This window comes from Meriones unguiculatus, chromosome 14, assembly GCF_030254825.1.
Source record: "Meriones unguiculatus strain TT.TT164.6M chromosome 14, Bangor_MerUng_6.1, whole genome shotgun sequence".
Taxonomy (NCBI): domain Eukaryota; kingdom Metazoa; phylum Chordata; class Mammalia; order Rodentia; family Muridae; genus Meriones; species Meriones unguiculatus.
The window spans coordinates 37,729,917-37,873,615 of NC_083361.1; the positions used below are offsets into that span (position 1 = coordinate 37,729,917).

At 42.8% G+C, this 143,699-nt stretch overlaps 3 protein-coding genes, 1 long non-coding RNA gene and 1 pseudogene across 6 annotated transcripts; 2 read left to right on the top strand and 3 right to left on the bottom strand.

Moving 5' to 3' along the window:
- The first annotated feature begins 1,040 nt into the window (after positions 1-1,040).
- On the top strand, positions 1,041-1,391 carry LOC132646984 (prothymosin alpha-like; annotated as a pseudogene).
- A 9,570-nt stretch (positions 1,392-10,961) lies between these two features.
- On the top strand, positions 10,962-51,240 carry Zdhhc13 (zinc finger DHHC-type palmitoyltransferase 13). 2 transcript variants are annotated; one of them, XM_060367204.1, is made up of 18 exons: positions 10,969-11,078; positions 17,714-17,854; positions 20,064-20,161; positions 21,202-21,324; positions 22,695-22,772; positions 24,143-24,287; positions 25,595-25,659; positions 27,146-27,308; positions 27,715-27,840; positions 31,117-31,250; positions 34,238-34,338; positions 39,859-39,983; positions 40,823-40,885; positions 41,528-41,621; positions 43,101-43,184; positions 46,941-47,098; positions 49,372-49,469; positions 50,656-51,240. In XM_060367204.1, the coding sequence occupies exons 6-18, from the start codon at positions 24,159-24,161 to the stop codon at positions 50,792-50,794; spliced, it is 1,479 nt and encodes a 492-aa protein (XP_060223187.1). In that variant the 5' UTR covers positions 10,969-11,078; positions 17,714-17,854; positions 20,064-20,161; positions 21,202-21,324; positions 22,695-22,772; positions 24,143-24,158; the 3' UTR covers positions 50,795-51,240. The 2 variants fall into 2 exon arrangements, with proteins under 2 accessions (XP_021512860.1, XP_060223187.1); XM_021657185.2 differs by lacking the exon at positions 20,064-20,161 and having other exon boundaries at positions 10,962-11,078; positions 17,709-17,854.
- A 3,983-nt stretch (positions 51,241-55,223) lies between these two features.
- Csrp3 (cysteine and glycine rich protein 3) lies at positions 55,224-72,198 on the bottom strand. The gene is made up of 6 exons (XM_021657183.2): positions 72,182-72,198; positions 64,694-64,830; positions 59,721-59,889; positions 58,012-58,144; positions 56,859-56,952; positions 55,224-55,546 (listed from the first exon to the last, which is right to left on the bottom strand). Exons 2-6 carry the CDS (start codon positions 64,803-64,805, stop codon positions 55,470-55,472), a joined length of 585 nt encoding a protein of 194 aa, XP_021512858.1. The 5' UTR covers positions 64,806-64,830; positions 72,182-72,198; the 3' UTR covers positions 55,224-55,469.
- Positions 72,199-88,192: 15,994 nt separating this feature from the next.
- Positions 88,193-103,340, bottom strand: E2f8 (E2F transcription factor 8). Of its 2 annotated transcripts, none has more exons than XM_021657177.2 (13): positions 103,231-103,340; positions 102,090-102,222; positions 100,211-100,489; positions 99,718-99,874; positions 97,238-97,552; positions 96,857-97,018; positions 95,308-95,445; positions 94,114-94,317; positions 93,766-93,853; positions 92,641-93,172; positions 89,890-90,022; positions 89,369-89,769; positions 88,193-88,943 (listed from the first exon to the last, which is right to left on the bottom strand). In XM_021657177.2, the coding sequence occupies exons 2-13, from the start codon at positions 102,102-102,104 to the stop codon at positions 88,761-88,763; spliced, it is 2,607 nt and encodes an 868-aa protein (XP_021512852.1). In that variant the 5' UTR covers positions 102,105-102,222; positions 103,231-103,340; the 3' UTR covers positions 88,193-88,760. The 2 variants fall into 2 exon arrangements, with proteins under 2 accessions (XP_021512852.1, XP_021512850.1); XM_021657175.2 differs by lacking the exon at positions 103,231-103,340 and adding an exon at positions 102,491-102,948.
- Positions 103,341-138,483: 35,143 nt separating this feature from the next.
- Positions 138,484-140,876, bottom strand: LOC132647036 (uncharacterized). Its single transcript, XR_009585323.1, has 3 exons — positions 140,752-140,876; positions 139,241-139,549; positions 138,484-138,864 (listed from the first exon to the last, which is right to left on the bottom strand). It is a non-coding gene; the product is annotated as an uncharacterized LOC132647036 (long non-coding RNA).
- Between the last annotated feature and the right edge of the window lie 2,823 nt (positions 140,877-143,699).

Sequence of the window (143,699 nt, forward strand, 5' to 3'; positions counted from 1 at the left end):
TTGTACTGGTATGTACTTTATCAACTTGACATGAACTTGTAATTTGGAAAGAAGGAACCTCAGTTGAAAAAAAATCCCTCAATCAGATTGGTCTGTAGTCAAAATCTAAAATCTATGCAGCATTTTTTATTGATGATTGAGGTGGAAGGACCCAGCCCATTGTGGATGGTGGCATCCCAGGCCACTGTAGATGGTGTCACTACTGGTCAGGTGGTCTTGGGTTGTGTTTTAAAAAGAGCAAGCCAGTAAGCAGAAGTCCTCCATGGAATTCTTCATGACTGACCAAAAGCTATAAAATGAATGTTTTCCTCCCCCAAGTTTCTGTATGTTCATGGTATTTATTATACCAACAGAAAAGCAAGCTACTAAGCTACTCACATTAGCCTGCCAGGAAGACTCTCAGTCCTGGGGAAAACTGGGTGGTTATTCATCTCAAAGTGAAGGCTCTCCGGCATTATTGCAATAAAAAAGAGACACACTACATCCTAAAGGGGAACACAAAGAAAGCTGTGCTTCCGGGGAAGAACAGATAACTTGGAGAGGAAGTGCTCCTTACCTAGTAGTCAAGGGCAAGGGGATAGAGGCAAAAGTAAAAGTGTGTGGAACTGAGTGAGTTACTTCCTTGACTAGTTCTCTAGAATATCCAGGAAGTAAAGTTCAAAGTGGGCATACACTTTTTTAAAGTCTCTTGATAAGTTACCAGCCCAGAACCTTAAAATGGACCCCATGTTCTTAATTTAAGTCCTGAAGCTGTTTTCTAAGAAATAACCCTCCAATTTGTCTATAGATGATAAAGGCATTCTGTATTATTTTTGTTTTATTTTCTCCCTGAAGTATTTGTAACATCCTGAAACGAAAATACCACATCTTAAAAATATAGAGAGCAGACTGGCTGTTCTGAAAAGCCGTCTTTGCTTTGTTCCCAGGTCCTGCTCCATGCTCACTGCAGCCAACTTTGCAAGTCACCTCTTCCTCCACTGCAGACTCCAACTCCAGGAGCTCTCTCACTCAGCTGCATTGTACCACCAGCGTGCCCCACCATGTCAGGTGCAGCAATGGCCACCAGCTCCGGGATCACCACCAAGGAAAAGAAGGAAGTTGTGGAGGAGACAGAGAATGGAAGAGACACGCCTGTCAATGGGAAGGCTAATGAGGAAAGTGGGGTGTAGGAGGCTGGCAATGAGGTAGATGAAGAAGATGAAGGTGGGGAGGAAGAAGGTGAGGGTGAGGAAGAGGATGGTGATGAAGATGAGGAAACTGAGGCTCCTACGGGCAAGCAGGTAGCTGAAGAGGATGAGGATGATGATGTTGACATCAAGAAGCAGAAGACTGATGAGGATGATGAGCGAACAGGAAAAGCTAAACTTAAGTATTCACCCTCCACTTCCTGAGACAGGGTGTCTGTGTAGTAGCTTGGAGGTTTTTAAGGGATTGGCTCATGCAGTTTGGGAATGACAAATCTGAAAGCCATGCATAAGTCAGCAGACTGGAAAGAGATCTGGGTAAAAACTGATGTCACACAGTCTTGAATCCAAAAGGTAGGATTTCTATATTTCTGGGGGGAATCTACTCTGTTTGGATGCGGGAACTTTAGTCTTTGCTCTTAAGTCCTTCAACTGATTGAATGACGCCTATCCACACCACATATGAGAAAATGCTTAAAGTCTGCTGGTTTTAAATGTTACCTACATCTTAAAAGTAACTTTATAGCAATATCTAGATTAGTATCTGATTATGCAATTGATACTGGAGTCCAGCCCTGGGAACATAAAATCAACAATCAGTTTCACTCTTTTACAGGTAGCCTCCATTTCACACTAGGTTTCTAGAAACCAAAGTCAAATGATACCTTATATCAGTGGTTCTCAACCTTCCTAATGCTGCGACCCTTTAATTCAGTTCTTCATATTGTGGTGACACCCAACCATAAAATTATTTCCATTATTACTTCATAACTGTAATTTTGTTGTTGTTCTGAATCATAATGTAAATATCCATGTTTTCTGGTGATCTTAGGAGACCCCAAAACGGTCACGACCTTCAGACTGGGAACTGCTGCATTATATAATGTCACATTAATTTCTTTGCATGCAGGCTTACCCTTTAATGTCCATCCTCACCGTTGTTAGACAATAGGTTTATACCTATCATGCTTACTGCTCTACCAGTGGCTAGATCAAGCCCTAGTGCATCTCACACTGGCATGGTCTTTTGCCTGATTGCTATCAGGTTTAGAGGAGGCTCGGACTCTCAAATTTCACTCAACCCCCACACTTTCTCATTAAATAGCCTTCAGAGAGTCTCTGCCAATACAGCTTTGGTGGAATTGGAAGAAGGGAAGAGAGAAGAGGCTTCCTTCAGGAATAACACTTAGGCTTCTTTTAGCATCCCTCCTATAGATGCAAGGAGCAACAGGCCTTTCTAGCACCTTCATGTGAAGCTACTTAATCAGAGCCTAAGCAAGTCTCCCACCAGCTTACAGTGCCCACTGTAGTCTCAGCACTGGCTACCTCTGGGAAAACTCTATCTAAGGGTCCAGCCCAAGCTTTCTTTCCTGGGGTTCAGGATCTGCTAACATGGCTTTCAGCCCTTCATCTCCCAGCCTTCAGGATGACAGCTTCTCCAGCAGTTAGTAAGCTCGAGATCAACCCAGTATTGGGTTCCTCTCAAACCTTCTAACACCACATAAGCCATTTACCTGTGTTAAGTTCACTGGGTTGAAAATATCTAAAGAGGCATATGCTGACATGACGAGTTCTGCCAGTCCATTATATTTAGACTCTCAAAACATACTATCAAAATAAATCTTGTTCCAAGCTTGTATTCTCAAAATTTTTAATTTAAAAGAAAGAAACACCTCTTTTCAAGAGTCTTAGAGTTAGTTAAGTGGCAGGACTCTCTCTGATGAGTTTTCTTTGACCAAAAAGGCATAGATAACCCTCACTGATCAGGCCTAGCTCATTGACTCAGGCCAGGGCTCACAACAGGCATATACTGAATGAGAACTGTAGTCTACTGAAACCCCTGGGGATGAAGTGAGGATCCTTGTCCATGGACAGGGAGAGCTGATAGACAGAATCAACACTTCCCCAACACAGTGACTTACAGAAGAAACAGAGGGCCTTGGGGACCTTGCAGAGACTGATAACCCAACCAAGGACCATGCAAGGAGAAGACCTAAAACCCCTGCTCAAATGTAACCCATTGACTCAGTATCCAGTGGAGACCCTAGTAAGGGGAACAAGGACTTTCTCTGCCATGAACTCAGTGGCAGGCTCTCTGATCACCTCCCCCAGGAGGTGGGGCAGCCTTACCAGGGCACAGAGGAAGATAAAGCAGCCAGTCCTGATGGATGAGACCTGATAAGCTAGGGTCAGATGAAAAGGAAGGAGGACTGGGGGAGGGGCATAGGAGGAGAGGAGGGAGGGAAGGATTGGGAGGAGATGAGGGAGGGGGCCACAGCTGAGATACAAAGCGAACAAATTGCAATAAATAATAAATAAAAAATTTTGAATACTCTAAGTAAATAATATGATCAAGTGAAGTAAAATGAATGAAATCATAATAATCACCTTAGAGATTTATTCAATTTATGTTATCTTTGAAATGTAGGTGATAACTGTGATTTTTTTTTCATTTTCAGTATCAAAATTTGAAAATAGGATTGGAGAGATAGCTCCGCACAAGGAGACCAACAAAGCCAAAAAGAAGGAAGGAAGGAAGAAAGAAAGAAAGAAAGAAGGAAGGAAGGAAGGAAGGAAGGAAGGAAGGAAGGAAGGAAGAAAGGAAGAAACAGGACCCAGGGAGGACTGCAGAGACTGATGATCAACCAAAGACCATATATAGAGAGGACCCAGACCCTCTGCCCAGATGTATCCCATAGACAGCTCAGTCTCCATGTGGGTTCCCTACTAAGAGAAGAAGAAACCGTCTCTGATGTGAACTCTTGTTGCCTGCTTCTTGATCACATCTCCCTGGGGAGTTGGGGGGGTGACCTAGCCAGCCCACAGGGGAAGAGGATCCAGACAGTCCTGACAGGACCTAATAGGCTCGGGTCAGATAGTAGGAGAGGAGTGGAAGAGAAACAGGGGAGGGAAGGAGGGAGGGAGATTGGGACCAGGAAGAGATGAGGGAGGGGGCTACAGCTGAGATACAAAGTGAATAAATTGTAAATAAGAATAATACAATGAGAGGAAAGAGAAAGAAGAAACAGACACATTGACAAATTGTGACCATGTAACTAGGAGAGTTCACTGGGCCTGTCACTCACGCCAGCAAGCAGAGACAGGACTGTAAGAGAACGTGGGTTCACATCCTGGAAACCTGTCTCCATCTAATCTGTAGGTGACATGTTATGTTGGGGGCAGGGAGCTAAGGCAGTCAGTCATTCTAGAGCTGGTGAGGTGATCAGCCATGTTTCTGGGACTTGTGAAATCTATGATTCTCAAGTTACCATCTTGTTCTTTCCATATTCTGTAAATGTTTAGGCTCTGGCAATTCTGGAAAGCCTGAATGAAGTTAGTTCCTGCTGGTGTTGACCTTGTACTCCCTCCTGTGATTTTTTTTTTTCATTTTCAGTATCAAAATTTGAAAATCGGATTGAAGAGGTAGCTCCTCGGCAAGGAGACCGCCGTGTCCCTCCTGGGGCACGTGAACTGGGAGAAGGTTAATTCAGAGCAACCTAACTGGTAACAGTGTGTGCTAGGTTAATGATCACATGTACATGTGGATTCCTCTCCATCAACTGGGGTACTCATGTGTCTATAATGCAGAATGTGAGCGTGAATGGGGGAATCCTAGCTAGCTGGGAGCAGGAGCAGTGTTCATTCTGCAAATCACAAACACCACATAATTTGTTCCCCCTTCACAGACTCCATTGGTCTCCATGACTTGTATTTCCTCACTGTGAGTCTAGTATCCTTCCTCTTGGTCTTCCTGCCCAGGTCACACTAGCCTCAACTTTTTTTTTTAATTCTCAGATTTTAATTTTCATGTAGAATTCTCCTATAAAATAAATAATTTCAACTAACATATCTTTTATCCAATCCTGAATCTGGCACTATCCATCACCCAAAACATTCATTCCTCAATCCAAGTTCCATACCATGCCATATGGGTCTCTCACTTAAGCTTCTAAAACCCTCACAAAAATGGGATCAAACCTGCAAATGATTGTGTGACTTAGCTAAGGGGACCCAGCAACTGGGCAAGAGTCCCTGATAAAGAGCTAGCTCCATCTGTCTCCCAGATCAGCAACCCCCATAGCTTTGTCTCCGTACCAACTGAGATGTCTGAAGATATTTAACCAGGAAGACAAAGTACTGGAAAAGGGTGGTGCCATCATTCATTCAATTATCAGTGGGCTTCATTGCAAAAGAGAAACTTCACTTGAAATGTACGTGGCCCATTGACGACAAACAGAACCCATAGTGATAGAGAGCTCTGCCTGACATAATTGAAATGGTGGATGGTAGAGAGTGTACACACATCACTGTGGGTGTTCTGAGATGATGGTAGCTATGAATGGATGTGATGGAGAAAAAGAACCCTGACTCAGAGAACACATTAAGTAGAGGACTTTTAGCATAGTTTAAACATTTTTTGTTAGTTCATGCCCACATGCACATAGAGGTCAGAGTGCAATCTTGTAGAGCTGTTTGCTTTTTTCTGCACTTACATGAACTCAGGAGATTGAACTTACATGCTCCTTGTACAATAAGCTCCTTTACCTACTAAACCATCTGGCAAACTCTGGGTACAGGATTTTGTATATGGCTACAAAATTATTTCTTTTTTAAGATTTCAAGGTTTTATATTGACTGACTGACTGACTGAATGCAGGAGTGGGGGCCTGTGCCACAGCACACATTTGGAAACCAGAGAACAACTTGCAAGAATCAGTTCTTTCCATTCACTACGTGGTTTCCAGAAATTGAACTAAAGTGTTTAAGCTTGGCAGGAGGAACTAACCACTTAGGTATCACACTGACCCTGAAATTACTTCTTGAGTTCTGTCTGCCTTGAGTTCCCTGAAGTTAGAGTCCTTCTAAGTCTGGTTTATAATTCAGAGTCAATCCCAGCTGGTAAATTGATCAAAAATAAATAAAACACATAATAAATAAATAAACCTGTAAATCAAAATTACCCATTGGTTGAAAATTATATCATTTGTGCTGATTACTTTTGTAAACATCTACATGCCTGTAACTGTTCTAATCCACCCCAGAGGTTCCAGAATTCTTAGTTTCATGCTTTTACTTAAAATACTCCATTTTATACAGTTAGGATAATTCTGCTAATTTGGAAATATTTTCACCAATTTTAATATTCTTCCTCACAGTATAAGTGAGTTACCTAAAGGAAGTGAGGGCAGAAGCTCACTTCTGTGGGTATTCCATGGGCACTTCCTTCTGTCTTCCTCTGTCTTGCTGATGTGTCCCTCGCCCGAGATTCTGTACAAAATACCATCATGAAAGTGTTTCTCTCTTTCAGAGGCAGAACTCCACCTTGTCCTTCATTGGTGGACAATCTCCCACAGGTGTTTGGGGCTGGGCTCAAATCATCTTGGCCTTGTAGCTGATAATTCTCTTTTTCTTGTCTGTTCCAGATGATGAACAACACAGGAAGATTTCCCATGGTACCACGTTCCAAAGTGAACTCAGATGTGCTGCATCCACAGAGCCATTTTGCAAGAAAGGAAATTAAGGCCAGAGACTGGCTGTCTTTCCTAAGGCCCTGTACTGATCATGGTTGTGTAGACCTGAAGGACATTGGGAATAATGCCCAGTGTTTCTTCCTCTGTCCCACAAAGCTTCATCACCAGGTTCAATTTCTGCAGCTCTAACGGAGGAAGAAACTGACCGGGAGAAAGACACTCTGACTCTGTGAATTGGCCCACCTCTGATCACAATTGGAAGTCTGGCCTCTAGCATCTTCCATTCAAGTTTTCTACCAGGTGACACGGTGACAGGTGTCTTTCTCTGTTCTGAACTACTCTACCCTGGGGACATACTAGCCCTGTGAGCTCTTCGTGGTTGTGTTATATGAAGCTCCCAGACATTTGAGTTCCTCATATGACTGGTTAGCACCTGTACAGCCCTGTGGGCCTCTGGTGAAAGCCCATTGTACAGGTGCCGACCAGTCATATGAGGGGTAGGGACCTATGCAGAACTTGAAAAGGAGCCATATGAACAGCTGAATTGGGAACTCCAGGCTAACTTCTAGCTTATACATCTGCCTCTACCATTCCTCCACAACCATGTCTTCAGGGTAGAGTTTCTGACAAGTTTCCCCTTTCACCCAGAAAACATTTATTCAAAGCTAGGCTCTCCTAGTCACTGATTGGAGGCAGAGACAGACAGTTACAATACAGTGAGAGAAGCATATTGCTGCAGTGCTGTGCTGTGGGGCAGAGGCCAATAGTCATCCAGCCCCAGTTATCTCTCTCTTGCTCCCTCTCAGTCTCTCTATTTCCCATCCCTCTCATTCATTCTTGCTCTCTTCCCTCTAAATATTTATTATTTTCTACTCTCCTAGATAATGTGAAAGTTTACTCGGGATTCTTGTGAATCACATAGTATATGCTTGGCCAAGATAGTAGAATCCTTTTTATCTCAATTTCCTGTTTTGTTTTTTTGTTTTTTGTTTTTCCCTAACCCTCCAATATCACAGTGGCCTTAACTATCTCTCAGGTATCCAAAGCCCCTCATTATCCCATTCTGCCTTGGCCTCTCTTTCTAGAAAATGCTTCTCATCTCAGATCTATTTTTAGCTCATTTCTCACTATTCCAACATCATACCTCTCAGATAGATATGAACTGGGAGAACTCCTACTTCCTCCCCTCCCTTTCTGTTGTGGGCTGAATTGTGCCCTCCAAAAGCAGATGTTCAGGTTTTAAGTCCTGGTACTTGTGAGAGGGGCTATATTTGAAAATTAGGTTTTGTAGAGATAATCATCAAGTAAAGACAAGTTTACTTTGAGTAAGGGTGGGATCTAAACCAGTGACTGCTACCCATACAAGAAGGGAAGAACAGTGCAGAGACAAAAAATGGGGTGAATGTCCATGGGGGTACATTCCTGTAGTTGCAGCACTTTGGAGGGGGAGAAGAAATGCATCATTAGATTTTTTTATGAGGACCCTTACAAAAAGGAGAAACGGCTTGCTCAGAACCACGCAGTGTTGTAGGTGAAAGAATGCCCTGCCTCTGCCCCTTCATACACCAAAATCTTGGACCCCAGTACTTCAGAATGTAAGTGTATTTGCCCATAGGGTTTTTTTATATGATGTAATAATGGTAAAATATGGTCAGGGTGGGCTCTAATACAATTTAACTCCTGACCATACAAGAAGAGGGAATTAGGAGACAAACACATGTAAAGGAGATCATGTGAAGGCACATGGAAAGCATGACCATCTGCAAGCTAATGAGACCAGCCTCAGAAAAACCCAAGCCTGCTAAGACCTCGGGCTTCCAGCATTCAGATCTATGTGACAATAATTCCACCACACTTTGGTCACTCAGTCAGTGCAGCTTTTTAAATGGCAACTCTGGGAATCTAGTACACACTGTGAGTGTAAACTTGAAACCAGGCTTGCTGAATTTCTATTATTTCCCCTTTACACAACAGCACCCAGCTGGTCCTATTCAGTGTATTCCCAATCCCACTTCTGTGAGGAACATGGCAACTATGATAATAACTAACCTATTTACAAAGCCTAGAATGTATCAAGCTGTCCTCTAAGCACTTCACACACATCAGTGCATTTAATTCTTTCAACAGTACTATGAAGTAAATATCAGTTGGTGCCCTATTAGTAGATGAGAAAACTGAAGGACAAAGATAGAGCAACATTTTGAAAATGACAGAGCTACTAAAGGCTGAAGCTATGATTCAAGCCCAGGCACTTTCAGAAGCATGCACACACATTCATGTTTTTCGACTGGGGCATGTCTTCAAAGGTATTTTCAAAGGTGAGAGTCAGTGACAGCACTTAGCAGCATCACTAGGCTCAGTGTCATAGAGGAATTAGACACAGGTATGCTTGTCTTAAACTGGAGCAGCTTGTTGGAGGGATAAAACTAATGAGCAGAGTGGAATCAGGAGCCTGGCTAAGAAGTGGAGTGTTAAAATTTATTCAGTGCAGGCTTTCCCAGTATTCTAGGTCATCAAAACAAAGGTATGGAATAGCTTTCAAGTCTCTGTCAAGCTTAACAGCATCATAAGTCCTTTAAGACAAAAAGAATCAAACTCCATTGGCCGAAGCCCTAACTAATAAAAGAAATGGGATTAAATCCTCTCTCTACCACTCATTAGCTGGTTTAGAGTTTATGGAATCAGTCAACACAATCCTATGGATTAAATATAATATACAGAACACTGGTACAGTTGCTAAAACATGCTAAGTGATCAATAAACAGACATCTGATTAGGTAATGATTAGGAAGTGACCACACCACAAGATTCTCTCCTCTTTGAAACCCTCCCCAGGCTTCATCCTACCCTATCCAAATTAACTGCATTTTCCCCTGGCTCTCAAGGAAGTTACTTGCCCTTCCTTCTATTTGTCATTCAGTTTGCTCTGCGGAGCATCATAAAAGTTGATGACACATTCGTACATCCACCCATCTACTCATTGTAATTATAATAGGTACTTTCTAGGTCTCAGTGCTGTTCTGAACACTGGGAGTTCTGAGACAAATACAACATGTATGCCATCCTCAGTGCATAGGCTTTGTGGGTAACCTATGGTGTGCCCAACAGGGCTGCTGACAATATTAACAATACACTTAGAATTTGATGGTTTCAAAGTAATATTTTTTTTCATGGGTAAACCCAGCACTTTATTTCCAGACACTTATTTCATGGTTTATAGGATGTAGAGTCATAATATTTTTAATTCCAATCTGAATTAGCTTCTAAGGCTCTAACCCAGCTGGGCTTCGTAACAGACACATCAAGGAATTACCACAAAGCACTGTGTTGAATGCTGGCCTAGGAAAGCCCGTTGTTTTCTGGATGCTGAGGTAGGAGAGAGCTCCCAGCTGGCAAGAACCATGAATCTTTGTTTCATAGCCCACCAATATGCACAAGACTTACATGCCAGCACTTCCACGCAGCCCACCAAAAGGGGCAGGGTGAGGCTTGCCCAGTTTTTCGCTACCTTCCCTGTGGAACTAACATATCTTCAGTTTTATTTTTAAAAGAACTTACTTTGTTGCATTTATTAATTTATTGGGTGGCGTTGAGCAAGTTTCTGTGTAGTGTGTGTGTGAGAGACAGAGAGAAGAAGGGAGGGAGGGAGGGAAAGAGAGAGAGAGATCAGTGAACAACACTGAGACTTTTCCCTTCCTGCCATGATCCTGGGGAACAAACTCAGGTCATGAGACTAGTTGGCAAGGGCGTTGTCCACTGAGCAATCTCAACTGCTCACAGCTTCTGCTTTCTGTGAGGAAACAGGCCGTGATGGTAGAAGTGCCTTGCTCAATAGCTCAGGACTGAAGAGCAGCAGACATTTTAACAGTCAACATCTTGTGGAGGTTGTCCACAAGACAGGGTGTTCTTCATCTGCCAAACCCCTGCTGAGGAACTGTGAATACTTTCCCTCAATCTCCAATAGCTTACATGAAGTTGTTCTTGACTCTATTTCACAGGGGAGGAAGACTGAGGTGAGGGAGAAATTTCCATAAGAACATCTAACTTTAGGGTAACCCACTCCAGGCCTTTGGAATAACAGCCTGAACAAGCACCTGTAAAGCCGCCAGATTAGGAACCTGAGGCGTTGCCAAGGGTGGGGATGAGGGAAAGAGGATAGCGGGGGCGGGGCAGAGGGCGGGACACAACCCTCAGTTCTCTAGCGGTGAGAAGGTCCCGCCCCCATGACAGAGAGGGCGGGGATTGGCTCCAGGTGGCGGATTGGCAGCGCCGGAACGCGCGCAGCTACGGGGGCGGGGCTCGAGCCGGAAGTGGGACAAGCGGCCGAGGCGTGCTGGCCGGCGGGCGGCGGCCGCCACTCTGCGCAGGAGCCGCGGCCGGGCGGGCGCCGGTCGTGATGGAGGGGCCCGGGCTGGCCTCGCAGGTGAGCGCGGCGGGGCGGGTACGGCGGTGGGGACGCGAGCCGCGGCCAGGTGAGGCGGCCCCGCGAGGACGGCGGGTCCTGGGCCTTGGCCACACTAAAAAAGATGCTGCTTGTTTTCTGCGGCGGCCGCAAGGCAAGGGCGGGCGCTCCGACAGCCTCCTTTCGGCGGCAGGGCAGCACGCACTGGCGCCTAAGTCAGATGGGACCTGGAGGGTGTCAGGTGACACACCTCAAGTGGCCCAGCCAGCCTTAGACCTTGGCCTGGAGGCTGAGGGTCCTGTTGAGTAATTTTCAGCCCTGGCGCCTAGGCTGCCGCCTTCTCTCCATCCTTTGCTGCCCTAGCTCCTGTTCCCTCCCACATCCTTCCTACTCCTTGAAAAGCATTGAGGCTGTGGAGGCAGGAAGAAGGAAGCTCCTTGGTACCATCCGCAAAATACCAAAGGATTCCACTCTGAAAAGGGCTAGCTAGTACCAGAAGACAAAGGAGGCCATAGAGAAGGCTATACAAGCCAAGACAGCTAAGAATTTATCCTTTTTGAGTGTGACCTCTAAAGTCTAGTAAGTGGCATGTAATAGATTCTTCAATCCTAGCAAATATGTTTAGCATGTGCCACATGCTTTTATGTGCATATTTTTTTCCCAGCATCAAAGTCCTTAATCAAAAGCAACACCCCCCCCCCCCCATTGACAGGTGAGAAAACTGAAGCATCTGTAATTCAAGTTGAGCTAAAAGTAAATTTTCAAGCAGTTTGAGGTAATCACATTGCTTGGACTCCTTTAAATTTTTTTCCCCCAATCTCAAGAGTCTGCTTCACATTTCTATTTTAATTTTTCAGCCAGTTTGGTGTGGAAACGTTTAAGTAGAAAATAACATACTGAGGTGTTTTTATTGGGAGTTTTTGCATTTTTAAAAGAAATAAAATTATGTGTAGGGAGACTGGGTTTTTACCAAAGGGTGTAGGCTCTTTACATGAAACTATGTCTCATTGTTTTTCTCAGGCTCCAAAGTTGGTAAGAGTAGCCATCATTTCTTAATTACTGTCACTCATTAATAAAAGCCTGTAACGCTTAAGTTTACTCCTTCATGCTGAAGGAAAATTAACCCTACTCAAGTTTCCATGACATCAGAAGGGAGAGGATGATTTTAGAGGTTGAAGTTGAGGAGACAAGATGGAGTGTAGTTAATTATAATTGGTATTGTTACTTTCTTTGGTTATAATGTGAAGAATTTACAATTCTTAGAAATACCCCATTCTTGGTTCTCACTACTCACCTGTGAGCTAAGTAAAAATAATTCTTTCTAATTTTAAAAGTGAGAACTGAGACTTAAGAAAGTGTAGTCACATGCTGCAAGAGCAGCTAAGTGGCACAGCTGAGATTCCATTCATTAATCTAGAAAATGTGTTTTGAGTATCTCTGAGAAGTTAGGCTCTATTTTTCATGAACAAAACAGACAAAACCATCCCTTTTGTTGAATTTGGTTCTTAGTGTTGATAGTTTTTTGCCAGAATTTTCCTACACAATTTGGTTCTCAGTTAAGTTTAAAGACCTCATCTTTTACAGTTTTGTTTTCTCAGGAAACTCCCATCTACACTGCACTCCAGGCCTTTATATTTATTTGCTCTGTCTGGAATGCACTCTGTTGTGTATTAATGTAGCTTATTCCTCTATTTCTATAATACCTTCAGACAGATCTCACCTCCATGTAGCATTTTAAGTCCCCTTATACTTAAAATTACAGGTCTTTCCTGTTGTTATTACTAACAACAGTAGTCCCTGACCTCCCAGTTTCCTAATTCTCCCAGCATTTAAATTATGTCATATGCTGTTGATCCTGATGATGCTCTTTCCTCTGGATATAAGTGCTGTGAGGAAAGTGATTTGTAGTGGATGCATTCATTGCTTTGTGTCATGCATTAAAAATGAGAGTCTAATACTGGTGTTCAACCAACAGTAAATTTAGAAACTTAATTCTGATATGTCTGTTAATACTGTGATAAATTTTAATGGTTTTCTATCATACCTCCCTACCCCCATTTTATTTGCTAGTCAAGTTAATGACCTTCATCAGAGTTTTCCAGATTGTGATTTTCTTTCAGAGTAAACTGTAACTTCAAGAGTACTTACTATTTTAAAAAATAATTTGACTGCATAATAATTCTCCTATAGCTTAAAGATGCTCTCGTTATATGTTGTGGTCTAACAGACCACTCAAAAACATAGTGGTATTTTTCAGCTATTGTCAACTCACGGATCTGTGCATCAGAAATTTCAGGTTGGTTTGTTTCTTATGAATCACTCTATGTTTGATTATTTAGCAGATATATTCTAAAGAGCATTATGGTTCTGGGATGAAAGGATAAAAGCACACCTCTTTTTCCATTGAATGTAGATATAAAGTCTGGAAGACTACATAACATCTCCTTAAGGACTCTGGAAAAGTAAATGATAAGTCAGATTGAAGATGACAGAAATCAGATTCAGCGAGCCCAGCAGATACTTTACCTTTCTCACCTCTGGTTTGCCCATGTTGTAGTCTTGAGCCATGAAAAGGGCATCTCTGTAGACAGCACCATGAGCAATCTAGTTCACTTAAAAAGCGAGAAAGGTATCTTCTGGCAGCGTGAGTACTAGAACTTTCCTCTGTAGCCAGAATAATTGTAATTTCAGAGTAATTCCTTGAATTGAGTGTAAAACCAAAATCTATCTCTGAAATAACAAGTTGATAAATATTTTTAACACCCTATGAATGATTCTTTTAAGGAAAGGAAAGCTACAGCCCAGGAGAAAATATTTGCAGGTCACATATCGCTAGTACTAATCTAGATTGTTTAACATCAAGAACTCTTAAAACTTAACAGTAAGAAAATAAATCGCACAAAAAATGAAAAGTGGACATGTTAGCACATGACTGTTATCCCTGTTGTTAGGAAGCTGAAGCAGGAGGATCATCACAGGTTGGAGGCTGAACTGTATGTAGTGAAACCCTGTACCAAAAAAGGGAGAGTGGAAAAGACTCAAACAGAAACTTTCTAGAAGATATGCAGAAAACAGATGAACATATGAAATAATGCTCAATCTCATTAGTCATTAGGGATATGCAAATTAAGACCTATATGGAATAAACTCTGCATCTGTTGTGCTAACAGTTAACCAAGTTGGTGGTCTCTTAAAGTCTGTTTCTGGTTACCAGGTTGTTTTTTTGTTTGTTTGTTTGTTTGTTTGTTTATTTTTTCTATCTTGTGTTATTTTGTGTTTACTCCTACTACAGTTAGAAAAGAAGTGTTGTAATCTCTGTAATTGTGATCTCTTTTTTGTTCTATCCGTTATTATTTAATAAATTTAAACATTTGAATTTTATACACATTCAGTATTGTTATATAATTAGCTCTATAATATTATGAAGTCTCTTTTACTCTCAAAATATTGTTGACACTTGCTTTGTCATATCTTCATATAAGCACTGCATTCCTTATGCTTAATGTTCTGTACATATGTCTGTGTATTTAGTCAGTCAGCATTTTTCTAGCCCTGTAGAATTCACTCTGTACGTGGTTGTGTAGAGTACATTCTTTTATTTTTTTTTTAAGTTTAGAATATATGCAAATAATATGTCTGTTTTTAGGGAGCATTGAGAAACTTTAAGTATCTCAAAGCTGAAGCTTCAGCATCCTCCCCCCACACACACACATTCATACTTTCTTACCTACTTAGCTTATTTCTCTCTTGAAATCTGTTCTTACCTTGAGCCACCTCAGCTTACTGTATGTATTATTTCTGGCTTCTGGTTTATAAAGAATCCCTGAGGCTCTAGCAGGCCTTTTAACATTGCAGCCCAATGTTGTTACAGCGTTGCCTAAAATAATCACCCCTAATCTCAATGTATTAAGTAAGTTTACTGTGTCCTGTTGGTCTGCATTTAGTGGTATTCATAGGTATCTTGCTGTGCATGAGGCTAGTGGGCCACAGATTGGATATATCACAAGTATTTTTCTAAAAGTATCCATAATTCTGAAAGTTTTGGGTCCATGATAAAGTTTACCCACCTTCCTTACTTTTTTTTTTTAATTGAAAAAAATGCCTTTTTAACACACTATGTTCTGATCATGGTTTTCTTTGTCTCAGCTCCCCCCAGATGCTCCCTACCTCCCTACCTACCCATGCCCTTTCATTCACTCTCTCTTTACAAACAGTCTTTCTCACATTCTGACTTCTGTTAAGCTATTGTTCATAGTTAAAATCGTTTATTTCAGGCATTTTGTCTAGTTTTCCAGGCCTTCTCTAAAAGAGCAGGCTGCCAGTGCTGATTTCTAATCCTGGTTATTGCATTGTGCACAAAAGTAGAAGGCTCTACTTTATTTTATAAATGTCTAAGAAAAGAACTTGTACTCAGATGCATCAGTGCTGCCATCTAAGACAAGATAGAAGTCCCATAAAGCAACAGCTGAGTCTGATGGTACCAACAGTTTGTGAGGATGAGAGCCATGAAAGTTCCCATGCCCTGGTCTGGCAATCTTAATTGACGTAGCCATTTTACGATGGGCTAAGCATACCTTAATTGCCAGACAGTTACACTTCTGGGTACATATTGTTAAAAATTATTTATGCATGGATAGCCAGAAGCTTATACAAGAACGTGCACAGCAGTATTGTTTGCAGTAGCTACAAAATGGGAAGGTCCAAGTAAGTGGCCAAGCAAGTAAATTGATGGTGGCATGTTAATGTTGGCTCATTTTACATCAGTAGGAATAAACTAAATGTAGCTTCTTACATTGACTTGTAAGTCTAATGTTAAGCAAAACAAAGGTTACAAATATGATTCCTCACCAGATTAAAGGAGCGAAACAGCTAGTTTTAGGATTGCATATATAAAGGATGATACTGTAAAGAAAAGCAAAAGCAGTTACTCCTAATATGAGGAAGCTTTCTCTCGTGTGGAAATTGTGTGTTGGGGGCAGTGTAATAGGGTGCCAGCAATGTGGTTTCTTAGCTTTGGTGATAGTTTTAGGTGGTTCATTTAATTATTTATTCTGTACATTGTATAAAAGAAGCAGTCAAGGCCAAATAGGGGATACATTCCTGTAGTCCCAGCACTTTGGAGGTGGGGAAGACAGAAGGACCAGGAAATGCATCATTAGATTTTTCATATAGCTCTGTGGACAGTTTGAGGAAGAAAATGCTAAACATTTCAATGTAATATAATTACAATAACTAGTAATCATCCAAGGAAGCTATTTTGAAGGTGTAAGTGCTACTGGTTTTTAAATCAACTTTAAATTGTAGATAAGTACATCTTAGTTTTCTTAAAAATAATTTAGGAAATTATCCTCTACTTCAGTGTTGCCTATGGCCTTATATATGCTAGGTAAGCACTCTATTACTGACATGTAGCCTCTAGTCCACTCTCAGTACCATTTCTTAACAAAATCAATAATGCATTTATTGACTTTGAGTACTATTTCTGCTTGGGAATTTGAACAGTTTAAGAGATTGCTTTGATTGGTTTTCATACAATGATGAGTGTTAGGTCTTCCACCATTGGAGCTGAACTTTAGAGTATGTTTTTATTTTTTAAATTTCAGAATATAAGCAAATAATATCTTTTTGTAATCTTTGCTTGGGGGGCATTAAAGTGACTCAGTGGGCTTTGTTTGACCTTAGGATTTTAATCCTTTTCAACCCATTTCCTAATGTTTGTTAACTTGATATTTTAATGAAGGTGTTAACAGTTGTTACTATTGCTGATTGCTTGGTAACTGGCCTGAACCCAGATTCTCTTCCTGAACTCTGGTCACTTCTCTACTTGTTTTCTGTTGCTGCATCACAGATAACCATACATGTAGTAGCTTGGAGTGCCTGTTTATTAGCTCTGTGTTTCTGCTTGTCAGAGGTCCAGACACAGCTTAGCTGGATCCTTTGCCCAGGGTCTGACAAGCTGGTGTTATGGCTGATCTGTGTACTCTTGTGGAACCTAGAGTTCTTTCTCAAGCTTGTGTGGTTAGTAGTGCAATTCAGCTTTCTGTGGATATTTGATAAACATTTTCATTTTCTTGATGACTGTCACCCAGAGGCACTTTCACTTCTAGAAGCTACCCTCAGTCCTTGCCACCTGGGCTTTTTGCAGTCTTTTTTTGTTCCACTGCAGCCTGCTTTTGCAAAACCAGTAGGAGCCTCTTGCTAAGACAGTCTTATTAACCTTGTCAGAGAAGACATTATCCCACAAACTTTGTCATATTCCTTGCCACAGAGTGTTTCCATCTTCACGGGGAAAGGAAAATGCAAGAGCTTGATCATTAGGAAGTGAGACTATTTTCTAGGGTGTGCCCACCACAACTCTGAAAATAAGAACCTGGTCATGTTCCTACAATGTCAGTAGCCATGACTGTCTAGTACTACAACTACCAAGGCACATTTGTGCCTTTTCAGATGACCTGTTTTATGTTGACATAATTTGGATGTTTCTAATAAGTATCTTTTAAGATAAAATCTTCTCTAGGATATTCCTGTAAGAGATTAAAGTAGTTTAATGTGTTAGCATGGGTATTGTTGGTGATATCGAATGCTGCATTACATAATTGAATTATGATATTGATTCTTTTACATGCTTTGTCAATTGCTGTTACTCTTCAGTGCAGGAATCACAACCATGGCTCCCACTATCCAGGATTTGGTCGACATGGCATCTGTGCACACGAAAACAAAGAACTTGCAAAAGCAAAAGAAATTCTTCCTCTTATAGAGGACTCCAGTAACTGTGACATTGTGAAAGCTACACAGTGAGTCTACTAGATGTTCTGTTTTATCCTTAGAGCCTGTTCAGTTATGATAATGTGTACCGTTGATGGTACCTTATGGGCACTTCCTTATTGTATCCTAACAGCTCCATACCAGCACCAAGTGTATTTTGCCATTCCAGCATCACAGCACTTAGTGCAGTATACCTTGGCTATTTCTGTATCAGGCACTGCCATTAGATTGTGAACAGCTTTTTAGTAAAAACTTATCTCCTTTATCTTTATAACCCTAGACCTTTTGCATAGTTTCTGTCTTTTCTTGGTGCCTGGTAAAATGTCTACTGAACAAATGAATGATTTGGAACAAGATTAAAACCAGACTAGTTTGAATTTAAAGTGTGCTATAACCTATTACAAAAATAAAATGGGAAATACCAGCTCAGATTTGTGGATATTAATTGTTAATTATCATGTATTTCCTACATTTTTGTTTGCTGGCACTGGAGGACAGGTAGTCAGAAGAATATTCTCTAACCACTTGTACAGATGTACTTTTCAGCTATTTTATTTGGGTTGTTGTATCTACCAACCTTTTGCACTCTACTCCCTTCCAACCCCCCAATACTAGGTAGTCGAGAAAGAAGGTTAGAGAGGAAAGGGAATGTAGACCTCTTTAAATTACTTCTTGCTGATCAGGGTTGTTGTTTCCTAGAGGCAAGTCTAATCTTTGTCAGAATATCTGGCAGTCCAGCAATAGCCAGTGCAGTGACAGGAACCAATTATATCAGGGACTGGCAACAGCCGGGGGAGTAGCAGCCACTACAGGCCCTCTTGGGGCTCTCCCATTTATACCCTCTCAAGAGGTCCCAGAATCAATTCTGTACCTGCAGCTGGCACAAAGCATCCCCTACCAGAGCATGAGACACATTATAGTCAGCTGCTGTAGACAATCTGAGGTGGCCCCATATCCCACACCTGAGATTAAAACAAAAACATAGTCACATAACATACCCCAGTTTTTAAAGAAACCAAAATTTTCACTCTACACCTGAAACAAATAATGGGTCTGTTTCTTGTGCTGAAAATAAAAATGAATTTGAAAATTTTAAGTCACACTTATCTAATCACTATGAAAGAACTGGTATTACCAAACTATCTTTGAATCATTTTTTGTAAAACCCTATTTGGCCTTCACACTAAGTAATATTTATTCATATATTGACAATTACCTGAGTATTCTGATTACCACTTTATATATTGTTAGTTTAAAGACCCCAGGTCTACTACTTTGGGTGAATATTATTTGATAGTTTGTATTGCTGTGAAGATTAGTGTTCTTAATGGGAACATTAGCTTTAATCAGAATAGAAACATCAAAATGTCTATGTCACCAGAAAAGCTCTGTTATGCCAAATGCTAGATATCAGGGAAGCCAGTAAGAACTTATCTTTGATCTTCCCTTAGGTCTTAGACCTTCTCAAATCATTGTATAGATCTCTTTAGGCCAGTGGTTCTCAACCTTCCTATGCTGAGACCGTTTAATATAGTTCTTCATGTTATGGTGACCCCCAACCATAAAATTATTTTTGTTGCTACTTCATAACTGTAATTTTTCAACTGTTGTGAGTTGTAATTTAAATATCTGATATTTATAATGGTTTAGGTGACCCCTGTAAAAGAGTCCCTCCCCAAAGGGGTCATGACTGCTTTAGAGCACTGCTTTAGATAGATATTTGGGAAGGAGAAGGGAACAGAGAGACAAATGTTCTATATAACCAATAATGTGTTTGCTTATGTTTCTCAAATAAAAGGAATGCTCTTTCCCAGTAAAATGTCCAAGGTGACCTTAGAAGGATGGATTATATAGTTGTGATGCTGTGCCATCATCAGAAGCTTCCACATATTCTTTTGACTTAGCAGTGTCATGTGTGTGCCTCTACTCTTTAAAAAGCTATGGAGGCACATGCACATTTTTATCAAGAAGAAACATTTTCATATAACACCGTAGAAAAGTACTGCCAGTTGATTTGAGTTTTAACCTCTGAGGCCAACTGATATTTTCAGGTTCTTCTAAATAGAAATGCATTTCAGAGAAAGTGATAAAAATATGTGTTGTGGTTAGTTTCTGTTAAAAACAAATGTTGCTTATAAATGATTTTTAAGTTATGGAAGCATTAGAAAAAATACTTCAGCAGATTCAGTATCTGCTAGACTCACCTTTTCTGTTTCTGTTGTCTGCCTCACACTTTAGGTTCTTACCTGTCTTCACTGTTACTACTCCCATGTTGGTTTCTGAACTCTCTTCTTACACTGATATAGCTGCTTCCATGTTGCCATTTTCTTTTCAAGGTACTTTCTTGGTTTCCCACTGAACTGTACATAAACTTACAGTCTCCCCTACCTTGTATGCTCTTGCCTCCTACCCTTCCCTCTCTATTGTATTATGCTCATCATTGCTAAGTTGGTTCTGTCTTTCAACATCCATGTAGTATTTCACATCTCGTTTTTGTACATGCTTCTTTCCAGAATGCCCTCCATCCTTAAAATGCAGCATTTTTGTCATGTTTTTGTTTCTCCAGGAAGGACTCATCATTTCCTCCTTGCCTAGGTCTATATCCTGGCCATTTCTTGTTGAATTTATCCCATTCCAAGTTTGCTTTTTCAGGGTTTCACTTACATTGTAAGGTAGTTGCATAGGTGTAGTTTGCTTTTAGAGATAAGATTGTAGTCAAGAGCCAAGACCATATGTTCTTAGACAAATGAAATTATCGAAGGAGGGCAGGTGTGAATATTAAGCTTAAGAGAGTCTGCTTCAGCTCCACCTGGATTAATCCATCCGTTAGTACACTGAGCTTAATTTTGTTTGGCTTTACAGTATGGTTCCTTTGTCACAAATTAGAGTTAGACCTTGCTAAGAATTCTCCACTATGGAATTCAGCAGCCACAGTTTCAACCAGTCTTGTGTTCAAAATGTTTTCAAGAAATACTGATTGCACCTATACTTGCACTATACAGTCATAGAATTTTAAAACTTTGTTATGATTGCCTGTACAATATGGTATGACAGTTGTTTACATGGCATCTATATTATACAAGTAACCTATAACCGACATAAGGTATATTTAAGGTAAGATAAGCATAATTATATATGACACTGTATCATGTAAAGTATTTGAACAGATGCACAGATGTTGGCATCTGCAGGGATACTGGAATCAACTTTTCAGGGATATGGAGGGATAGCTGCTTTGTATTTCCATGTTAACTAAAAGGTTGTTTGTATTAAAATATTTTTTTTTTTAAAAAAAAGGTCATGGTAAAAGGAAAAAATTTTGACATACAAAATTATTGTAATGGTATTAACTGTGCTTCTCTTTTTCTTATTTAAGATACGGAATTTTTGAACGATGCAAAGAGCTGGTAGAAGCAGGATATGATGTTAGACAACCAGACAGAGAAAATGTGTCTCTTCTTCACTGGGCTGCTATTAACAATAGGCTGGAGCTCGTAAAGTAAGGTGGAATGTGTGCATGAACTCGTCTTTATGGTTCTAGAACTTTCTTTTGTCTTGGTTTTTTAGTGTTGGTGTTGGTGTGTGTGTGTGTGTTGGGCCACCTGTAGTCTTCTATTGTAAATGAGCACCTAGAATTTGCCAAGCATCAGTTAACAGAGAGTTGCAGAGGACCAGTCATAAAGGGAACCCATCATAAAGATAAAGGCTAGTAAGTAGAAAGAGGTGTGTTTTGAAAAGAAAAGAATAACATTGCAAACTTTCTCAGGATAAAAGTTGCAGCTAATTCTACAAGAAGCATTGAAATGTTTTGTGTTATAACATCAGGAGAAATAGAAAGACACTTAGACTTTGAAAAAAGTTAAATGTGGAATATAGTTTGGAATGAGCATGTAATGATTTATATAGTTTTCCATAGAGAAAGCCCTGCTACCTACCCATTGTTGTTTGGCATAACAGTTTCTACTTTACTGTATAAAATGGTAGTGGCTGTAAGGATTTGCATGTATGTTTCATCTCAGAGGACTGCATGTGTAAAATCCTTGAGACTTAAAAAATTAAAAATTACTACTTTAAAATTTTTTAACACATCACGCTGACAGGCAAATTCATGGTATATTCTTTAGAGAGTGTAATATGTAAAGCACCTTTGAAGCAAGATATACTTCTCTAAACTAGAAAAGAAAATTGTTCTCATTACATTATAGGTTCACTGTATATAGTATCTCATACCCTGTGTTCCCAAAATAGAACATTTATAATTTTTAATTTGTCTAAAATGATTTTACATTCACTTTCTACTGCTTTAAGAATTCATTCCCACACACTACTTCTAAATTTGAACTGTTAAAAATGATAGAATCTCACCTTTCTCTTTCTACTTTGAAGCTGTTTAAGAGTGCTATAGTCATTAGGATGTTCTGGGTTTGTGGGTGGTAGTGAAATGCTAATTATAGCAGAAATAATTATGTATATATTGTTAAGTGTTTCGCCAGAGATTAGACTACTGCGGTCATGCATATATAGTTTGAGGCTTTTATTCATTTGGGCCCTTCAGGAGAGTTACTGTAATTTCTGTTTTATCATATAGTGCTAAGAAAAAGTTGGACTGGGTTGGTTGCCTAGCAGACACAGAGCCCTGGGTTAGATCCCAGGCCCACATAAAAATTAGGTGTGGTAATCCCAGCATTCAGGAAATGGAGACAAGAGGATCAGAAGGTAGTTCAAGTTCATCTTTGGCTACCTAGCAAGTTCGAGGTCAGCCTGGGATACATGAGACTTGTCCTGCAGGGGAGGGGAAGGGATAAGAAAGCCTTTTCTTTCTCAATATGAATCTTAAATTTCACGTCTTATTTTCATTGTTTTTAACAGGTTTTATATTTCCAAAGGTGCTGTGATAGATCAGTTGGGTGGTGACTTAAATTCAACTCCTCTTCACTGGGCTGTCCGGTAAGTCTTTCAAAGCTGAAGTTATGCCATTTGTGTCTGCTGGCAGCAAGCCATAACCTCAGCTGCAGGCAAGGAATGGGTTGCTTTTCTTTTGTTCCCTCTGCCCTCACCCCTGAACCCAAAGTAAAGTCCTGCTGTAGGGTTTCCAGAAGAGTCGTTTTTAACATTTGGTGCTGAGCTCCATTATGATGATCAGACTCAAATGTATTGGAATTTCTGTTTTGAAACTGGGATGAACATTTCTCTGGTTTGTATTAATGAAGCAGTAGTGCAAATGTAAACTAAATCTTCAACCTTAGCTTCTCATTTGGAAATTCAGTGTAGTGCTCTTTTAAGGAGATTGATTTTTCTCTCAAAAGTAAAGTATATCTCTATCTTTTAATATCAAATGGGTAGATTCCTTTGAAGTAGATGCAGGATAATCTTGAGTAGGCCAGCTTACCATAACTCTTATGATATCAGCCTCTTCTTTGCAGTGAGGTGCACTGACCCTCAATAGCTAATGGAATAAATCTTTCTGCCTAACTCACTCTGCTTGGTGAGGCTATAATTAAAGCAAACAGTTAATTATAACTAAAAGTCAGAGAGCTAAATTTTCCTCCATTTGCAAGAGTTTTGAAGAACCTGAGGATTTAGGTTCAAGCTACTGATGTTGTTACTCTCCATGAAAATTAGTTATGTTTGGGTATATGGATTTATATATGATTCTAAATATTTTCATGATGTATCCATAGTCTTAATATTATACTATGATATTTGTAGCTCATGATTATGTTTTAGTTTCAATAACATCAGTGAAGTCTGCAGAGTTTTAAAGTCATCATTGTTAGCATTAGTCATTTGCTATTACTGCTTGCACATACTATAGCAGCCTAAGGTTTCATTTAGATTGCAAGGTTATCAAGTTGATCATTTGCCCCAAGCGTGATCCTGTAATTCTGAGTTGGAATATTTAAGTAGAAGACATTTGGGGCTGGTGAGATGGCCCAGTGGTAAAGAGCACTTGCTGTTCTTGCAGAAGACCATAGCTCTACCTTAGAACCCACTGTGAGGTAGTTCACAATCACCTCTAACTCCTGCTCCAGGGAATCAGACACCCTCTTCTGGCCTCCTCTGGCATGCACACATATGTGTGCATATACACTCCTATACATAAATAACAATAACTTTTTAAAAAAAGAATAAAAAACACTTGTACAACTGCCAGTATTTAAAAGACCTTCCTATTGAAAAAAAAAAAAAAGTACTTTTGTCCAGCCAGAATCTTTCATGTCTTAGAGTCGTATAACTTCTTCCTAGGTAGTTTCTGTTTTTCTGCATGAATTCTACTTCCACAAAATATAACATTGTGGGAAATTTTCTGTTTATAGACAAGGACATTTGCCTATGGTCATATTATTGCTCCAGCATGGTGCAGACCCCACTCTGATTGATGGAGAGGGATTCAGCAGCATTCATCTGGCAGTCCTCTTTCAGCACATGCCCATCATAGCATATCTCATCTCAAAGGGACAGGTATGTTTGAATGTGCCTTATATTCCAGTTAGTGTAATCTGAAGATATCAGGGAGGTCATTGGCCCTAGTTTACCCTCAGTTTTAAACTGGAAGTCAGTGGCTATCCATATACTCAGAATTACCCTTAGTAAGCCAATGTAGCTGTTGAGCACTGGTGGTTTTGTTTCATTAGAGGGAGAAAGACAGGTTATTTTAGCTCAGCATCATTTAATGTATCTGAAACATGTAAGCCTATAATAGTTTTTCTTACAAAACCAGTAATTTTCAGAGTTTTTTCAAAAACATGACCTCAAAGCCTGTATTTTTCTTCTGCTTGAGTGTAGAAATGGTAGTCAGATCACTATTAAGCCATCATTTGCTTTCATTATTTGGGCTCAAATGGGAGGCCAGTTTGAATGTATGGGTCTCATTTATTGTTGTCTGAGTAATTCCATGAAAATGGCGTCCTTCAGAGCACAGGTTAAATTATAGGCCATCAGCAGTGGAAGTTTTGCTGTCAGCTGTGCTTGCTGGAGTGTGTTCTGACAGCAAGATGGTTTGTGTATTAGTAGTCTTCTTTGGAATGGGTGTGGAAACATATTTGTACAAATGCTATTGGATTGATTGTTCTTCCTCTAAAAGCACTTTCTCTCAGACAGCTCAGTGAAGTAAAATAATTATGACCCCCTGGCTTCATTTAGGAAGATAGTTGAGAAAGGAGAGCTTTGTGCTTTTTCCCAAGTTCTGTTTCTTCATGGCCTTAAGAATTGTCAGGACTTAAAAGTCAAAAGCTTTTAAACGCTTTGACTTCAGAGCACTGTTGCACCGAACACATAGCCTTATTTTGTGAAAGTACTATATTCTTATTGAAACATGATTTCTATTGTCCTCTCCTATAAAATATAAAGAGTTGACTTTTTCTTGCTTAATAACTATTTGAAGCAAGTGCAAAAAAAAAGAGAAGTGACTTTGAAAATAGGTAATGCACTATTATTGGATAAATGGGAGCGTGAATCCATGTGCCATGATTTAAACTAGATGACTTCAAGATCTCTGACATTTTTGATGGTGATTATCAACTATATTCCATTCTCCTTTCACATCATAGACACACTTTATATCATATATTCTGATTCTCCTTTAAAATATTTTGTAGCAATCTATGGATTTTTATCCTGTAAAAGCAAAACACTTTTTTTTAACACAAATAATATTTGAACCATTTTTTGTAGAGAGTGATGGGGCTGGATATGTTAACATATTTATCTACTATGAAATGCAACTTTATTATGTTCACAATTTTGCTAATTGATTCCTTTTTTACTAGAGTGTGAATATGACAGATGTCAATGGACAGACACCTCTCATGCTATCAGCTTACAAAGTAATTGGGTAAGTGTCATGGATCCTCTCAGTATGCTTCTTGGTTCCTATGAGTTTTCTGTAAATATAATTGCAAGTATCTTGGCCTGTGAGATGCTAGCGCATGCTGAAGAGTTGTGCCATTGCACTACGTTTCTTTTTCTCTTGGTAGCTTTGATGGAAAGTTTGAAAGTTGCTATTCCTTAATATATGCTCTTGCTGACTGCTCTGAAGACACTGATAGACCTGGTGTGTAACAAGAGTCTGTTACAGGATGTGATCTGATAATACTCATAATACACGTCCTTAATGCCCTCCATATGGTCCAGCTGTCATTATTCCTTGTGCACACATGCATGTTACACTTTTCTCTTTATCAATTTGTTGCTAACACTGTACTGAATTCATCCCCAGGTCTGCGTCTCCTTGACAGTCCTCTGGTTGGAGTAGGGGTTGTTGTAAAAACCCAGTTTTCTTTTTATGTAAAGGGGCCCCTGTAGGCAGAATTTTGTTACAGCTTAATAGAGTAGTTAAAAATCAGATACTGTTTTTATTGGGTAGATTTCTTGAAGGAAGGGAAGGTATTGATGGTAAAGAAAAAATATTTCATTGTTTTCTGGGTTATCACTTTTGTTTGTTTCTTGTTTTGAGACAGGGATTCTCTGTGTAGCCCTGGCTATCCTGAAATTCACTCTGAAGACCAGGCTGGCCTCAAACTCAGAAGTCTTCCTGCCTCTGCCTCCCGAGTGCTGGGATTAAAGGCATGCACCACCATATACAGTTTAGTTTATCACTTTCAGGAAAGCATAAAATTGAGCACTTCTAATCTCAGAATCCTAAGTCCTGAATGTTCAAAATTGGAATCTTTTAGACAACATGAAATCTTTAAAGAAATTTCACATCATACACAATACACAGCATCATTAAAAATATAAATTTAGCTATATGTATGAAGCAAACATTTCAATTTAGATTTGCTACTTGTCCTTAAGGACTACCAGATATCATAAAATATCTCCTCTACCTGCACCCCCTAAAGGAAACACAAATATTTCTGGTCCCAAGTATTTGGGAAAGGAATATCCAGTCTTTTTACACCTGTACCTAGTAGTTGATAGAAAGAGAGTGTGAACGTAACTTTTTGTTTATCTGCTTAAGATAAAATTAGTGTTTAGTTGTATAGCATTTACTTTTGGCCAAGGTTAAATTAACAGTTTTTAAACATATTAATTACTAAGTAGAACAACAACATGAAGAGAATTTTTTTTTTTATCCCCAGTATTGCTGTCTAAATTATGGCATTGGTACAGCAGGCTGCCATTTAAGGACTATCTTTCTTGTTTATTTGATCTTTCATGTTAATAACTAGAATAGAACTCTAAAGAGAAATCCCTTAGTTCTTCAGAATGCTTACTGGTTAAATGATACCCAAACCTTAAAATTTCTGTATTTGTATTTTCTCCTCAAATCTTCACCTCTACTCATGCCTTGTGGTATTTTTACTGTTTTGAGACAGGCCAGAACCAACTGGATTTCTTTTAAAGTTTAATCCCTCTCTCAATGTTGTTGATAAAACACATCAGAACACTCCACTTCACTGGGCAGTTGCAGCAGGAAATGTCAGTGCAGTTGATAAGCTCTTGGAAGCTGGTTCTAGCCTGGACATCCAAAATGCTAAGGTATGACTCGGTATCTCTTCTCTAGTTTATTATATCTTCACTTAAAAGATGGATATTTAAGATAGGCTAGGGTCAGATGGAAGGGGAGGAGGACCACCCTTTTCAGTGGACTGGGGGAGGGGCAAGGGAGGAGAAGAGGAAGGAAGGTTGAGATTGGGAGGGGCAAAGGAGGGGGCTACAGCTGGCATACAAAGTGAGTAAATTGTAATTAATAAAAAATAATAAAATAAAAACAGATGGATATTTAATATACTGGTAGCTATTCATTTGAATTGTAGAAGCCACAAGATAAATATTAACAATATAATAGCTACTCCTAGAATAAATGTGTCAAATCTATGATTCTGGTGAAAAGTTTTAATACCTATAATGTATCAAAAAATGTAAATATAATTTTTTTTTTTAGGGAGAAACACCTCTTGATATGGCTATACAAAGTAAAAATCAGCTCATTATTCACATGCTAAAAACAGAAGCCAAGATGAGAGCCAACAAAAACTTTCGGCTTTGGAGATGGCTACACAAATGCGAGGTATTCTATGTAACAGAAGCTGTTAGCTTTTGTCAATTAGGGCAACAGAGAAGACTAGAGATTAAACTTTGTGCTGCAGTAGATCTGCTAATGGCATCATTCCCATGTATCCCACAGCCCAAAGTAAGAAATACAACATTTCACTGGTTGTTCAACATTAATTCTCAGGCACCACAATGTGTGTTAGCTGGTGGATATTTGCTAATTACTTAAGGAATGAATTGAAATGCAAAATGGGTTTGATTTTTGAGCCCAGTTCAGTCTCTAGTAGACATTTGCAATGTGAGGTATCAAAACTGGCTTTTTGTCCTGCCCACCTGTGACTAAGCCTCCTAATCTCCTTAGGTAGTGGCATATTTCTTGTTTGTCATGGTGTATGCTGTCAGTCATACCCTGAATCCATCTTGGTTTCCTTCCAGCTGGTCCTAAAGTCAAATTGTCTCTGGAACCTGACCTCATCATTTCACTAATCCCACTGTCCAGCCCTGTTGGTCTTCTTGTAGATTTATTTTCCTATTGAAAGTAACTTTTTTTTTTTTTTTTTACTTAGCGATTCTTCTCTATAGTGTTCTGAACTTAAAGTTTAAACTTAAAGCTAAACAGTTTTAAAAAAAAAAGATCTAGGAACTTCAGCTTTCTCTTACAAATGGCTAAGAAAACTAAGCCATAGTTATGAATGTAATTCACATTGATAAAATGGGTAGTGGGTTAAATAATGTTTTTATTCTCAAATATGCTAGTTATACTGTCAGAATAATTTTGATTAGCAGATGCAAGATTTTTACATAGAAAGTCACTGAGTGCTAGGCATAGTTTTCAGTTGGGGTGAAGGAGGGAGAGGTTACTCCCCAGCTTCGTAGTAGTAGGAATGCCAAGATTCTTTCCTAGAACTTCTTTCCTACCCATCCGTCCCCTAAATGGCATCTGCATCTTGACAGCCCCCAAACTTCTCTTCAGCATAGACCATTTGGATTGCTAAACTAAATCACCTGTTCGACTCATGCAGTCATTGTCAGTAGACATCACAGTATAGCACATCAGGAAGTGTACAGTAGCATCTGTAGTGTAATACACTCAAACCAGGACTCCTGTTCTCTTCCTCCCCACCTTCACTCATCTTCCACATCTCAGGAGGTAGCACTCCAAATTTCTGCTCTGACTATCTGACCCCATATTCATATTGCTATGGTTCTGCTTGGTCCTACCTTTCGTTTATGTATATAATTTGATCTCTTCTCACCATGTCACCAATGCCATGTTAGGCCATCAGATGAATTCTTGAAAATGGACTCAGACTCCCAGACTCCGTTATTCTAGAGTGAGTGCTAATTCCTGACAGCCGCCTGCTGTCTTAGTTAGGGTTTCTGTTGCTGTAATAAAACACCATGACCAAAGCAGGTTGGTGCAGAGAAGTTTATTCACTTAACTTACACTTCACAGTCCTTCGTCAAAAGAAGTCCAGACAGGTACTCAGGGTGGGAAACGAGGTAGGAACTGATGCAGAGGCTATCAAGGTAGTACTCAGCAGGAGTACTGCTTATTTTGCTTGTTATCCCTCACTTGAGCAGCCTACTCTCTTATGGCCTACAGGACCCCCTGCCCAGCTTTGGCCCCACCCACAGTGGTCTAGGTGCTCCCATGTCAGTCATGGGAATGAAAATGCTCCACAGGCTTCCCACCTGCCATCTAGTGAGGGCACTTTCTCAGTTTAGGTTCCCTCTTTCCAAATCACCCAGCCTGTGTCAAGATGACCTGGAACCAGCTAGCACACCTGCTAAGCTCTACACATTCTATCTTTTATGTACTTTGATATTTGTCTTCCCAGCTGGAATTTCAGCTTCATGAAAGAAAGGGGCTGGAAAGAAAGCTCAGGGGTTAAAGCTCAGTGCTGCTCTTCCAAAGGTCCTGAGTTCAATTCCCAGTAACCACATGGTGGCTCACAGCCATCTATAATGAGATCTGGTATCTCTTTCTTGTGTGCAGGTGTACATGCAGGCAGAACACTGTATACATAATAAATAAATAAATAAATAAATAAATAATATTTAAAAAAGAAAGAAAGAAAGAAAGCCCTCATTGTCTCCCATATGTAGAACAGCCTTGCTACAAGGTCCCCCAGTGAATAAATAGTGTGGCTCTTATAGAAGATTATGTCCCAGGATTTACAGTTGTGATGTTTACATTTAATTATTAATATGTTCTAAAATTATTTTGTGATTATAATTATATTATAGATTTTAAATTTATTTTTATGTCAGTAAGTTAGAACTGGAAACACTTTGAAGACTTGATGCCATTTAAAATTATCTACTCCCAGATATAGGAGTAAAAATGGAAGCAAATAAGGCAAAGTGCATTTTTCCTTTTTGCTCAAAAGCCCAGCTTGCTTTGTGAAGTCTTGAACTCAGCGCATTGAGTTGCTCAAATGTGGAGCCCAGTACCAGTGCCCTCTTGGCTCAATTGTCAGAGTAAGCACAATCGTTAGCATCCTGAAGAAATATTTCAGTCTTTGAGACATACACACACACCCCAGCAAGTGCCATGACCCCCTCTTTCTTTCCTGCTTCTCTGAAACCTCTTTCCCAGGTTTTCAGCCTGACTTTCCAGTCAGTCTTTCTTGGTTACATTTGGGGAATCAGCTTTGTTCTTTAACCTTGACTATTTGTGTTGGCTAAGATTCTTCTGCCCTCACAGTTTTGGGGAAGTTGCTCATTTACAGCTTTCCCACCTATGTGCAGATAACTCTCAAGACTTGAAAAATGGTAAGCCTGCTGCACAGACTGCCTCCTGGATCTTCCCTGGTGCCATTCACAAGTCCACATCCTCCAAATCAAGCTTGCTCCTTTCAGAACTGTTTCTCTGGCATTCTTAGTGAGGGATCATACCGGGTTGGGCTCAACGTGCAGTGACTATAGCCCTTCAGTTTATTCTTGATTATTTTGATTTTGGTAGTCCCTTAAGTTGCTTTATTCTTGGTTTATTAAGTTGATTTATTTTATTCAAAAATAAACAATTAGTTTTGAAAATTTGAATTTTTTAATTATCAGTTTTCTTTTTAAAATGTCATTTTTGAGGGAAAGAAAAGCAAACCAAAATGTCATTAAGCAAATTTATAAAGTTGTCTCTAAGGTGTATAAATCAATAATTTTTAAATTTGACAGCAATTTGAAAAAAATCTGTTCTGTTAAGTTGTTCTGTACTTACAAAGTAGTTCTTGTACTAATTATCATTAAGAGGTATAATCCATGAAGTTCTAAAACTCTAATCTCTCAATAGCTCTTCCTGCTGCTGATACTCTCTATGATTACCCTGTGGGCTGTTGGATACATCCTGGACTTCAACTCAGATTCTTGGCTTTTAAAAGGATGTCTTCTAGTAGCATTGTTTTTTCTGACATCTTTGTTTCCAAGGTGTGTATATTAATCTTTGCAAGGTTGGTTATTGCATTTCCAATGTATCTGCTTATTTCTGTTCTTGATCGGCTGGTATCACAGATTGATGTTGAGCTATAAATATAACTAAACTATGTGCCAATATTCTCAAGATGGTGGAAGAAAAAGGGTTTGATAGCATAGCTTTGGGCTGAAAGCAAATTGTTCAACCCAGTAATATGATTGAACTGCCAACTGTTGGAAAATAAATATTGAGGGTCATACATTACCATTCAATTTGTCAGTGATGGAGAGAGTTCTATAACCATTTTATGTCTTTTTTCACCATTTTTTTTCTTTTAACTCAAATTAATTTTACACTAATTATTTTTCTGTTTCTGGTTTTTAGTTAAAGGAACCTGATTATAATGGGACAGGTAATGAAGTAGCAAATACATTGTAGTTCTCTTTAAAAATAACACACAGAGAAATATGCATGATTATACTGATGAGTCATATTGCCTGGATTCAGGTTTAGTCTGATCTCAAACAAGCCATTCGCCTTCTCTGTGCCTCAGTTTCTTCATCTGTAACTGAGGATGATAATGATAATGCCCACTTCATGGCTAATGCATGTAAATGCTTAGAACAGTATCTGGTACATGACCTGTACTTGTAATCAGTCATGTCATATCCTAATCTCTTCCCCATGTGAGTGACAGGGCATCAGGTCCTCACATGAAAGTGGATGTCATCCTTGAGTTCCTTGTATACTTGATTCTCCGTTTGCCTTCACGTCTAACATTTAGCCCTTTATGAATACTTCCTGCCAAGCCTCCTAGCTGCTCTCCTGCCTTCAACCCTGTAGTGTATCCCCATGTAACAGTCAAAGCAGATCCATTTCTGCCTCATTTTCTTGTCAAAATATCCTTAAAGCTTGTTGTTATGCTCAGAATAGAAACCAGATTCTCTCCCTGCCCCTCATCCTTTCTCCATCCCAACATTGCACTCCACCTTCTTGTGCTTTGGAAACACAACCTTATTCTCTTAACCATGCTGGTGCCCTGGCCTCAAGTGTTATGACACTGGATCCTTTTGGAACTGGAGAAGGCGCCCATGCCTGGGTTCAGACACAAACCACCGTTTTTGAGGCCATCCTGATGCCGGTCTGCTACATGACCATTTTACTCTCTTCATCATACCTTCCTATAATGTAAAGCCCATAAAAGCAGGACTTGTTTCTGCTGCTGAACATTCTCATTCACGGAGTGAGACACAGTGCAATGATAATGGTCCTTAGGGAAGATCTGGAAGGAAGCAGCCTGCCATCTGAGGCAGTGAGTGCTTATCCCAGAGGCCTTTTGCTACCAGCACTCTCTGGAATAAGCACACACTAATTTTTGTCATTAACCCAAAGACTAGGTATAGACAAATTAGAATTTAAATGTGGACTAAAAGTCCAAATTTCTGAAAAATAGCAATATACCTAAAAGTGTCTGATTAAGAAAACGTGATTTAAAAATAATGGTTTTTCCATTGGATATTTGAGTACATTTTAAGCCTAATTAGCAGGAATCCGTCATTAGGTTTTTCTAGTTTTTTAAGACACAGTAAAAGGCTAGATAGCAATTTGTAATCACCCACAACAGGAACATTTTGTTTAGTTATTTGTATGTTTTTATTGAAATCCAAATTATTGAAGAATAATAATATGAATAGCTTTGGTTTAATAACTGCATGAGGTCTTCAGTTGCAATGATTGCCATGTAAATATATTTCAGATAGGAGTCAAATGCATATGGCAGGTTGGTACCCTGCCTTGTTTTTCTCATATTCCTCTAGAGTTTCAGTTTTATGGAGATAAGCAGCTGCATACTTCTGTTGTTATTTGGCTGCAGAGTTGGTTGCTTCCTAATCCAGACTGCTATGTGACACCTGTCAGAAAAAACAAACTCTTGCAGATTTGACAGTTCATTGCAGTATTTAGTTAGACCAAGTATGCTCCTTTTCCTTGTAAAATCTTAGTTCAGACGTGGAGGTGGTTGCAGCAGACTCCATTTTTACCTATTCTAGCAGCATGTACCTGAAGTCTGAGGTTGAGGGCCTTGGTCCTTCTCAGATATGCTTTTACCTTAATTATAGCTATGGTCCTTAGGGCATTTTTTTTTCTTTTAACTAAACATTTCAAATGTTCCTGTCATAAGTACCAGTGGCCAGCCCTTGCTTCTTCCCCACCCTACCCCCTTTTGTAGCCCACCATTAGCCATTTCTGATAGAAATTTTAAGTTCTATCTAGGTAAAGTATATTTGTTTATGACTATTGGGTTTGATATGGAAGACATTTTTATGTTTTTCGTTTGAAACTACAGTGCTGAGTTCTTGAACAAATTACACAAGAACATCAAGTTGACCGTTATAGGAGTGAGAGAGTTAGTGCTGTGGTGACTACTGTCATTTTAGCCATTGAGTATTTTCATGTTGTGACCTCTTCTCAAGCCAGCTCAGAGTCAAACTGCTTCAGTAAGTTCAAGGCTAGCCTGATCTACAAATCAAGATTCAGGACAGCCAGGGCTATACACAGAGAAATCCTGTCTTGAAAAAAACTCAAAAACAAAAAAAGGTTTTGTTCACCTGCTATTTCATATACAGTGCTATCCTCTTAACAAAAGCTTGCTTATACATGAAGGTGAATTTCCATGTATTTACATTTTTGTACTTTGGAGTATTTAAAAATTATATGAAAAAAACTACAATATGATATATCCCAATAAAAGTACAAAGTATTCATTGAAAATGTATTGTTGCTATGAATGAAGTAGTTATGAGTAGCCTAGAAAAACTAGAATGTGTACTTTTGGAAGGTTTTTGTATAGTTTTCTCATGTGAAAGATTAAACTGAAACATAAAAGGGAAGAAAGCTGCTGCTGCTGTGACTGTTGTTGTTATTGGGGAGTTAGAGCTGGATTAGCAGAGTCATACTATTACCTTACTTTGCTAGCATGTTTACCCTTTTTTTTTTTTTCCAGGTTTTTGGTCGGCTATAAAAACCTTGTGTACTTACCAACGGTCTTTCTGCTAAGTTCCATTTTTTGGATATTTATGACTTGGTTCTTCTTATTCTTTCCTGATATCCTTTAAGCTTAAATGAAATGCATATCTTGTTTTACTTTAAAAAATCAGTAATGCCATTGTTAGCAGAATTCGTTATTGAAAAAACGATGCAACTTGTGTGCACACTCATTTATTGACTCTGGCTGAATACTTACTGTTAAATATACTTAATTCTGTTACATCTAGCTAGTGCTCTGCAGACAGTAGTTTCCAATATCCCTTCTTATATAGGTGAGTGAGAGTAGAGTGCACTGTGGTTTTACTTGGGCTCGTGAAAATATGTTGATGTTATGAGAGATTTCAAGGTCATGCAGTTCTTTTAACTTAGCCAGCAGTTACAACTGATGGATATGTCTTCTGGGTACCAAAATCAGCTGTGTGGGAGAGACTGAGGAAGTATGGCTTCCTAGGTAATGGTAAGCAATACAGAGCTATTATCTCAGGCAAGGATTCTCAGCAACATTAAACATGCTTTGAGTAGATGGGAAACATTTCAGAAAACTACTCCTAACGTATGGTTTACCATATTGCGTTCTTGTCTCTTAAAAATTCAAGTCATGAACATTTTATTCTTTTACGCTCTACTCATGGCTGGCAGCCTGTGGTTTAAAATGGCAAAAACATCTTATGTATATCGAATTTTTTTATTATATGAGGATTGGATCCCAGGTTCTCTTGATGGTCAGATTCAGTCACCCGGAAGCTGAAGAGGGGATACTGTTTAGGTTATATCCATTTGTAACCCCATACACATGTGCAGGCTCCCATCTCTTTACAGACTTCCTTCTTTCTCTTCTTCCTGTGAAGGCATTGTAGTACTGCTTTGCTAATGTGACAGGGCAAGAGGGAGTGTGGTGGGAAAAAGTGTGCCTTATCTTAGTGCCTTACATTCTGTGTTTGCTGTCTCTTTCTGGTAATTTTATTTCTGAAAAGAAAGAAGAGGGTGCTTATTTAGGAAATACATAAGGAAAACTTAAGACTCTTTCCCTTAGGAATAAATAGAATTGGCAGATGAGTTTTCAGAGTGCAGAACTCTACAGCCATTCTGCCATGTTTTTGCTTTAATGCTGTTTTACTGTTTCTAAGCTTTATTTCTAATATGGATTGTTTTCCTTTAACCTAAATGAAAATGTAAGTACCATACATGTCACTGGGCTTTAAAAAAAATTACCTTTGTCTTGTAATTACTGATTTGGTGAGAATTTTAATTAATATGAGCTTTCTTAGCACACAGCACAGCTCCTACCAGATAATCTACAGATGACCCACTGTTCACAGATGCTAGGACAGTGGACATTATACTGAAAAGGCATGACTGATACTTTTGTAACAGTGAACAATTTTTAATTGTGGTTTTTGATTAATTTTTTTAAGTATAAGCAACTCCAGTTATTCCAGATTTTGCATATCACATTATTTTTATTTTGCAGAATCAAAATATAAAAAGACATATAATCCCATCTAAGTTAATTAATTTCATTTGCAGAAATTCTCACTTGACTGTACCTAGGAACTGCTTGATACTTGTGAAGGTGTATTAGGAGATTTGATTTTCATAGCTAGATAGAATCTTAAGATGTCAAGATGAATGCTATGGAATATGTCACTCACATGCTGAGCATGGAGGCACCAGTTTGAACAAGCTGCTGTGAAGGCATGTGTGCCAGTAGGTGGCATACCTTACTCAAGATTAGTGTTTTTCAGGCTGAGTGTTACATGCTGCTGGGATTGTCCTGTGTTTAGCCCAAATGTTTAGACTTGCTGTGCTAGGGCTGCCAATTAGGATTGACCTGGGCCTTCTGTTCCACGGCTTGTGATCTGTTATGGGAGAAGGGTCAAGAACACTGTAAAAATAGTGTCTATTATCAGGCAACACGGTTCTAAATTTCTTTTGTTTGTTTCACATGAGGTCTCACTTTGTAGTCCTGGCTGCCCTGGAATTCACTGTGTTGACTTGTCTGGCCTCAGACTCACTGAGACATGTCTCCTGAGTGTTGTAATTATTATAGGCATGCATTACTGTAGCCAGTGTAAAGGCTGGCTTTTCTCCCTGTCAGGGATTTGAACCCCAGTCTCCCACAAGATAGGCAGAGGTAATCACTCACAAATGTAACCTTTTTGTTGTTGTTGTTGTTGTTGTTGTTAATGTACCATTGGGCAGGTTACTTGACCAATTCTTTTTCTGTCAGTTGGGGACATATATAGTACCAAGCTTTTGGCATGCCTGCAAGGATTACTATACTGTCTACAGGGCCGTACATAGTTCCCATTGCATAATTGGTATTTGTAAATAATACTTTATGTCTTTGGGATAACTCAGTAATCTCTTTCTTTGGGTTCTTTTATGTGTTCAGTAAGTAATGTATTTCAAGTTTATGAGAGGGACTGGATGAAAGGAAAGAGGGCCTTAATAATGACTCAAGCAACAATTAAGACTTGGGAAAGAAATGAACCACTGAATGTTTCCTTCATGATACTGGCAATACTTAGGTCTAAGTGCTGGATATGTATAAAGCCCATATGATTTCAGAGTCAGCTGTGGATATGGCTTAGTTTTTAGATCAAGTAGTAGAGAATCAGGAGCTTGCTGTGCTGATAAACACAGTGCTTGGAAGGTGACAAAGGAGAATGGGAAACTTGAGACTAGCCTGGGCTACACAGTGAGCTCGGGTCCAGCACAAACCCTGGGTTTGATACTTAGCACCATACAGAGAGAAAAGAATAACTAAAGACTTGGGAGCTTTAAATGAAGGTTGGGTATGGCTGGTGACTGAGGCGTCAAGAAAGCTGTCCTACTCTGATGTAGTTGTAGAACAAGAATTCGAGTGTCCAGGCAGAGGACAGCAGCCTGTCACTATATACCCAAAGTATGTTGCCCTCTTGAATTCTATTCTTTTGGGAAAATGGGAGATAATACAAGCGAAGGAGCATGATTAGTAAACTACTGTGTAGGGAAGGGTTTTGCTGCTGCCCTGAAGATAGCATCACTATTTCCCCATTTCAAATACTGGAAAATGATCATTTGGAATGACATTGTCACTCTAGAGCCATTCAAAAATAAATGTAGCCAGGCTGTGGTGGCTCATGCCTTTAATGCTAGTACTCAGGAGGCAGAGACAGGTGCATCTCTGCATTTGAGGCCAGCCTGGTCTACAGAGAGAGCCAGCACTATACGGAGAAACCCTGTCTTGAAAAGCCCGAGATAGAGAGATAGATAAGATGTATTGAAGAAGTGCAGGAATAATCTTATATAGAGCAAATCTAGAGGAGAGCAGTAGTGTAGACTACAGTATCCAGAAAATGAAGTCAGTTGGTCATGTTCTAGACGAGCAGGTTTTAGCCCTGCATTTGCAGTAGAGTCACCAACTTACAAGGGAAGCCAACACATCTACAAATGCCTGTATTCTAAAGTCTAAGTGCCATAAAGAGAGCATTCCTGGGTTCGGGAAACAATTAAGTCTTTCTACAAATCTGAAAAGATAAGAAAGAGAAAAAAATTGAGTCTTGAAGGCCATTAGGACTTAGGCATCCTAAAAGTTTGGCTTTGGAAGAGGCCGTTGAAAGTGTAGTTATGAGGAAGTCTGTTTGCCTTTCATATGATGGCTGAGAGTACAATTCCTGTTACTTGGGAGAGGAAATCTTGATGCTCCTAGGGTTTGTCTTAAAGATAATCAGTGGAGACACCAAGTTTAGATGCTTTACTCTATAGGACTACCCAGTGACTGAACCAAATGAATTTTGATAGTGTAATGTGTAAGTTATCAGGACACAGTGGAGAAAAACTGGATCTAATTTTTAACAAAAAGTCTTCTCGTATATCCTTTACAAGTGTTCCTCTTACTTCATTCAAAGTAAGCTTTGTTGAAATTTAGTTCTGTGTAACTTATCTGGCCTCTAGCTCTTCCTTAAAACTAGCCCCCTTTATATATTAGCTGTGATAAACAGTTTCTGTTACTGTGATAAAATACCACAAAAAAGGAAAAAAAAAAAAAGCAGCTTCGGGAGGAAAGGGTTTATTTCAGCTTTTAGCTTGTTATCCATCTTCCGTGGAAGTCAGGGCAGGAACCTGGAGGCAGGAACTGATCCAGAGGCCTTGAAGGGGTGTTGTTTATTGGCTTGCTCAACCTGCTTTTCTACAGCACCAGGACCACGTGCCTCGGGTAGCACCACAGAGGGCAGGGCCCTCCCACAGCAATCATAGTAAAGAAAATAAAATATACCATAGGTAGTCTGGTGGGCCATTTTCTTAACTGAGGTTCCCTCTTCCCAAATGATTGTAACTTTTCTCAAGTTGACATAAAACTAGCTAGCACAGTTAGCCAGCAGGCTTCATTCTGCCTCTCTAAACGAGATGTGTTTGTTCTAGTCTCTGGGTTAGGTCAGTGTTTCTCAAACTTTGGTGCGGGATGAGATCCATGGAGAGCTCCTTAAATTTAGTCTAGTACTGTAGGTGTAATGTGAGATCAGAAATTGAACTTAGCTGCCTGCCTTCCCGCCTTCCTTCCCTCACTTCCTGTCCATCCTTTTTCTCTTTTTCTTTCTTTCCCTCCCTCCCCACTTTCTTTGCATTTAGTTTCATTTCATTTTTTTGAGACAGTGTTACTAAGTAGCTCAGACTAACATAGAACTACCTCTGTAGCCCAGGTTGTTTTCAACTCAGAACCCTCCTGCCTCAGCCTTCCCAGTGTTGGCATCAGCTCAGAGTTCAGTTTTTCCAACAAGCTGGTGTTGAAGGTCATTGGACCATGCTTTGAATAAGAATTGAGCATCTGTTTTATGGCCTTCTTTTCAATTCTGAAGTTAATGCAAAGTAGCTTGGTAACACCTTTTAATAGTTACTGTGTCAGGCCAATAATATTTACATTAGGCAAGGCCTAGCTTACTACTGTCTTTGTGGCTTATTACTGCATACTCATTTCTATTCTGGAGCAAAATGGAACCTTGTATTTTTAAAAAGTACTTTAAAACATTTTAAAGTACAGAATTTTTAATCCTTGTAATCTTTTTCAGCATTAACTTACTTGAGTTACCTGCCTTTCTCAAGTAGTGTGTAATGTACACTCATTTTGCAGGGAGGGCAAATTTTAATTCAGAACAGTTACAAGGTTAAGTTGCTAAGCTCTAGTTAAACTTATGCAGATATTTATCTTCTTTACAGGGAAAGTACATTGAAATCTCTGACCCAAGTCTTGCATTTCCACGAATGGTCTTGTGAGACTGATTAGAGAATATTTTTCTGGATGATCTGAGGAAAATCAAAGCTACACTGAAAAGTTTTCCAGTCTTCAGGATGATGGCTGCTTTTGTTAGTATTTCAAATGGGCTTTAATAATGAAGAAGCAGTAGTTATTGACTAACTAGGAGCAGACTTCTGTAGGATTAGAAAATTGATCCCATGGGTGATATGTGTACATAGGGAGGTTGGGGCCAGAATGCAGGAAAGAAAGGTTCATAGGGACAATGATAACATTTGCTTACATCACATATGATGCTTTTCTCAATAGAGGTCTGGTATATTCCTTAACGAGGTTTTAACATGCATCAGGTAGCCCTTTCTATTTTGCTTTTATTTTCAGCATCTTAGCCTTTCTCTATTTTTTCTACAAGACTTGGGCAACAGATCCAGGCTTCACTAAGGCTTCTGAGGAAGAGAGGAAAGTGGTGAGTATTTTATTTTATTTTATTTTCCCCCTGAGAGTTCCAGTCATGTTGATCTTTGGCATAGCTGCATATGTAATGTCTGCCACTTAATAGGTACAACTTAAATGTGAGCTGATTAGATCATCAAAATCGTGTTTCTACACATTACACTTGTTTATTTGTATACAGGGTTTTTAGAAACATCTGTTTCCTGTAAAAGTGATACCCCATCAAACTTTGTTCAACTGGACGATTGTTGTTTGATCTCCCTTTTTGTTACAAGTTTAGTCTTAAATGCTGCCTTTGTGAAGGAGTGATGATGCCAGAGTTTAGTGGGTTCCTTCTTCCTAATAGCTGAGGAGATAACACCGTTTCCTTCCTCAAATGTAAAGTTACCAGAGACATGGCCTATTTGCAGTTGCTGCTGGGGTTTAGAAGTTAAGGAGAATCTTTTCTTCTACTACCTACAGTCTGTCCTGAAAGACCAAGCCTCGTACTTGCAGCAATCAGTTTGGATGCTTATCCATAAATCTTTTCTTTTTTGATGAGTGGTGTGTATTTATATGCATGTGTTTATATTTTTGTCCTGCAAGCCGTAACTGGGAAGTGCATGCCATTTGTAAAAAGATGGTAAGGGGTATGGGAGTAGAAAGTTTATGCAGTCAGATTTCTTAGCCACTGCCTGAAACAACACCTTGAAAAGTCACATTATTTCAAAAATAGAACGATTGGGTTGGGAGTATTCCAGATTAATGTCCTGACTACTTCTGAAGCTGGAGGTAGAGTGAAAGCTGTGAGAACGGCATACAACCACATGTAACATTGCCCAGTTAAATGGACCCAGATGCTTTCTCTTTCAGAATATTGTCACCCTTGCAGAGACTGGATGTCTGGACTTCAGAACATTTTGCACATCGTGTCTTGTGAGTCTCTTCTGACAGTACTTTGTTTTCCATTGTATGGGCAAATTCTTAGTAGCATTGCTTAGGAAAGCATTTGTCAGATCTTCATGGCACTTGTATGCACTTTTCTTTTTACCTGGTTCTGATTTTGTATTTCTGTCAGACAGTTTTCCATCATGAGCGTATGAAAGAATATCTCCCTGTGGTTAGTCTCTCTGTAAATCATCTGTAGTACTTTTTATTTGTGTTTCCTGTCATGATGTGTATGTTAGAATTCACTGTAAATCTAAGACACCTTATATCAAAACTACATACTGAAACTTCTGGTTTTGCAGTTGGGTTCAGGCTTAGGAGAAGGGAGTATATGCTTGGATGAACCTGAAATGGAGCTGAGATTTACATTTTCTCATTCCAGTTTTTAGGCCGAATGTGTCACTGCCTGTGTTTCTCTTAGCCAGCGTGAATAGTCTCTGAATTCAGCTCTCTCTGAGTGAAGGCTTGTTCCTATCATGTACAGAAATAAACATTCAGAGCTTCTGTGTGAGAGAGTCATCTAGATACGATTATTTGTGCCAGTCTTCTATGACATAAGATTAAAGTTTTGCTTACGATCTATTTTTACCAAAGACCATTTTTGCTTAGGACTCTTTTAATTCTCCTCAGATAAGGAAGCCTTTAAGGTCACTCCATTGCCATGTGTGTAACTCTTGTGTGGCTCGATTTGATCAGCACTGCTTTTGGACTGGACGCTGTATAGGTGAGAGACTTAATTTTTCACTTACCTCAGTGGTGAAGTTAAGCATATGTTTAGTTATGTGTGTGACTTAGAAAGAAATGAAAGGCCATCCAAGGTCTCCACTATGTAGCTCCTCTTCAAGAATCTTTACAGTAATACTTTTGGGAGATAGTTAATAGATTGTTAATGCCCTTTATTGTCATTTGTATAGTATTTTAGAGTTTATGAAATATATGTGGTGTCTGATTTGATCAGAACACATCTGTGAGGTTGTTATTACTATCTGCATTTCAGAGCAAAGAGTGTAAATAATTCAGATAATCTCTGCAGTATTAGTTTTCACTCCAGATATCACACTCTTGCCTTACATTGTGACTTACCTTTCTTATCTTCACCAGCCTCCTTTAATGCTCAAGTGGGAGGCAGAACCAAAGTTAACAGAAGGAGCTGTAACTATCTTCAGTAGGGGTTTGCTCTTATCCCCCTGAGAAACTGAAGGATGCAGGCCAGGGATACATTCTGGTGTTCTCTTTTCTTCCTGGGAAAGATGGCTGGATGATGCTTGGGTACCATTCTGTCATAAAGATTAGATGATTGACATCATGCTAGCCAGATTGAAGAACATCAGGGAAACAGTTGTAAGGGACCCATCTATCATCTACATTTATCAAATTGTTTTTGACAGTGTTTCCACAACTGCATAGTCCTGTTTGGTTACCACAGGCCTATGAAGTGAAAGAGGTCTTATCTTCTCTTGCTATTATAAGTGAGACTATGGAATCAGAGAAATCCAGTGACTTTGGCTACAGTAATAACAGCTAATAATCATAAACAAGACTCACTTGTTGCAGTATGTATTGATGCTACTGAATATTTCTGCTTCAGAAGAAAATGAGACTGATGTAGTGGTCATTGAACAGCATATATGTTGTTAGCAACAAAATGCTTCCATCTCCACCATCAGGCGGCTAACAGATTGTAGGAAGGGGTTTGGTTATCTGGAACCCTCACCACTTCTTTATACAACCTTTTTGTGGGCCGTGGTTTCCCCTCTGCTGTTTCTAGTATCCACCAAGGTTGGCATGTCCACCAAGATTGGCCATTCCTCACATTTGCAGTTTCTGTTCCCTTTCAAGTTAGTCTTTAATGTCTGTAGATTGTACTTACCTAAGCATATTCCATGAAAAAGAGACCACATGTGAGTTCGACTGCTACTTTCCACTAGTAATGTAGACAAGCCCAAAGCTGTTTTTGCCTAGGTAAAGTTGCTCTATGCAAAATGTCTTGTTTTAGGCTAGTAGGGAATGTTAGTAAATATGTACTTCTGTCTTCCTCAGAGCTGTCTTGATTAGTTTAAAAAAAAAAATGAAGCAAACCTTGTATCTGTTTTACATAGGGGTTTTTTTGTTTGTTTTGTTTTGTTTTTTTTTACAGTAAAGTAGTCTTGGGAATCATTAGGAAAAGAAAATATTAAGTGTGTTTTCTTTCTTTCTGACTCAGGTTTTGGCAATCATCATCATTACATCTTCTTCTTGCTTTCCCTTTCTATGGTATGTGACTGGATCATATATGGATCTTTTGTCTGTAAGTATAAATGTTTTTTACAAGCTTGTACACCTGTACCCAGTTTTTTCCTTGTGAGCCCTTGTCTTACACACACTGCCCAATGTGTAACCATGCCCCTAGTGAAAGAATGAAGTGGAGCCCTTTAAAATCTTCACACTGGGAAGCAGCAAGAAGAGGTAACTGAAGTACTTGGGAAGAGTTCCTGGGTAAAGTTGAGTGGTATGATAGAAACTCATTGTATTGAGTGTAGACTTGTCCTCCTGTAAATAGAAAACAACAGCCTGAGGGCAAAGGCGGAGGTGCTGAGTGAAGTGAGTTAAGACCAGAAAAGAAGAGGCTGGTGGTGGGTCACAGTAAAGTAGAAGAGCAAAGCTGTGAGAGTGCAGGCCATTTGAGAGTAGAGTTGAAACTGAGAAACAAGGGGAAAACTGTCACAGTGGAGAAGTTAGGAAGAAAATACTGGCTCTCTTGCTCTGTAGTCCAGGAGCAGAAAGTAACCTTCAGGAGTCTAGTGTGTTGTGCAGGGCTGTTCTGAGGTAACTGATGAAGGGCACGGTTTAAACTGAAGCCTAAAGGATGGTGGTGAGCTCTTAAAAATTGTGAACTACACTCTTCACACCTTGAAATAGGTGGCCTAGGGAAAGAACCTGGAGTGATGCTGGCATTTATTTACCTATGTATTTATTTGAACTTTGGACTTTAACGATTTGTAGTTTATGTATTTTGAGGCCTGAGAAAATTTAGACATGGTCTTCACTCCTACTGGTCTCCCACTCTGTTTTGTGGCCACTAGTGTCCTAACTTATTGCTCTGAGCTGAAGACTTCAGAAACACAGTATTTTCTTTTTGCCTCCACATCCCAAACCTTAACACTCTTGTCCTTTCCTGCTGTCTCCTCTTTGCATCATTCCCACTTCCTTGTGTAAATGTAAGGAGTTTCTTTGGGAGATGAGGGGGGCTTGTTTTTTTTGTCTTTAATTTGTTTGTTCATTTATTTATTTTTTTTGTTTGTGTGGGGGTAATGAGGAGACAGCTTACAAGAACCAGTTCTCTCTTTCCACCATGTGTGCTTCAGGGATCAGACTCGGGTCATCAGGCTTGGCAGTAGCAGCCTTAAGCAACTAAGCCAATCGCTAGCTCTAAGACAGCTTTCTGTGTGTTTATTCCCTGCCTCTCACTTCCCTCTGTACAAGCAGCCAGGGTTATAGGTTCTATTTAATTTGAGTTTTCGTGTCTGGAGGTTGCTAGTGTGTGCATGCACTGGGTTGCCTTGTGCCCTGATATGGCACAGTGTAGGCTTCAGACCCTTTCCATCCTAACACATTTAGGGAGTGCTTTATAAATCAACCATGGTCGGATCACACAGGTCTGATACAGTCAGAAGGGAGCTCAGTTCTTGTCCAAATCTACAGCAGCCCTGAGCATTTTAAACCATCTTGGATTGTGTCGTACAGCAAAGATCTTAACAGAGGTTCTCTGACAGCTGCCTCTTAGGTTTGACCATGAGGCCTGTTCTTGGAAGCCTTCTAAATTGGCCCACATACCAGCTTGTCTCTTGGGCTCGATCCTAGCAGAAAGGAGCCAAACTTTGCACCACCCTTGTCTCTCCTCACTAAAAATAGTTGTGTTATTTGGTGTAGAGGTCTAGCATAAGACCATAATGATAAGGACAGCAGTGATTTTCCATCACAGTCTTTCCAAGTTGAATTTTTATGACACAGTTATTATTTCCCTTCTTTGTTTTCTTTTTCTGGCTTTGACCAGTTTTCATATATTTTGTGTGTGAGGCATTAAAATTCTGTAGACCAGCTGAACATAGTTTGTCACTGGCAAAGATATTGTTTCATTTATCATTTTTTTTTCCAGACAGTAAACTCATGTTTGTGCTCTGTTTCTCTTAACAAGGCCTCATTGCCATACCTCCTTTGTTTTCCACTCACGTTGTTATCACTAGACTTGTGCTATGTACCCTCCTCTTATGACCCACTGGCAGCTGTCTCATCACAGCATCTGGCTTTCATCTTTTACGAGGTCTATTTTAAGAGTAGAAAGAAGGGAATCAGAAAGTCAGCATTCTACAAGTTACAGGGAGAAAGGTATTATATCATATCAGGAAGTGGTGTGTGAATATCAAAACTACCTAAAGATGAGAATGACTGTCATGGAACAAAGAGCTTCCTTTCTTGAATGGGAACATGTTTGGATAGAAAGGAAGTAGGGAAAAATTGGGAAGAGTAAAGGGAGGGGAAACCATAATCAGGATATATTAAGTGAGGGGCAAAAAATCCCTTTTCAGTAAAGGGGGAAGATCTTGTCATTAACCATTGACTACTTGAGAAGGCTGCATTAATATAGACTAAATTGTTACCTTGCATAAGATAATGTAGATGGCCAGTTGCAGCCATATCTTTGATATTAAGTCTAAAGTCAGTGTGAGTGCTTCACCTGTAGGTGATGCTGTTATCAAATAGAAATACATAAGTTAAAAGAAGTTAGATGTTCTCCCCATTCAACAGCTGTTTGTTCCACCTGCTGTGGAAATTATATTCATTTTTTTTTTCTTTTTCCATCAGGTGCATAGGATGTCTCTTCCTTTGCTATCCTAATGAGAAACTCTAAAACGTATCATTTGCTTTAATGTGTTGCCTTGATTGTTCTTTCACTTTTAGGGTGGTTTAGGCATATATTCATGAAAGATGATTAGGAATGAAGAGGAAAAGTAGATGTTCAAGACTAAAATGGGCAGTCTTGGACTCACTTTCTTCCTGTCTCAGGAGATGCTCACTGGGATTTGAGGGAATGTCTACAACTGCTTACAGATTATCAGAGGATTTTGTTAAACATCAAGGTGCAAGTCTATAGAATTCTCACCTCAGAAGTAATATACCCCTATCTACCATCATGGTGCCTTTGAGCCTCATGACCTTGAAGATCTGCTGCTCCCTATTGTTGTCTCCTTGCCGTTACTCTCAGCTTATGGGTTAGGGGTCGAAAGCATGGCCTCCCTTTTAAGTGGCATATAGACTCCCCGGAGGAAGTGGGTAGTGACTATTTGAATCTTGCTCTGTATTATGATGAGCTGGTCTGTCTTGTGATGCCCTTTATCCTGGCCTTTTTTCCTGAGAGGATTATGAATCAGGCAATTGCAGAGGTACACCAGGCCTGGCTCCCTGCCACAGGTTGTGTCCTAAAGGTATTTGGGGTGCTTGTATTACATATTGTGCCCACAGCAATTCCTGGCCATCTGAACCTTCATTGTTGATAGTCAATCCTGTATGTGATCCATAAAACCCCTTAAATTGAAGGAGATACCTTAGATGTCATTAGCCTCAATTGTCAAGCCCAGGAAAATTCTGACCGGTATATTTTATGCTAAGTGAGCTGTTCTTTGTAAAGTTTTTTTGGACCCTGTTCATTTATATTCCTTTCACTGTGGACTGCTAGTGTGATGCCATCACATCCTCACTGCCCACGGCCCCTGTTCTCACTTCCAATAGCTGAGCTGGCATTTAGAAAGTAAACTCCTGAGTGGGATTTCTGCTTTGCTTTTGTTGTTTTGCTTTACTTTTGATGCTTGATCTTGAACTGAGGACCACACACAAACTAAGGATACTCTCCACTCTGAGCTACTCTCCCCATCCCTAAAATTGAATTCTGATCTATGCTGTCGTCTATCATTTCTCCCTAAATAGAACTATATAATTTTTATTTTCTTGGAGGATAAATAATTTTTTGCTTTTGTTAATAATGCTTTTCCCCCCTTTGTATTTACAGACTGGTCAAATCATTGTACAACAACATTCAAGGAAGATGGACTATGGACCTACCTCAATCAGATAGTGGCCTGTTCACCCTGGGTTTTGTACATCTTCATGCTAGCAGCTTTCCATTTCTCATGGTCAACATTTTTATTAATAAATCAACTCTTTCAGGTATTTCTCATTATGGATCTGAATAAAATTTTCAGTGATTCATAGTTGGATAGAAAGACTTGACTTTAAAATCAGAAGACTAGAGAGCACACTCTACTAGTCTAGCATATTATCTCCCACTCTTCAGCTTCAGTTTCCTTGTCTGTAAGATGAGGATAATAATGTCATCTGTTCACACAGGCAGCTTAAAGGGTAGAATAATAAATTGCTTGCTCAGGCTTTATCCATATCCACTCAGGAATGGTATAATCTGGCCTTCTAATTTTATAATACTGAGAAATGAATTGAATTCTTCAAAGTTACCCAGCAAGCAGCAAAATCAGAACTGGAGACTCTATTCTTCTAACAGTCCCGTTCAAGTTTCTTCTCATCTTATATTTAAGGTATATAGTGTGTGAAAACATGTTACAAAGTATAAAATTATTATACAGATGCAAAATAGTTATTTACCTTTGGTTCTTCCAATTCTATTACCTTATACAATGCTTAGATAGGTGTAGTGGCTGGGGTGACCATGTGTTGAGAAAGTTCACACACCAGGGCAGTAACAGCTTCTGTTTTCTGCAGAGATTTCTACCCTGTCCTATGTCCCATTGCTATGGCCTTTCTGCGTGGAATGGGCAACAGTGATCATTTTTAGCCAGTTAATAAGACTGGCAGGCTGGGCGTGGCGGCACATGCTTATTATCCCAGCACTCAGGGAGGCAGAGGGAAATGGATCTCTGTGAGTTCAAGGCCAGCCTGGTCTATAAAGCAAGTCCAAGACAGCCAAGTCTATAGAGAGAAACCCTGTTTCACAAAAAAAGAAAAAAATAAATAAAAATAAACTCCTAAGTTTCTAGAATACCACTTGGCAAAAGGAGAGCAGATTCCACTTTTATGGGGGAAATAATGGTTAGGAAAATGATGAGGAAAGGAGTTTATTGACAAAACTGAGTTCCTTTTTCTCCTGACATCCCAACTCGGGTAGTAAGAAACAATATTATCAGGGAGTAATCACATATTTAATGCTAACATATAAGTACATTTCTAAAGCATTTACACATTATGAATACTTGAAACTGGGAACACACCAGAATAGTAGCTGTATTTTATGGATTAGGAAACATCATCTAACAAAGGTATAGTGCCTTGCTTCTGCTCTAGTGATAGGTGCTGTATGAGGTTCAGACATCTTTAATAGCTAAGGTATGTGTCGAGTCCTAACACCTGTAATGCAAGCTCCCAAGAGCTTGAAACATGAAAATTAGAAGTTCAATGCCAGGTGGGCTGCACAGCAAAACTGTCTCCAAAACAAATAGATGATAGCATTAGTACTTAAAGATTGATACATTGTACTAAGGAAGAAAAGTGACTAAAGGATTCAGGTAATTTTTGCCAACAAGAATTGCGCAATTGTTTAGTTAAGGAACAAAACAATTCAGTTATTTGAAACCTTTGATTTCCTGGATGATCTGATTTAAAATAGTTTTAACTGCGTTATAAATAGTTTTAACTGCGTTATGTCAAACTGAGCACACAAGCTGCTGGTTGGGAGCAGCAGCTGTGTGCCTCACATCGACCTGCCAGTCCCAACTCTGCCTCTCAGCTCTGTGGCCGTGGACCACTTACCTCACCTCTCTAATCCTTAGCAGGGATCTCAGGTATGTTATCTCAGGTCCTTAACATGGTATGATGAGGGTGGTGTGATAGATAGCTCCGTTTTACAGACTAAAAATTGATACTTGGTGTGTTTTGAGGTTTAGATTAGCTAACCTCATGAACTGCTGTGGTCTGTATTGATTTAAGAGTTTCTTAATCACCGTAGTCTTTAGTCTTCAAATTTATGAGTTTGGATGTTCTTCCCTTTGGTTTATTAACCTTTTTATTTGGCACCTTTTTAAAGAAAAGCTCGGAACTCAGTATCAGAATTGTACTGATACTGCCTTGTCCTGCTTCAGTTGTTCTACAAATGTTTGTTCCTGTGTTGAAATCTAAATATGGCCACAAGATATGGCTGGAATTAATGAAAAGTTATTTTATAATTCTGAGTCAATGTGCAGTGCTTTCTTGAGTATTGATAAACTTCAGACAATAAGTCTAGCTACTTTTTATTTACTTGGCGAAAAGAGTTTAAAGTTGTGAATCTTTGTCTTCAATGTGATCTTTAGCTAGAAGTCTGGGGGAATGTTGTCTTTGTAGACTTCTAAATGTTTGCCACCATCCTAGAGTGCGCTTTTTAGAGAGGTAGAGCGATGATGTGTTTGTTCTTAATGTTCCTTCATCTTTTTCAGATTGCATTTCTGGGCCTAACTTCCCATGAGAGAATCAGCCTATTAAAGCAGAGCAGGCATATGAAACAGACATTGTCCCTCAGGAAGACACCATACAAGTGAGTTCTGGTCTGGTCACCAAGTCTTTGGAAGATTCCCAGCAACTGATTTCTTGACCTAGTTCCATTTTGTAACCTACTGTCTGGTGGAGCTGAGCCCATCTTTCTTGGAAGTCTCAGTGTTAGGTTTTAAGTGATAAGATCATATGCCCATTGGCGTAAGGAATTCAGTCTACTAGACTCAGTGTAAATATAAGTTACTTTGAAGTTTTGCCAAGGTGGGGACTCTCCTGTTGAACCAAGTGATCACAAGGCTGTGTGTTGCTGGCAAGGAGTCAGCATGAGATAGATTAGCGTGTGGCTGACAAGCCAGCCACACGGTTCTTTGTAGAAAGCATTAGGTGGTGTGCTTTGCTTAAACTTCAGCATGGTCTTCTAGACCCACGAATTCTTGTATTTCTCTTTGTAACTTGCCCACCTGTGTTGGGCAGAAGCTGGAGTTTTAGATTTGGGATATGTGTCCTTAGAACATCAACCCTGTAAAACCAGTCTCCCCAATTTGAAAATTAGAGTGCTTTGTAAGAACTCTGATCTTGTGATGTGAAAGACCAGGCTTTGAAGCTTATCTCTCTGTCACCTACATGAAGTGTCTTGGAGGCTGGTCATATGGCAGAGATGACCCAGAGCCCTTGAGGGATCTAAGCACTCACTGTGTATCTCATGAGCAGTCTGTTTCAAAGCCCGCTCTTGGTGTTAGGCTGTTAGACAAGGGAACCAAAGATTGGTTTGAGATCACAGTGTGGATTTATGGAGGAAAGGAGAGATAGCTGTAAGCCAGGTCTAGAGAGTAGTACAAAGCTGGTGATGCTCATTTCACCTGGCAGTCATAAGACCATATCTTGATGGCTTAGCTAGGGGAATTAATATTTATATTTACTTTATTGAAGGGTACAGGCAGGCCAGAGGTGGTGGCACACACCTTTAATCCCAGTACTTAGGAGGCAGAGGTAGATGAATCTCTTTCTTGAGTTTGAGGCCAGTCTGGTCACCTAGAGAATTCCAGGCCAGCTTGCTTATAAGATCCTGCCTCAAAAGTGGGGGAGGGGACCCTTAAAGTACAGAGGTCTTGTGATAAAGATGTGGAGGAGATGTCAGGGAAAAAGAGCAGCCTGAGATCTGGAAAAGTCTCCATGGAGCAAGCAGCACAGGAGGTATGGTGAGCTGTCTTCTCTTCTTTTCTTGACAGCCTTGGATTTACACAGAACCTGGCAGATTTCTTTCAGTGTGGCTGCTTTGGCTTAGTGAAGCCCTGCATCATAGATTGGACAACCCAGTACACCATGGTTTTCCACCCGGCAAAAGAGAAGGTTCTGCGCTCCGTATGAAGAAGAGCACCTCACAACACACCCTGACTTGGTTTTGTTTATGCTGGTGCTCTCAGATCTGAAAATGAAGTGACACGTTGAGCTCTTCACAGTCAAAAGCCCAATGGGAACACAGTCTTCAGCAAGAGGACCTTCTGTCAGACTTTAACAAAGTAAACAAAGGCCAATTACTAAGCAATCTGGCAGACATCTTTAAAAACCTTTCATATTTTCCCCAAGAACATGAGTTACTTTTAAAAAAAAAAAAACATAATAGTAACTAATTATGGATCAAATAGAGTATTTTCAGATACTGTATTGGCTTTTTAAAAATAGGACTCTTAAACTTGTAATTTTTGATAAGTTATTTGTCTTTGTTGTATCTATAAATATGTAAAGAATATTTAAATAGATAAAATAGTACCTGTTTTGCTTTCACACTTAATAAAAACATTTTTTATACTTGAGACTTACTTTCTGCTGCTTAACATCTTTAGAGTCTTGAGAAAATAGATTGACAGATACAGTGAAGCTAATTCATAATTAGGAATGAGTTACTGTTAATGCCAGTAAGCAGTATTTTACTTAATTTTCTTCTTAGAATTTGAATACATGAAGTCTTAAATATTCATCTAGATTTTTAACCCAGTACCATTAAAATGTTAGTTGTTTAGTGATTGTAGCTACTGATTTTATCTGTTCTGTAGGGAATGCCGATTCTTTATAAGTCTTGGCATAGTTTGCACAGCTCTCCCAGTTACTTTTCTCACTAAATCCTTCTTCAGGTTCTTGTCATGGGGTGAAAGCTAAATTTCTCATCATGGCCTATAAACCCCTGAACAATGCTGTTTTGTTGTACCAGTGTTGCTCTGGGCTATGGTTCAGTTCCTCAAGGACCTTTGTTCCTTCCTCCAAGAAGGAACTAAATGCAAATGAAGTGAGTCATGGATGTTTAGTGTGGTTGCCCTGTAGAGTGCAAATAACCTAGAATATTGCCTAATACAGTGTTCATGCAATGAGTTAAGTTGTTGAATGAAATAAGGAGTTTTTAATCAAGTCATGATATGATCAGAGTCACATTTGAAGACTCAGATCTTCAGATGGTAGAACAGACTCTCCAAGCTATATTCTCTGTCTTTCTAACTAGCCTCTACTGTCTTAGGGTTGTATTTCTATGAAGAGATGCCATGATCATGGCAATTCTTATAAAGGAGAGCATTTAATTGGTGCTGGCGTTTGGAGGTTTAGTCCATTATGTGTCATGGCTGGAAGCATGCCAGCATGCAAGCAGACATGCTGTTGAAGAGGTAGCAAAGAGTTCTATATCTGTATCCTCAGGCAGCAAAAAGAGACTGAGCCACTGGGCCTGGCTTGAGCTTCTGAGACTTAAAGCCCACCCCCAGTGACACACTTTCTCCAACAAAGCTACACCTACTACAATAAGGCCACACCTCCTAATAGTACCGCTCCCTATGGGCCTATGGGGGCTATTGTCATTCAAGCCGCCACACATCTACTGAATAAGTTTTTCCAGATTGTCCACAGTCTGTTTAGATCAGAATAAAGGGTAATAAATAAAGGTAAGAGGCCAGGACCCAAATTCAAATTCTCCACTTGAGACCTTTGGCACCACCGTGTTCCAGATCCTTACAGATGGAAAGTGCATTTCATGTATTTTTAGGTTATTCCACAGTGATTTATTGAGCTATTATAATCATGAGCTTTGTAAAAGACAGAAAGCTAATATGAATGAAATTATAGAATAAGGTAGCAAACATTAAAAGCCATTCAGAGGAATACAAATAGGACATTAGAGTTCAGAGGTCAAGATGAGGCTCAGTGGATACTATCAAGGGATTGTGAGTGATACTAATTACAAAGGACAGAGCGGGCACCCAAGCGACAAGCAGGAAGGAAGGTAATTTGGTTGTAGTAAATTTGGTGCTTTAAGTGTGCCTTAGTCAAGAGAATGTGATGATAACTATCTCTTCAATGGCTTTAAATATCCTCAGTACTGGTGTCTAAATGCAGCATAAGGCTCATTTCTTGTATCACCACCTAGCTCTCAGCGGGTCCATTCAGAGACTAGCCATTACTGAGTGTTTTCATATCTAATGGACTTTGTGTCTAAAGATGTGGAGAGAGCATGAAGGCTCCAAGAAACTTTGGCAGATAGGACTCCATTGGCTGAACCTTGTCATCTGTCCCAGACAGTAACAGAGGAGTCTGGGAAATGTAGATTTGGGTACGCAGGAAGTAGCAAACTGCAATCCACCATGAGGTTCTTTTATTTTCTTTTTAAGTTTCCTTAATTCCATGTCTTTTCACTTCTAGAACACCCTATATTTTGTCTGGTTTCTGTTCTCTTCCACTGTATTCTACAAGTGTTTTTGGAATGCATTTTGTTTGTTGTGTGTTATAAATGGAAGGGCATTACACTGTAACAAGGATGTAAATGGAAATTCAAAATTAGGTGCAAGAAGATTGTATGCCTGCTGCAGGAGTACAGAGGTGGGTTCATCTGCTCCAGTACTTGGAAAAAGTACTTTGTAAAGCATTTGACCTGGGCCTTAATGGATAGGCATTTACCAAGTTAAGGAGTTAGGTTAAGGAATAAAGATGGAAGGGTTTTCCATTTTCCAGGAGTGTGAAGCAGAAAGAAGAGCATCAGCAAAGACATAGTGGGCACATAGCGTACTAGGCATGTGGAGGACCAGAGCAAGCTGGAGGACCAGAGCAAGGCCAGCTTTTAACAGTCCTCATGTAATAGGTTTTTAATGGATGGACTTGCCACCCCAGAGTTCACATGTCCTCTCGTCTAGTCCCTGAGAATATGACTATACTTGGAGAAAAAGCCTTTAAAGAAGTAACTAGGGTTGGAGCAGATCATATGGATAGGTCTTGATTTACTCTACTATCCTAAGAATTAAAAGCTAGCTATAGGACGCGCTGGATGGAAAGACTGTGGAAAAACATGAGGTTGCCTGGATAAGCTAAGGAATGAGATGTAAGCCAAAACAAGCCTTGCATATTGACCCCTTTATCATGGACTTTCAGCCTCCAACATAGGAGAAAATTTCTGTTTGAGCCACCTGGTCTATTTGATTGTATGACAGCAGCCCTCGTGAACTAATACATAGACCAAAAGGAAATGGAGTGATGTGTTCCAGAAGTCCCCTTGAGTCAGAAGCAAAGAGGCTTAAGGAGTAGGGAAAGAAGATGAGGGACAGGGCAAAACTAATGGGTGACTGAGTTTTAGCTTCTGACTCCTGGATGCATACTTGGTGGGGCTGGCATCTGAAACACAGCAGAAAAAGAGGAGGTTGTGTTGTCCTGTGGTTATGGCATACATGTGACTGACTCCTGGGCAAGCCTGGAGTCTATAAAAAGCTAAAATAGTGTTTTACTCTTAAAATCTACAAGCAGCACACAAGGTAAATGACTGCTTGGTTTTTATTGTTGTTTTACTTCGGGGGATTTTAGATATACATATATATCAAGAGATTTATTTGGGGGAAGGAAAGGGAAGAGGAGTTAGGGCCTGAGTAGGTCATGAGGATAGAGAGAGAAAAAGACAGAGATAAACAGAGAGAGTAGGAAGAGAGAGAAGAATAGCATGGTGGTGGTCCCCCCAGGAGAAAAAGCAGAGAGAGTGCAAGAGCCTTTGTTGTGTTTCTTGAGACAACATTTCTTTGTGTAGCCTTGCCTGTCCTGGAACTCAATCTGTAGACCAGGCTGGCCTTGAACTCAAAGATTTGCCCGCCTCTGCCTCCCAAGGGCTGGAATTAAAGGCATGCACCACCATCACCACGGCATGACTGCTTGTTTTAAAGGTAGCCATTCTTGGAACTTGGAACTTGTTCATTGCTTTAATCAAGAGATTTCTATTTGCTTTCCAAGTAATTAAGGAATTGCAGAGAGGTGGAAAAAATGGTGTGGTTGCTTGAAAATATTTATCTTCTAAAGATAAATATTTTCAAGCCACCAAAGAGGTAAAGAAAAGTGTGTCTAGTTGACTGTGTTTCATTAGCGAGGCCAGCAATTTGATATAAGAAAAGTTTTAAGAAAAATCACTAAGCCCCAAGGAATTGCAGAATAAGAGAAAACCATCCTGTCATCTATAACACAGAACCATATGCCAAGCTTTTTGTTATTTCTCAGTTTCCACAATTTTGCAAAGCCCATGACGGGGCAAAAGGATCAACTGCTCAGTCACTTATTAATTTTGATTTTCCTCTTAGAATCTGCTTACATGCTCTCTTTTCTCAGACCTCCTGTTTTTGTTTTTGTAGGTTTTTTATTTGTTTGTTTTTCTCTATCCTCAGTTATGAGGAAGATGTTTCTATACCAGACACACTTCCTTTACCTCTTTTCATGGCTGATACTGAAATTCTCTCTCTCTCTCTCTCTCTCTCTCTCCCCTTCCCCTCTCTGCAAAGAAGACAAAGATAGACAGCACCACTACAACATTTATTGCCTGCCCCACCCCAAGGACAGTAAATAATGAAGCATCTGTTGCCTGTTACATTTCCAATGTTTTCTTCCAGAGGTCTCTTGTTACTTCAGTGCAGCCTATGACTACTGCAGAAGAGAAATGCTGCCCAGCTACAAAGGAGGCTGTTTGGGACAAACTCTACATCTGTGGGATTACTTGGCACTGGTGTTGGCTGGCAGGGTTGTGAGAAAGCACACCTTTTCACTCTTTCTTCTCTACTTGCTGTGTGAGGCCTCCAAACCCAATGCCTGTGGGGCCAAAATTTTTGGCATAGCAAACTGTGAAACAGAAGATGAAATAAAATATATTGATTAGCATTGCTATTTTAGGTCCTGCCTGAATATCATCCTTTTACTTGCCAGTGGTAGCCTTTTGATAAATTTAACTTTTAAAGAAACAAAGCTGTACTTAGATTTGCTAATAATCTTTGTTTATATCTTTGCACTTCACAGTTTTACTGACACTTTCTCGTAAAATAGTACACATAAGCCAGCTGGAATTGCCTGCCCAGCCTTCCACCCTGCTGCTGCCCAGTCTTCAGTCCTGCCATACCTGCCAGGCACTCAGAAGTGCTTGCAGTTCCTGTAATGTCCCTCCTAGGAGGTTGCTCCAGGTTGTTCCTGGAATGACCCTTCCCAAGCCTTCATCACTCCTTAAGCCTAGAAGACTATGTCTTCTAGAAATCCTCCCCACTGGTTCCTTTCCTCTATGGAAAGCCTATATCTCTTATGCCTATCAGACAGCAAGTGAATTCGTGTCCTGTGTCACCATGGGGAAAGCTTTGGCAATCTGTTAGTTTTACAAACCTGCCTTGAACTTGCTGTTTATTTGCTTCTGCCTTTCAGGGGTGGGGATTGCAGGTGTGTGCTTCCACATTAGCAATCCCTTTTTCATTCCCCCTCCACATACTCCCTTCTTCTCCCTCTCCACTACAAGCATCTAAAGCTTTTTGAACACCATCATCAGATGATGACATTGCTCTGAGCTGCAGAATAGGGATGGGATGCTGCAGGGTGGAGGACCTACTGCTCCCTAGTGTGTCCTTTCTTTTCTTGGTGTCAGGAGGGAACTGGGCTTCGACAGCTACACAGGACCAGGATTATGGAAGCAGCTGAGGGGCAGAGCTGCAGGGCAGGACACAAGACAGTTCTGTCCCGTGGTTGCCAAGTGACTTGCAACATCAGAAGCCAACATCAGGAATAGAGGGAGGCATACAGATGAGGCTAGGGTGATCTTCCCCTCAGCCAGGCACTGGTATCCGCCTCCCACAAGAGAGATGTTTGCGTTTTCAGAAAGGACTATAATGCTTTGTCTAGGCCTAAGACAGGACACCATTCTTCCTCATCTCTCTTCAAGTTAGCTGTGCTCCTGAACCTCCTGAGCATCTGCAAACTTCCAATGGGGAAGCCCAGAGCTGAGGCCAGTGGCTGCACCATTTCCCTTGGGCAGTTTCGCTTCCTTCCAAGAGCTCAGTCTGCCAAGCTGAGGACCCTGGCTCCTGGCAGACACAGGCAGGCCTCTAAGCACAGCTTCACTGTCCCTTGGATCCTTGGGAAAACAAGCTTCAAGTAAGTCTGTGCAACCACTTACCTTTGCAATAAAGCTCCCCATCCTTGTCAGTGACGTTTGTGGACTCCAGACTCTTCCCACAGATGGCACAGCGGAAGCAGGTCTTATGCCAAGGCTGGGAGTCACAAGAGGGTTATTTATCAGGGGGGCAAACATCACCTTGTAGTTCCACTTCAAGTCCACTGACTAGCAGCACATAAAGCAATGCCATTACCTTGGCCTTTCTCTTATGTAAGAGAGCCCTCAACTAATAATGGCAGGGTTTCAAGAAAATAAGATGCAATGGCACTTCTTAGAACTCTAATAGATTTATAATGATTTGCACGTATGTTTATCTTCAGAATAAACTCAGCAGAAAAGGGCTTCCCCAGAGTGACAATATCCAGGGGACAAACTACTCAAGAAAGGCTAGTGGTGGTGGTTATACTGCATACAAAGTTCAAGAAGGTAAAAGATGAGGAAGTAGGCAATTATCCAGGCAAACCAGCCTTGTTTCCACTCTCTGAAACTATGATGCCACAGAGGTGCCAGGCTTAGCTTTCAAAAAGCCACCTCTCTTTTGCACATCATTGTCTTCCAAGCACAGCCTGTTGGTTTTGGTATTCCTACAAATGGCTGATCTATGTGTGGGCACAGCCCTAAGTTTCAAGTTAGATTCCTTCAAGGCTCCTCCTCTCCATATTTAAAACATTTTTGCTTTGCCTGGGTCCAGTTCCCTTTGGTGAACTTTTAAAACAGAATTATCAGCACATTGCACATTTCTGTGTACACTTGATGACTTTCCCATGAGCCAGGACACATACAAGTAAAATTGTGTGGTTGCAGAATCAGATTGAGTTATTCAAGGGTGATGGGTTTCCAGAGCTGACACCTCTAGAGGGATTTCACACACAATTATGGAAGGCAGAAGAGGCACTTATGCACTTTTGAATCCTGCATGCCTCCCCCCCCCCAATACATTAATTCTTATTGTAACAAACTGCACTAGTTGTAGTCAAAGGGCACTTTGTAGTCAAAGGTAACAGTCACAAAATTGGGAAATGGAGGTCAAGTGTGGTTTCTAACCACATGGGAGCTGAGGAGGATGAAGGGTCTGACCTCCACCCACAGTCCCCGTGTTCCTTTCTCCCAGTGGAGATGGGAATCTGCTATCTGGCTCACCGGACGTCCTCACCTTGCCACCTCCCATAACCTTCTCAGCAGCGTAGACCGACTTCCCGCACCGTGGGCACTTCTCTGATTCTCCAAACTTTGCAGAGAACTTGGAAGGGTTGCTCGTGGTGGCTGCGCGTGCCGGCTTTGGGGATCTGGTAGACACATATATGAAGACTTACCTTGGCACACACTGTGAACATTGTCTCTCACATGACTTACCTCACTCCACTGTGCCTCTTTCTCTTCATTGGGAAAATGGGGGTAATCACAGGGCCTGGCTCAGTTGTTGAGAGGGTTAAGTATGATGATTGTGTTAAACCACTTTATCCAGCACCTGTTAGTGTGGACTGGCAAAAGCATGTTAACTCTAAAGGTTTTATGCCTTTGCTGTCACAACTAAGTGAGAGTTCTATGCACATTCATGTATCATTATGGTTGTGCTATTATTGATTTGTTTTTCTTTTTTCTTTCAGATTTTTCTGTACTGTTATGAAGCCAGATGATTTTCTGAGTGATAAAAACTGTAGGAGATTCATCCACGCCTTGTTATTACAATTTACCCCTTGTCATTCTTCCCAAAGTCGCCTGTCCTCTCAAGAGCAATATCCAAACTAGAGGCCAAGACTCAGCTCCTTGCATTTTTAGGCTTTGATGCTCCTTTACACTTGGTATCTCCTAGACCTTACCAGTGTTTGAAGTGGATATGTATAGTGGGAAAAGAGACAGAACCAAACAGTAATAAGACTAGGCATCTCCTGCTGGTGGAGCTGGGAAGAAACCCAGGTTTCTTTGAGAGGGCTTTTCACTCTTTTCCCAATGGCAGAAAGCAGGCCTTAAATAAGGCAAGTCAGAGTGTGCAGTTGGCAGCACCTCCTTGTCTGTAACAAAAGGTCTTCTGCTGGGATGGAGAATAACAAGAAAGGCCCCTAGTTAACATGTGAGCGCACATCCCTCAACTGTCCAGGCTCTGTGGTGGATGACTTTCTTCTTAGGGGACCAAATGACAAACTGCTCTCTGATGGACTTGCTCAGTTCAGCTAGTCTTTCTGGCCAATCACCACAGGGCTGAGTCCAGACAGATACCAGATGGCCAGACAGCAGCTGCGGACAAGCCACCATCAGACTGCTTTCAGTTCTGGCTCAGGGTCAGTGGTGATCAACAGTGAAACCAGGGGAGCAGACTGAGATGGCAGTGGCCGCTGTGATTTCCCACACTTTTAGGATTGTGATGGGCACTGTGTGGGCAGCAGGCAGCCAGGGAAACCCACGGAACCATCATCCTCACACCCTCCCCGGAGCATTGCAGATGTTGCTCTTTTTACAACCTAGGAAAGAAATCTTTAATGACAAGCACGCAGAGAATGACCATTGCTTTCCTGCCACATTTATATGATTTACACAGAAGCTCTGGAAGGGGAAGAAAAGAGAGTTCACACAGTTCACAAAGGTCAAATAATGTAACATCTGCACATTCTTGGTTTTCTCTTGACGTGCAAACCGAGGACCATCATGTAAAAGTAATTGCCCTTTAGAAAGGTGGATAATTTAAAGAAAGTCTTCAGAGACAATGCATTGTTAGGACCTTGGTCGGTGTGAATATTCCTATTGTTGGCAAGTCAACAATGGAGTCCATTCTCCCACTTCCAGAAAATGTTGCTATGGGAACAGAATGAACTGTCTCAATAATTGGAGATGAGCAGAGAAGAAAGAAGCACAGCAGTAACTTACTGTTGGAACTGCAGGCCGAGGTGCTCGCCAGTGTCGGTGCTGAGGCAGCCGGCGCCTTGTCCAAACCCGATCCCCTTGGGGCCGTACCTGCGCCCGTAGCAAACCTTGCAGTAGATCTCTGACTCATGAGCTGCCACAGTGGTGCTGTCCAGAGCCTTCCTGCAGGCCACTGCAGAAGAAAGAAAGAGTCAGGCTCAACCTCTCTCCATCTCTCTGTTCTGCACCTGATGCCCCCGGCCAAGGACATGGCTATGATTACTGGCATACGTAGAGCATCTGTCCCGAGTCACTCCCAAGAGAGTCCTGATTTTGCAGATAGGGAAAGGGGCTCAGAGAAGAGAAGTGGTATGTTTGGTATACCCAGCTGGAAGAGGATATACCTCTTGCAGTCAGCACTGCAACCAAGTACCCAGTCTTGGGCTGATTAGCAACAGTGTTCCTGACCAACTAATGAATCATGCTGAATGGCATCAGGGAAGTCTGGGCTGGTGGCCAAGGTGTCTGTTTATTGGTTTGTGGTTTTGTGAGACAGGGTTTCTTTGTGTAGCCTTGGTGTCCTAGAACTAGCTCGGTAGACCAGACTGGCTTCAAACTCAGAGATACTCCTGCCTCTGCTTCTACCCACCAAGTGCTGGGATTAAAGGCATGTGCCATCACTGCCCTTCATCAAAGTTGTGGACGAGCACTTCAATATTGTGTCTGGTTCTGGAATCACGGATGGGACAGAAGGGACACGGTGGCTCACTGCTTCCCTTAGTCTCCCATTGGCTCGAGCTGCCTTGCTACTATATACTACTCACCTCATGTCATTTGTCTCCAAAAATAAGGTAACTTAATCAAAAGACAAAGTTTACAAAAAGTTTTGTTTTTCAAACTTGAAAAAGCTCTGTGCATGCATACCTGCGTACCTGCATGTGTATGGGGATGGGGATGGGGATTTAAACCAGGGCCTTAGTCATACCAACCAAGCTACTTATTGCTGAGTTGCACAAGCAATCCTGAGGGTGGAACTTTAAAAGATGTAAATTAAACTGTCAAATCATCTTATAATATTTAATAATACACACCAAAAATTTGGAGATGCTATTTATTCATAATCTAACACAAACTCAGGGATCCCATTCTTCCTTTGCATCCTACCCACAACCACTCCCTTTTGGGACAGCTGATTGTAGCTAGCTTCCCCGAACAGATCATGCTCACTTAGGTCTGTTCTGGGCCCTTAGCAGGAAGCTCTTGTTTGGTCCCTGACAAGGAGACTACAGCATGAAAACAGTCTCAGAACAGAGTCTATTAACTACCATAATGCTAAGGCAGTGTAGAGTGTAGTTTCCACAACTTAACAAAACATTGTAGTGCTTTACAATCACCATAATTGCGTGTTTATACTGGTAATCTTTAAATGAGAGCATAACCTCAGAAATAATAAGACATGCCCATTCAATTTATGTGTTTCTTAAAAAAAAAAAAAAAAAGAAGAAGAAGAAAAGCAGTTGCACCCAGTAATCTGTATAAGCGATCTGACGTAAATGAAGGTTAACATGCCTTTCTGGAGTGGTGTTTTGTTGTTAAAAAAGAAGGTAATTGGAACAGGCATAAAAGAAGAAGCTGAGGTTATGAATGAAGTAGAATGGGCCAGAGGCTAATGGCTGTGGAGCTTAGAAGACAGGAGTATGGGAGAGAATTTATTCAAGTGTCTAAGGTTAAAAATCATTTGCTCCTCAATGGGAGAGGATGCACCTAGTCCTGCAGAGACTTAATGTGCCAGGAAGGGTGGTAGCCATGGAGGACCTCCCCGATCTCTGAGGATAAAAAGAGGGGAGAGTAGAGTAAGGGGTCTGCGAGGGGGAGACTGCAAGGCGAGGATGGGGGCTACAATCAGGATATAAAGTGAATAAATAAAATTTTTTAACTCTTGGCTAAAAACAAAACAAAAACAAATTAAGTAATTGAGAGAGTGTCCAATAGCACAAGAAACCTTAAAACGCTTTGAAGAAAGAACACAATTTTGGGAGCTGTAGTGATGGCTCAGAAGTAAAGAGCACTGGCTGCTCTTCCGAAGGTCCTGAACTCAATTCCCAGCAACCACATGGTGGCTGATAACCATCTATAGTGAGATCCGGTGCCCTCTTCTGGCCTTCTGGCTCACATACAGGTAGAATACTATATAAATAATAAATAAATCTTTGGGGGGAAGGAAAAAGAACAAAATTTTATTTGAAGAATAATTTAGGGGAAACGCCTTACCCTGGGCATAGGAGGCAGACACCCGTGTTGGCCTCAGTTAGCACCCTCCAGAGTTGCTCACACATCTGCTGATGGGTTACGTGCTGAGTTCCAGATATTAAGACAGTCTACCTTAATATCTCCAGACCATAACAGAGGGCCCGGTGCTGCAAAAGTCTGGTGAATGACTGGCTGAGTGGATTTACTATTTGTTAAATAGCAGTGACTTCCTCTGTTGCTCAGCTGTGAGCTCCAGAGCTGTCGCTGATCTCAGTTCCTATGACTTAGTTCTCACTCTCAGCTCACCATGACACCTTGTGAAGAATACCTCACAAGTCCTGGCCAATTCTGGCTTCCAAAGAGCTTTTTATTAAAAAAGTTATTATACTTTATTCAGTGTGTGTGTGTGTGTGTGTGTGTGTGTGTGTGTGTGTGTGTGATAGCATGTGAGTGGAAGTCAGAGGATAACCTGCAGGAAATGTTTCTTTCCCTCTTCCGTAGGAGTCCCAGGAATTGAACTCAGGTCATCTTGCTGGCCCCGAAGAGCTTTTGTACACAGCAGTAGAGAACTGTGCTATCCAGTACCATGCCAGCCGGCCATGTGTGATATGCTTATAGGTTCACAAAATCATACCCAACTTCAAACAGTGCAAACACTAAGAAAATGTAAAATATCTCATGAGTAATGAGACGTACCGATTGGACCTGTGTCTCATACATATTGTGTTCAATGAGATATTTCAAAAATGATTTTACCTAGTCTCTTATTGGTATACTTTACATGATGAAGAGTTCTGTGGAATGTTACACTCTGGTTTGTGTGATGAAGAGTTCTGTGGAATGTTACATGTATGCTTTACATGATGAAGAGTTCTGTGGAATGTTACAATCTGGTTTGTGTGATGAAGAGTTCTGTGGAATGTTACATGTATGGTTTGTGTGATGAAGAGTTCCGTGGAATGCTACATGTATGCTTTACATGCATTTCTTCTGGATAGACTAAAATGGAAGGCTCAATCAGCTCTGGAATTTATCTAGAAGTCAGAACAACACCGGTAGGGTAAACTGGGGTCGAGCTGCCCGCTTGGCCCTCTTTCCTGCCAGCAGAAGTTTGGCTGGAGTCTAGCAAATTTCATGGAGAAAATATATAGAGGCGTTCCTCTCTCCAGAGGCCCCTGTCCACACAATTGAAGCCCGTTCTCTGAGCTCTCATCCAACTCATGAGCTGGGTCAAATGGGATATGCTACCAAGTGCTCAGGAAAACTCTTCTGTGGCCCTACTGAGCACAGCCAGAGTCTTCCACTGGGAAGGCAAAACAACCCCCAGTGGGAAACTTCCATGTCTGTCCTACACAGACATCAACATTAAATAATAAAAGAAAGACAAAGCCTGGAAGACTGGATTTCCAGGTGTGGGACCCCAGTTTTCTCCTATAACCAACCATGCTCATCTTGTGGATAGAGAAACTGAAACCCACCATGGTAAAACAACTTCCCAAGTTACACAGTCAATGGAAAAGCCTAGACTCAAAGCTTACTTCTTGTCTAAGTCCAATATTCTTTCTAAATTCTATTCACTTTAAAGAACACTGACTATTTTTAGAGAAACACCAAAGGCTGTGGAATGGAGAGTAAGTTCTAGATAATCATAAATGAACAATGGTGACTATGAGGGATGTAGAAGATGACTTTAAAAATATTGACCATCATTAAAACCAAAAGCATCAGTGATTTTGTCAACTTAATCACCCAGAAGAGCCCACTTTTTCCCCTATAAATATGTTTGCTGAGGAGGGGAGGAACCAAGAAACCGCAACTGAGAAAATAACATGTCACTGTTTCTACAGATACAATTGGAGTTACAACTCAGCCCTCACATTTGAAACTTGAGCACTGAAATTCTGTTTGCAACCACTAGGGTGGGGCGTGAGGGTGAGAACTGATAGAGCTAGGTAGCCGATAAAAGCTAACCTATGAGCCATTGCTTTAGCCTAGAAGCAGAGAAGGTGAGTAGCCATCTCAAAGCCATGGCCCATTTCTCCCAGAAAAGGACTACGTGCTAGGAAACTGCAGAAAGTGATGTCAAGGAGCACTGGAGTAGGATTCTCAAAGTGCAGGATGTAGCCCTCACTCTGATGCAGGTACATGCCACATGGAGTTAGAGATGAGAAATGACTTCACCAAAGCCATGCAACAGACCCTCAGGAAGATCACATTAGCGCAGAGCTCCCTCAGTTTGGGCATTTGCAGATCTGCCTGGCACCTGATGGTAAAAAAGTTCCTTTATGAAGTTCTGATGCCTAAGCCTGAAACGTACAGAAATGTCATGTGCTGCCCAAGGCCTGACCTCAGTCCTTAGGAAGACCAGCCACGGCTGGCATAAGTGACAGCAGACCAGGGCCACACAAAGCCAAATCTAGTTTGGCTCCAGACAACTGCTAGTTTCCTTTCTCTGCCAAGTCATACTTTGCGAATATCTCAGAGATCAGGGCCAGGCCCACTTGTCCACACTTTGAGCTTGATGAAAGCACCTCTAAGTTGGTGCATGGCTGAGAAAGTGCTCAAGGGAGCACTGTTCTTCGAGTAGAGTCCACAGGCAGTGCTTCTCACAGCTTCCTGATCAAGCTCCTTCATGCTGCCACACTGTGAGAAACACTGACAGGCAGTATTAGGATTACGTGAGAACTCAGACCCCGCCGCCACCCCTGAGGCACCAGTGTCCCCTCCTAGGGGTATGTCCAACTCACTGCAGTGGAAACAGGTCTTGTGGAAACTCCTCCCATTGCACTGGATTTCTTCTGCATGGTAAACCGTCTTTTCACAGGCTCCGCATTTTGCACCTCCACCCCAGTTCGGCATGGTGAAGACTCTGGCCAAGGTCAATCTAAGAAGGTATCAAGCAAATACGTCAGGTTTAGGTGACATTAAGGGTAAACTGACCTAGAAGTATGGTGATCTGAGGACCAAGGGACAGCCTGATTCATTCGTTCACTCATTCATTCACTCACTCAGCAAATGGCTACCTTCTACAAATAGCTCTGACACTGGAGGTCTTGAGAAATCCATTTGTTGAGTCAGCTTAGTTAAATTTCAGCAATATCTGTCCCTATGTATCTCCCAGGGTTCCTGGATGGAACAGATCAATAGTCTCATGTACATAAAATTGTATGCCAATACTATTTTTTGTTATCTAAAGCTTGAAAGTTATCTCATTGGAAGTAGGCTTAGCTTCTGAACATGTTGTGTTCTTGTCTGACTCAGATCTCCCCAGCCCATCTCAGATCTGGATACACTGAGGTTCTGGTTTGGAATACCTCAGAGCAGGCAGTATTGATGCTGTAAATAGTGGTTTACAGTTTTAGCTTATCCAGCTGGCAAAAATATGTACATTCTCTTGCTGAGTGTTGCTCCTCATGTCTGTCACTGAGGAATGCCATTGCTGGCCTTATAGTTCGGCACTGTAGCAGTTCAGCAATCCGGGAAGATAGACTGTGCTCTCAGCTGCCCTCAGCATGCTATGAGCATGTAAAGGAGCTGCAGAATTTTTTCCTACCTCATCTCATCCCCCACATTTTTCTCAGGGTGTCACAGTGTCGTTTAGGGCACCAGATGATTCAGTGTGTGGGAAGGGACTTAAGAACTCAGGGGGCTCATGAGAGACGGTGCTGGCCTGTTCCCATGCACCTTTGAGACACATTCTGCCTACAGCCACATCTCTCTTCCCCCAGCTTTTCACTGGAGGATGATGTTTAAGAACTGCTAATAAAGAGCAAGCCACAGTTTTCATGAACCCAGGATCCTTTGGCTTTTTGGAAGCTTGATGCATCATGATATCACGGACAGTAAGCACTATCAGGTCACTCTAAGAGCTGTCCTGGCCTTCCCTCAGTCGCGATTAGCACTAAGCCCTCTTGGGTCAGCTCTCCCGGTTGAGTCTCACAGTCTCATAACAAGGATGGTTTTTCCTTAGAAACAAAAAGTAAACAGAAAACATACCACTGAACCTGACACTGGGCTGAAGGGACTGTCCCTATCTGAGCATCCCCTGAAATGCCTTTCCCTTCAGAGGTCATCTTGAACAGCCCATGCTTCCTCTCGGTCTTCTCTGTTTATTTAGAAAAATGTTGGGAAACAACTTCAAAACAAAGAAACATTTTGTAGAACTTTCTCTTCTGTCATTCATTTTATTGAGTGGAATGAAAATGTAAAATCAGTTCTGCATTCATTCATTCACTCACTCACTCACTCACTCACTCACTCACTCACCAAGTGCTTACTACCTGCCTGTCTGGTACACTGTACTGAGTACCAAATAGTGGATCAAGGCAAGAACATAGAAGAATGAGTGACTTGTGTCCCCGGCACTGAGAAGCCTATATTCCAGTGAGGAAAGCAGACAGGAACCAGAACACCATGGACCAGAGTGCTCTGGTAACTAAGACAAGAGAACAGCAGTGAGCTGCAGGTCACAGAAGAGACCATATTCAGACAGTTTTTAAAGGAGAGCAGGAGTCCAGGAGTCTAACATATACCAAAAAAAAAAAAATGTGGGGGAACATTTCAGGAAGATTAAAGAAGTAAACAAAAGGGCGTAATAACTTCATATCTCAAGAAAACAGCCTAAATAGTTCTACTGGATTCCATTCAAACTATAAATTTGCGTTAGAATGAATTTTGCAAATTGTTTAGCATATTCATTTTATGGCTACATTAAAAGCAAACATCTAAGGTTAATTCTTAGCTAATTTCTTATTCCCAGTTTTGTCCTTCCCTTATAAAAGATAATACAATTTTCAGAAAAGAGTGGAATCCCATAATTTTGTTTATGGTCATTTTGATCTTGAGTTTCAACATAATATAAACAGGAGAAACATAATATATTTCCATCTGAGAACACGACAGTGACTCTTGTGGAATTAATGATGTGGAAACTTCTAGTGAAAACAACCTTGGGTCAGATTTCTCATTTCATATTGTCAGTAATTTCATCGGCATGCCCAGAAAGTTTAATGGGAGAGCATAGGTGTGTGTGTGTGTGTTTGTATGTGTGTGCATGTGTGTGCATGCATGTGTGTATGCATGTATGTATATCCTAAGCATACTTTTCAAAATGAGGATAAGATTACATATAATATCTCCTTATCACCTAATGCATCTCAACAACCTCATTTGAAAGTGATCATAACTCTATGCCTTACATATATCAGGATTCAAAACCCAAAAATTTGCCAAAAAAACACACAAAAATTTGCCTAATATCTGTGCATTCCTTCCTGAGGCAGGGAACACAGCAGTGGAAACTCTGCAAGGAAAGTCTTTGGTTTCCTCTTCCAGTGCTCACAGGCCAGAAAGTGTGGGTTCTGACTGTCATTTATCATTTGAACTCGCAGAAAATAAGCGTGAACATTGTCTTGTGCACAGGACCATTGTGAAGGTCATGGAAATGTGGTGGAAATTTATAGCAGTATCGAGCTGTTTGTTTTCTTTATTGCAGGTTAGTCAAACACTACCACTGTGCTAAGTAAGTCACTGAAATTTGAAAGTACATTTCGGTCCTGGCTTGCAAATAGCCTTTTTGGCTTCTGCATTGCTTTGGAATAGCTGTGTTTCAACACCCAGAGCTGGGCTCAGGATGAGTATTTGCTTTGGCACAGTACCAAGAGATGGGCCATTTGTTTATCAGTGTTGCTTGGGACTGTCAAGGGTCATTGGAGGTGGGACACCAAATATAGGCTTGACTGTCAGTCAGTGCTATTTATCATCTGGGTCACCATCATACCACCTGGCACTACTTTCTGGGATAATCCCTGAAGTTGCTGTTATCATAGTCAGGGTTGAAAAGGAAGACAAAAATTTATAAGGATGAGGTTAAAGGTGAGGCCTACCATACCAGCTGGGACCATATTGGACAGTCTTGGCTATCCTGAGCCCACTGAGAAATGGCCTTGGATGAGCTTCTTAATAATGGTACTATGAAAGAAAATTGCCACTATGTGGGAAATCTTGACAGTGATCTGGGCCTACGATCTAGTCCTCTCTACCCCCTGAAAGCTGTGTGGTCCAGGAAAACCATTAACCTCTTTGACCTTCAGTATCCTTTCCAAAATGAGTGCCCTTTAGCACCTGTTCAGAGAATTGCTTCTATTCAGGAGCTGCTACACTGTAACCTGTGTGGTACTCAGTTACAGAATGTAAGTTTTCAGTGATTCTGCCACCACTCTAAACTGTCATGTCTGGACTGAATGTTCTAACCCTTCCAGGCAAATGCTGTTGAGACCAACTTTTTAGGTGGGGAAAACACGCACTTAAGAAATTTACATCCCTGTTCTAGATCACATAGTTAGGCTGGAACTCCACTTGACTCCAGAGCTGCATTCCCGTGCTAATGCCAGCCACTGTTCATGTTTACAGCAATACATTTCATATATTATATTTGATATATATTTACAACAGTCCAACACAGTAAATTGTGTTGTTTCTAAGTTGGTGATGAGAAAACTATCCAGAAAGCTAGATAGATAGAGTTTGACCAAGATCACAGAGCCAGCAAATGGGACAACTGCATTTCAGAGGCTAGTTAACTTGACCCTTAAGTAAGCTTCTACAGAAACATATCTTACAGGAGACACATGAGTGAGCACTTCCAGTGACCATGTGTCTCATCTGGTGGGAAATGAGATCTGACAACTCCAACACCTTTTCATGGAGCACAGAGAGCACTCATGAAAGGAGTCCTGGGGACTTCAGCTTGTTAACATAAGGGTCCTCCCAGGAATCAATGGTGTTCAAACATGGGCTCCTCTAGAGCTGGAAGTCTCTTTACCTGTTGACTTCCATCACCTGTGGGGATGAACACCTAAGTGGCTGCAATGCAGCAATGCATCTTCTAAAGTCCTTCAAGCCCCGAGACCAACTCAAGGACCTGAACAATCGAAGCCTCTCTATGAAAATGTTGCTCATCTGTGGCTCCCTCTCAAGTGCCATCTCTTCTCTTAATTCAGCAAAGCTGACAACAAAGTGTGAAAAGGCCCAGGCTTTGGAAAGAACCAAAGCCACATTCAGAACACTAACAGTCTGATCTGGCGGACATGGCTTAGACTCCTGAGTAGAGCCCAGTGCATGTCAAAACGAGCAGGTTTGTCCCAGAAGGCTGAAGGTAATACTAGTTCATGCACTGCGTATACATTCTTGGTGCACAGAGGAATGATGTTTTGTTGCCTTTATGTTATTATGATGGCAGGATTTGCTGTACAGTTTTTAAATCTATTTTTTCAAAACAAGCAAAGCTCTCTTTTTTTCCTCTCCATGGATCTTCATTTCAGACCACAACTCAATTGTTCCTCAGTCTTTAGAATCATGGCCACCCATTTGTGGCCAGCACAGGCAGGGTCGGCACCCATCTCAGGCAGCCTGTACATTGGCTGGGTTGCCCTCAGGCCTGCCCTGCCTCTCTGAAGGCCTCACTGAGCTTGCCTTGCCAATCACTGTGGCTCTGAAGGGAAGCATACCCACAGAGTCCCTGAGGCTGATGGGAGGCACATGGATTTCGCTCTGAGAGTAGGAGTCATGGGCAGCATGTGGCTTCCTCCTGAGCTTTTTTTTTTCCTCCTGATCTCATGAACCAGGTATACATGAAATCCCTCCACCACCACCTTTCACAAAACCTTGAAAGCACTCAGTCCTTAGAAATAACTATGAATGTTGGCTCTCAGGCACAGTGGACATGTGATTAGAGAGACTGAAGCACACAGTTGCAGTACCCTGCTCTGAATTTATTTCTGTAGTATCGCTGACTTCCGCTCTTGGAAGCCGTTATTGGCTCTGCTTTGACCTTTGTGCTTTAAAGACCACATTGTACCCTGATCACACCCTGGCTCTGCTGCCTTCTGGCCATGTGGCCCTGTGTGATGGCTGCAGTCCCTTAAACTTTAATCTCTTCTCCTAAAGAATGACTTTTCCAGGATGTTCTGAGACTCTAAATAAGCCCACACTTGCTCTGAGATGGCAAGCGAGTGTGTAAGCAGCATTAGATACTGATCATTGTGCTCAGCAATATCCCCAGTGGAGCTCTGCATGAGCCCTGTGCTTTACGGCTCCTAAATAAGCCCTGCATCCCTCGCTGCTTCCTTCCCTGGGACAGATGCTCCGTTTTCACCTATCAGGTTTCTCTTTGGAGATGACTACCAACCCTCCATGCAGTAAGTACTCACAGACACCTGGGCAGCAAACTTGTGCTTGGAAGGCTGCCTCCTGGAGTTGTATTTCCTGTGTACTATACTCCTAGGCCTGTATCCTTCCTCTTGACAAACACATCAATCACCTTTCACTACTGGCCAGTGTGTTAGCCACTCTGAGCACTGGACTGCTGTCATCATCTTGTACATCACCAGGCATCCTTTCTAACCCAGAGAAGGCCCTGTGCCCTTTCTGAAAGGCTTCATCTATGCATGCAATTGTATTAAACCTATAAAGTGCTTCCCTGAATCTTATGCAGTCCACACAAATCTCCTAGAGGCAAGTGGGCACCACTGCATTTTACAGTTCCAAAACTGAAAACTGGCAAGCTAAAGGATATTCAGAGCTATGATTTGAACCTATGATTCTGTTGACTTTGTTTTACTTTTCATGATTCCCCAGAGTTAGGGATTTGCATCTACCACGGTTCTGTCTCCACTTCCTGGGTGAGGCTCTTGGGTGCTGCTACTTGCTCCTCTTACCCTGCCCCACGCTGCCTCGCACCCTGCCCAGCTTCTCACCTTGTATGCTCTCTTGCCTCTGAGAGATATTTTATATGTCCAGGCAGGCACCAGGCCCTGGCTCAGCTATACCTCCTCCCAACTGTGGGGCTGCTGACACTGAGCACAAATGAGAGAAGTCGGAAGGGAGCCAAAGCCAAATCAGGAAAATCTCCACATTTTCTGGAAAATAAAACAGCTTTGCACACATTGTAATAAACTGGTTGAGTGATGGAGCGTTTAATAGTTGATATGGGTGTGGTAATTTCATACAGGCGACTATGAGATACCCCTGGTCCTTGTTTTATAAAACAAACAAACAGCATAGCATGCTCATCTTATATCCTTTCTCTTAACATTTAGTTCCCAAAGTAAGCTGAGGACACAGACTACCCACATTTCCCTACTCTTTTTCATGGCTTATGTCTCCATCTGCCCTAGCCCTGAGGTAGGAGGCATGCCATAGCATTATTAACTGGCATCACGTCACCCTGCAATTAGACAAGCCCTCCAATGGCACCCAGCTCTGCCATGGAGGGGTCATCACCCTGGATGAGGGCCAGAACAGAAATTAGAGGTGGCAGCTTTGATCTACACAGCATTTTCACCCAGGCCATTGCTTAAAACCACTTCTCATTCTCATTCACTGGATATTGAAAGGAAATCCTTGACTAAGACCTGAAGGAAATGCTGGCGGAATCACCCTCACCACAAGCAAGGGATTAATCTTCTCATCAAATGCGAGCGGTTAATGGATTTTCAGCATCAGTCTTTTTATATTTTTTGGACCAGTTTTGATTAATTTTAAATGAGTAAAAGCATGCCTGTGACTGAACACCTACTTTAAAGCCACAATCCTGAAATCTCATTCATCCAACCCACACCTTGAAAGCAACAAATATCTGAGGTGGGAAAGGTTCTCCTCTGTCCTATTGTGTCTGTGATGCCTGCTTTGTAACTGTGTAGTGCTTTGGGGAAACGGCACTATATTTGTATCAAACCCTCAAAGCATGAGAGACCAAGACCCCCAAGGGCAGGGACTTCCTTAGAGCCACTCCTCTGGATCTTAAGTGACAGTTCTGAGACAGCAGTTCCACTGTGTTGAACTCCGTCTTCCTCTTTTCTGCCATCTGACTCAAAGGACTGGGCCATGACGTTAAGACAATGACTTTGGACTCAGATTAATCCCTACTCTTTGCTCTTTCTGAGAGGTTCCCAATTTTTTTTTTGTTTGTTTTCATGATGCCAGAAAATCAAATCCAGACTTTCATAATGCTCCCCCTAACCCCCAATACTAATCATGCTTTCAGGAAGTTTAAAACAACTGCTAGATCCATGTGTGGATCAAGTAGATAACTTGACCCTCCTCATATATAGCCAGAGTGGGTGCTGAGACTCAGTTGTAAAATATACCACTACTCGGTAGGACTCCATATAGTGCCGTCTGGCCCCCCAATCAGTCAGCCACCCCAGCCCAAAGGTCTGTTTCCATCCGCTTACCTGCCTGTGTGGTCTCTGTCTGCTCAACTGAGTAAGGGGACTCTTGCCCTCTTTAAATATATAGAGGCTGTCACCAGCCTTGGCTTACTGAGAGAAGGGGGGGGGGGGTGAATAAGACATGAGTAACACAATTGCCAAAAATAGCCCATGACCAAAGGCTTTAGTTGTGTTCCCCCCTACGCCAGCCGGGAGCCTCTTGGAGAACAATATCAGTTGGGTTCTATTTTAATTGCCATTTGCCTAAGGCACCAAGGGATGCATTTGTGAAGCGTACAGTTTCTGACCAAAGACTTACATTTGGAAGAAGAGTTTTGTATTTTAAAGCATTTCTGAACACCCCGTCCCCTCCCCCAACCCTGCCTGTTCTGAAGACCAGAGCAGGGTACCTGCAAATGAATCATGAGCCATGCCTTGGAGCCCTCTGGAATTCTGAGACCCAGGTCACCGCACTTGTGAGAGGAACTCAGAGCTAAAATTAGAGTGACGGGGGTCTGGCACACACTTAGCTAATCTCCTCAAGGAGGCTTGCAAAGAGGTGGGGTTGATCAGCTGATCATCAGAGGCCTGTTTATCTAGTGGAGAAACGTTTTCTCTCAAGGTTTGAGTCACTTTATTGATTAATGGAATATTCTGTGGCTTAGACCAAGGCTTGTGGTAATTTCACAAAGATGGACGTAGCATTGCTTTAAATGAAATATGCTCCATCTGTGTTATCACAGAAAACAGCATAGCTCGTTCATCCAAGGCGCAAGGCAATGATGACTGCCCTGCAGGGTTAATGGCTCTTAAGAATACTTGCAGGATGGCAGCTTTTAAAGTTGTGTGTGTGTGTGTGTGTGTGTGTGTGTTCAGTCCACAAGGTGGCAGCTAAAGGATCAGAAGTTACTATTCTCAGCCATATAACATGTTCAAGGTCATCCTGGGCTACATAAGACTGTCTCAAAAAACAAACATACCAAAAAAAATTAAATTAAATAAAACCCTTTAAACTTTTGTGTTCTTTGACACAAAATTAAAAACATTTTTTAATCATACTTAATGTTAAATGGGATGTCAGCACATAAAGTCAATAAAACAGGAGCTCCACACTGCTTGTGTAATTTTTAATGTTACATTTAAAACTCTAGGCAGTAGAATATATCCCTGATGAATTCATTCTAAAGTCTTACATAACTGAAGGGGTGTCAGCTATGACAAAGCTAAGTGTCCCAGGTGATGACTCCATGGGATTGGTTTCTCTGAAGCCACACCCCTGGGCATGTAGGCAAGTCTTCTCTTATGTCTTCCCATGATCTTCCTTCTGTGTATGTGTGGTCTCATGTTTTCTTATAAGGATACCAGTTAGTTCTACTGGATTAGGGTCGACAAATATGATCCGGTTTCTTCTTTGAAGCCCCTCTCTTCAAAGACAGTACCACATTCTGGTTTGGGGGTTGGTTAGGATGCAAATGTGAACTTTAGAGGGACTGGGTTCAATTTTCACTTTACATTCTGTTTGGGTGATTATCATACTTACATATGCAAATCATCTTTAGTCAGAACTTGGAGGGAACTGTCTCTAATCACCCAGGAGTGTTGTAGTGGGTGAAAGTGATGGTGTCAGTTTATTCTTGTTCCTTTATTAACTTAATTCGATCCCCTCTAGAAACTTTTATGATCTCTTAAATTTTATGATTTTTGTTGTTGTCCCCACCCCCACCCCAGGGTTTCTCTGTACAACCACCGTGGCTGTCTTGGAACTCAGTCTGTAGACCAGACTGGCCTAGAAATCACAAAGATCTGCCTGCCTCTGCCTCCTGAGTGCTAGAAAATTTTTTTTGTCTTCAAATTTATATCACTTGACATTTAGTGGGTCATTTCAGCCTGAAAAACTCATGTTTTATTTTGTTTTTTGTTTGCTTGGTTGGTTGGTTGGTTTGATTTTGATTTTTTTAGCTTTAGGAAATTTCAATGTTTTAAATTATTTTTAAATAATGTATTTAAATTATTTTTCATGTTTTAAATTATTTTTTCCTCTAATAACAATTAGAAATTAGAATGTTCTCTTTTTTTATTTATTCAAAATTTTCTTAGCTCAACATTGGGTAGAATAGTGGTTCTCTACCTGTGGGTTGTGACCCAAGGGGTCACCTTAGAATATCAAAAAACAAAGATATTTACATTATAATTTATAACAGTAACAAAATCACAGTTACAAAATAAGAATGATTAATGTTATGCTTAGGTTCACCGCCACAGGAGGTACTAAAGGGTTACAGCATCGTTAGGAAGCTTGAGAGCCTCTGGCCTAGAATGGATTTGCATTTCATCCAAGTATGTTCAGCCACTTACTCATTCACTAAGTTTTTCAAAGTTTTGTCTCACTCTATAGCCCAGACTGATCTTGAACTCAAATTTTTCCTGCCCTAAGCTCTGGGATTTCTGGGATTGCAGGTGAGGACCACCACACTTGGCTCCATATAATTTTTAGCACATCTACCTTTTTGTTTGCCCAGCCCAGTCTCGCTTTATGGTTGGCATATCATCCTGAATCTCTACAGATATTAGTGAGGACCAGTCTATTTTCTCTATTCTATTTTCTTATTGGTTATTGGTTATTGGTTCTCATGTGTATTGACTTTAGGGTTCCTTGTAGTGCTGGTTTTCTAATGTATTCAGGGTTCTTGGATGTCTGTTTACAATTCTGAGAATTCCTGTTTGTTCACCTCCTTGTACAATGGATTTACAATGGATGAAATTTCCCTGCAATTGTCGAGTAGGGGTGGATCGTGCTGAACAGTGTTGTGCTGTGTCACCTAGGGATGGAGTAGGCATTTCGAACTTCTCTCACTCTTCCTGACACCCGTAGACCTGGACCACTGGCCCTGGATCTGTTTCTTTGCTCATTATAATGGTGATCCTCGGAGTCTCTCTCACATGTTTTTACTGATTTCCATCTTAAAGCATCCACCATCTCAGTGCAGGGCTCTGCCACATGCTCAGGCCCTCCTTTTTCAGGAATCCACAACTTCTACTTTATTTCTTACCTTCTCATGGAAACTCTCTGTTTTTCACTATTATTTATGTTTGTTTGGTTTTTTTCCTACTAAATCTCCTTCTGGAATTCTGGAACCTGCTGGTAATCTTTAAATTATATTCATTCATCCAGTAACAGATAGCCACATTCAGATCAAAATAGTTTAAAATAAAATAAGATGTGATTTCTTGGTCATTGCAGGTGTTCAGTGGTCATGGGTCCAGGCCTACGGACAGAGGGTATCAGAGATGGGGAGAGGCCCATCACTACAGAAAGTTCTACTGGCTGTTCTGCTGTAGAGTTTTCCCATGTAAAAACTGCAGAAGGACCCACGTCCTGTTTGGGGTGCTGTGGGGAAAAATATGCAGCATGCATATTGGGATGTACAGCAGGACACCTGCATAACAGGAACTGAAAGTTCGCTCAGTAGTGAATGAATGGCAAGGCTCAGACATGAGCCCGCTGCTGCTGCTGCATTGATATGCCAGAGCCACCATAAGAGAGTAAGCTGTAAGAGTAAGCCACCACAAGGGAGACAAGCTATGATGGAGAGTCAGTCAGAGAGGGGACGATACAATGAACAGTCTAGGACATATATCTTAAATAATACCATCTTACTTGAAATCAGCGAAGAAGGAGCACTGTTATAACGTCTTTATTTAGTCCTCGCAATAATTATGCCAAGAAAGAAATAGCATTCCTCGCACTGCATTAGTGAGCAGTGAATATACAGCTCCTTAAGTCAGTCCTCCAACATACATGTGAGTCTGGCAGCCTTGGGCTGAGAATCCATACCTTCCCCTCCTAGAGCAGCTAATGCCTAGCAAGTCATTGGAACACACAAGTCACAAAGGGACAAAGGCATTTAAATGCTGATCTAACTCCAAACCCCTTTATGCAGTGTTCCTTAGGTTAGATTGATCATGGTCTGTTCAGAGAACATTTTTGAGCAACATACCACATGTGCATGTATGCACTCTCACATTTACATATATATATTATGTATATCTAAGTTATTAACACACTCCCATAATATGCATATTGTGAGGCACATTAAAACTATGCGCTGAAATGGAAAAACATAAGTTAAAATCTCTAATTCTTTTTCTCATACTCAATTATCTCACACATTTCTCCGGTTGCCGCTCACCATTCCCGGCTTTAGAAATCAATGCTCTGAACTGTCACGCACCAAAGACGGAATATTTTAAATAAGAATCTTCAGCCTAGGAAACTGCTTCCATCTTCTCATTCAAACTCCTCTGAAAAGAAACGTAATTGGACTGATGTATTAAGTGTCAGCCACATTTTTTAAGTAACTAAGGGTTTTTGCTATTTCTATGCCCAGTGGTCTGACATTTATCTTTGGCCCTTATTTCCAAAAGAGAATTAACTCTAACCTCTCATTCAGAGGTTGATCCTGGTCCTGTGCCTTGTCTGTGGAAGGCACAGAGGTAGGCAGATGGACACCTGAATGTGTCACTATGGTTGTTTCTACCTAAGCTGTCATTTTTACTGAAAGGCCCTGAGACTGGATAAAGCAAATAGCTCAACTGTTCACATTATCTGGACATTTTTAAATCTGTGATAACAGTGTTCTTACATAATGCTCTTCAGCTCAAGGGTTCTCTGTTGCATGTGGTTTTCTGGGATTCATCTCTGTCTCTCTGTCCTTTTATCTCTGGTTTTCTTTCTCTGAAACAAAGGGAGAATGTAGATGCAATTACCCCCTTTCTGCAGATGAGGAAGCTGGCTTGAGAAGTTCAAGCATACTGCGAATCAATGACAAAATCAAGGCTTGAACGCAGCTCTTCCATTCCAAAGGCCATGGCTTGGTGGAAATATTCACTAAGTGGTATCATCCAGGTGTCAGAGAGGACTCTAGGGGTTATGCCTGCACAAAGAAAGTAAAAATTCAACTTCACCTTAAACTGAGAGGTTAGCAACTCTCAGTTGCTTAGTCTTTCCGGGTCAGGAGAGGATACTCCTGTATTGATATCCTTAAGAGTATCTTCGAGCAATACAGTCCCTGATGTGTCTACCACAGGCTAGCCAAATGACCGGGGTAAACCAAGAGAATACCATTAAGTCTATGAAACTGTCTTAGAAGATATTTTAGTGGATTGAATAGACACTTTCTAGTCACCTAGGTCAACAAGAGATGTTCAGTGTCTTTTGAATCCATCCCTTCTTTCTCTTTCTGTAGCTCCTCTTCTCGCCATCATTCAGATGTCTTGCTAGACTTTTCTAGAAGCCCTCACAGAGCTTTCCCACCTCCCTCTCATCTGGCACATCTACCAGAGTCCTTTGAAGCAGATCTGACGAAGGCAGCCTTGAACTGGAAGGCCTCTGCTAGTGCCCTGCTGCTGTGAGATCATGTTCAAAAATTTAACATGGCATTTGAGTTTCTTCACCTTACTCCAAACCAGCTTTCCAGCTTCTCCTCAATCGTTCCTTTACCCTATCTTCCAGCCTCTCCAGTCTAATCGCAGTTCTCCAAAAATAGCCAGGGCTTTCATGCCTCTCTGCTTTGCTCATGTTCTGTGCTCTGCCTGGAATGTCCTGCACCTTCACGTCCTCCCCAGTGGAATCTTCCTCATCCTTCAGAAAGTAACTCACGTAGTGCTTCTGCCCAGGGCCTTCACAGCCCCTTTCCAGGTGGGACGCGCTCTTTGGGTATGGTTTTCAGTATGAGGAACTTTTTGCTGAGGTTGTTAAGGGCTAGAAGGGGCTTAGTCATCTTAGAGTCCTTGGTTTTGATACCTAGCATGAATTTAGAAATTTTTATTTGAATTGTTGTTGTTGTTATAATCTCAGCATTCAGGAAGTCAAAGAAGAAAGATCGGGAACTTGAGGCCACCCTGAGCTATTACATAGAAACACTTTGTACCTCCCTTGCAAAAAGGCACAATAAGTGTATGTATATAACTGAATGATTTTGATAAATTTAATTTATTATTATTTTATGTGTGAGGTATATATAGGGGTACACATGTGTACATATGAAGGTCAGAGGACTTTTGTGGAGTCAGTTCTCGCCTTCCACCATTACACAGGGTTTGGGGATGGAACTCAGCTCAAAAAGCTTATACAGCAAGCACCTCACGTGCTGAGCCATCTCACTGGGCCAGATTTTTAGTGATCTGAAGGAGCGAAATTCCTACCATATCTAAGATAATCAGTGACCAATAAAGTAGAAATTCAGTCAAGAACCTTGCCTATGGGTATAGTCACCTCACTTAAAACACCAAAACGGCGAGCTTTCACAACAGCTGGAGGTCTTTTATTGGCTTTACTTAAGTGCGTGCTGTGCTGCTGGTGCAAAAACTCTCAACTAGAATGGACAGCTATTTTGTGTATTTTTTCCATGCTAGAAACAGAACCTAGAGCTTTGGATTGATTAGGTCAGTACTCTGCCACTAAGCCACACTCCTAGCTCCTCAGCTATGGGTTTCCAAGTTTTGCTACTATTAACCTCGCACCTTTCCAGTTTCACTACCTGTGGGGTGTTCACACTCACTGAGAAGTCCAAGGCTTCTTGTAAGTCTATGATTTGATCAACCTTATTTTTCAGTGATATAAACTAATCCTTTATCCCCCCTTCGAGTGTAAATGACCTTTCTCAACAGGGGTAATCAGACTACATGGTTATTAAAAACACCCGTGTCTTTGGTGGCCCCATTAATAAGATGCGGTGTTAGGAAAGGCACAGAGTAGTTTATGGAGTGAGAGCTCTTCATATGGATGGCAGGAAAAGCAAGAGCCCCCAGCAAACAGCCATTTCCTGTATTGCTAGAGCAGCAGCTTCTGCTTTAGAACTGGATGGTAACAATCCAAGGAAAAGGAAGTCTTCAGAAATAGCTCTGCTAAGCTGAGGGTGTGGCTTATACCAGCTTTTGGGGTGGGGAGGGTAGAGGGCAGAGGCAGGAGGATTGCCATAAGTTCAATACCAGCCTAATGCCAGCAAGGAGAGTTCCAGGCCAGCCAGGACTTCCTAGTAAAACTTGTATGTATGTGTGTGTGTTTCTGTATTTTCTCATAGATGCACACACACACATATACACATATGTACATATATGGTGATCCATGAGGTCCAAAATGGAGGATAGACTACACTTGTCACACCTGACAAGCCCTTGATGATGAAACAGATTATGAGATGCTGAGTTTAAAACTCAGATCCTTCTAAAAAGCTGTACAAAAATGACACGGGCCCAGTTAAAGCTAAAACCTTCAGAGCAGTGTGTGTCACTGTGCCTCTGGCTCCTAATGGACACTGTGACAGCCTTCCCATGAAAGAAGATGCCTGGTGTTTCCCTTTCTGCAAAGTAGTCCTTGTGTTTTAGTAAACATTGAGGTTCACTGCAGAACTGGGTAAAGTCTCAGGGTTTCCATATGTCCCTGCTAGGAGTGGATACACACTCATGCCTTTTTCCCCATGTGAGAGAATGAGTGAAGAGACAGGAGACATACACAAATCCTATGACTTCAACTCAATTCTGCTGTGAGCCTCATTGTTAGAATTTTCTGACTCTAAAATTTGTTGTGCTCTCTCCATTAATCCCACCCAAGCCTACCCCACTAGCCCATGAAAAACACTGATTTTTCTACTGTTTTCACAGTGTTTCCTACTCCTGAGTGTCTTGTGGTTGGCCACGTGGCATGCAGCCCAGCCATCTTGGCCTCTTCTACTTGGCACTGCACTTTGAATGCTCCTTGAGTCTTCTTAGGTGGTCATAGCCCATTTCTTGAAAGGCTGAATCATGTGCTGCAAATAATGGATCAATTAAACTACTGCAGGTCATCTTGGTTGATTCTAAGTTTTGGCAATCGTGCAAAAGGTTTCTAGAAACACTGATCATATTTTTTGGTGTGGACATGAGTTTCAACTCATTTGGTACAAATGTAAGTTTTTGTGTGGACATAAGTTTTAACTCATTTGGGTAAATACAAAAGAGTCCCACTGGATCACATAGTAAGAATATATTGTATTTAGCTTTGTAAGAAACTGTTAAACTGTCTTCAGAATGGCTGTACCATTTTGCATTACCACCATCAATAAAATATGCTGCTGCCATATCCTCACTAGCATTTGGCATTGCTGGCATTTTCGTTTTCATCCATTCTGACAGTTATGCAGTGGATCTCACGTTGTTTTCTTTGTACTTTTCTAAGGACATGGGATACTGGGCCTCTGCTTGTGTGCTCATTTGCTCTTGTCTCATCTCTCTCTCGAAGTGTCTGTTCTAGCCTTTTGTCTGTTCTCCTTAAACTGGGCTGTTCATTTTCCTATTGTTGAATTTTGAGACTTGTTTGTACATTTTGAACTTACCACAGGTGTGCTTGGAAGCATTTTCGCCCAGGCTGTGTTGTCTTCATATTTTCTCGAGTATCTGCTGCAGAACACTACAAAGTTGTTTATCTTTAGTAGCCATGCCGAAGCAAAATTTCCCTTTTACCCCTTTCACAAAACCTCACCCAGGAATATCCTCATAACCTATTAAAATAAGTTTTGTTTTCTTTTGTTTTGTTGGTTTTCCTTTGGAGACAGGGTCTCATGTAGACCAGGATATCCTGGAATCCACTATGTAGCTGAAGATAACCTGGAATGGCTAATTCACTTGCCTCTGCCTCAAAAGACCTCAAAATTAGGTCATCAACATGTGCCACCATTTCTTAATTTATGCAGTGCGAGGGGTCAAACCCAGGACTCCTTGTATGCTCTTCCAACTGAACCACATATATAGCCATTGTTTTACTGCTTTTTTTGTTTTGTTTTAGAGATAGAATCTTGATCTTGTAGCTCAGGTTTGCTTTAAACATTACTCAGGCTGGCCTTGACTTTATTGTAATCCTCCTACTTTGGTCTCCTGGATACTAGGACTAAGGTGTAAGCTACCACTCCCAGTAAAATTAGACTTTGTTTCCTTTGACTTAGGAAGCAGAAGGCATAAATTACTTGTGATCAAATTCAATTATTTAGAATATGTTTCAAAAGTTTGTTGAGATTAGATATCTTGGGGCTGGCAAACTTTAAACCTATTTCTATAATATATAATCTACTGTATTATATATTATGTCACAGGCCAAAGGATTTCAACAGATGGTCCGTAAACCAAGAAGGGCAAGTGTATTTCTTAATGAGTGTGTAGACTGTACAATGTCTACAGTTGGGGTGTGACTGCCAAGACAGTGAGAAGCTATATGAGTGAGGAATGCTGTTCTGAGATTAGCTGAGATGGGAGAAAGACATATTGATTCCTGGAAAAGGAGAGGAGTTTGCCTCCACCTATTTGAGAGAAAGTGGTCATGGCAATCACAGGATCACTCGGTAAAGAGGCTGAGCAGGCTGTGTGACAACTGCGGATCTTTTTATAGCTGTGGATTCTTTTATAGCTGCTGAGATACAGTGGTAGGAGCTGAGTGGTAGTTATTGTTGATTTACTTGGTAATGTTTCAGGTCTATGAATTCCTTTGGGTTGTGGATTGTCTTCCAATCCTAGACTTTCCAAGCTCTCTAAGAATGCCCAGAGCCTATGGTGCCAGTAGAGGCTGACCACAAAAGCTGACAGTAATGTCGGCTTTCTGCAAAGAAAAATTTCACTATGCATTCTTTGCTGGACATGTAAATCAGAAACCGTAGCTCCATTTCAATAACAAAACCTATCTTTGTAAAGATTAAGCTAATTGGAAATAAAAGTATCATAGTCTGTTATGGTGACTGAGAAGAAATGTTGAAAATGAAGGCCATACTCTGGGGAGTGATAATCTTAGACACTTACCATGGAAGAAAAAGAACCAGACTTGTATACTCAGAGAAGACCTGGAGATGAAATCTACAGGAAATTTTTAAATATTTAATGAACCATCATATGTAAGGAAGGAATAAATTTCTTTCAAGGAAGAAAATGGAACTGTAGAGAATTGACTAAAAGAAAATAGATGAGTGATAAAGAGCACTGACTGCTCTCCCAGATGTCCTAAGTTCAATTCCCAGCAACCACATGGTGGCTCACAGCCATCTATAAACGGGAATTGATGCCCTCTTCTGGTGTGCAGGTGCATATGCGGACCAATCACTCATCTATGAAATACATAGACAAATAAACCTAGAAAAGAAAAGAAATTAAACTGGCAAGTGGTGGTGGCACACACCTTCAATCCCAACACTTGAAGGCAGAGGCAGGCATATTTCTGAGTTCAAGGCCAGCCTGGTCTACAGAGTGAGTTCCAGGACAGCCTGGCCTACACAGAGAAACTCTCTTTCCAGGGAGAAACAAAACAAAACTAAAACCAGTAAGTAGGAGATGAGTTGATTATATTTTAACATAAAAGAAAAATTTTAAGCTATTGTACAGGGAAATGATTCATTTTCCACTGTGTAACAGTGATAGAAAAATGGAACATTTTTTTAAAGCCTACTGTGGGAGAGCCTACTGTGAAAGAGCAGCAGGCGCTCCCCTGCCTGAGGCTGAAAAGATGGACAGCTTGGCCACCTATAACCCATTTCCAGCAGTGAAATTCGGGAGACCTACTTTAGTGGGATCCACAATCTTCAAAAGCAGTGAATTCTTCATCAGAGGAAACCTCCAGGTAAGGTCTGGCAACAACGCAGATAGAGTATGAAACAGCAATCTAAAATATATATCTAACCGCATGTGCCTTTTGATGTATTGTTTTATGAGTTTAAATGAATGCATAGACTCAAATGACCACCACCACTCATGTGATGGTTAACTTCGGTTGTCAACTTGACTAGATCTGGAATCAACTAAAACAGAAGCTGTTGGAAACATCTGTGAGGAATTTTCTAGATCGGATGGTTTGGGGTGAGAACCACCCTTGTTGTGGATGGTCCCTTCTGCCAGATAAGAGGGAGATGGAACTAGAAAACTTGCTTTTCTTCCTTCTGTCTTTGCTGGCAAGTTCTTCCATCCTGTTGGCTGCCAATATTGCATTCCTGTACTGATAGCAGCACCAGATTGGAAGTACTGAGGCAATGAGCCTGTGGACTGAGAAACTACTGTATTCTCCATTTCTCCAGTGTGAGACAGCCATTGTTGGAATGCTGGACCATATCATTAGGCCATCCTAACAAACCTTCCTTGAATATTCATATTTATTATATCAGTTCTGTTCCTCTAATGAACCTAGACTGTCCTGTGCTTTCGTTTATAGTCACATCTACTTTTGCTCCTAATCACTTGTAACTACTAATTTGTTCTTCATCCCAAACTTTTGACCTTTCCAGATTGTCATATAAATCAAATTATACAACAGGCCAATCTTTCATGTCAGATTTCTTCCTCTGCACATAGTGCATTTGAGACTTACCCGTGCTGCTGAATCCATGGTGTGTTACTTTTTACTACTGAGTAGATTTGATTGTGTGGCTACACCGTGCCATACTGCATGTCCATTGGTCTTCTACCCTGATATCTAACACTCCATCTTAACAACATATAAAAAGCTGGACAACTTGAGTTAAACATTTCACTTTGCATTCACCAGGGAACTGAGATCACAGTTGCTGCCCTCAAATTGGAGAGACAGGCAGGTAGATTAAAACAGCACCACTATTCAGCGGAGCAAAAATCCCATGAGTAGAAACTTCCATGGAAATCAGAATGGAATTATTTTAACCAGAACACATCAAAGTTGGCTTGTAACAACAATAACAACAAAAGCAAGGCATATTATATTCATAGCAAAACAGGCTTAGAAAGACAGAGCAGGCATGCATCAGACTCCAGCTGGAATACAGCATGTGTGTTGAAGAGATCAGACTAGGAATTTTAAATAATTGTGATTCACATGGGAGGGGAGCATAGACATGCAGGGTTGGGTAGGTACTGTGATCAGTGAGATGGAAAGTCTAAGAAGCAGAAAGGGAAACAGCCCTGAAGAAATGAAGATTACCTTTGATGGGAGCATTAGTATACAAGATGTATAAGAGTCAATGAGCTTTGGCATATGTTTATGGACTCCCCAAACCCAAAGCAAAGAAGAAAAAAACCTGGGAATCAGTGGGGTAGAACAATTGAACACTGTGGGTCACCCTGGAGAGATGTTAATCTACAAATGAGAACCCCAGGAAGAAGAGAGGGAGAAATGTTGGGAGCGCTGATGACTGAAAATCTCTCCAAATTAATGCCAGACACCAGAGGACACCAAGCATAGTAAGTGTAGAGCAACTTCATTTGCTCTTTTTGAGTTGGGGGCAGTAATGAATAAATACACCGTGATCATGGGAGTTTTAAAAAACATCTTCTAAAATGCTTAACACTTTGTTTTTAAAGGTAAAGTCTGAGTAGAAATTCTGAGCATTTGGGTAAATCTGTGTTGAGCTTCACAAGACGCAGCCAAGATACTTTCCAGTCTGTATAATCAATTGATCCAGCTGTAGGCATTCCTACCATCACTCTGTGTGAGTGGTCCAGCTGTGGGTGTCCTCATCAGAACTGTGTGTGAGTGGTCCAGCTGTGGGCATCCTCATCAGAACTGTGTGAGTGTGAGTGGTCCAGCTGTGGGCATCCCCACCAGCACTGTGTGAGTGATCCAGCTGTGGGTGTCCTCATTTGAACTGTGTGTGAGTGGTCCAGCTGTGGGCATCCTCATCAGAACTGTGTGAGTGTGAGTGGTCCAGCTGTGGGCATCCCCAACAGCACTTGGTAGGGCAGTTTGTTTGGTTCCTAAGCGTTAATCATTGTAATAGTAATTGTAATAGGGTTTTAGCACAAGTTTAGTCTGCCTTTACTTAACAAGTAGTGATGTGGCCCTCTTTTCTGTTTTCCATTTTCGTGTTTCTTCTGTAACTAATCAACTCTTCAAATATGTTGCCTATTGGTATTATTTTCTTTTTTTACAGATTTATTTATTTATACATATAAATACTCTATTTGCATGTGTATTTTAAGTTCTAAATTTCCACTGTTTCTTTAATTAGGGTTTCAATTAGTCTAAGAATTCATCTTTATTTGTGAAGTCATCATCTTGTAGCCACTTTAAAATGTGTAATTCAGTTTGGTGCCTAATTGATTATCTTCCCTTCAGAACGGGCCAGCCTTACCTTTCCTTTTGTTTTCTTTTTACCTTTACACTGCCCAAGTAACTTCCAAATATACCCTACAGTTTTGAATATGGTGTTTGGACATTGTCTTGTTTGTTGTTTGTCTTGGCAGCAATCAACCTGATGTCTCACCTTCTGAGGGTGGACGTTACAGTGTCCCAAGTGAGAGATAAAGAAGAGCACTGGGCAGCCATCTAGCTCATTGCCATACTGCTCATCTGAGTTGTACTCTGTCAGTGCAGAGAGCCTGTGATGGGGTTTCTCTCTGTCTTGACTAATGTTGGAAGTCTTCAATGACAATTTAGACATTCGAAGATTTTTCTAGATTATTAATTTTCATAGATAGCAACATAACGCAATTATATAGAAATCTTTTAAAAATATAGGCTCAAGAGCCCTACCTTATACCAGTCTTGGGAAATAGAAACCCAAAAAATGTATAGGCCACGTCTTGCTGATGCTTTCTGGGTATTTCTCATACAGCCAACCTAGCACTGCATTGGGGGCCCAAAGTTAAGGTTGAAATAGGAAGCCTGTAAACTCTTCAAGGTCCTTCAAGACTATGCTCCAGGATGACTCACACCTTGTTATCAAGGTACCAGTCTGCTGACCCCCTCCAATCTCATCTAAAGCTCTAGATTACAGGGTCACAGCACAGAAGATATTCTAAAGAGGACCGAACCGTTCTAGGGCTGAGAAGCAAAACTAAGGCATACACTCAACAGGAGAATGAAAGGGATCTCGGGGTGTCAGATTCCTTTCATGGAAGCAGCCACTTCCCGCAATAGTAGCAGCAGCCAGTTCTAAATCTGCTTTATGCGGCATTAGTCACATTGTGTTGAAGTCTGAGGATTAGTGGTTTCCCTGGAGTCCCCTTTCCTCCTAGGGACCAGCCCTTCCCCATATACTTGACTACATTGGCTGAATGCCCTTTTTGCTTATGCATCCTGAATCATTGGTGAGTTTGGATAAGTTTGCTTTTCCTAAGGGACCTCAAAAATGACCCCTCAAGATAATTTTTAAGTCAATATAATTTTATTTTCCAAAACTTTTATTAGTATATTAATCATGCATAAGTTTCATTATGTGATCTTCATACATGCAATGTGTTTTTAACCTTTTTAAACATCCCAATTACACTCTCTTGTTCTACTCTAGATGCCCTTCCTCTTAATTGCCACCCTTCTACTTTCTTGTCTTTTGTAGGGTGCAGTGAGTTTCACTGAGGTTGCTTACAGAGGGGAAAAGCTGTTCTGAGAGGTTAAGTAGCTTATATAGGGTACCTGGGCGGCTCTAGAAACTGACTTCAGCTCCTAGGCCATGGTGTTTTCTACCTCAGTGAACGGAGTGCCCGGGCAAGGTAGCTCCAGGTGTTTTTACCAGCTGGGACAGAGGGTTGCTGTGTGGTGGTTGAACTGCATGTGATGTTTTTGTGAAGGGCACTTTGATCTCAGAATGCTTCAGCTCTAGGATTTGCAGCTTTTAAAGTATTGGCCAGTAAAATGGCCCACAGCTTGCCAAGTTGTGATTTGATTCATCCTATTCTCTGGGCTATGGGAAGTGGGCAGCCTCTGGCTGTCTTCCTCCTTTCCTAAGTCCGACATGATATAAATGGGGTTTGGTAAGGGACGCAGATCTAGTGTGCATTAAGAGTAGCTTAAAGAAAGTAGACTTTAGTGGTGGGGAGGAGAGAGGGAAGTGGAGGTCTGAGATGGCAGGTAGCTTGATCACTGAAGCCAGTGGACATAGATCAGCCATTCTGAGAAGCTGAGGAGGTCTAGGAACTGAAGAGAGCTACGAAGAGGGCCAGTAATAGGGAAACCAAATCAGAACAGAACAATTGTTTCCACCTGTCCACACAGGCTGCCAAGGAAGGTAATGCAGGGTGTCCCGCCTCCTAAGAGCTCAAGTGTCTGAGCTGTGTATGCAGCTAAGTCTAGTGGCCTTTGTGCTATTATTTCCTTCATATCTGCCAGTGGAAGCTCTAGTGCATGGAAATGCTTTATAGACATATCTTTTTCAAGTATGCACTCAAGAGCTTCAAAAGCAGGAGTTTTTTTGTTTTTGTTTGTTTTTTAACAGGATCATTTGCAGGCTTTGCTGATAGAAAAACAAAAGTGAAGTTCCTTGGAAAAAATTTCTTAGACTGGTTCCCTAGTGCAGAAACAGGCACTCTAGGTTAACGGGAAAATCTGCCATCTTACCTGTGGTTGGCTATACAAACAGAATGAATATTTAAAGAGAGGTGATCTTATGAATGCTCAGAGCCTCCCACAGCTATTTGGTTTCACTCTGTGGTAGATGAGAAGACTGAGTCCTAGCAGTGACTCTGGACTTCTTGCCTTAAATTCTGTCTCAGTGGCCTTGTGATCCTGGCTCATTCATAACGCGCATTCAAGTGTACTGTAGTTTCCAACATCAGCACATAGGAAACAGACATGTTCCTGAAAGACCCTGGCCACAGGAGGCTCTTATCTTTTCAACATGCAGCTTCTCCCCTATGGGGTCAAGAAGATGCACATTGAATACATCGTAGCTAATTTTTTCTCCTGGAGCTCACTGGGGTGATTCCTTACAAAGGGGAAAGTAGAATCCTTCTTGCTGTTCCTTCCCTAGAGCTGGACTGTAAAGAAGGCGTAGGATGATGGCTGGCCCTCCTCTCTGCAGAGCAGGCCTGGGATGGTGCTGGACAGTCAGGACTTCCTTAGCTCCTCCTGCCTTTCATCTGCTCTCTCAGCCTCTCCTCATGTTGTTCACTATTCTAGCAATGCTCACAGCTATGGCAGAAGAGGCTGGGAGACGTGGAAACTTCCTATGATCTCCAAGTTTCCAAGGAAGCCTTCCCAAGAATCTGCCTTTGAGATTAGGTAAATTGTCGGTTTTTCCCAACAGTGAGTACCCTACGTGGCCAAATGAAAATGTGAACTACATTTTAGAAGCATTTTAATTTCAACAACTTATGATTAAAAATACATTTATAAATAATTTTTTCCATAGACTTGATTGAGGAGGGTTGTAAACTCTACAAAAAGACATACTGCAACAGCAAAGGATTAAAGAAATTACAAAAAATATAGCTATATCCTCCCTATGTAAAAATACATTATACATCACACAGCATTTCCTTTGTGCAAAAAGTTTGAGCAGGTGCTGTGTTAGTTAAGTCAAACATTTACTGAAAGGGAAGTAAACTTTAATAAAGTTATTTTGCATAATAATACAGGCACAGGTGAAAAAAATGAATCTCCCCCCCAGAAGTTAATGTACCTTAGTTCAACATTTTATAGTACTGAAGGCTCATTTTGGTCTTGTATGTATGTGTGCGTGTGTGTGCACATGCGTGCATGTGTAAGGATGACAAATATCTGCTATGATATTGAGGAAAACCTCACAGTATTTACAGTATTTTCAAGGTGGTGTTCTCTCAATCTCTATGTGTACATTTTCTCATTAAATAGCCCTTTAGAAAATTTAATTAAACCACTATCTCTCAATCAGTGGGCATCCTCAGTTGAGACTTCCAGTTTGCGCTGTGGGACAAAGAGAGTTCCAAAGGAGGTTTTGTTAGCACCATCGAAATCCATGTAGGATGAGCTGGCAGGCTTGGTTGGTCCACCTGGAGTACGGAAGAAGCTTTCAGCCACCAACTGGGAGCCTTTGGGTGTCACAGGTACAGGCTGATTGGAGAGAATGAAGGAAATAAGGTGTCAGGTCCATGGGGAGCCATGTTCCCCAGCAGACTCAAGGCTGGGCTGGATTATACCTGGCATGCTGGGAGACTAGTATATCCTGCTATCAGCAAGGTGAGCCTCAGTGAAGTTCGTTGACTCTCAATTATTATTGCTAAGAGACAAAACCTCATGACAACCCAGTAATATGGACTCTTTGGGTAGCTTCGTAGGTCTGGAGGGAAGACTTGATTTCAGTCATTCACCCCGTCATACTGCCCTCTCCAAAGAAGGCAGACATGAGCCTCCTATGATACAGATAATGAAATTAAGTAGCAATCTCAGCACTTGGGGGGCAGAAGCAGTAAGACAAAAAATTCAAGGTCATCTTCAAGTTTTAGGCCTAACTTTAAATTGCATGCAAATATTCTTACCTGTTGTGCTCCTGTCCCCGCAACTGATTGTCCATTTAGTTGGCTCTGACCCAGGAAGAGTGAATCATGGTTGGTTGGCCTCCCTTGCCGAGAGCTCAAGTTATCTGGTATGACACTAGCTGATTCTACATGTGGGGACACAGGGACCGTACCAGCTCCGGGCCCGGTGCTGGCAGACATCTGCACACTGGGGGAGATGAGTCCCAAATGTTGCAGTGTAAAGTTTACAATGGCTGAGCTCGGGTTCTGGGTGGGAACAGGGTGGCTTGAGTTGAGAGCTGGGCTGTTCCCAACAGGTACAGCTGCCACAGACGTTGGGGAGACCATAAGTTTCAAAGGTGTCACATGAAATGAGGGAAAATTCACAGCTGTGAGTTCGGATGATGCCACTGGGATAACACCTGGAAAAGAAAGGGGGCGGTGGGGGGAAGTCTTAAAAGCAGGCATCTGTTGAGGAGTGAACTTGTATAATTGAACTGCAGGCCAGCTCATGTCTGAATGGTGTTTTGGCGTACACTCACCTGCAATTGGGGAGCCATAGATCCTGTGGTTTGGGGAAAGTGTGCCTGAGTTTTCTGTGTTAGACAACACAGATTCTGCCCCCAGGGATGAGCACTGGGTAAGAGGGATTAGGTATCCTGATGGGAACAGGGTCTAGAAAATAAGGAGAAAGCATTTATTTCACACATATCCAGGTACTCCATTTAGTAAAGCAGTGGCTGAGCTACAGCCCAAGATCATGTCCAACTTTTTTTTTTTCCTTGCAAAGGCTTCATTGGAAGGTAGCCACACCCTTTGTATAGAGACTGTCTGTACCTCAACAGGGACAAAGTTGAGTAGGTGCAACAGAGAACCTATGTCCTAGGGAATCAAACACATTTGACAGCTAGCCTTCCAGGCTTTCCGACTCCTGATTTAGAGCTGAGGAATTGCACAAGCAGAATGTTTCCTTATACTTTCTGTTCTGAGGTAAGCCAGCAGGCTCCTCATGTGAAAGACAAATTACACCAGAGGCCAAACTGACAGGCCGAAAAGAAGTACCAGTAGGTACACACCAGAGACCCAGGTGCCAACAGGCACAAGCTTCCACTGTGGCTGTGTTGATGTAGTTCCCACCCTGTTAGATCACTGCGCTTTCCAAAACACAAAGGGTGTGTGGGTGGCTGCATGGGCCCTGAAGTCTGCATTCCCCCACCGTGTTCTGGGACTGGGGGCTCTAAAAGCAGTTCTTAGAAGCAGGGGCCTCCTTTCATCCTCCTTCAGATGGCTCTTCTCTCTGATGTCAAAACAACAGCCCACACTTTGATCCCTAGCTCTTGATCGGTCTTTTCCTTGGAAACCAGTGAACTCAGAATCTGCAGAGCTGAAAGTTTTAAACTGTTTCTCAGGTTCTCGGCACTCTTCAAAGTTATTGGGAGTTGCTGCCTTGAAAGCTGCAGGGGTAGAGAACTCTTAAGGGCTGGGTGTGGAGTTTTACACGGGCCTGCCAACGTCACCGATAGTCATCTCTCTGATGGGACAAGTTACTGTGATTACTGGCTTGACTTATTCAATTGTTCTTCCGTAAAGCTTGCATTACCCCTGAAATTATTAAACCTCAATTTTATCAAATTATATTTACTACAATTTTTTAACCTCTAGTAATTATGTTGAAGTTAGCAAAATACATAAATTTTGTTTTCCTTCTTGAATGCCATCTCTTCTTGCCTTCTGTTCCCCTCTTTTCTGATCATTCACCCCATTTTGTTTTCTCTGCCCTGTGACCTACTATCAGCTACACTTGCATTCATTTGCACACTGCCTTCTCTCAGACCTACAGGTCTTGGTTTCAGAACATGTTCATTGAATGAGTTTAGCACAAGAATAATTTCCTTTTTCCATTCAGTCCAAACTAAAGAGTCTAAATGAACTCAGCAGAGATGGGGACCAAGGACATGGGAAATCTAAAACCTTTAATCTGGGATAACCAGAACACCAGGAATCCATTGCAAAATCACACACTGGCGCAGAGAGATTACGGCCTTCCAGAATACTGAGTCAAGCCAGAGCCTTGAGATTTCATCCCAGCGTGTACAGTGCAAAGGAATGCCACTCAAGATAGCTGATGATTTGAATGGTTCTATGAGCCCATTCTCAGGGAAGGTTCCGAAGACTTAAACTGCCTTAACAAGCCCAGTGGCAGATAATGCCGTTCCGCCAATACAGTGTCCTAGAGGGATCACAAAGCCCTTTATGTATCTCCTCACGTAATAAATTAATTTAACCTCACAAAAACTGGGGTGAGCACACAGAAGCAACTGCCATCAAAGGTGGGTGCTGGGTTAGACCTGGTCTGGGGCAACTTTTTCTAACTTAATAGATGGCAGGGCAGGGTGGGGGGTTGTCTAGAGGGATAAATTCATGACAGATAAAGAAAGACAAGATGTGCACAAGTAAAATAGTTAACAGCACGGGCAAAAGAGTTCTGTTAGTGATACTGCCTTTCATGCACCATTGTCCTGGGACTCAAGTGAAAGTTCTGTTGTGAGACCCTCAAGTCTGTGGCACCAGATGTGTGGGTGGGTGTTCAATAAATACTCATTCCTTCTTGATCTCATCTTAACTAAGAAGAAGAAAATCACCTAGAGGGCCAATTGTATCTTCGAGTTGACAAGATCAGCCTGACTTTCCCAATTACACACACAAAAAAGGACTGTGGTAAGTCTGAGGTAGAAAGGAAAAAGGAGGGGTGTGGTGGGCAAATTCTCTTCTAGCCGAAAGATGCCAGGTACATGACATCAAGCAAACGCTGAGGAGTGACTCAGAAGGCATGAGTGACTGAGGCCTGTAGCCCTCCAGTTGGGGTGACAACTGCTTATAAACTATTTATGACTCTCATGACAGCTGTTTGTGTTCCAGTATGGGACGTAGAAACGGACTTAGGGGACAGCCACCTGTCTTGTGAACGCTTTAAAAAGCGAGCAAGTCAGTTTCTCCTCTGAAGGTTTAAAAATGTCCCTGCCGTCATCCCTTGTGAGGATTAGCTGAGACCTCATTTGGATATGGGATGTTAAGGGACAAGTCTTTGTCTTCTGAGAGACTTCTCTTTGCTCTGGTGAACTTCACAAGCCACCCAATGCTCATGGAGTCACCCTCGGGATTGTTGACATGAGGAGCAAGTGAGCCACGAGGCCTGGCTTGAGCTTCTGAGACCTCAAAGCCTGCCCTCGGTGACACACTTCCTCCAACAAGGCCACACCTAACTTTAACGCACCATCTGAGGCTGCACTCACCGCAGGGACATTCTCAAGCGCTTTCAGGTCCTCTTTAGGTTTCTTTACGGGACCACTGTCCTCAGAGGTGCTTGTCCTCTTTGTGCCTCGTTCTCCAGTTGTCTCCTTGCTTTGATTCTTACCACCCTGTTTTTCTGGTGCTGGCTGCACGTTTCCTGGTCTGCAGGAGGCACTGGGCTTTGTGGCATCTGTGGTGGTGGTCTCAGTGGGGGCATCTGTGGGGTCTTTGGATCCAGTAGCATTAGAGGAGTGGGTGGGGCAGACTGTTGGGCTCAGGCCATGAGGTGGCGTCAGCATTTGGGCTTGGGCAGGTTGCAAGTAGATGGCATAGGATGGGCCCGAAGGGGCCTGAGGTAGGACCACAGGCACTGCAGATGACAAAGGGCTAGGGATCAGGGGGACCACCCCCAGGGGCTGGATGAGGGACGGTGCAAGAAGCTCCAGTTCAGTGTTCACTGCAGGGTCCAGAGGGGCCAGTGGTTTGTAGTGCCCGGATCTTGCAAGCTTTACTTTTACTTTCTTCCTTGGTTCACTAAAAAAGAAGATTTATGAAACATCATGGAACTACATTGCTCGTAAGCATTCTGTCTATGTGTGTGTGAACATGAATGTATGCGGAGGCCAGAGGCTGACATGAGATATCTTCCTCTGTGATTTTCACCTTTTCAGAGAGCCTGGAGTTCATCAATTTAGCTGGCCTGGCCAATGAGCTCCAGGGATCCTTCAGTGGCCATAACTCCACAACAGGATTAAAGATAGGTGCTGCTATCAATTTAGCAGAGGTGGCCAGTCAAAGAGTTCCGGGAGCCTCCAGTGGTCACACCTTCTCTTTAGGATTAAAGATGGGTGCTTCCATACCTGGCCTTTTATGTTGGTATTAGGGATCCAAACTGGGATCCTCATGTTTGAGCAGCAGACACCCTCCCTAACAAACCATCTCCCAATCACTGCATGGCACCACTTTGTGCCCTCAGGTTAAAGCCACACTTTTTTCTTGACTGAGGACAGAGAGTGTAAAGACTATCTCTCCAGTTTCCAAAGATGCCTACCCATGCATAAAGCAATCAGTTCTAAGGCACACTGAGACGGCAATTCATCCTCTTTCTGGCTGCACTGCCAGCCTACCTTGACTGTTCTTCCAACTGCATCTTGCAAATAGCAGCGAGCTGAGCCATTTTGTTTGGGAAGGGTGGAGAATTTTGAGAACTCTCAGCTGGCAAAATAGAAAGAAGGGGGAGGATACTAAAGTCAAAACTAAAAATTAAGTTGTCAGATGGAAGAAAACTCAGGTGTCAAAGGGACAGAAAGCATGCATCTACTACCAAGCTACACAGTGATTATACAGTAAACCCCACAAACAGCTTTTTATCCTTAATTCATATATAAGTTAGACTTATGAGGGATCACATAGGCTAAAAGAAAGCAGATCAAAAGTAATCCTGAACAGAGCCCTGACTTTGCAGGAGAATATACCTTTGCTGCTCTTGACAGGGCTGCTGGGAGCAGAGCTGATCTTTCTTCGATCGCTTTCTATGCTCTTTACCAATTTGATAAGGGATGGGTGACGTGTAAAGCTGGGTTTTCCCCGTGTAGAAAAGAGGTTTTTTGCACAGTTCTCTTTTGCAGACTGCTCCACCTCTAAGAAGGAGGAGGCAAGAGGCATGACGGGGCTGGAGCCTGAAATGGAAAAGGTCAGTGTGTTAAAGCCCAGCTGACCCTGCTTCCTTCTAACAGAGGAAATAAAAATGCAGCTCTAAAACCATGTCAGAGGCAAAGGGTGACAGCATGCAGTCCCCACTGTGTGTACCTGCTCTAAAAGCTCTGGATCTGGAACCCCTCTCAAACCTTTCAGTGACTTTAGAGATAGCATTTTGTGCTGCATCTGACACTACATTGCACACTTGGCCCTCCACACCTGAGGAAGATATGTACCAGAATCCCTCTTACATGCCAAAAGCTGCAGAAACGCAAGCCCCTTACATACAATGGTGCAGAAGTTAAGCACACCTTCCTGTCTATGCAAAAATCATCCCTTGGTTACTTGAAATATCTAATATAATGCCCATGGTTTATAAATAGTTGTCACATGATATTGTTTAGGAAACAGTGACCAAACAATATCTGCACATGTTTGGTACAGACTAGAAAATATTTCCATTCCGTAGTTGAATCCTTCGATATGAAACCAGTAGATACGCAAAGTGGGCTGCATCTCACAACCAGAGGAATGCCTCTCTGGGTGATGTACAAAATCGTGTTCATTTTCTCGTCAGGAGAATGTCAGAGCTGGTAGATGGTGGTGACCCTCACGCCTTCCCCACTTGTGAAGTCCCCCTTAAGAAGTGCATTCCTTGACAGACCTGAGAGCACAGCCACAGAAGACGCCATATGGCCAAGGATATACCCTCATGAATATCGTGGGCCTGGGTTAGCAGCTGCCATTATGGCTCCAGAGCCTTTGCTCTAAATTCCTCCAACAAAGAGCCTCTCCCAGAGTGTGTCCAAAGTCACAGAAGCCTCCTTTCTATACGAGCATTCATCCTGAACTGCTTTTCCTATCGTCTACGTGTGGTCTTCCCTTGTGTGGGGCTAAGTAGGAAGGAGGGGAGAGAATCCTCCTAGACTAAAAAAAGAAACAACAAATGGGAAAAAAAAAGTCATACATACCGCTGTTATTTGGGCTTATTTCTGGTCCTGTCCATTTAAAAGCTGGTTTTCGACCTCTTTCTTCTGTAACATGGACTTTCTTGATAAGATCCAGGCTACTCAGAACATTAGCAATATCATACAACCTCCTAATTTTTGCTGGGGAGAAAAAAGGCAAGCACAGCATTAAATAAAATGATGAAAGATCATAGGATTTTTGCCTCCTAAGAAAGTCAGGTACATTCAAGAGCTATTCTGCCAGCATTGGGCAGAAACTTCTGACTCCTTTTAAGTTAACACTGCTGCTTGAATTGGAAAAAAAAAAAAAAGTTTTAAATATTTCAGGAGTGACCACTTGTCCTGAGTTTTGAAACAGCAAAGGTACAGGTTTCAGGTGGAAATGACTCAATGAGATGATCCTTTTTATAAAATTCCATGTTCCTATTAGGTCTCTTCTAATGAATCAGAATAGGACATCAGAATAGGAAGAAACAGAGCAGCATTGGAAATGTGGGCCTTTTCTACCTGTGATAGTTTATACTGATATTTAAATAGTATCATAAACTTGCAAAATTTTATACCACATATATACTGTCTTTGAAAAATATGCAAAGCATAGATCTATTCACTCCACACATCTCACTTATCTTGAAAAATGTTGCCTTTGCCATTAGCAAGTCTGCCTTTACGGTCAATGTTCACGGCACAGAGTTACAAATCGAGTCTCCTATCTCACAGTCCTGCCAGAAGGTTCTGTATTCTGCAAGGATTCGGCAAGTGACACATGTGCAGTTCCCGGAATAGCTTCCATGGATGTGACTAACCAACCAATGGCAGTGTCAAGCTGAAAGGCACTCGGTGACTCAGAAAAGCAGGTGACCCGTTGGCAGTAGCAGAATGTGTTCTCCCAAAGCGCACTTTTCCCAAGCACCGCCACTACTGTACTCCTTCAGTCTCTACTTAGCTCTGTCTGGTAGATGCACTGTCTGGACTCACTTCTACAGACTGGTACAGCTTCACAGAACATGGCACCTCAGGGCAAGGGCCCAGAAAATCTACAAATGCTGCCCTGCCCTCTCAGGGCAGCTCTGCCTTACTGATACCCCCAGTAGCTCACTTCTGCATTCCCCCAGTGGGTACAAGAGTGTTGCAGGTTGCTCTTGTCTGCTTTGCTCTTCCCTCCACACCTTTTCCTGTGGCGGTCCCTGCAATGTCCAGGATAACCATGAAAACAGAGCTGGTTAGGAACCAGCTACATTCACAGCAGCTATCTGATTAAAACTCTCTCAGAGTGGCAAGCCATCTGTTCTGCAGGGCCATCGGTGGGCAATTTAGTGGGAATTACTTATACCCTCATGCATCAGCAATAGTGGAGAGATGAGATGTAGGAAATGGCTCGACTTTACAGCTGACTGTTCGTGTTATATGTCTTGATGAATTCCACTGGTTAGCAGCAACTGTGTGGGGTGGGTAAACACAGGCGTGTACCCAAAAATCTGCTCAGTGCCCAGTCAGAGGCTCTGTTGTTCATGAATGGTTCCCAAACTTCCTGGGCAGTCATGACACTTACTTTTAAACTTGCTTTTATCCAGATCTTCCACATGGTCCTCCCCAATTAAAATCTTGGCAGCGATTTCTAGGCTTACAATCTGAGGCGTCGACACCAAGAACAGCATCACAAACTTCTGGCTCATCACTCGTAAGGACTTGTCTTTGCGGCTGTTTACAGAAGCTTCAGAAAAGGACGGGGATTAGAGAATTAACATTCAAGAAAAGAAAGTAGGAAGCCTTAAAAATAGCACTGCAGGACTGTGCGGCTGACAGCTGCAGTGGCCAGTGGCAGCTGGGCATGGTGGTGTATGCCTAAATCCCCAGCCGTACGGAGGCGGAGGACCACTAAGACCGCCTCTTCTTTTGCAGCCTGAGAGAAGCACAGGATATCACCTCTCACCTGCCCGGAATTCCACTCCAGGGAGTTCTACGAAACACATGTCTGAATGCCCATTCTGGCCAGGGTTGGACTTGATCACGTGGTCCTCTATGCCACAACTCTTAATGAAGTCAAACTCTTGTTCGTATTCTTTCCTTTTGATCATCATGATCTGCTCGGCATACTTGTTCTCTTCCCCGACGCTCTTCAGAGTCCCAAGGGTTCTGGTGAGGTTGTGTCGGCCATGCCAAGTGTACCTGTTCTTGGCAAGGCGGCTCACCATATGCAGGCTCTCTAGCACGTTCACAATGTCATAAATCCGTCGACGTTCAACATCTGCGAAAAATGCATGATGTGTTAGCAGGACCAGACTTTCATTGTGTGTTCTTTACCTGCTGGTCAGCATGTGCCTCTGAATAGTACAGTAATATAACACGCACAGCAAACACTGTGGAGGCAAGAAAGACATGGCTCTCTCGCAGAAATTAGCTCATTTAACGTGTAGTCACCATCTGAGAGACATAAATTGTATCATTCGGGACAACTGAATTCTAACCTGTGTGGTGGCTACTGTCACCTGCACTTCACTGAGGACACAGAAACTCAGAGGTGCCTCAGTGGTAGCTAGGAAGTGGCAAGACTAAGTCTCTAATGGTCTCGCTGCTACACTTCCAAACCCATTCCTTTATTGCCCCCTAGTACTCAGCCCTGCCTGCCATAATCATATTTACAGGCACAGAGTGCTGAGATCTGGGGCTGGAGAGATGGTTCAGTGGTTAATCGTGCACTCGCTGCTCTACCAGAGGACCAGAGTTCAGTTCCCATCAACCATATTGGGTGGCTTACAACCATCTGCAGCTCCAGCTACAAGGGATTCAACATTCTTTTTTGAATGTTTTGTGTTTAAGACCAAACACAAACACACACACACTCCTTTTAAAAGTGTTAAGATTTCAGCAAAATATAACATTCATGATGCCATTCCTTAAAAGCCTACATTAAAAAGCAGAAAGGTACATCTCTTTGGGGTCTAATTTGCCCCATGTTCAGCCTACCACCAGTGATGGCAAAATTAGCAATTCTGTGGCTCTTGCAAATTCAGAGAGGACTTCAGTGGGATTCTCCTTATTTCAGAAATGTACCTTCACTGTTGGTTCAATTTCAACACTGGACAGACTCCATGCTTTCTAGAAATGTGCTTAATAGAGCACCCCCTAGTGGCCTCTTGCTGTTCCTGGCGACTGCCAAGTGAGAAAGGGCTCTAGTCCCCACTCCAGCCACAGTTCCTTACCCCAAGAGCCCTTCTCCCTGATGGTCTCACCACAGACCCCTCCCCTTCTCTTTGAAGGCCTGGATTGGATAGCTTCCCAGCAAGGCCTAATCTGAGCCTTTGGTTTATGGCCAGAAAGTGGCACTCCCACACACCTGTCCTGTTTTCTGTTCTAGATACCCCACCCTCCTGTTCTGTAGCACGCATTGACACACATGGTCAGTGTCTACCACATCCTTTGACTGGTAACCATTGTTCGTTCCACTGAAGTGGGTTCCACTAAGGGAATTTTGTACATTTTGTTCAAGGACCTATACAAGCTCCTACTGCGGAGTTAAACAGCATACACACGCCGCCTAGCCAGATGGAGTGTATGTGAAGAGGAGATGGATCCAACCAGCAAAGTCGCAAATCATGAACTAATGCCCCTGCTTAAAAAAGTAATCATCTTCTATATGGAGTGATAGCTACACATTAAAACACTATCTTGCATACACTTCAAATTTTAGACTAACATATTCTCAGGCTGGGGAGATGGCTCCTCTGGGAAAGTGCTAGCCTGAGTTTGATCCCCAGCACCCAATTAAAAAGCCAACCTCCCTTAATTGGAAAGTCCCAGGTCCCAGTGAGAACACAGTTCCCAGAAACTAAGGTGGGTGTTTCCTGAGGAAAGACACCTCTGGCCCTAGGTACACAGGAACACACATATACACCCAAAGTAACACATGCACACAAAAACATATTTTAATGACTTCAAAGATACCTTGTATCTGCCAGAAATACTTTTTAGCCTTAGAATCAGGTCTTCACAGTGGGAATCAGTGTCTTTAATCAAAGACAAATAACTGCAAATCCATCCCACCCACAGTCTCAAATGGCCAAGAGGCAGAGTCACAGAAGCCATTCCTCTATGCAACTATGGACACATTGTCCCCTCAGGGACATGGTCAAGGACAAGTCAGAGTCCTGGCTATTTGTGAAACAAGTCATAAAAGACTATTTCCTTCCTGCACAGCTTCAGAGACAACCTGAACCCAGAAACACTCTCCACCACCATTTGTTTGCTTTTAAGATTGAGTTATTCGTAAATTAACAGGACCTCTGAGCCTTCTAATTCCCACATGGCCTTATTTGAATCTGTGACAATGTGGTTATGTGAACTCAGATCCAAAAGAGTTAAGTTCACAGAGTCGCTCTAATTATTAACCATCCTGGCAACTGGCATACATACTGAGCTCTTCGGCCACCTCGTCCAGGCAGATGTCATTATTCACAGCAGGGTTGGGGTACTTAGGGTACCGCGCTAAGAATTTGTGGCATAACAACCCCAAGCTTTTCTCTTTTCTACTTGGCTGGGACTTCTCAAATTCGTCTCCAGATAAGTGTTCCTGCAAAAGAAAAGGTAAATAGTGTCTCATTCTGAAATAAAGTTTGACAGATTTATTGGGGACATCTGTGCTAGATGGCTAACTCCTCTCAGCCCCACACATACACAGCTAGGACAGCTGCAAAGTTGGGGAGGGACTCAGAATGGTCTTAAAGAAAGCCTGGGATGAAGACCACTCTTAGGGTCCAGCATTCCCAGTGTTGGGCTCCAAGGGTACAAACTCTTTCCATGCTCAGCACGTCAACAGCTGCCTTCCAGTGGCTCCTGACTGCTTGCCCATATTCACCTCCCTCTCCCCACAAGCCCCAGCTGCCAACTCAATCTCCTGGAAACCTACATGCAAACAGTCTCTAGCTTCAGGTAATCTGCTTCGGTTCTCAGACAGCCCCCTTTTTTGATCTCGACTTCGGATCTCTGGGCTCACTGCACTGAAAAGCATTTTCAGGTTGGCTGTGGGTGTCCATGGCTCTCCTTGGGAGACTTCCTTGGGCTTAGTTGGTGTGGTTAAAGGGCCCAAGTCAGGCTGGATCTCAGCCAACACCACGTTGGCCTTCGAGGACTCTTGCAGTGGGCTTCTCATCAGTCCTCTTTTATGTGGTTCAGAAAAGAGGTTTTCCTGGTTTAGAAGGAATTAACAGTTGAGTTCACTGTGAAATAGAATCTATCAGAAAGCTTTTTGATTTTAAAATTGACTCAAGTATTAATTTATTAATATTATTTATATGAATATAATATAAAATATAAATATTAATATAATAAAACAACATTAAATAAACATTCCAGTGAGTGTTTGACAGTAATTTCCTTTTTTATTTGCAACAAGGACTCACTATACATTCTAAACAACCTGGAACTTACTATATAGCAATAAACTGACCTTGACTTTATAATCCTCCTGCCTCAGCCTTATGAGTGCTTAGATTACAGGTATGTACCTCTATACCTTGCCACTACTGTCCATTCTAATAATTAAACTTCCTGCTTTTAACTTGGCAGGAACCATGACTCTAAATAAAATTAAAAAATAACTTTAACTACGGACTTTGTTTTTGGATTCTATTTTGAAATAGGAGAGTTGCAAAGATAGCTCAGAGCTCACTCTTTCCTCGCTAGAACTGAATGCTTTTAGATTCCTAGAAGCAGCCTCTACTAATGACACTTCAAGGAAAGGTGTCCAGGACCTGAACCACGCTGCACACAGCAGAGCTGTACGCATGGGTGCCCACTGACACCCCACTGACCAGGAACAGGTCAGAGCACCAAGGTGAGGGTACCCTCATGGTCAGGGCCTCATACCTACCAGCAGGACATCTGACCATAAAAAAAATCTGCTTTCAACATGGACTCTTGAGGCAAATGCAGAAAATGAGGCCAAGGGTAGTAACCTCAGCCGGTTAAGGCCTCAGAGCTAGTTCCTGCTATGGGGACACACTGGTAACTTAACTGCTGTTCACAGGGCGGTGGAGAATGGGCCCCTTTCACTTTTGGACACCAGTGATTTCACCATTACTAGAGAATGTACTTGGAAGGCAACAACTCCCGAGAACAGAGCTATCTACCTCTCCTCAGTAACTTTAGGAACACGGGTTAACAATCCTCTATGACGTGACTGTAGCTAAGGGCTCACCAAGGGCTCTCCGGTGTGTATTTCTGCCAAATCTGCTATTCAGCAGAAGACAGGTGGAGGGAGGCCACACAGGGCTGGCCCCTGAATTTTCTCAGTTCAGTAAAGTACCCTCAGGAGGCACTGACCCAAGGGTGGGGTTTCAGTGAAAACTGCCAGCGACTGTGTTTAACTTCTAAAAGCTTCCGGGAGACTCGTCATACACAGCATTCTGAGGCCCCATAGTTTAAAAGGCTGACAATTTAGAATTGTCATCTTATAAAGAAAGCCAATATCAAAATTATGTCTTTTCTGAATCCCAGTGGTTCATGTAAAGATTGTGATACAACATATAAATGTTATTTTTTTTAAGTATTAGAAAACATCTTCCCCCACATTTATGAAATTTACACTAAACTTTTGAAACAGAAAGATTACTTTAATCCTGGGCAGCCCTATTCCTCTTCAAAAATTAAAATTTCCCTCTGGATTTCTGTAAAAGTCAACCAAAGGAATACAGTATTCGTGACTACCAAACGAAAAACTTAAGGCGTTAACTCAGGATGATACGGCATTTGATACTGCAACACTGTAGACCGAACTTTAAAAATACCTTTTGGTTCTCCATTTTGTCAATTCCTCATACATTTAGTGTGTCTTTAAAAACGAAAAATCTTAAGTTTCTCCCCAAATTCCAGTAGTTCAAATAGTCCAATCGATCGATCCTATTAAAGTTTTTTAATATCCTTAAAGGGGGGGGGAAGGAAAGAGAGAAATAAGATCTGCTGAAAATGCATTAATCGACACAAGAGCTCCCGGAACAAAGAAACGAAAAATGACAAACCAGTTTATATTTGCCCCCTCGAAGAGAGACAGCGCCTCTGGGCAGACCGCGCCAACAGACAGCAGTAAATTCCTCCATCAAACCCATCTCCTGTCACGAGACTTGAAGCAAACCCAATCTGCAGTGACAGTCCTCTCGCACGTTCTGAGACGGCTGTAGCAAGCACCCACCTGTGCACTGATCCGGGCTGCGGACGGAGCGCACGAGCCCGGGTCTCGGCTGAGCACACACCAAGCCTGCATCGGGTGAGATGCTCAAGTTTCTCGCCTGACACACACGTGCACAGGCTCAGAAGGAAGGGTTTGGGAAGCAGCCTGGGAGCAACCCTCCAATTCAGCCTCTGCGCTATAAGCGCACGACGGAGCATTTACAGAGCGCTTTGGGATTTGGACCCCCTCTTTTAGGCTTCTCTAAATACGCGGTGTATTTGTGGGGGTGATCTCTAGGTGCCGAGTTCACCGCGACGCTCAGCGTACGACAAGCAGCGCTCCGGGACAGGTACGGTCCCCTGAAATTGTCCGCTTCCCGCCGGGCGCACGCACTGGCTCCTCCTCCCCGCCAACTGCACCGCCCCCGGGGGCCGCCAGACAGCATCTCACGGTTTCCAGGGCGACGGCTCCCAGCCAATCAGAAAGCCCCCTGCAGGCCTGCAATTGGCTAGGGGTTCCCGGGGTGGGGCCGGACCTTCCGCCTTCGATTTAAAAATTTGGCGCGGAAAGCGGGATCGCAGCTGGCGCCGCCCCCGAGTGCGCGGGGCTGGAGCGCGGGCGAGCCCCTCCCCCGCCTTCTGCGCGGGAGCTCGGCTCCTCCCCACGGGGCCCCGGCGGGGCGGGAGGCGGGAAACGGCCGCCTTCACCCCGGCCTGCCCCGGATCTCGCAGCCCCACCGCGCTAGTCTGCTCCCCGCTCACCTGTCAATCCTCCTCCGGGGCTGGCGGTCCTGGGCCGCCTGGGCGCCTAGCTGCGCGTCTCAGGGAGCCCGCGCGTCTCGGGGAGACTAGCTCAGCACCGCCGCGCAGAGGTGGGTGCCGGGGGGCGGCGCCGGGGCCGGGGTTGGGGGGGCGGCGGGTGGGTCGCGGGAGCGTGGCCGTCCCGGAGCAGTCCAGCCCCCGATTTGAAATTAACCCGCTCCCGGCGCGAGCCGCTCCCGCGGGCGCGGAGCCTCCCCTCCCCCACGCCCTCTCCCGGCCCGGGGCCCCGCGCGCCAATCCGCGCCTCCTCGCCGCCTCCGCGACGAATCAGGCTGTAGGCACCGCCCTGCGACCCCGCCTCCAGCTAGACTTGGGGAAAAGTCCTCAAAAACTACCCCCCCCATTCTCCCTCTTTTTGCAAACACCGTTTTCCGAGGTCGAAGCTGGGGGATGAAATTTGGCTTGTCCAGGAGTGGCTGGCTGGGATGCCAGGGCTCACTGCCATGCCCAGCCGAGGGCCACGTCAACCGGTGCGCAGTCCGGGCTCTGCTCACCTGCCCTCTGGACCCCAGCGGCACCCTGCGCGCTGCCACCCTCTGCATGACTGTGCTCATCTTCTGCCCCAAGGCTTCCAGAAACGTGCGAAGAGGAAGGAGCTTCGGTGTCCGAAGCCGATGGACGCGGGGTGTTGGCGGATCTCTGGACACGCAGGTGTGGGAAGAGGCGGAGAAACTCGGAAAACCTGCCAAGCCTGTCCCCAGCGTCCCGCGTCTTACTTTCCCTTCCTTCTCTTTGCTTTTCCTCAAATTTTTCCTCTTTTTCCCTTTACAAGTCCCGGGCATCGGCCTGGTATATCATAAAAATCTAAGGGACCTCAGAGTTAGGAGACCCTCTCACCCAAACCTCTCATTTTGAGAAAGTGGAAACCTAAGCCCGGCGCCCCAGCACTGCCTTTGCGTCCCCTAGGTGTGTTTGTTTGTTTGTTTGTTTTTTCTTTTTTGCCCCCCCTCTTGCCTTACAACGTTTCCCCTTTTTGATCACCCCTGGGCTCCCTTGATCGCATGTTGCCTAACCCACTTCCATCTAAGATTGTGGTTTGGGCTCTTCCCACTTTTAATTTTGTGTCTTCAGCCTCCAAACGGCACTCCCCACCCCTCCGGTGGGGCACACTGTCTAAGCTCCATCATTGAGCTTGGCCATTCGTGAACCATCTACTGCTGGCTCCAGATACTGTGTTTTCCTAGGGGCACTTGGAGTGGGGGATGCTGAAATACGGCCTCTGGGTCCCGGTGCGAAGGGAATGCACACTGGGTGGTGGTCTAGGTGATGAGCTAAGGTTTTTCTTCCTGAGGAAGGTATATACAGAGTGGCCTTCAAAATGCACTTATGTCTTCGGGCCTATGTTCAATTCTAATAGCCTTCAGAAGCGTGGGTGTTTGGGGTCACTCAAGTACCCTAAAAGAGCAGGATTGAACCTGAGTTCAGATGCTGTGCAGAAGAGACTGGATGCAGCCTCAGGATGTAAAATAAAAACCCCATCATGGAACAGAAAAGGATGCTCACAGGACAGATGAGTCTTACTGAGCCCATGTATTCCTTTTCAGAGCAGAAACGAATTTTAAATATATCCCCAAGAAGTAGTCTGTGGCCTTCTGCCTAAGTCGCTGTCTGCCAGGTTACCTCTAAACCTCTCCTCCATCAGTGCTCAAAGCTCCAAAGGATTAAGTGATGTCCAGCTTATATTTAGAGTCAGAATTAGAATTCAGACCCACCCCATCCCGTTCCTAGTGCACTGCCTCAGAAGTCAGATCACAACCATTTCAAGCTCTCCGTCAACAAGGGGAGTCGGGGGGTTAGTGAGATAATGGAATTTTTCCTTAATGGTGGCTGTCGTGTCAGTTGCAATGAAACTCATGGAACAGGATGAAAAATGATGCTTCGAAGGTCTTGATGATCCTGTCAGTCATGAGACGTTGATAAGGAAGCAAGAATCTGGGGGGTTAGCTCATGGCACATGTCTCCACCATCATCCGTACAAGTCTAGTGCGTCAATCTGAAGCTAATGTGACCATAAATGAAAGATAACTCCAGAAAACCTTCATGCTTGCTGTGCAAACCTAAAGGAAAGGTCAGAGGATACGCCTGAAGTCATTTTTCTTACTTTCCCTTCAAATATGTTTTTAAAGTTATTGATTATATAACCCAAGAAGATTCTCATGCTTCTCTGTCTGGTCATCTGTGTGGCATAATAAATAGCCCATATCTCACTGAGCTGGGCCAGTTTTTCCGCTCTACTGTCATCCTTCTTGGTTGCACAACTCAGCAGTTCTGTGACATATCCAACAATAAATGAGGTATTATGAAAAAAGATATCAAAGGTAGGGGGATGTGGTGTCATCTGAGGGAACCTTTGGGATTTCTGAATCACCTTCCTTCCCATCACCATGGGAAGGGGCAGGCAAGCCTTTCCCCCATGACCAGGATAGGATGAGGGGCTAGTAAATGTTTTTCTACTGGTGGGTCCCGAGACCGTGCTCCTTCTCACAGCTCCTGCCTCCCAGGTTCTTCTGTGACTGGCCTTATGTACTTGCCAGCTCAGCATAGAGTTTGGGTTTTAGGCTTTGCCATATCTGTTGGTATATCCACCCCAAACCTGCTATTGGGAACATTAAAGTACACAAACCACTGCTGTTCACCAGACTTCAGCCCTCTCCCCTGTCCCTTGAACAAGGTGGTTTGTGAGTAAATGGTGTCAGACCCAAATGGGGATTGTTTCAAGAGAATGGACAGGAGCTGGCTCTGCCCTGGCCTTGCCGGCTGTGTAGCAGAGCTTGGTCAGAGCTTATCCTAGTTAAGGTTAACATTCTGCCTGTTTGCTGTAGGCAGCTCCTCCAGAGGTCAGGGCACATATCTGCAGCTAGGGACGCAGTTGCATTGCAGCCACTGCTGCTGTTTATTGAGCAACTAATTACCGCCCCTACGTTTTTAAAAATGCCTTGAGGAAACAACATAAAACACTAAAGGGCCCTTTACAGAACTGGAAATCTGTCTAAAACTTAAAGAACTGAGGTCACGTCCTCTTGTGCTTGTCAGTAGGTTGGAAGGACAGAGTTTTCCCAGTTCTAGGACACTGCAGAAGTATGTGTACAGGTTCTGTGGAGTAGGGGTGGGGACAGCCACACACAAAAATGTCCCAATCAGACCACAATCCCTGTAACCTCCCTGATGAGCCATAGCTGCTTTTGCTTAAAGCACTGTGGGAGGAACATCTGTGCGAATCCCCTCCAGCCAGATGCCTCACATCCTGTTGAGTGAGAATCCCTAACTCTACAGTTGCCCTTCTATTTACTCCTCCCTCTGATCCCACTGTGTGCTCCCAGGGAGCAGAAAAAAGGACTTTGTCCTCATATGGTCTCTCTAGTGTCTAGCCAGGAGCTGTGCCTAAGAAAGTGACTTGGTTCTACTTTATCCCACCAAGTAGGGACGGAACCATTTCTCCCCATCTTATTACCTGCAATGTCAAGTCTAATTGTGAACACACACCTAATGTTCTGTAATGTGAGAAAAGTGACTCTCATAATGACCTGATTCAAAATGGTAGGGAGCACATCTGTTCATGCATGCAAACACTTTAGCCAGACGCTTCTCATTCACTCACTAAAATTGCCTATCTGAATGTCTGTCTCTTGTTCTGAAGTTGGGATGTGGTCAGCATCAGCTTCGGGATGAACTGGCTTCCCTGGAGTCCCAACACTAAAGCGAGCTCCACTTACTCATGGCCTTCTCTTTCTCTCTTCCAGGCGTGTGAACCTGTTTTATGCAAATTGACTGTGGCTTCTGAGTCATTGCAGGCGGCTCTGCTCCTACCCCTCCTGAATTGGTTGCGGACATTGACTTAAATGGGGCTGTCAAACCTGAGCATGTTCTCTCTGGCCTTGGAGCTGGCTGCTGCAGAAGTAGAGCCGGTTCTGAGGATCATGGCGCTTCCCAAATGAGGTCATAGACAGTCACCAAGAGCTTTAACAGCTCATTCTGAGCCCTGAGCAGGTCTCTTGCTCACTCCCAGCCCTTCTGAACACCTCTTTCCGTATGACTTTGAAGATCTAATTTGACCATCATAGAGTTTTACTCTTCACTGTATCACTTTGTCATATAGTAAACAGAACAGGGTTTACCCTTCCTCTGTAGACAGAATACTCAAGGTCATTCTCTCCATCCTAGCTAAAAGTGTTCAGTGAAAGCTCAAAGCACGTGTGAACGTGGAAACTGGTCGGAGATTTACTCATCCATTTATGATGGTCTGATGGCCACAGTTAGGGATGAACTGCATCTGGGTTTTCCATGTGCTTTTGGACTAGGCCACACTTCCTGTTTGTAATAAACTGCCACCATTTTAACGTCAGTTGTAGTGTGTACAGCAATATTGCTGGGCTAGGATAGATCAGGGGCAGAGTGCTTGCCTTAGGCATCAGGCTATATTTGGGCTCAATCACCAGAACCAAAATAATGATAATTTTATTGATAGAGGAAGATGTTTGCCTGGTTCAACTCCCAACAATCCCAGCTCTGGGGGATCAGATGCTTCTGGCTTCCATGGGCACTAGCATGGACATAGCCCCAACCACACACATATAGAGGATTAAAAAACAAAGTGTAGGATTTGGAGTAAAACAGACACTGCCTTTAAAGCCCCAAGTTGTTATTGCAACTCTATTACTTAAATGCTTTCTCAGCAACCTCCACACACACATACACTAAGAGGGGAATTAAAATATGCCCCTGGAGGGGCTTCATGAAGAACAGATGAGTTGATGCATGGAAAACAGTGTACTGTTTAGCGTGTGCTAAGTACTCAAAGGAAGCTTTTATATTGCCTTATGTAATCTAATCCAAAACAATCTGTACACATGCATATCTGGATTTGTTTTTGGTTTTTTTTTTTTTATTTTGTGTATGCTGTAATCACTGAAGTGAGATTTGGTGGAGTCAGATAGATGGAGTCCATGGACCTTTGGCCAGGAAATGGGTCCTTTTGCTCAGTTGCCTCTGCATCTTCTGCTCATTCCCTGAGTAGTCAGTGACTACTCAGCAGGGCTTAGAATGTAAAGCTCCCCCCACCACGCCCCCATTCTCACCCTTGCTTCAGTACCTATTAGGTCTATGACCTCAGTAAAGCCCCTGATAACTGAGCCTCAGTGTCATCCTCTGTGAAAGCCGCTTCATCTGCAGTGTGGGAATCAAGCCGACATGTGGGGAAAATGGCTCTTTGGAAGTCTTAGTTGCTATTTGATGATAAGGAAATAATCTTTGCAATCTGATCAAGTCCCTTCCTAGCTCATTAGTTCCACAGAAGGGGCTCTAGCGGTTCCTGTGATCTTAGACTACTCTGAGCTGTGGTTTTCTGCCTGTGACATGAGGGGGACTGATGACTTAAATCCCTGGACCTTGTTCAGTTCAGGACTGGTGTCAGGCTCCTTTGGGCAACCAGAACCCACCAGGCTTTGAAGCCTAACAACCGGGACCCATCTCTGCTTTACAGATGGACACCTTTCTGGCCTGTAGAGGACTGTCTCAGAGTGTTCATGATGTTTTTGTTTATTTTTGAGATTATAATTTGATTTCCTCCCTCTAAGCCCTCTCATAAACCCCTCCCTACTCTCCTTCAAATTCATGGTCTCTTTTGTCATCAATTGTTATTACATGCATATTTGTGTTTATGTATACACATATAGTTCCATAACCTGTTGAGTCCAACTAATGTTACTTGTATGTACATTTCAGGGCTGACTTTTTGCCAGACAACAAGTTGGTGTGTTCTTACCTAAGGAGGGCCCCCTCTCCGCTCCTGTCTTTACTCAGCTGCTTGTACTTCTTTGTATAGGATTGAGGCCTCCTGGGCTTTTCCTTATGCAGTTCGGCATGTCCATTGGTGTCATGACTTTTTTTTTTTTTTTTGACTAGCAGCTGTTTGGCTCAAGTGGGTAATTGCCTGCAATGAAACATCAGCTGGGGGCAGAAATCTCCATCAACAAAGGAAAGAGAAAGAAAGGAATGGTTCAAGATTCTTGTCTATAGTCTATAATTTCCAAATTCAGTTGTCCTGTGAGGTAGGTCGCTTGTGTGGAATTCCTGGTGATTAAACGATAGTGCTCTAAGAGCTGTACGTGAGCACTGGTCCCCTTGGGTGGGCTCTGCTGCTCTCAGGGAGTGGCAGCAGCCATCCTTCAGGCTGTTCTGGCCCCAGGGTTGGGTGTGCAGCTGTGTCAACAGGGCCTTTGAAGTCCACACACACCGGATGACTGGTCAGCAGGCCCTAGGACCATCACTGCAAACTCAGTTACAAGAAATCATAGGCCTGTGGGAGGAAGCTGTGCCGGAGTAGTTGGGAAAGAGAAACGACAGTCAGAGAGAACACAGGAGAAACCTACCCAGACTCGCAGATTCATTCCACAGGGGTTGCAGCCAGCTTCCCGAGCTCTGCCTGCAGGTCTGCATAGTGATCTGGCTTATTTCATTCTGACCCAAAGAAGCGCCACTATAAGGCGTGAGCAGGGCGACAGTGCTAAGGGGTGGCCGGATCTAGGAAGAGGTTCTGAGTCATCAAAACATGGACAGGAGTGGGGAGGGGGATTTTAGCAGTTATACTTTTTGGTATTCTAGATTTTAAGACATTCTCTTAAAGCCTTCCTAAGCAGTCTTTTACGTGACTGGCCTCACCACAGGCCTGTCATGTCGTTGCCAACTGCCTCAGTCATTTGTATTCATTTGTCCTAGAGAAGGTGGTGGTTCAATCCTTTTTCAAAGGGAATGAATAGAAGTGCTGGGAGTGGAGTGAGGTTAGAACTTGGGGAGGGAGCAGCTAGCCTCCTCCTCTAAGAAGAAAAGAGGGCTAAGTTCAAAACCACGCAGTCATCTCTCTCCCCCCCCTTCTTTTTAGACAGGGTTTTGCCGGCCCCCACCTCCAGGGAGTGGCTACAGAATTTCTTATAGGCCCAGTGTTTTACTTCTCTATAGCTCAGACTGTCCTCAAACTCACAGCAATCCTCCTTCCTCACTCCTGAATACTGGAATCATAGGTATGTACCACCAGGCTTACGCTATCTTTTCCTTGCTCTGTATGGCCATCTGGTTACTGAGTCACATCCGTTTGTCTCAGTGTCCTTGTATCCTGTTTTCATTTCACTCTTCTCCCTCCATAGCACACTTTTGGAACAGTGCAGCAGCCTGCTCCCTTTGTCACCAGGCTCTCCATCCTGTCTGCCCACCCTGGCCAGGTCCATCTTCCCATACCACTGCATGGGCCAGGCACACTATGAACAGGACAAGGTCTTGGCATGGACTCTCTCTTCCCTGTCCTCATGTTCTCTGAGCTCTTTTTGAGGTTTACCCATCCCTATCTTTCAAAGTTGTCTTGGTTTTGTTATCGTTGTTTTATTCCTATTGTTTTTACTTTGGATTCTTGATTATGCTGTATCCTTTCTTAAAGTGTTACACACCCTCCTACCTTACATTCTTTCTTCTCTGTTCAGAATCTCCTGGCCAGGCTTTAGAGTAGCAATTCTCAACCTGTGGGTAGAGATCCCTTTGAGGTCAAAAAGACCCTTCCACAGAGTCATATATCAGATATCCTGCATATCAAATATTTACAATATGATTTATAACAGTAGCAAAATTATAGTTACAAAGTGGCCATGAAATAATTGTACAGTTGGGGGATCACCACAACATGTGAAACTATTAAAGAGTTGCAGCATTAGGAAGATCAGTTCTAGAGAAGCTTCCTGTAGCTGCCTTGGCGGAATGATCTTCCAACATTTTGTAACATTTAATCAGTAAAACCATGCTGTTTCAGTGTAATTATTTGTATGCCAGGGTTTATCTGACAGTGAATATGAGTGTGTTTCCCAAAGTGTGTGTGTCCCAGTTTTTGTGTATTTCTGGTTTGTGTGCTCCATGTGTGTGTACCAGTTCAATCATTGTCATGCAAAGAACATGGTGGGCTCTTTTGAAGTGGTTGAAGTATGTCTGGAGAAAACAGTAGTGAGGAACAGTCACAGTACCATGAGTGATTACTGTGGTGGACAGTACCCTTAGCCCTAGTAGCAGGCATCGCTTCTGTGGCCTTGGAACATCCTTGACAGTCCAGGTCTTCTACCTCCAGAGCCTGGGTACCACTGCAGCTACCCCTGTTACTCTTCTCGTTACTGCATCCAGGTACCTGACCAGAGAAAAGTTAGGGGAGGAAGACATTATTTTGACTCACAGCTTGAGTGAGGGAACAGTCAAGAAAGGCATGGCAGTGGTAGTGTGGGCAGCTAGTCACATGGTGTGCACCGTTCGCAGAGAGGCATGAGCACTTGCTTTCTCTCTTCTTCAGCATGGGCCTCAGTCCATGAATGTGCTGGCCACATTCACAGCGTCTTCCCCTTCACAAACCTGTGTCTTCTATGTGATTCCAAGTCTAGTGAAGTTGACTGTGAAGATTAAGCATCTCACTACCTTTCATGGGGCTCTTTGCCTCTGCATAGAAGGCCTGGCAGGTTGAACAGCTACTTCATAGACCCGGTAACCAACATGCGCTCATCAACTTGGGGCATTGCAACAAATGCACGACATCAGGGGCGCGCACCGAACAGGGATAACAACCATGGGATGTCTGCAGAATTGACCTTGGGTAAGGAGGGAAGAAAGGAAGTGTGCCGATCAACACGAGATGTGCTTCATCTGTGTGCAAATTGGTGACCCAGCATAGCCAGCTTGCACGTGCTGACGCTCCAGGGCGGCAGGCACCATGTGAAAATGAAGCATGTTTTTCACTTCCATATTAAATGTGGTGTCTTCATTATTTGGTGGTCAGCTTGCCAGGCTGGGACTTGTGTAATTCACCTTTGGCATGAGATGGCTACTTGGTTAATAATCCTAATCTGCCCAGTGCATGTGCACAGCCTGTGTTTATCGCTCTCGTCTTATAATTAACTTATAGTTAGCCTTAACTTTACAACTCAGTCTGTGAACTAGAGTGGCTGCAACCCTGTCTTTATCTAATTTAGCAAGATTTGCCTGCACTGCAATTAGGCTCACATGTTCTATGATCGATGTCCTTTGCTAATTGCATAATTCTTTTTGAGCTTAATCATCACATGGGAGCCATCATTTTTTTTTTTTTTAAACTGTCTATGTGGTTTGCTGTTGGTTGTGAGCTGTATGTAGGATCTCGGCTTGAGGCGTCTGCAGTCACACAACTAAAAGGTCTTCTAGTGTCAAAGATAAGGGAGGAACTGTCTTCCTGTGTAGTGAAGAAATTGAAACAAGGATGTCAAAGGGATTCACCTCTCCAAAGGGCTCATCATTAGCAGCTCCCGGAAGATGTGGAGGGATGAGCGCATCTGTAGAGAATAGCACTCTCTCTGTCCCAGTATGGGGAGTCATGAATAATTCAAATGGGGCCTGACAATTAGTGCCGAGCTTGAGTCTGGACAAAATTAGTCTGGGTCTAAAAGAAATCAGGTGACAGGCCAGGAAGGGTCCCAGGATACTCTGAAATTGTATCCTTTAGTAACCATTTAAGGCTCCAGGCTGCTCATTGCCAGCAGATGTGTCATTGTAAGGCCGGCTGCATTCTTTCCCCTTCTTTCCTGCCTCCTTGTTGTTCCATGAAGGAAGGTTAGAAGAAAATAGAAGCTGCACTTGCAAGTCGGGGATCTGCAAGGAAAGAATTAGAATATTGTCCTGAAGGGAACCTAAGATCCGGCCTTCTCAGCTTGTTTGTTTGTTGGGACTGTGTACAATAGGCTCAGAAGGGCTTATCCAAAGTTGCAGAGTTGCTGAGCTATAGCCCCTGGACTGTGGTCCATACCTCTTGACTCCAAGCTTGGGCCACCATAGTGACCTAATGGACAGTCCCCTGGCCCAGGTTTTCCCTGACTCCTGTTACTGGGCATCTTGCCGGTGTTTTGGAGTACTCTGGACTGAACTCAGAGTGGAGAGATGTCAGAGGATCAAACCTTGATCTTGACAGAGATACAAGGGTCAGGGAAGAGAGATCCACCAAAACAGAGAAGGCACCACTCTCTAGGGAGGAGATTCTGAACTCAGGATTTAGGAAATGCTGTGGAGCCTGCTATAGTAGCTGGACTATTGTATGGACACTACTTCTGGGTAAACATGCACTAGCCCGGGTATCATGGCCGCAGAATGATAAAATATTTTAATTAAAGATTTGGGGGTTTTGTTTGTTTTGTTAGGGTCTAACAATCACTGAAAATAGACTCCAGACTCAAGTAGTATGCAAAAGTAAGGAGCGTTTATTCTGCAGAAATTTACCAGCAGGCTGGGGCCACCATTCCTTAGAAAGGGGCTCAGAAGTGAGCACACGGCTTCAATGTAAAGGCAATTAGGGAGAGTTTCAGGAATGTGGTAGCCTTTCATTTGATTGGTTCACTCAGGAAGTATGGGGGATTTAGGATTGGCTAAACATTTGGGAACTTTCCAGAGTTGCTAAAGGCTTTTCCTTGGGTTTGCTAAATCATTGTATTCGGCTCAAGCCCATGTGTTAACCTTTAACCTGATGGACTGCCTGAGAACTGCAGGTTTTAGATTAGCCAAACAGATTGGGGTCTCTCGCAGGCTTTGGAGTTATTAGACCTTTCAGGGTTTTTGTTTGTTTTTTGTTTGTTTTGTTTTTGTTTTTTTGTTTTTTGACATTCAGGCAGTAGCTGCTGACACCTGAAGTTCCTGCACCGGGGAAGATATGTGACACTTCTGCTATGGATCCTCCTCTTTTTTGGGGGGAGTCTGCCAAGAAAGACCTAGTCAGCAAGAGAAACATTGTGTCAAGATGGCTTAAGAGCACTGTCTGCTCTTGCAGAAGTCTGAGTTCAATTCCCAGCAACCATAGGTTGCTCCGAAACATCTATAATGAGTCTTGCGCCCTCTTCTGGTGTGCAGGCGAACATGCAGGCAGAACACAGTATTATACTTAGTAAATAAATAAAAATTTAAAAAGAGAAAAGAACCACAGTGTCCAGAAAATGTAATCCAGAGGTGTGCTCCATAAGAAAGGGTGCAGGAGCTGGGGCAACAGCTCAGCTAGTCAGTAAGGACCCTGGTTTGCTCCCTAGAACTCCTGTAAAAAAGCTAGGCACAGTACAGTCCCAGTGCTGGGTGGGTGCAGATGGAGAGAGGCACAGCGCCTGCTGCCCAGCCTGCTTAGCTTACTCGTCTAGTTCTAGGCCAAAGAGAGGCCTTGTCTAAACAAACACACGGTGGAGCTGAGGAATGACACTCACGGAACCTCCGGCTTCGTGTGCAGATGAAGTTGTGTGCTCACAAACACATGCATACATGTACACAAGTATACAACGCAAACACAATGATTGTAGCCTCTGCCACATCCCCCGAGCTGGGAAACGCGTGCTTGCCACTGTGTGTGCACAATACTCCTACTGGCAGCCAGGGCATGCCTCTGCCAAGGCACCCGCCGCCTTCGGCCAGATCAACAGCCTTCAGCATCTCCTGACTCCCACCACAGTATCCAGGCCAGAGTGTGGTCAATTCTAGAAATAGGAATACCTCTTCAGTGGGCTGGATGCCATTGTCCTCACCATGTCTGCAGGGCAAGATGACAGAAGGACCAGACAAAGAAACTTCGAGATACTTTAATAGCTGGGAATAGGTGGGAATCACACCTGTAATCCTAATACTTGGGAGACAGAGGCAGGAAGATGGACAAAAGTTCAAGGCCTGCCTGGTCTACAGCGTTACGGAATGAAACTGCCTCATAAAAACAAAAAGGAAAAAATATATATACAAATATATACATATATATAAATATATATACAAATGTATACATATATAAATATTTATGTAAAAATATATATTTGTATAATATATACAAAGCAAAACAAAATCTAGTGGAAATGCTTCCTCAAGTCTACATTTAAGTTAAAAATAAATCAAAGGATGGCTAAAATGTGAAGGGGTTAGCCATTGAAAAGCCATTAGGGGAGGGCATAGTGGGCCTTGTCTGAATTCTTCATGCAGCTGTAGAATTGGTTTGGATTCCATGAGGAAGCAGGTGTGTGGCCATATAGGGATCTTTCTGTAGCCTTTGCATGGGTCAGCCACACCCAGCATGACATTTGTTTGGGGAACTGCTAGATTTATTTTACAAAGGATTTTCATGGTCTCTTTCTTGTTACATCATCCTACTGGGAGGGTTTGTGTATGGTCAAGGGCAGGTCGACATGTCCAAGGTCACCTGGGCAGTAAGTGGCAGAGCCCAGCCTTCTGACCCCATGACAGCACTCCCCTGCCACATTGAGTTGCCTTTATGCAGACCACAGCTCCTGCTGGCAGAATATAAAAGCTAAGCCACGTGACACTCGTCAAGCACCGTCAATGGCGGACACGCTCAGATGGGCACCTCACCATCAGCTTGGCTGACAGTCATGGTTCAAAAACCACCTCTGCTAACTCGGGGGCAGGGCATGTGATGGGCCGGCTCCTGCCCCAGAGCACAGTGGTCCTTTATTTCAGAGCTGACAGCAGGCGCTGCACATTGCTTTCCCTCTGAGTGAGCCCAGGAGAGGCACATCTCTGTGCTCTAGACCTGAGGAAGGACTGTGAGCAGGGCTAAAGGGGGAAAACATGGCTGGAGACTTTGTCCATTTGTCTGTGTTTCTTATGTTTAACATAGTAACTCTCTTGGTAGCTGCATGCTTGACCTGGCCACTTGACACTGGTACATTCTCAAAGTGCTTTGTCATTGTATTAGGTCACAACATAAGGTCTCTACTGGCGGCAAACACTCATTCCTCCGGAAAAACCTGTATGAGAGGGAAGGCAGGAATTTTTCATAAGGTACAGGGTGTCCGTCTATCTATCCATCCATCCACCTTGCTTTCACTCAGCTAACCTTTATTAATGCACTCCTGTGTCCTAGGAACTGTGAAATTCAGGGGAAACAGGAGGGTTTGGAAAACTTCTGGGTGAGTATACAAATCCCCATAGGAAAGGGGGCTTCCTTCGGAGTGGGAAGCTGGCGTGTCACAGCAGGCTGTGGCCGGTAGGTGGCACTCAGGTTTCCAGGAGCTTCAACAGTCTACATGGTCCAAAAGCTTTTGTTTCATATCCATTACTGTGCTTAAAATCAAATTCTAAGACTTATTGAAAGGCTGCATTCAATTTGATTTTAATTCTATTTATTTGCTGTTAATTGCTCCATGCTTTTCTAAAAAATGGTCAAATTAAATCTGGTTGTGTTGTGGCTTTCCGGTAAGTGAAAGGCATGGCCAGGGAAATTAGCCTCCTAACTACGTTAGCACCTCCAGTGAATGGTATTAGCAAATGCTGGTGGAGAGCTAACACTGTCAGAGAAAGATCTGGAAGGACCCGCATAAAATGTTAGATATCTCTCAGGGTGGAACTCTGGATGGTTTTAATTTATTTTTTTATGCTCATTTACTTTAGCCGGGGAAAATGCACTTTGCTTTGCCTGTGTGTTTGTGTGCATGTATGCTTATGCATTGTATGCATGTCTGGTGCCCACAGAGGGTAGAAAAGGGTATCAGCTCCCCTGGAACTGGAGTTTTACTGTTGTGAGCTGCCATGTGGGAGAGAGCTGGGAATCAATCACATTTGGGTCCTCTGAAAGAGCACCCAGTCCTCTTGAACCAGTGCCCCAGCCTTGCAAGATAGTATTTTTATAAACAGAAGTGCTGAAATGACTAAATATGTGGAAAATTATTTCTTGCTGGAGGCAGGAGGCACTCCAGCACCAGACAGTGCTCCAGATATGGGATGATGGTGGGACTGGCTTGGGCTCAGCAGCATGGGGCCTTTGAGAAAGGAATAGAGAGAGCAGCAGAGGATGATGTGCAGACTTCCAGGCCATTGCGCAATAGTGGGCTGGGCTTGTCCACACTCTTTGGCTACATTTTGGGAATCTCACTCTCTGGCTGTGCTTTGGGGCAGATTATTGGGTTTGGTTTTTGTTTGCTTTTGTTCTCATTGATCCAGTTTTCTCATTTTAAAACTGGAGTTGTCCGAATTGGGAGAAACAGGGAAGAGGTGAAAAAGCACAAGACTCGGTTCCCTTTGGATTTCAGGCAAGAGTTGGATTGATTGCTCTGCAAAACTCAGAACTCTGTTTGGTCCCTTCCTTCTGAGTTCTACTCCCGCATTTTCCTGGCAACAGTGGGAGCAGGTGTCATCCTATTCACATGGGAACACGGCCATATGAGAGTGCTTGTGGGTGGGAAAGATGCTGGTGATGAGAGAGGGCTGGAAGGCAGGGAGGACCGAGAGTGTCTGCCCCTGAGCCCCGGGCCCCACAGGTGGGGAGGAGCTTTCCCCATCCACCCACCACCCAGCTTGGTAGCTGAGTGGAAAAAGAGATGCTCACTGCATCTGCTGAAGCACTGAGTGGATTTGGTGTCCAGCATGAACCCTTTCCTGTGCTGATCTCAGGCAAGCTGTGCCCCTTACTCTTCAGCTTCCTCACCACGTTCTTCCATTCAGGCCTGCAGAGACTCACCGTGGTCCCAGATGTCGGAAGATGAGACACAATGAGTGGTGGAAGAAATTTAGCAACTAAAAACCAATACAAGTATCCTTACGTGGAATGCAGCTCAGCAGCACAGAGCTTGCCTAGCACATGAGAGGCCCTGCAATTGCCATCTAGCTCAAGTGTGAACATGCACACACCCCCAGGTACACATGTGCACATGTGTACACTCATGTGAGTTTCCCTTTTTGGCATTGATGGGTGACATGGTGGTAACAGGTTGGCGTTCTTATTTGATAGGGTGCTGGGGAGGGTCCCTCTAAGGAGAAGACCCCACAGCTGACCAGGACTCACTCCACGAGTTGCCCAGGAAGTCCCATTCTAGACAGAAGAAAAACACAGTTTCTTACCTGAAAGGGAAGAAGGGAGATCTACCTCCTACACTGGTGAGTCAGGAGAGGGAATTTCAAGTTCAAGTTCTCGAAACCTTTTCTCACGGCTCGTCAACTTCAACCCCACATGACCAGAGACAATTTGATGCTTTAGTTTAGGGTGGAGCTGCTCAAGAAAGCCTGCACCCACAGTGGCTCCTACCTGTTTGGAGCAGTCAGTACAGACTCCTGTTCAAACACTTTGATGTTGCTGTAACGGCTGCATCTTGTCCTGGAATGCTCCTCTATTTTTCTCTCACCAGTCTCAATTGCCAGAGGAGGAGGAGAGGAAAACAAAGAGGAGGAGAAGGAGGAGGAGGAAGAGGAGAAGGAGAGAAGACACCACAGGTTTATCACAATAAAGAACTGGAGAGCAGAAGTCCAACCTCCTTCGACATGGCTGACACTTAGCTAAGTTGTACAATGTGCCCTGTGTCCTGGTCTGGCCTGCAATGGTCATGGTAGTACTTCCTGTTAGGGCTTTGAGAAAGTACTGAAGTCAAATCGTCCAACACAGGAACTGTTGGGGAAAAAAAGCCAATTTTCATTTATTACTTCTAGTTTTAGGTTTCATTCATTTGATTGATAAATATGTAATTTGAGACTACAGAGTGCTAGCTTTTCTTCTAGGACTCCTTCCCCTGTTTTTATGTGGAAGATAATAAGTAAACAAAGTGGTAATATAACAGGTGGTAATAATTGCTATGGAGACAAAATAGGAAGGGGAGACGTGAGTGGGTGGGACAGAGAGGAAAGGAGCAAACAGTCTAGTAAGTGCTCCTGGTAGAGCACATAGCAGGTGCAAAGGCCAAAAGGTGACATCGTACATGCCTGTGGGGTTCAGGGAACAGCAAGGAGGCCAGCATGTTAGAGGCAGGTCAGAACAGGAACAGCGGCAGAGATGGGGTAAAAAGAGGGGTTTGGCTACCCAGCCAACTCCAGAGCCAGGGGCCCAGCACACACTTGAGAAGAGCTTGAACTTGGTGGCACTTCCTCCCAGGTGGCTGCTAGGACATTGGAGCTTGAGGATCAGGGATGATTTCTACCCATGTGCAAGTATAAGACCTTTAACTCTCTTTCCCACAGTGCTTGGCATGAAATACACAGTGGCTCTGGGAGTCAGGCCCCACTCTGGGTCTCGGATGTGTCATTTCAGTGAAAACAGAATCTATTCAGTCTCAGGAGACCAACCTCTGCCTTTCCACATGAGTGACTGTTAAGGGCCCTGTATGTGTGCAGGGGACTCTCGCCTTCCGTGGCTTCTGAATCTGAGTTTACTCACTTGCTCAAGTGCATTTGTAACCCATAAATCAATGTTAATTGTGCTTTCCGGTCAATCTTAGACATCTACACAGCAGCAGAAAGACTTGAGTCACTCTTCAGGAGCGTTCCCAGGGGGGGAGTGAAGGCAGGCGATGGCTTCCTTTGTGCTTCAGTTGTCGCAAACAAGTGCCTTTTGTGTGATGTGCTTAGTGCAATGCTTTTGGGATTTTTTTTTTTTCATACTTGAACATTCACGATTCTGCTGGTTGAAATGCTCCCTAGCAGGCTACATGCTCTCCAGTGTTCTTAAGTGCAACAAGTTGTGTCATGCCTTACTGAGGAGTTTTGTGTTTGACTGGTTTTGTTCAGCTCTGAGCTACAGTGCTGTTTTGGTGGGAATCAATGCTAATGAATAGATATATGGAATAAGGTGTCCTCAACAGAAACACATCAAACAGGGTTATGTATTGATTGACAGGTGAAAATATGACCAGAGTTTTTAGAATATGTCAAGATTCTAACCATGTACTTCAGCAGTGGTTCTGAATCATGGTTAGTGGCTTAAGAGAAAACAGGTGCCCGAAATTATGAAGATTGACTACATACGTCCAAATGCTTCTCCACAGAAGGACACTGGGAATGGCTGTATTAAGATGTTAGTTTTACTCCACACTTGTCAGCATTAGATGTCCGTATTTGAAAGAGTCCTGATAGTCCTTTGGTAGACAAAAGGACTCTCTAGCGCTGCTGTCAAGTGTTTCTGGACTCCAGGTAAGGGTCAATGTGTGTGGCGGTTTGAATGGAATGCCCTCCTTAGACTCAGGCGTTTAGACACTTGCTTCCAGTTGGCAGTACCATTTGGGGAGGTTTAGGAGACGCAGCCGTACTGGGACATCACAGGGATAGACTCTGAGATTAAAAAGGCTTGCCCCACTTCCCGCTTCGCTCTCTCTGCTTCGTGCTTGTGGCGGAAGCTGTGAGCTCTCAGTTTCTTGCTGCTGCTGCCATCCTGCGCTTGCCTCTGCCCCACCATGATGCATCTCTATCCCTCTGGAACAGTGAGCCAAAAATAAACCCCTCCTGCCATAAGTTGTCTTGTCACAGTGAGTACAATGTGTTTTCTTGTTTCCAGGGCAAATTTTGGTGAAGCTTTTGGAGAGGAAGAAAGAATCAAAGTGATGTTGGACCACACAATACATCACAGGATTTGCTTCAAATTAGCGGAAACAGAGGCCAAGCTTCCTCTACACACATGAAAGTGACTTCTAGCTAGCTCTGTCGAATGCCATTGTCTCGGAGGAGTTGAAGTACAGTTCTCGACCAGACAGCTTCCACCAAAAGACAGCAGCTCCTCACTGGATGTGTGGGCTCAGCCAGCTTTCATAACCCTTGCCTCACTTTCCTCCTTTGTATCGATCAGGATAGCAGCCTCATTTCCTTGTCTCACTGACTTTCCACACGGGAACGACAAGTTAGTACATGAAGAAAACTGAGAACAAAGCTTGGCAGAGTGTACTAACTTTGTACATCTTCCCAGCATCCATATAACATCCCTTCTGGATGCGCTTCCTGAACGCCAGTAAGACTTTTACCCAAGAAATGCTCCATGCTCTTCCCGTGTGGATGGCATGGCTTAGCAAACAAAACTCAGAATGAGGAATCAGGAGTTTTAGTTCTGTTTCCTGTTTGCTGATAACTTGGGCTCTTGGGACCTCATCTTCACCTGTTAAAAATAGAAGCAACCTCGACATCCTCCACTGCATTCTCACATCTCTTATTAGCCTTTCTGGGATCCTGCAACATCCCATGGACTGATGCTACTACGTGCCAGCAAGATCTGTACCCAAGAAATACTGAAATTCGCAGCAATGGCTTAAAGAACAAAACCTAGGTTGAAGCTATTTGGGATTGCCCAGAAGTTCAGAGAAAAAAACAGCAACTTGGAGCCCAAGGACAGTTTTCTGAAGTCCTTCTGAGAGGCTTCTGAGAGGATGATCTTTTGGTTAGATCGGTGTCCTTCCTGTGATGGGGGGTTGATTTGGATTCTCCACTTCCTGTCTACATGAATTGTGTGATCATTGTAGGGAGAGTGGGAATCCAACTTACTCGGTAGGTGCAACTATGATTCGTCATGTTGTGTTGCTGACGGCTACTACAATGCTCCAATGGGTCTTCCTAAATTGCAACATTGTACCTTAGCACTTTCCTTTTTTTTTTTTTTTTTTTTTTTTTTTAAAGTACTATTTGTTGAGCTGGGACCTCAAGGTATGCTACACAATTGCCTTGCGGTTGAATGTATCTTCTCTGCTTCCATTCCCATTATTTTTAGGGTTGAATGTATCTTCTCTGCTTCCATTCCCATTATTTTTAGGTCTTGTTTTTAAAGACGCGATTTTGCTGAGTTTCTCAGGCTGTTCCTGAACATACTCTCTAGCCCAGGTGGGCCTTGAATTTGTCATCTTCCTTCCTCAGCCTCCTAAGTAGATGAGACTGCAAGCATACACAGCCAGGCTCAGCTATCTTTTGCCCCTGCTGAAAGTCACCTCTCCCTTAGTTTTTCACAGAGTGAATGGGTGAGTCACTTTACCATCATGTTTCCAAGGAGGCTTCTCGGGGCTATGTGAACAGAATCCACACCTGTCTTCTCCTATTTCTGCCCCTTTTTCCGAAGCCACACTCCTTGGGAGTGTTCTGCTCTTTGCACAGTTGTTCACGTCTGAGGGTTTTGGCTTGTTTTTGTTGTTGTTTTGTTTTGGTTTGGCTTTTTATGAGACAGGGTTTCTCTGTGTAGCCACGACTGTCAGGCACTTTCTTTGTAGACCAGGCTAGCCTCAAACTCACAGAGATCCGCCTGCCTCTGCCTCCCAGAGTGCTGGGATAACAGTTGTGTAGTTGTGTGCCACTGTGCCTGGCAGGGCTGAGATTTTATTCACAGCCACCTAGGCAACTGGCTGGTGAATCCCCTCCACCCCTCCCCTTCCCCAACAGGCCAGGCTGGGACAAAAGTTCTAAGTCCCCTCCTTTGTGCCTCCCATTCTGAACAACCTCACTGTGATCATTGTTTTCCAGCATGGCTCTTGGCTATTTGGTACATAGAGACTGAATGCCCCATTGCCTTTCCGGTGCAGTCTTATTAAGGGTTTGGGTTTCCGTTTTCCCTCAGTCCTGCCCATGTGGCTGTTGAAGCTCCTGGTCCTATCCTTTCAGAGTCTGAAATGAACTTCATTTACTCATGTCACTACTAAAATGTACTAATTGTCTAGTAAAAATGGTGTTCCCAGGTCCTTACTGTCAGTGGAGCCAGTTTCGGGCCCTTGGCCTATTTGGGGAGAAAGGATTATGTGAAAGATTAATGCTGCCTTTGTACCCTGTTTTTCAGTTTAGTTTAGAAGTGAACCAGACATGGTTAATAATAGTGTGTGAGTCTCTGTGTGTGAGGACACCCACATCCAAGTGCAGAAATAAATACATCTACTAGTAAACAAACAAACAAAAAAAAAAAAGAAGAAGAAGAAGAAGGAGAAAGAAAGAGAAAGGAAGAAAAAAGAAAAACCACTGAGAATGCAGTAAGAGTCCCCATGAAGATTCCACCTGTGGGGACCTGTCCCCAGCATCCAGGCTCTGTCCTCCTGTTTCTCATACAGGAGGACTGCCACTCTTGGTACTGTGACGCAGTTCTCTGCTGGCTTGGTTCTCACCCGACCATGGGCTTTCTGAGATACTATACTGGCTAGTTTTTCAATGTCAGCTCAACACAAAATAGAGTCATCTGTGAAGCATGGGCTTCTGCTGAAAAGCTGCCTCCATCAGCTTGACCTCTGTCACATCTGTGAGGCATTTTCTTGGTTGCTGAGTGATGTGGAAGGGCTCAGCGCACGGTGGGTGCTGTCACACTTATCCACTGGGGTGTATAAGGTAGCAGGCTACACATGAACACCAGTAAGCAGGCCTCCCCAGGTTTCTGCTTCATTTCCTGCTGAGTTCCTGTCCTGGCTTTCCTCAGTGACCTAGAAGTGTAAGCCAAGCAAACCTTTTCCTCACCAACGTGTCCCAGCTCTGGGACATCAAAAGGAGCATCTTTAAGTGGATGTTGAGGACCTGAACTCAGGTTCTCATGCCAGCAATGTACTCATCGAGCCATCTCTCTGCCCCTGATTTCATACAGTAGCTTCTCTGACTAGAGCTGTGACGAGCATGAGCAGGTGGTGTGTGTAGGTTTTGCTGATACACTGCTTTCATTTCCTTTGGCTACACAGTGGTTGGGTAATGAGTCTTATGACCAGCTTATCTCTTAGGTTTCTGAGGCATGTCCATACTGCTCATCTTCCACCAAGAGCACATCAGAGTTCAGGGCTTTCCATACCCTTCTCAGTATTGGCCGTTTTCTTGTCAGTTTTCCTCAGAGCCAGTCTAGCTGCCCTGGGAAAAGGATGTCTAGGACAACACTGTGGAGACCAATTCTGATGGGCACAGGGTGGGGAACTCTCTGGCAGGCCACTCTGCTATGCCACCTCTTTGTTTTTCTTTAATTCTTCTGTTTCTCAGTATATATACACACACACACACCCCTGAAGAGAAGCACAGTAGGTGTCATTGCCAGCTCTCTCACCTAGAAGAAAGAATGTGCTCTATTCCGAGGAGTGAGAGGTGGAGGGGGGAAAGTTCCCTTCTGCCCTCCCAGCCCTCTTTATCACATTGATTCAGAGTGAAAAAAGTAATTTTAAACTATCAGTGTTTGTTTATGACTCCTATTAATCACACATTAATAGCCTCCCAATTATTAAATTATAGAGACACGTATTCCCTCACCCAAACAGAATAATTATTTACTAAAATAAATTAACATATAGAAAAGCTTTCACTCTATGGAGGCTGAAACTTAACATAATGAGTTTATCACATTTAAAAGAAACCCAGACAGGCTTTTGGAGGGAGAAGTAAATACAGTGATCACAGTGAGGCTTATCCATGAAAGCCCGAGCCACTTGCTATTTTAATAAGCACAGCTCAAGTTCTTTATCTGTTCTGTATAATTTATCCAAAGGCTCTGCTTCACAATTAACAGCCTGGGTGGGGTGGGAGAACAATATGTTCTTATAGTTTCCCCTTTTTGGTCCCCAAAGTTGCTCATTTTGGGTACTTTTTGTTTTTTTAATAGGCCTGCCAATCAGTATGCTGCAGAGCACAGATCTGATCTACATTGACAATATACTTGTCACTGGGAAGTGCATTTCTAGGACATCAGCCTTAGCAGGGTCGGGGGAGCCAGTCAAGGGGAAACAATTATGCAAATTTAAAATTTAAACTCTCTGGAGCCCCTGCCACAGCCTGGAAAAGAATAAAGGTCTGCTTTCCATCTCTTTCTCCAGGGACAGTAATCTGTCTTGTCACAGACCTTCCAGAGGGAATTTCTAAGTTATCCAAGCTTCTGCAAAGTGGCTTCTGGACACATGGTTGGGAAACAGAACTTGAGGGTAAGTTGCTTGAACACTCTTTGTTTTGTTTTGTTATTGTTCTGTTTTGTTTTTGTGGCAGTCACAAAACCACTCAGCCATCTAAATTCTTTTATAGTGCCTTAGGTACTGCATCAATGTTCTCCAAGTGGCATTCATTCATTTGACAAGCATGTGATAATGCATATACTTTAAAACCTCAAAGAAAGAGGCTGGGAAAAATAAATGGCTCAACTGATGAGAGTATGTTCTGGTCTTGCGGAGGTCCTAGTTCAGTTCACAGCACTAACATACAGTGATTCACAACACCCTATAACTCCAGCTCTGGGGGTTCCAGCACCCTCTTCTGGCATCTGTGGGTACTGCATTTACATGGATTTACCCCCCCACATATATACATTATTAAAAACAAATATGAAACTTTTTTAAAATATAAGAAACATTTTAAATGTTTTCTCTTTCCCAAAAGTGTTGAGCATGTGAGGTTATGGGATCTGTTAATTATCTTGATTTAATAATTCCATGATATATGCATATATTAAAGTATAACATTTACCCCAGAAGTATATTTGATTATTCCTCAGCTAAAAGTAAAAACAAAGAAGCCAAACATATATTTTAGGGTGCAATATGAGGATGTTATAGTTTACTTTGTTTCCTTTAAATATATATATATATATATTTGACATATTTGACATATACTGGGCCAGGCACTAGAGTCAAAAAGTAAGGGAGACATCATGAACTACCCACAGCCCTTGTTTGCAGGCACCCCTTTTGCTTGAAAGTGCAAGAGTGGAGAGCCATGGGTGTGTTATGGCCATGACTTTATATAATTCTCTGCTCCTGTGTGTAGCCCAGACCTGGTAACTCACTAGACAGAGTAAAAAGATGCCACTTGGATTGACATGGGGGCATAGCTTTTCTTCTGCTTAGCTTTCTTTGACTCTCGCTCTGCTGAAGCAGCTGGCATGCTGGAGAACACTCTGGGGAAAACTGATCCACAAGCAGTCAATGGTGTCTCTGTCTAGCAGACTGTGGCAAAGCAGAGGCTCCCTGCAACAACCACTGGGACAGACCATGAAGAAGGCTAGTTAGCCCTTGGGATGGTGGCCCCAGCCAGAATCCCAGCACAGCCTGAGACCCCAGGCTGAGAGACCCATGTAGCTTCTCCTGAATTCTTGCTCCAGACACTGTGAACTACAGTGTGCTCAATAGCCAGAACTCTGTAGGTGGCTCAACCAAGACATTCATTTCTCATGTTCTAGAGGCTTCAAGGTGGAAGGCCACTGTGCCAGACCCGGTGTTGCCTTCTGGCTTCCTCATATAAGGGAAAAGCATGAGCCCGAGTTTCTTCCCTCAGGACACCAGTCTCGTCATTGGTGGTCTACCGAGGATCAGACAGGCCCTACCTCCACATGCCCTCACATAGGAATTTGAACCTCCACATGTGAATTTGGGGAGGACACAGTACAGTGTGCATAGAGTCTGTTTTTGTGGCAGTAGATAGTCACATAGGGACAGCGGAAGAAGGGAAAGATTGTGAGTCAGTACACAAAGAAAGGATGATATCATCAGTTGATGACAAGGTGGTGCTGCTGTTAATGGAGGGTGATAGATAACTGAAGAGTTGAGGTGGATGAAGTTTTGTTGAGATCAGCATTTCTGTCGAAGAGGGACGATTCTTTGGTGATGACAAAACTGTATCTCTCTCCCATATTTAGAAGAAAATGTTCGCTGCTTCACCCTATGTATCATTGGCCCTGGTTCCTACGTCTGGGTTGTTAAGCGTCTATAGTCTAGCCAGATGTCGCACCCAACTCCTCGCCATGCTGCTGTCCCCACTGCCTCATACCGCATCCTTCCCACACATGGCAAGCCCCTCTGTTGACTGAAAGTGGCAGTCAGATGCCATCCAAGCCTCCTCACACACAGGCTAAACATTCCTACCTTCCTAGCACCCTAACCAACTCTGGGGGTTTCCCCTCCTCTCTCCACTGGCCTCAATTATCACCTTTGGAGAAGGGTTCCCAGAGAATGGCTCCAGTAGCTCCTGCTAGACGCTGCCCTTTGATGAGACTGTTAATCCCCTGAGTACAGCATGCCTTTCCATTTTTCTGCCTTTCATCTGATTTTCTTCCTTTGCCCTCCATCCTGCCTAAAAGCCATCCACTCATGCTGACTGACTAGGTCTGGGTTTTTTCCCCGGACACCATCTTCTCCTATTCTTTATATGATAGGTTAGATTCGACTGTGGGCCTAAACTCAGGCCCATATGAAACCATTCTCTCTTCTCTACTTTCTAAACAAACCTGCTAATCTTCCAAGGTTTTCTTCTTAGGGTATCTTTCCTTCTGTCATGTTCCAGCACCATGCTCCCATCAGATCATCCCTAGACCATAATAATCCCCATCCTGGGGGACTGGCAGCACTACAAGACAATGCCTAGAGGTAGCTAGACAGGGAACCATACTCTTGGGACCCTTCTACAAAGTGATAATTGAGGCCAGTGGAGAAAGGAGAGGAAATCCCTAGAGCAGGCTGGGATGCTGGGGAGGCGGGCGTGTTTACCTTGGAGATGAAGATGCTTAGCTGGCATCTTGTGGTGACTGTCAGCCAACAGAGAGGTTTGTTGTGGGAGTGAATGATGTGGCATGATGCACTAGGGACATTAGCAATACAAGACCAAGCAGAGACTATGGAGAGGGCCCAAGTAAGAAGTGGAAGAGGAGGTTTATACAAGGAATAATGATAGGCTTCAAGAGTATAGTGACAGGTAACTCAGACCTGGTCCTTCCTCATGGAATGCATAGTGAGCTGGAGAGTGCATGTCTGCACTCATGGACTTGTGCTTATTTAGCACCTACAGTGTTACCTTGCTGGTTAGGTTAGATCCATGACAGGTGGAGATAAGTTCTTCCCAGAGAAACTGAAGGGAGAGCTTGGCAATTGCCTTGATAATTAGCAGCAGTAAATGAGAAGCCTGTCTAAGAAATAATACCTTTTCTCACACAATCTACCTTAGGAACTAGAGCTTCTGGGCAGGGGCCTTATCTATGACTCTAATTCATGACCACAGCTGGGGAAGGCATTCCAAGGCTTACCTCTGTTCTTTTTTTTGGATGGTGTATGTTCTTTCATCATAGCCCCTCTTATTCTTGTTACCTGTAGCTGATCCGATTCAAGTATCTGCATCATGGTAGGGAGCCTAGCCTTTGGGTGTGGGGATGTCCTGGCTGAGTCTGTGCAGGGCGCTGAGGTCATGTAGGCATTGCGGGAGAGGTCTGTGGCCAGGCAGTTCTTGAGAAAGACCCTAGACCAGAGAGAAGTAGAGTGACCATGATGATGATTGAGACAACTGCTGGTAGAGATTGGGGTGGGGTGGGGTGCACACGCTCGTTAGGAAATGTTTGTTACAAAGAAGAGTTAAGAATGTCCTGAGCAAGCTGAGTGTAGTGTATGCCTGTAATCACAGCACTTGGGAGGACCAGGAGTTCAAGGTCAACCTTGGCTATACAGAGTTCAAGGACAGCCTGAGCTACATAAGACCCTGTTTCAAAAAAAAAAGAAAACAGAAAAAAAGAAAGAACAAAGAAAAACACATACACACAAAGAATGTGCTGATTTTAGTGTTTTTTCCATTAGCTTGTTGTGTAAGACCTGGGGTCTCACAGCTCAGGAGTTTAAGATCGCGCCCTTCCCAGAAACTCCCCCAGACCAAGACTCGTTGCAAAAGCAAGAGGTTTATTAGCCATTGCGCAATGGGGTCACCCCTGCCGGTCAGCAAAGAGTGGCACCGGGAGACAAAGGCCTTTAGGTTTTTAAAAGAAAAATTGTGAGAAATTTGAAGTTGCAGTTTTGGCAATTTAGGATTGGATGAGGAAGCTATAAAGTAAGATAATTGGTTAGTCTTAGGTGCTCAAGCTTGACCAGTCCTGCCAAGTGTGGATGCAGCTGCAAGTTAAGGTGGGGGTGGTTAGCTCATCCTTGAAGATTAGGGGCTTCGGACTTTTGGCTGGAGGTCAAAAGCTACTCAGAAGAAGTCTAGGTTCGTTGCTAAGAAACATTATCTCAAAAACAAGGGTCTGGTTCTTTTTGCTGAGTGAAGGTCATTGCTTGCTTGTCTTTTTTTTTTTTTTTTTTTTTTTTCCTGTCCTCACAGATAGGGTCACATTTTTCCATTCTCTGGAAAGGTACTAAGAGGCTTTAGCTTAACCTGAACCTAAAACTCAAAACTATGGGCTTTAGAAGACATACAGGTTACAAAGTTAGTCTAACCCTTTCAGTTGATGTAAGAATCTAAGGATCTCCTTTCTCTAAGTAGCATCTTGTCTTCGTTTTGAGCAGGACCAGTGATTCCAACTTCAGAGATTTGAGGGGTTTACATAAGATAATGTAGAATGTGTTGTCATGGGTGATTGATATGTGGTAGCTGCTTATTGCTGCTAGAGTTGAGGTCATGTGTAAGGAACCACCAGATGGCAAACTAGAGTGAGCCTCAGAGAACACTGCAGCACAGGCTGAGGCAACCTAGAAGCTACAAAGGGCAGATATGGGAATGGCTGTGAGGCAATTTTTCTGCCAGTGAGGTGTGAGATCTGAGGTGTGGGTAGAGTCCCTAGGCTGTGGCCTGGAATTTTCCTGGACTCTCAGCAACTGTCTTGGTGTGTTATCTTCTAGGAGGTTGGAGTGGGCCGAAATTGGGTCACTGGGCCAGGATGGTTTCCAGAGCAAAGAAACTCCAGATAACTCAGTAGCCCCCAGATGGTAGCTGCCAGTATGTGAGGCAGAGAGAAGGAAACCCCATGCTGACTGACCCTTGGCATGAGGAGCTCACAGGGTAAAAACCCTGCAGGCCCACTGGCATTCAGCACTTCCTCTTTCTGGTCCAGGCCGGGCGAAGATAGGCTGGTCTACATCATTGTTTCTAGAATGCTTATTTGACAACTTGAGTGCCCATGAATGACTAGAGTGTCCCCAGGATACCCATAGCAACTTCTGTTTCCCCAGCTCTGGCCTTGCTGCCTAATGTACAGTGTGGTGATTTTTCCTAAATCAGCCATGTGAGGTTTGTGTTATCCTTGTTCTAGAGAAAGGAAAAATGAGATTTATGCAGGTTCTGTAACTTTGCTAGCACCTTATAGCTGGGAAATGGCAGGGCTGGGATTTAAAATATGGTTTTTGAACTCTAAAATGCCACATTCTGTTCAAGAACCAAGATGTCCCAGCTCCCATTGCTCCCCACAATAGGGCATAGGAAAATTCACTGATCAGGCTCACAGACTCTGTGGGTGACAGATAGGGTACAGGAGGAATGACCTATGTACAATCCTCAGTGTCCAAAGTCTCTACTGTGACACCTGACAATTCTTTCACTCATGTATCTGTGACACCTGACAATTCATTCATGTCCTGCACTGAAGCTGGCTTGGGACTGGGAGCCCCAGTTTCTCTCTATACAGGCTTTTCCATGGAGTCTCTCTGCCTGGACTCATTTGTGTTTCTTCCCCACTTGTAAGTGAGGGGTGTTACAGATATTGGATCACACTGTGAACCTCAAGATTATGTTGTTTACTGGAAAAACCTGTTATTAGTTGTAGTGTGGCTCAGCCCTAGCACACACCTTTATTCCAAGACAGGATTAAATAAAGTCAAACATAGGTCAAGAGTCTGAACAAGCGACCAGATGACAGGGAGTGAATAAAACAAAAACAAAAACAAAACAGAAACAAAGAAGAAGAAAAGAAGAAGAAGAAAGAAAGAAAGAAAAAGAAAAAGACCATAGAGAGTAAGAGGAAGTCAGAACAGAGACTCACAGGAAGCAGAAGGGAGGGACATTCAGGTTTGTTGTTGTTGTTGTTTTTGTTTGTTTGTTTGTTTGTTTTGAGAAGGCATGGGGAAGGGGGTTTGCTTGTCTTTTTTTGGAATGTTGGCTGATGAGGAAGGTCAGCTGAGTGCTTTTTCTGCCTCTCTTGAGCTAGCATGCTTTCACCCCAGCACCTGGCTCCCGAGTCTTTTTTGGTAAAATTGAATGTTTGAAATTTTGTTAAAAATAGCATCAGGATCCCCAAAGAAAGGCAGGTGGAAAGAGGCCTGTCCTCTACTATTGCTTAGCTCCAGAAGATAGAAAGCATTAGTTCTGTGGGGCTCTACTTGTCATCTGCTTACTTGGAGCCAACATGAGGGAACCAGACTCCACATTTAGACAGAAGATTAGCAAAGCTTTGAAAGAAGCTCTATGGCCAGAACTATTACTATGGATGGCTACTTCTGGGAACTCAGATGCACCACATGAAGGAACCTGATGACTGGAGGGTGCCATCCTTGTCTTCACCTGATTTAGCACTCAGCCCACTGAAACCCAAGCAGTTGAGTCAAATGAATAAATGTAGAATACTCAAGTCTAGATGATTTGAGGGCTCTGTGATTATTCTTTTGATTTCTTACTGGTTTCTCTTTTACACTTAGCATCCCATCTTGTGTAGAAGGTGGTTTGGTTCTTTACTTTGCCAAACAGGAATGGCATTCCACCATCAACATCTGCTTCTTACATGACACTAGTCTATGGAAACATGCTAGAAAGGTTCTCAGAAGTGTTTTACAACCTCCAAAAGATCCAGAATATCTTTCCTTCTTTCTGTTTGTTTAGCTATGCTCAATTCTTAGTTTTTAAATTTTTGTTTGAACTTTCCAAGGGCTGTTCATGGAGATTTGGGGGATCCTGAAACTGAATGATGATGATGAGGAGGAGGAGGAGGAGGAGGAAGAGGAGGAGGAAGATTGAAACAAAGTCTTATGATGTAGCCCTGGCTGGCTTTAAACTCACAGAGATCTGCCTGCCTCTTTTTCCAAGTGCTAGGATTAAAGACCTGCACCACCATAGTGTCTCAGCCCTAATTACAGGATTAATTTGAACTCCAATCATATAGGAAATCACAGGCAGATCCTCGGTAGTGACCTTTTGTTTATATATGAATTTTCTGTTTCCTTCTTTCTCTCCTTTTCTTTCTCCCTGTCCCCATAGTTTGGATCTTCTTTTTTGTTTTTTTAGGATTTATTTATTATTTATATAACATTCAGCACGTGTGCCTTTGCACCATCAGAGGACACCAGATCTCATTATAGATGGTTATGAGCCACCACGTGGTTGCTGGGATTTGAACTCAGGACCTCTGGAAGAGCAACCAGTGCTCTTAACCTCTGAGCTATCTCTCCAGCCCCGGTTCTGATCTTCTTTGCAGCTGATCATTTCCAGCTCGTTCTCAGCTGTGAGAGAACAGCTGCAGTTTGGACCTTACTTCCTGCTCAGGTTGCTGCCTCAGGAATTCTAACCTGTGTTCCAGCTTGAGGAAAGAGCCTGTGCTGAGAACTGCTCATCATCTCTCTGAGCCTCATTTCACATCACTCACACGATAGAATGTAGGCGAATATCTGCCTCCCTCTCTCTGAGGGATGCTTTGAAGACAGAATGAGGTCCTAGATAGGAGAGGATTTCTGCGGCTCCTAGTGGCTGTGTGGTGCTGCTGGAGGTCAGGTAAGTAGAGGGTAAAGATAGGCAGCCAGGTAACTTTCACCTTGATACATTGCCTAACTGACCTTGAGAATGAAGAAGAGGAAGGGAAGGGAGAGAGGGAAGAGTGACAGAATGAAGAAGAGAGGAAGGAAAGAGAAAGTATATCAGGTAGTACTGCACACTGATGGTAACAGATGGTAGTCAGCATCAGGACCAGATTCCCACACAGGTGGAGAAGACAGTTGTTGGAAGGATGCTATGGGAAGTTCCTCAAGCTTCCTCATGCCTGAGGAAGTCTTCTTGACTGGCTGGCAGAATTCTGAAGACAGAGGTTGAAAATTAAATTTTCTAGAGGCCAGGCAGGGAGCATCCATATAAGGCAGGTCCAGTGAAGACAGCAAATGCCTGCCTGTTTGAGAAGTGCTCAGGCCTCTTTTGGAAACACCAATATGTTGAAACACATACGTTAGTTCTCAAACCACAAGAAGATGCTCATTGCAAGGAAATGTAAAGGAACTGAGTGAAAGGAAAACCACACAAGCATTATAGAAGAAAACAAAGCACTGGCCTTCCAGGAAGTTTTCTCTCTATATGGATACAGGTAGAAAATATTTGACGAAATAAATGTGAGCTGTGCTTTAGAAGCTGGTAGCCGGCTGGCTGTACTCTCCTGTTAAGCCACAAAGGACACATTTCATCAATAAACATCCCAGCTTGGCAGGGGTGTGAGGAGTGGTTGCTCGGTGGATGGGTGCACCACCACGTGTCTTGCCTGGTCCTGTTTATGACACTTGGATGGTTTCCTCGCTTCAGTTAGAGTCAGCAGCCTGGTAAACATCCCTGTGGCTTGATCTCTTCATGCATCTGTTTTTGTTTCTTCAGAGTATGTTTCTAAAAACATAAGGACTTTAAAAAAAAAACTTCTGGAAAAACTTTAAAATGTTCTCAAAATATCCAATTTCTATAACTGCAGCCAGGTTTGCAGACAAATAACAGTCACCCGTGTGGGGTTTGCAATGTGTCGCATGCTGAGAAGGTGCTGCCGACAGCACCCCGTCTCTCCACAGACTGATTCTGTGAGAGGGTGCTGCTATTCCTGTTGTATAAATGGGCAGAGGGCTGGGGTGGGGGAGGGATGTGCTAGTTGCTCTTCTCATTGCTGGGACCAAATACTAAACAGGAAACAACCTAGAGAAGGATTTGTTTCCACTCACAGCTGAAGGGCATATAAGCCCTTCATGGTGGAGAAGATGGCTACAGGCGCTGAAGGTCGTGTTGCTTCTGCAGTTAGGAAGCAGCAAGATGGAAGCTGGCACTCAGTTCACGTTCTTCTTTTAATTTAGTCCTGGAGCTCCAGCCGGTGGGATGGTGTTGCCTGTACTCAGTCATGTGTTTCCATGGTGATTCTAAACCCTGTCAATTGACCAAGAAGACTAACCACCAAAGATGGGGAACCACACTTGCTCAAAGGCATGCAACCAGGCACCGCTGACCTGAAGTTCCGGTTTTCACAGGATACTGTTTTCTCTGTAAACTGCCCTGTCTCCATCGAGCATTGTGGGAAACTGGTATTCTAGGGCATACCTGACTCGTCTTCTTTTTCTGTCAAGCTAAATGTTCCTGTTCCCTTTTGGCTGCTGCTTCCACAAGCTAAAGAGGCTTCAAATGACTGAGAAATGGTTTTGATTAATTAGTTTTTTTTTGTTGCCAAGGAATTAATTTGGTTCTCCACCCCATCCTCCTGCTCAAAAAGCACACAACAAAATGATTTTAGCAGTGGGAATAATTAGAGAAAATATGGCATCCACTTGAATGGAATACCAATATTTTAGAGTTTTCATTGTTCTTAGGACCACCAGTGTGTGGAAAGAGAGCAGACACCAAGCTGGCCGCTCGTGGCCACTTCTGCCTTTATCCTCTGGATGTCTGAGAGGGACAGCCTTTAGACTGAACCTGAGATAGCTGAGCCTCATGTATTAGGAAGAACTCCTCAAAGGTGGAGGCAGATAGTCCTTTCTGATACCTTGCTCACAGGGCCATGTTAACTTCTCTAAGCCTCAGCACATGTTTATACCATGGCTTTGGAGGGAGGCTGCAAGGATGAAAAGCAGAAGTGCGCAGGCAAGACTGGCCTCGCACCAGCTTAGGCCTGCAGAGCTGGGCATGTGGACTCCTCCATTCACCTGCCTCTAACCTGTGCTGGTCATGGACTTTTGATTTTCCCCTTTACTGTGCTAGACTGTCTCTTAGCTTCCTGAGAAAAGATTAAAGCAGATAAATGGCTTATATTATTTTGAAACTCAGCATGCTTGCTTTCTATTCTGGTCAATTCAAACCATAACCTGAGTCCAGAATTCTGGTTTGAGAACTACAGTCTTGAAATCATCTTTGCAGATGTTTCTGCTCTCACATGCTACTCAGTGTGGCCCTTGGCTCAGGCTCAGTCTGTAAGCTGTAAGCCATCCATCTGCTGTGAGAAGCACAGAAGCAGAAACATTTGAAATGTTTATGATAATTTGATTGAGTCCTTTTTTTTGAATTTATTTTTGCTAGTAATTCTTTGGCATTGGTCTTTAGTCTGGACTCTGTTTTGTAGCATTCTCTGGCAGACTGAGAACAAAGTTTGGTCCTTGGCCATATCTTAGGATGGTGCTTGAGAAATACTGTCCCAAGATATAAGTTTTTTCTTGAGAGTCTTTGCCTGACTGAGCTTGGCTCTTATCAGTTGTTTCTTGGGTTTTCTTTCAAGGTTTTTAGGGGATGGTTTTGAACACAAGGTCTTCAAAGCTGTGGTGGGATCTTTTGTGATCTCAGTGGTGGACCCATGGGACACCTTCATCCAGGTGGTTTGTGCATTCAGTCACTGTTTGTCCTCCTCTCATCCCTTTTTGGTGTCTGGTCTCTTCTTTAGGAATTCTCTCTAGCCATTGGTCCTTCTCATTCCTGGTGGAGTCTTATGCTCTAGCCTCATATTTTTATTTACTTCTCTTCTTAGACTTCTTCAACTTTATCCATCAACTCTTTGTTTATGTCCTATTTTTAACTTCAACATCTCTCTCTTATCCTTTTTCATAGTGTTCTGTTCCTTTGGTCATGCAATCACTATTTTATTATTTGTTTGTTTGATTGATTGGCTAATTGAGACAGGAGCTCACTATGTACACAAGGCTGGCATTGAACTCACAGATGTCTGCCTGCCTCTACCTCCAGGGCTGGGATTAAACATGTGTGCCTAGCTGCAATGTTATTCTTTTTTTAAGGAAAATTTCTAGATGTGCTTTTTCGCCCAAGTCTTTGCCTCCTTTGTTGTATCTGTTACTTTCACCTTCCTTCTTTCTGTTGGTTGAACATCACCTCTTTTTCACACTGAAAAGAGTTTCCAGCTTGTCCTTCCATATCTAATAATAAGGTGTTACATTCAGATGGATGGTTTTGTGTATCACCATGGTTTGTCTTGTGGCAGGCCTTGGTCTTGGTAAGGAGGCTGGTACTGGGGGAAACCCAGCTTTCACTATGAGTCTTTTGTTTAGAATTGTTCAATTTCTTCAGAAAAGAATTTCCCCTGGGCAAGGGTGGTGATGGATGGGGTAGTGGAGGTATTTAGCTGCTGCATTCTGCATGTCCCATAAGAAAGACAGGTCAGGCCTCCTGTGTTGGCTTTGTCTGACCTTCTGTATGGCTACTTTGATCAAATGTTAAATTTTGCCAAGATTCTGAGGCTGGATAGGCAAAACTTATTAAAATTTCACATCTACTGACATCCTCTCTCCAGTTCTCTTTTCCTGAGAAGGGAAAAACAAAACAAAACAAAACAAAAAAACAAGATCAACACTTGTGGCCAGTTGACTGTCTGTCTATCTATCTGTCTGTCTGTCTGTCTATCTGTCTGTCTCTCTATCTGCTTTTGAGACAGGGTTTCACTATGTGCCCCTAGCCAGCTTGGAATTTACTATGTAAACCAGGCTATCCTTGATCCACAGAGATTTGGTGCCTCTGCTTCTGCCTCTCAGGAATGTTAGGATTAAAAGCATGTACCAGCTCATTTAACTATTTTTTAAGCACTTATACTTTCAGAGTATTTGTGAAACAGTAAATATTTATTTATCTATTAGTTTCAGCCAAATTAGGTCCTCATCACACAATGTGTAATTGGATAGGAACCCCAAATCTTTATCCAACTCACTGATAAAGAGTGGGAAAAAGATAGGATTGAGTAGGATCAAGGGGACCGCTGGAGCATGTTACTAAGGCTTCTCCCTGAACTAATGAAGGCAGACATGGTGTCTGCCTCATGCAGTGGGTAACCTGGTGTTCATACTCAACACTGGGGTGGCCAACTTCTCAGAAGGATGATGGGGTGACCCTGTGAGTTTTGTGTTCATGAGCTACACTGCTTACTGTGAGGGCCTCTTCCCTATTGCTTGTTATATGCTGAGTTTTAAAAATCATTCAGCATTTTCTTATGTGCCTGGAGAATGACACTCAGCTTATAGGAGGTAGTTTTGGCATCTGCCTTGTTATCCTTTTTGAAAACAGCATTTCCTGTTTGGGCCCCTGTTCTCTTCTCACAGGTCTGACATGGATGTTGGTGATGCCTGTGTAGACCTGACCTGGTATTCTCCTTTACATAGTCTACAACCATCTTACCTAAGTTTCAATGTCTCCTTAACCTGTATGTTTTGTGAGTTCTACTTTGAAGATCATTGCTTTGGCAGTGAAAATAGAAACTTGGGAGACAGCAGCTTTTGCCTTTTGCTCATTCCATGAACATGACTCTGAACCAGGCTGCTGGTTTCCTTCTGGGTTTCCCAGTTCATTTTCATCAAGAGAAAAACAAGATAACACTTGGTAGGAACCTCAGATCTTACCCCGGAATCTATTTATTTTATTTAAATCCATCTTCAATTGCCTGGTGAGAAAGCTCTTGTGTTTACTTGCCAGAATGAGTCCTACTAATCGCCCACCCCCAGAACTAACTGTACCTGACACAGGAACCACCAAGCAAGAGCTGGAGCCCCTGAGTGCTTCTTGTTGGAGCCAAGTGAAGTCCAAGAGATGTCCTAGGACTTGCAAGGTCTCACCAGCAGTAACCCTTGATGGCATCGGCTACGCCTTGTTTGCTATAGTCTTCATTACAACGGGACTGGTTTTTCTGTTCTGTGGAGGTACTCAATCTGCCCCTGCATGAGGCTCTGCATTTGGCTTCTTTACACTTTATAACCCACCCTTTGCCTAAATATCCACATTTTCGGCAACTTTTCTTTAACCTGACATGAGTGGGTAGTTTGTATAGGAGTGGCCCGACCATGCTAGACAAATTGTCTTCCCTCCCCTGTTGCATTAGCCTATCATATTTACGTCACATATCTTTGTTAGTAATATTCTTGCTTGCTTACTATGCCTCCTCCCTGAAGTATAAACTCCAGGGACTTCACTTAGTGCTCAGGTGAGAGCCAGGCTTATAGGATACAATGCTTTCACTGAAGAAGCCAATGAGGACAGCTCTACCAACCTGCCTGTTTTCCTCAAGGTTATCCCTGAGTACCACAGACACATCCTAGGACTCTACACTCTAGAGAAAGTTCAACAAGTGACTGCCCACGGCAATGTCTGTTTTTAAAAATAAAGTTTTATCAGGTCACTCCTTCTTACATATTATCTGTAGCAGGGCTGAGTGGTTCTGCCAAAGCCCACACGTCCTGCAAAGCTAGGCCATTTCATATCTAACTTTTACAAAACACGTTTGTGGACTGTCACTCAGAGAGAAGGTCCCTGGGCTTCCTTCCTTCTGTGTGAATTGATGTGGTGATGGCAAGCTGTTTCATGGCCTCTCGTGAAGTACTGTCTCTTTGGTCTCAGTATTAGGTATGGGGCTGAATTTGTTCACAGAAGCACTGGCCTTTGCAGTCTGCCTCATTGCACTTTGACCTGAATTACCCAGAGAACAGAGAAGAGTGTGTTTTCTCTAATTAGTAATTATCTGAGTGATTCACAGTATGAGCCATTCTGTCTGCCGGTCCTTTTATCCAGAGGAAGGCGTGAGCGAAATACCTTGGCGGCACGAAAACTGGACTTTTAAGTGTGAGGTTTTATTATTTTTTATTATTTCTCTTTGCTTAGATCTCTGTAAGAATCATGATGTTTCCAAGGCAACACATGGCTTGGGGGGAAATAGGAGAATATTCCCGACGCAGAGGATGACACCCAGCCAGCAGACAATGCTATCCATGCATAGATGTCGGTGCGCAGAGGGACCCAGCTGTCTTGATTAGGATTGGGGAGGCTGGGGTTTCAAAGCGCAGTGGTCACCTTCCCATTCGGCATGTCTGAAAAGCTTCTTCGCATGCGGAGAAAGAACAGGCTGAAAGCAGAGCTGGGCCGTGGCTCCTGGTTTATCCATGTGTGGGGTGACTGCCACTGCAGCTCAGGCGAGCACACACTTTGGAGCCTCATTTTTGTGGGGCGTGCCTAGCAGCGACACAAGTTCCCTCTGTTTTTCATCCCAAATATTACAAAGTTTCCCCAAGTGCCAGGCTGTTTTCTCAAGAAGACACCCTTTTCTCTAAAAATCTTTAAAATGTCATTGTGAAGACTTTAGTGCAGAAAGCCATATAGTTATTTAAAAATATCAGTCACCTCACTGAACTAACCTTTATTAGTATTTTAAACCCTCCCAGACTTTGCCCCATGGACTGAAATTAAACACACACACACACACACACACATGCATGTACGCACACACACACATGCACATGCATGCATGTACACAGTAATATATGTGTAAGTACATATATATTCACACTGGATGCACAACATACATACGAATAAATACATATATACTCACACTGGGTGTACAAGGCCCAGCACATACACTCTTTTATAACTGCTTTCTTGGTGACTGCATAGGCTGCCATGAGGGTTTCTTACTGTCCTGGAGCGAGGTAGTGTAGTGGGTGGCATGTGCTCGGGGCTCAGTGATTCTGTGCTAGATGCGATCCTGTCGGTGAGCAGCTCTATGATGTGGACTTACATAGCTTCCCAAATGCCTTCAAATCCCCCTCTGTGAAGTGCAGCTGTCGGTGATGAGACCCACGATGTCAGGTTATTATGACAGCAAAATACGCTACAGACACAATAGCGTGGTGCCCAGTACCTGTAATTAGACATTCATTGTTGGTGACTTTCCAGGTTAGTGCGTCTATCTACAGCACAGACCTATTGGCTGTGCATTGGGCTACTGTGCTGGTTTGTAAGCCCTCTTCTCTGCTCTCCCTTTGCTGCTGTGGTGTTTAATGTGGTGCAGCTCTGTCCTGTGTTTTGATGAAACACAGACCTTGAGCTATTCACTGCATAAGGGCAGACGGCAAGAGAAACCCAGTGGTCTCAGGGGAAGGGATCACAGGAGTGTGGGAAGGAGAGCAGACTCTGTAGCTGTGGTGCTTAGCAGACAGGAGGGGAGGCTGGGCCCATGTACGGCTCCGTGGGGCTGATCTCGGGTCTCCTCCTCTGAGCAGCATAAGCAGTCTCTTAACATTTGTAGAGTTTCAGCTCAGATCTATGAGATGAGGAATCTCCTGGTGTCTACCTCCTTGGGTCCTCAAAAGGAATGCATTAGGTCATTTGTCTTAATAAATATTAGATGTTTTTAGAAATTGGGAGCTAGCATTTTACACACACACACACACACACACACACACACACACGTGTGCACATGTATGCTATTTATACATGGCTATACATGTTCGTAGCTTATGGCTGCAATAACCACTTGGTAAATTTTAAGTTCATATCTTTTCGCTTTTGATTTCCATTGCCCCCTTGCAGTGGAAATAAGTGGTAACAAGCTTCTGATTAACAAGTTGTTTTATTTTTATTTTTAATCTTATTCTTCTTTGAGACAAGGCTCATTCTATAGCCTAGTTAAGCCACAGGCTTTCTATGCAGCTCAGGCAGGCCCACAAGCACTTCTGCCTCCATTTCCTGAGAACTGGCATTGCGGGCACATACCATCATTGTGAGTCCTACACACCCTTTCTCACTCTGCGTTTTTATCCCTCCTTTGCTAGCTGGAGCTAGAGAGGGTTCTACTTACTGTGGAAGTAGGAGGAGGGAAAGGGTCTATGCTTCTTCCTGTCAGTTTCTGGTCACCACCACCATTGTCCCAGCCACCCATCACCCTGTCCCTCCGTCACCCTGGCCCTCCGACGCTCCAGCTACCTGCAATTCAAGGTGTGCTGCTTTACCTTGGCAGTGACCACTCATTTCAGTGGAGCAGTTGGCCCTAGTTTTATTTTTTTCCCCACACTCTCACAGCATTCTCATTAATCCACCCAGGCTGTGAGCTCCTTTCCTCACCTGTGTCTCCATCTCTGAGGGTCTCTGTTCTATTCCTGGCTTCCTTGCTCCTCCAGCTGTGGGTGACAGTGCTCCCTGCCACCCGTCTCCATGCAGCTTCAGCATCTTCTTTGTCTTACAGTTCTCTGATTCCTGGTGAAAGACCATTCACATCAAATAATCTCTAAATTCCTGGTGCAGTTTCCATTTCCTGACTGGACTTTCTTTGATATCCTGTCCAAACTTCACTGTCTTTAAATAGAAATGTTAATTTTACAGGCTAACTTTGCTTCAAAGGAAGGATGTGGGTGCTTTGCCCGTCCCCTGGCTCTGGACTGACTCAGTGCTGCACTTGACCCGGCCCAGAAGATGCCCTGGAAGCCTGGCACCTAGAGGCTGTGCTTTGGGACTGTGGCTGTCCCCAAGGACACAGGCAGAGCTAAATCCTCAAGCGATTGATTGCATTTGGAAACAGAATAGTCAGTCCTGAAAGAATGAGAGAAGAGTGAGGAAAGGGTGAAAGCCCGGTGGAGAAAGACGGGGAGTCGCGGAGACTGTTGAAGTGAAAACCAAGAAGCTTGTATGCAGATGTCTCTGACAGAATGAAGATAGAAAGCTGGTTACCAAAACTGGCAGCATGGAGCAGGGAAGAGGGAAGACAGAAGTCACAGAGACTATTAGTCTGGGTACGGAGGGATAGTTTTAGTCTCTCCCTTACCTGCTGATAATAAAAGGGCAGGCACAATAGTTAGGTCAACACCACTTTCCTGCTCCAGTGATTTCCAAAAGGGCTCACTGCCTCCTTGCTGGGGTATTTCCAGAAGCCTGTTTGAGACCACTCACCATGACTTCCTCATTCAGATTCAGGATCCCACCCCCTCGGACTCCTACCTTCTGTCTGTTTGCCTCTTCCTTTTTTTCTCTTTCCATTTTCTTCCCTCTTTCCTCTCTCCTTTTCATCTTCCCCTCTCTTCCCTCCCCACCCCATAGTTTATGCACAAGGCACACTTGCCCTCTGATGAGACTGACACTTCTTTGTAATCTATCTTTAAGCAGTGGTTCAAGCAGATTTAGCCAGTCATGCTTAAAGAGCAGCCCTCTGACCGTCAGTGAGGGGAGCTTCTGATGTGACCAGTTGGCTTTATTGATTCAAGGAGCCAGGTGATGCTGCTAGCCTGGGAGAAAGCAGGGACTCTGGTGAGAGGAGCTTGGGAGTCACCATCAGGATGCCTTGCATGGGCATCTGTGAGTCCAAGACCCGAAATTTGAAAATCCTGGTTGAAAAGAAAACATCTTTGCTTCTTAGGAGACCGGGAGCATCTACTGCCTCCAAGATTCTTTAAGTAGACAACTGTGTCATAATGTCAGTGTTACAAGGAAGCCATACTCATAGTCAGGCCCTCACTTTCTCCTACATTAACACCAATGTCATCAGGCACTGTCAGCAACTTGAAGGAACAAATTTTAACATGCTCCTTGAAGTTTCTAAACCTCCGCTGACTTTCCTTTTTTTCCATACCCTCCATTAAACTCCTCTTCTGGATCCTGTCCTGGATGCATCCTGCACTCGGGGTGCAGTCTTGGTCTCTGTCTTTCCTTGGCTGTGCTATCTTGAGAGATACTGGCCACGGATTCCCAAGCAACCCTTAATTTGAGTCTGCTGGTGTTTGTCAGACTGTGGGGTGTGGATCTGGGCGGAAGATTCCCGAGGCACCTTAGCACAGCTGTAAGACATATGCAGACACTATTAGTCCAGCTTATCAGTGCTTCTGTATACAGAGCTTAGGGTCCAGCTCTAAGGATCCTCCTAAGACTGTGGATTGCCATCAGGAAGAACACTATGAAGGGGGTTGGGTTAGGGATGGAAACAGCCTGGAAGCCACGGCTCTGGCAAACTCCACTTTCTTCTCTGACGCTAGTGAGATTACATGAACACTCTCCCTGTCTTCCCTACTTAGTTGTGTGGCATTGCCTCTGCCTGACTATGTTGACCCACTCAGTGGTTCACAGTATTACTTCTTGGGTTGGATGCTAGAGTTGATAAAGTTAATCTAGATTTCTATTTTCTGAGTCTTTCTTTTCCTCATAGTAAGTGCTTTGTAAATGCCATCCACCTTCATCAGCATAGTTATTGTTGAAGAAGCTTTAAAGGGCAAAAGTTATAGCCATCCTGGTAGTCCTGTAGCTCTGTTATCTAGCATGCTGGGCATGTGAAAGGAGCCCAGATACTTGTAAGAGTTTTGATCCAGGGGCCCTCAGCAACTCAAAAGTTTCCATGAACACTTACCATAGTGCATTCTTGCTTATGCTGGCTAGGCTGTTAGACAAAATAAAAACAAACCAGGAAAAGTCTCCATACAAAAAGCCACAATGTTTTTGGGAAAATATTGTCATGACAAGTCTGTTTCCATGGTTTAGAATATCATTAACTGAAATGCTTAGAAAACTGAGCAGAAGCTACCATTGTAGTACTGTTCCTGAGATTATCCTCTGACCTGCATGTCTGTACACACACACACACACACACACACACACGGGGTAGGGGGACAAAGATAAAAGTCAATACTTACTTAACTGTGCCCAAACTGAATATAGATAATCAACTATTGAGTAAAGACACAATGTAATGGTATGTTCAGGTTTAACGGATGCTGTATTAGAAGTTTGAAGCTGGCCCTGGTAGTATTTACACCACAAATAGGGTTTTTAAGTGACACATGAGTATTCAATACAGAGCAATGAGAATCATTGGGACTGGAATATTTTTTATGATAAAACTCTTTGTAGCTGTGTATTAATTCCTAAAAACTCAGAAAGAAAATTAACATAGATTCTGAGGTATAATGCAGCAAGAATCGATTCACAGTTCTGGGGTCCAGAAGTACAAAACTGAGGAGAATGCATTTACTTCCATCTGCTTATAGTGATTGTCCCAGAATTCTTAAATTTGTGGCCATATGTCTTCCATC

Coding starts and splice junctions, on each gene's coding strand:
- Zdhhc13 (XM_021657185.2), top strand. CDS start 11,052: ATGGAGGGGCCCGGGCTGGCCTCGCAG. Junction 25,660..27,145: donor TCAGCTTACAAAGTAATTGG/GTAAGTGTCATG, acceptor GTTTTGAGACAG/GCCAGAACCAACTGGATTTC. Junction 49,470..50,655: donor CTCAGGAAGACACCATACAA/GTGAGTTCTGGT, acceptor TTTTCTTGACAG/CCTTGGATTTACACAGAACC.
- Csrp3 (XM_021657183.2), bottom strand. CDS start 64,805: ATGCCGAACTGGGGTGGAGGTGCAAAATGCGGAGCCTGTGAAAAGACG. Junction 58,145..59,720: donor CTCGGCCTGCAGTTCCAACA/GTAAGTTACTGC, acceptor TGTGTCTACCAG/ATCCCCAAAGCCGGCACGCG. Junction 56,953..58,011: donor AGGTTATGGGAGGTGGCAAG/GTGAGGACGTCC, acceptor TGTGACTCCCAG/CCTTGGCATAAGACCTGCTT.
- E2f8 (XM_021657177.2), bottom strand. Junction 93,854..94,113: donor CCCTGTCAAGAGCAGCAAAG/GTATATTCTCCT, acceptor CTATTTTGCCAG/CTGAGAGTTCTCAAAATTCT. Junction 89,770..89,889: donor CTATGGCTCCCCAATTGCAG/GTGAGTGTACGC, acceptor TTTCTTTTCCAG/GTGTTATCCCAGTGGCATCA.